At 43.0% G+C, this 121,896-nt stretch overlaps 4 protein-coding genes and 1 long non-coding RNA gene across 5 annotated transcripts; 3 read left to right on the plus strand and 2 right to left on the minus strand.

Moving 5' to 3' along the window:
• Positions 1-9,868: 9,868 nt before the first annotated feature.
• Positions 9,869-70,060, plus strand: LOC120017790 (disintegrin and metalloproteinase domain-containing protein 12-like). Its single transcript, XM_038960763.1, has 21 exons — positions 9,869-9,924; positions 10,108-10,186; positions 20,831-20,907; positions 22,757-22,946; positions 24,177-24,242; positions 26,478-26,573; positions 26,875-27,044; positions 27,251-27,335; positions 30,123-30,271; positions 38,289-38,466; positions 41,420-41,509; positions 41,913-42,108; positions 42,314-42,422; positions 42,921-43,119; positions 43,397-43,474; positions 46,427-46,535; positions 47,278-47,464; positions 47,829-47,931; positions 53,935-54,183; positions 68,900-69,069; positions 69,193-70,060. Exons 1-21 carry the CDS (start codon positions 9,869-9,871, stop codon positions 69,245-69,247), a joined length of 2,691 nt encoding a protein of 896 aa, XP_038816691.1. The 3' UTR covers positions 69,248-70,060.
• Positions 70,061-75,031: 4,971 nt separating this feature from the next.
• On the minus strand, positions 75,032-77,998 carry fank1 (fibronectin type III and ankyrin repeat domains 1). The gene is made up of 11 exons (XM_038960764.1): positions 77,986-77,998; positions 77,300-77,480; positions 77,067-77,191; positions 76,892-76,973; positions 76,738-76,812; positions 76,569-76,634; positions 76,255-76,431; positions 75,539-75,671; positions 75,321-75,398; positions 75,191-75,235; positions 75,032-75,094 (listed from the first exon to the last, which is right to left on the minus strand). Exons 1-11 carry the CDS (start codon positions 77,996-77,998, stop codon positions 75,032-75,034), a joined length of 1,038 nt encoding a protein of 345 aa, XP_038816692.1.
• A 554-nt stretch (positions 77,999-78,552) lies between these two features.
• LOC120017792 (putative pre-mRNA-splicing factor ATP-dependent RNA helicase DHX32) lies at positions 78,553-84,720 on the plus strand. Its single transcript, XM_038960765.1, has 11 exons — positions 78,553-78,822; positions 79,737-79,930; positions 80,473-80,845; positions 80,973-81,206; positions 81,329-81,422; positions 81,516-81,665; positions 82,653-82,844; positions 83,038-83,178; positions 83,319-83,509; positions 83,643-83,833; positions 84,546-84,720. The coding sequence occupies exons 1-11, from the start codon at positions 78,553-78,555 to the stop codon at positions 84,718-84,720; spliced, it is 2,205 nt and encodes a 734-aa protein (XP_038816693.1).
• A 1,084-nt stretch (positions 84,721-85,804) lies between these two features.
• On the minus strand, positions 85,805-101,609 carry LOC120017669 (erythroid differentiation-related factor 1-like). Its single transcript, XM_038960585.1, has 25 exons — positions 100,810-101,609; positions 100,389-100,597; positions 100,212-100,278; positions 99,981-100,106; positions 99,686-99,810; positions 98,164-98,308; positions 97,960-98,055; positions 97,702-97,823; positions 97,451-97,562; positions 96,730-96,877; positions 96,485-96,596; positions 96,220-96,331; positions 95,787-96,062; positions 95,564-95,635; positions 94,579-94,714; positions 94,160-94,351; positions 93,780-93,980; positions 93,098-93,316; positions 92,672-92,898; positions 91,646-91,804; positions 91,324-91,473; positions 91,019-91,172; positions 90,793-90,908; positions 87,146-87,315; positions 85,805-86,443 (listed from the first exon to the last, which is right to left on the minus strand). Exons 1-25 carry the CDS (start codon positions 100,918-100,920, stop codon positions 86,281-86,283), a joined length of 3,720 nt encoding a protein of 1,239 aa, XP_038816513.1. The 5' UTR covers positions 100,921-101,609; the 3' UTR covers positions 85,805-86,280.
• An 11,953-nt stretch (positions 101,610-113,562) lies between these two features.
• On the plus strand, positions 113,563-120,532 carry LOC120017937. Its single transcript, XR_005472163.1, has 3 exons — positions 113,563-113,609; positions 118,384-118,537; positions 119,671-120,532. It is a non-coding gene; the product is annotated as an uncharacterized LOC120017937 (long non-coding RNA).
• Positions 120,533-121,896: the final 1,364 nt, after the last annotated feature.

Consider the following 121,896-nt stretch of genomic DNA (forward strand, 5'->3'; position numbering starts at 1 on the left):
TTGATATAAAAAAAAATGCTAGCTGTACATTCTGAATTCATGCTGGGTTTGTGCTGAGGATTCTGGTGACTGTCACGCCGATTGCCACGAGACGAGATCAAAGGCTCTGCCAGATACTTTGAAGTCATCCGCCATCTAAATATAATTTGATTGGCTGCCTGTCCCTCAACAAAAAAAGGGCCCCTTGTGGGCAGTCATTAATAAAGGGGGGTGTAATCAAATTGAGCTGTTTCAATGTCCAGGCGGAAAATATATTTCTTGCTATCTTTTCTTTTCTCAAGAGTGTGCTGCCTGGTGAGGAAACTGTATGTCCGAGCTCCATCAAGCATAGGAAGTATCTATTCTTGATGAAAATACATGACATACCATGGTGATTTATTTGATTTTTTCAAAAGAATATAGAAGGATATTGTACGTACCAAGAATGGATCTATATCTTTCAAATCACATACTGCAATTGCCTTGACATTGTTGGCCTTGTGGAATTCTACCACACAAAGCTCTAACTCACATAAAAAACAACCAGCCATAGAGAACTGGTAGTGTATCGCAAAGAGGTGAAGTAGGCTGAACATGCAGACACCAAACACCCATGAACTAATACGCACCATCTGCCCCGTGCCAAGGAGATGATTACAACAGGATTTCATCATGTCAAACCAGTGGCTGCTGCAGTAATGTATGTCATGGCACCTTACACAAGGACAACTCTGCCAAAGCCCAGCTTCCAAACCTGCCACAAAAACTCCTCTTTAGCATTTGCACGGAATTAGCATTAGCTTGACACAAATCCTGTCTGGACTCTGAACGTATCCTCTTATCCTGGACATGCCAGTGCCTACTGTAGCCTGTCTATCAAACCTCCTCTCTTCTCTGATATAGGTCCCCAGTGTAGCCTAATACATTTTCAATTAGACCGTGCCACTGTGAGTTTACTCGCTTCTGGCTTATTGATATTAATGTGATGTGTTGCTAATGGTAAGATAAAGATTGTGATTGATGAAGAAACAACCACCTTGTCATAGGTGAGACATAGAGCCACAAACAGGAGCGCTAAGCTTCAATCCGGCACTAATTTCTGGTATACCTCCTGAAGACTTTTCCAATGTCTGACATGATTGACTAATCCCTCCTCATCTAATCCTAAATATTGGTCGGCAGGAAACAGCATAGGATGGTTAGGGAGCTTCATGGGAGCTTCCTGCTGGGACTTGGACTCACACTGTGTCCCATTTAAAAAATATATATCCCACTGACTGATTTCTCAAATCCACTCCATCCACCCCAGCAGATTTGTTATCGTGATTATGTTAGGGACATTTTTTTTTTATATAGTTTTGCTAAAATATCGGTCAACGTAGTGGGGGGTAATATTTTCTCTGATATTTCCCACTCAACTCATTGGTCCGATGAAGCGGATGCTAAGCTACAGGACTGTTTCGCTAGCAAAGACTGGAATATTTTCCGTGATTCAACATTGAGGAGTTTACCACATCAGTCACCGGCTTCAATAATAAGTGCATTGATGACGTTATCCCACAGTAACCGTACGAACATACTCCAACCAGAAGCCAAGGATTACAGGCAACATCCGCACTGAGCTACAGGTTAGAGCTGCCGCTTTCAAGGAGTGGAACACTAATCCAGACGCTTATAAAAAATCCCACTACAACCTCCGATGAGCCATCAAACAGACAAAGAGTCAATACAGTACAAAGATTAAATCCTACTACCCCAGCTCTGATACTCAACGGATGTGGCAGGGCTTTGAAACTATCACGAATTAGAAAGGGAAGTCAAGCCGCGAGCTGCCCAGCGACACGAGCCTGCTAGATTCCTTTAATGCTTGCTTCGAGTCAAGCAACACTAAACCATGCATGATCTCACTCCGTAGCTGATGTGAGTAAGACCTTTAAACAGGTTAATATTCGCAAGGCCGCGGGGCCAGACGGAATACCAGGACGCGTACTCAGAGCATGCACTGGCTCAGAGCATGCGTCCGAACGGATGTTATTATTTGAATATGAGTAGGAGTATTCATTTTTTGAGGCCCAAAACATTATAGGCCTATTTTAACACTGAAAATGATTTTCTAAATGTAATTAAAATATCCATGTGATATTGTTAAGTACAAGGATACACCATGACATTTCAAATGATTAATTTAGTAAAACAACAAACTTTTCAATGTATTTTTATGATGTGAGCACCATAAAAAAGGCTGGTAGCTGGACGGTAGCCTTCACGTGTTTAGCATGTTGTATATGTTGGCCAATCAAACCGCCAAATAGGCTCAATGTGTAGCAAGTGGAGCGAGAGTTCACCAATGTAATGCAAGAAGGAATAAAATAACGGAATTAAAAGTTAGAAAAATTAGAAGGAGTAAGCTACAACGAGTAACCAACAGGTAGGCTGTTGTTATATCTGAATGGGGTTTGGGAGAAAGTGCAGCATGATGTGGCCTCAATTAGCCTAGCTAGCTATAGTTTTCTAGACTACTCCAGTCAAGACAGACATTGTTACAGTGCATTTGGAAAGCATTCAGACCCCTTGACTTTTTCCACATGTTGTTAAGTATTCAGACCCTTTGCTACGAGACTTCAAATTGAGCTCAGGTGCATCCTATTTCCATTGATCATCGTTGAGATGTTTCTACCAATTGATTGGACATGATTTGGAAAGGCACACACCTGTCTATATAAGGTCCCACAGTTGAAAGTGCATGTCAGAGCAAAAACCAAGCCATGAGGTCAAAGGAATTGTCCGTAGAGCTTCGAGACATGATTGTGTCGAGGCACAGATCTGGGGAAGGGTACCAAAAAATGTCTGCAGCATTGAAGGTCCCCAATAACACAGTGGCCTCCCATCATTCTTAAATGGAAGAAGTTTGGAACCACCAAGACTCTTCCTATAGCTGACCACCCGGCAAAACTGAGCAATCGGGGGAGAAAGGCCTTGGTCAGGGAGGTGACCAAGAACTCGATGGTCACTCTGACAGAGCTCCAGAGTTCCTCTGTGGAGATGGAACCAGGACAACCATCTTTGCAGCACTCCACCAATCAGGCCTTTATGGTAGAGTGGCCAGACAGAAGCCACTCCTCAGTAAAAGGCACATGACAGCCCGCTTGGAGTTTGCTAAAAGGCACCTAAAGACTCAGACCATGAGAAACAAGATTGTCTGGTCTGATGAAACCAAGATTAAACTCTTTGGCCTGAATGCCAAGCGTCACGTCTGGAGGAATCCTGGCACCATCCCTACGGTGAAGCATGGTGGTGACAGCATCATGTTGTGGGGATGTTTTTCAGGGGCAGGGACTGGGAAACTAGTCGGGATTGAGGGAAAGATGAATGGAGCAAAGTACTGAGAGATCCTGCTCCATAGTGCTCAGGATCTCAGGCTGGGGCAAAGGTTCACCTTCCAACAGGACAACGACTCTAAGCACTCAGCCAAGACAACACAGGACTGGCTTTGGGACAAGTCTCCAAATGTCCTTGAGTGGCCCAGCCAGAGCCCGGACTTGAACCCGATCGAACATCTCTGGAGAGACCTGAAAATAGCTGTGCAGCAACACTACCTATCCAACCTGACAGAGCTTGAGAGGATCTGCAGAGAAGAATGCGAGAAACTCCCCAAATACAGGTGTGCCAAGCTTGTAGTGTCATACCCAAGAAGAATCAAGGCTGTAATCGCTGCCAAAGGTGCTTCAACAAATGTGATATTTCAGTTTTTTAAATCTAGAAAATAAAAAATTAACAGTTTATCCTTTATCATTAAGGGGAATCCCTTGTAGATTAATGAGGTGTGTATATATATATATATATATATTTTTTTTTTAAATATTTTTATTTTATTTTTTGTTTGTTTGTTTGTTTTGTTTGGTTTTATCTAATTAATACATTTTAGAATAATGCTGTAACATAACAAAACGTGGAAAAAGTTAAGGGGTCTGAATACTTTCCCGAATGCATGGTATATGGGATGATAGTGAAATGATAGTGTTTCGCAGTATTACTTACCTTATATTCGATTGATTTCTCCTGCCGTAGCGGCATCTGTTGTCAAAATGGGAAGCGGTTCTGACTTTGTGGCTGTGTTACCTAGTGGAAATTTCTCTGTGATTTCCTGGTTGATAAAATACGACACTGTTTGCTCACTTTTAGCTTATGCAAGAAAAAATGCCTGAATAGTGTAGGGAATCATTGTACAAACTAAATCGCTGTCAACTAGTGGATACAATTTTTATGTCTCTCTGTCTAGTATGAAGGAAGTTAGAGGTCATTTCGCGAGCCAATGCTAACTAGCATTAGCGCAATGTCTGGAAATCTATGGGTATCTGCTGGGCATAAAAACGGTATCCACAAGTTTATCTGACTCTGAGGAAGTAGATAAAGGGCCTCATTGCCAAAATCCCGAAGTATCCTTTTAAATACTCTACCCATGCATTTGACCAATGAGAAACAGCCCTATCACATCAGGTTCAATTAACATTCAATAGCATGAATTTCAATATCCACATCCTGATGATAAATGTAAATGAATAACCTTAAGCACACATCAATAAAGGTGCTAACATGCCTTACCATAAATACACTTAGGGATGTGAAAATATACATCCCTCAGGGATAAGCTACTGCCCAACAAGGAAAACCATGCGCAGGAACATTTGCCTCTCAAATCTTGGACCAAATCAAATCAAATTGTATTTATCACATACACATGGTTAGCAGATGTTAATGCGAGTGTAGTGAAATGCTTGTGCTTCTAGTTCCGACCATGCAGTAATATCTAACAAGTAATCTAACAATTTTACAACAACTACCTTATACACACAAGTGTAAAGGAATGAATAAGAATATGTACGTAAAAATATATGGATGAGCGATGGCCGAATGGCATAGGCAAGATGCAGTAGATGGTATAGAGTACAGTATATACATTTGAGATGAGTAATGTAGGGTATGTAAACATTATATAAAGTGGCATTGTTTAAAGTGGCTAGTGATACATTTATTACATCCCATTTTTAATTTTTAAAGTGGCTGGAGATGAGTCAGTATGTTGGCAGCAGCCACTCAATGTTAGTGATGGCTGTTTAACAGTCTGATGGCCTTGAGATAGAAGCTGTTTTTCAGTCTCTCGGTCCCCGCTTTGATGCACCTGTACTGACCTCACCTTCTAGATGATAGCGGGGTGAACAGGCAGTGGCTCAGGTGGTTGTTGTCCTTGATGATCTTTTTGGCCTTCCTGTGACTTCGGGTGGTGTAGGTGTCCTGGAGGGCAGGTAGTTTGCCTCCGGTGATGCGTTGTGCAGACCTCACTACCCTCTGGAGAGCCTTACGGTTGTGGGTGGAGCAGTTGCCATACCAGGCGGTGATACAGCCCGACAGGATGCTCTCGATTGTGCATCTGTAAAAGTTTGTGAGTGTTTTCGGTGACAAGCCAAATTTCTTCAGCCTCCTAAGGTTGAAGAGGAGCTGCTGCGCCTTCTTCACAACACTGTCTGTGTGGGTGGACCATTTTAGTTTGTCCATGATGTGTACGCCGAGGAACTTAAAACTTTCCACCTTCTCCACTACTGTCCCGTCGATGTGGATAGGGGGCGGCTCCCTCTGCTGTTTCCTGAAATCCACGATCATCTACTTTGTTTTGTTGACATTGAGTGTGAGGTTATTTTCCTGACGCCACACTCCGAGGGCCCTCACCTCCCCCCTGTAGGCCGCCTCGCCGTTGTTGGTAATCAAGCCTACCACTGTAGTGTCGTCTGCAAACTTGATGATTGAGTTGGAGGCGTGCATGGCCACACAGTCATGGGTGAACAGGGAGTACAGGAGAGGGCTGAGAACGCACCCTTGTGGGGCCCCAGTGTTGAGGATCAGTGGGGTGGAGATGTTGTTTCCTACCCTCACCACCTGGGGACGGCCCGTCAGGAAGTCCTGGACCCAGTTGCACAGGGCGGGGTCGAGACCCAGGGTCTCGAGCTTAATGACGAGTTTGGAGGGTACTATGGTGTTAAATGCTGAGCTTAGTCGATGAACAGCATTCTTACATAGGTATTCCTCTTGTCCAGATGGGTTAGGGCAGTGTGCAGTGTGATTGCGATTGTGTCGTCTGTGGACCTATTGGGGCAGTAAGCAAATTGGAGTGGGTCTAGTGTGTCAGGTAGGGTGGAGGTGACATGGTCCTTGATTAGTCTCTCAAAGCACTTCATGATGACGGAAGTGAGTGCTACGGGGTGATAGTCATTTAGCTCAGTTACCTTAGCTTTCTTGGGAACAGGAACCATGGTGGCCCTCTTGAAGCGTGTGGGAACAGCAGACTGGGATAAGGATTGATTGAATATGTCCGTAAACACATCAGCCAGCTGGTCTGCGCATGCTCTGAAGGCGCCGTCTGGGCCGGCAGCCTTGCGAGGGTTAACACGTTTATATGTTTTACTCTTGTTGGCTGCAGTGAAGGAGAGCCCGCACGTTTTGGTAGTGGGCCGTGTCGGTGGCACTGTATTGTCCTCAAAGCGAGCAAATTTGTCTGGGAGCAAGATATTGTGGTCCGCGACGGGGCTGCTTTTCTTTTTGTAGTCCGTGATTGACTGTAGACCCTGCCACATACCTCTCGTGTCTGAGCCGTTTAATTGTGACTCTACTTTGTCTCTATACTGATGCTTAGCTTGTTTGATTGCCTTGCGGAGGGAATAGCTACGCTGTTTGTATTCGGTCATGTTTCCGGTCGCCTTGCCCTGATTAAAAGCAGTGGTTTGCGCTTTCAGTTTTGCGCGATTGCTGCCATCAATCCACGGTTTCTGGTTGGGGAAGGTTTTAATAGTCGCTGTGGGTACAACATCACCGATGCACTTGCTAATAAACTCGCACACCGAATCAGCCTATTCATCAATGTTATTGTCCGACGCTATGCGGAACATATCCCAGTCCACGTGATCGAAGCAATCTTGAAGCGTGGAATTAGATTGGTCGGACCAGCGTTGAACAGACCTGAGCACGGGCAATTCCTGTTTTAGTTTCTATCTAAAGGCTGGGAGCAACAAAATTAAGTTGTGGTCAGATTTTCTGAAAGGAGGGCGGGGGAGGGCTTTGTATGCGTTGCGGAAGTTAGAACAACAATGATCCAGGGTTTTGCCAGCCTGGGTCGTGCATTCAATATGCTGATAAAATTTAGGGAGCCTTGTTTTCAGATTATCCTTGTTAAAATCCCCAGCTACAATAAATGCAGCCTCAGGATATGGATAGAACCGTTTTCAATCACAGAGGAAAACAAGGTAATCATTTATATTTCTGAAGATTTACCTTAACATTTGAATTGCTAAACATGATGACATTATAAAGCTAACTTCTGATCATTACATACATAAGAAAGAGTAGCATTTTACCGGGAGACGCACAACAATAGGTTTCGGCGCCAAACCAACGCTCCATACTCAAGCTCCTTATATATGTTTCTCTTCTTTTACAGGTGACCAGCAACAACCAAGTGGACATTTCAAACCACATTAGTATCAATAAATAAATATGCTTCTCATCAACCGTAAATCATCATCAGTGTCTGTTTATTCGTATAGGCATGTCTTTAGATTAAGTGACGGAGGACATACAGGACAATCGTCACATCCACACACTCCTGCCACCCAATCCACCCAAGACTGTTCTCTCTGCTACTGCATGGCAAGCGGAGCCAGTGCACCAAGTCTGGAACCAACAGGACCCTGAACAGCTTCTACCCCAAACATACTACTGCTAAATAGTTAATCATATGGCTACCCGGACTACCTGCGTTTGCACTAATTCTCTTGCACAGACTCTACCCACACACTCACACTGACACACCACTCACACTGACACACACATACACTACATATGCCCACACACATAGTCCGCACACTCATGCATACTGACGCAACACACACTCACTCACACTTTCACACATACGCTGCTGCTACTGTCTTATCTATCCTGTTGCCTAATCACTTTACCCGTACCTACACTACCATTCAAAGGTTTGGGGTCACTTAAAAATGTCCTTGTTTTTGAAAGAAAAGCATATTTTTTGTCCATTAAAATAACATCAAACTGATCAGAAATATAGTGTACAGATATGACTATTGTAGCAGGAAATGGCAGATTTTTGTATGGAATATTTTCATAGGCGTACAGAGTCCCATTATCAGCAACCATCACTCCTGTGTTCCAATGGTATGTTGTGTTAGCTAATCCACGTTTATAATTTTAAAAGGCTAATTGAGCATTAGAAAACCCTTTTGCAATTATGTTAGCACAGCTGAAAACTGTTGTTCTGATCAAAGAAACAATAAAACTGGCCTTCTTTAGACTGGTTGAGTATCTGGAGCATCAGCATTTGTGGGTTTGATTACAGGCTCAAAATGGCCAGGAGTAAGGAACTTTCTCCTGAAACTCGTTAGTCTATTCTTGTTCTGAGAAATGAAGGCTATTCCATGCGAGAAATTGCCAAGAAACTGAAGATCTCGTACAACGCTGTGTACTACTCCCTTCACAGATCAGTGCAAACTGTCCCTAACCAGAATAGAAAGAGGAGTGGGAGGCCCCGGTGCACAACTGAGCAAGAGGACAAGTACATTAGAGTGTCTAGTCTGAGAAACAGACGCCTCACAAGTCCTCAACTGGGAGCTTCATTAAGTAGTACCTGCCAAACACCAGTCTCAACGTCAACAGTGAAGAGGCGACTCTGGGATGCTGGCCTTCTACCTCAATTACCTTGTACCCCTGCATGTCACATCAACTCAGTACTGGTACTGCCTGTATATAGCCATGTTATTTTTACTCATTGTTATTTACAGTGTATTTATTCCTCATGTCAATATTTATTTTTTATTCTATTTTTTATCTTTAACTCTACATTGTTGGAAAAGGATCCGCAAGTAAGCATTTCACTGTTAGTCGACACCTGTTGTTTATTTGTATTTTTTTAGGCAAGTCAGTTAAAAACAAATTCGTATTTACAATGACGGCCTACCCCGGCCAAACCCAGACGATGCTGGGCCAATTGTGTGCCACCCTACGGGACTCCCAATCACAGCCAGATGTGATGCAGCCTGGATTCAAACCAGGGACTGCAGTGATGTCTCCTGCACTGGGATGCAGTGCCTTAGACCACTGCACCACTCAGGAGTTTATGAAATATGTGACAAATAAAAATGTATTTGATTTGATCTGGTCAGTGTCTGTGATATGTCAACTCAGCTCACTCCTCTTTTCCTTACTGTAGTTTCTATATTCCGATAGAGTAATCCAGTACATCTTGTTCCTCTGAATATCCCTGAACTCAGACTCTGTTTCCTTCATCTCACATACTAGCAAGGAAACACGTAAAATATGCAAACACTCAATGAAGCACCTAGGGGCTCTCGCTCATTAACATCCATTGGTTCCTGAGCCGAATGGACAGATGTTCCTGTTCTGCTTGCCAAGCCACAAATCCTTTCTAACAGACTTAAGTATAGCACCACAAAACATACTACTTAGAAATAAATACTCTGTATAGTCTTTGAGTCACAGTTTTGGAGGACAGCACTCAGCTACTTACAGACCCAACTACACCTACTGCACTCATGGATTAACTCTTGCTCTCTCTTTCTTTCTCTACACACAGACACCCACACACACACCTACACACTCCCAAACATTTTCCAGTGACCATCCGCTCTGATGTCACTTTGATTATGCAGCTGTAGAGATGGGTGTTCCTGCAGCTCCTCAGCCAACGCTTGGGGTGGGACTCACCATGTCCATCTGCTCATCGCCTGCAGTGTGAAACATACACACACACACTAAAATAATATAATTAACTCATCAGCGATTCTTCAGCGTATGAGTGTACAGTATGTCATTCAAGGTCACACCCAAACCCTGCCCCCGCTCCTCTAGCTTCCCAATGCTGTATATTTTACCTACACCTAATCCCTAACAGCTCACGCCTCACTCAAAATACTGTATAAGGCCATTAACCAGAGTGTGTCCTACTTCTCTCTAGTCCTCTGTAAGGGATTGTGTTTTTTATGTGGAGCTGAAAATATACCTGCTTGTGATGTCTCTTTCCTTTTCTGTTCCTTCCTCTTTTAGGGGCCTGTTTGCAAGCCATTACACTGAGACACATTATCTGGACGATGGCAGTGCAGTCACTGGTGCTCACAACTTTACGGTAGGCTGGAGGTCGAGTGTTTCTGACATTCATGTTTGACTGAACATTGTGTGCTGCTGACTTTAAAGGATGGACCTTTAAAGATGTCATGTAAACGGATGATTCAAATGGCCCTCCGGTAATGTTGAGGACACATATCTGAATTATAGACATGGCGTTGGCATCCAAAATATCAAATGTTATCATCCAGTAAATGGAGAATGACTAACTTAGTTTTCAGTGGGGAATATCTGTACAGTTATTGACATACAGCCATATTTACATGTAGACCTAACAATTGGTGAATTGATACGGGGTTAGGTACCTTAAGGGGAGCCAGGTATGAATATATTTACATTATTGCACAAAGCACCGTGCTTGTAAGTCCTCCAGGACCAGAACATGCTACATTTCAATGGCTGTCAAGGCCATTTGGCTTCGTTAGCTTACAGTTTGATTTACAGTAGTTAGCTACTGTAAGTATGCAGATGCTATTGCCAGGTCTCACACCTTGGTCAACTGAACTTTTGCTACTCTTCCTGAAAGTAATTAGCTCAACTGTTGAAGGTTTGACAAAAGGACAGCACAGCAGCTTTTCTAGGCCAGCCTTCAGGTACAACGTGTTGAAACATTCTGGGATAACCAAGCCAACCAAGCCTCATTAGTGATTTTCAAAAGCCTTTCGCTTAGTTAGCAGGCTTGTTCCCGCTTCACAGTTGGAGTGAGATTGAAAATATGACTTAATTGAGCAGAGGTGAGGACAGTTTGACAGGTGCTTGGCAGTTGGAAAGGGAAATGCTTTGTGATTTGGCACTGATTGACAATATAATTTATCCAAAGCTAAACTGTACGAATACCCATTGTTGCATTCTAAATAGTAGGTTGAATGGGTATGCAAAAATGTTAAGTTTTATATTATGTGAAATTTCTCAAATTGAGTATGCTTTAAATGCCATGACATCATACCCTTTTTAGACTTTTCAGATGTTTGAAAATCCAGCTGTCTAGCTGTCAAAAAACACTTATTTTGAAAGTAGATTACCTTGTATTTGGCTACTATTTTCATTTAAAAAGGTCACTATCCAAAACACAACTGAAAGTATTTATGGACATTATAAAACCGTAAATTGGTACACACTCAAAAAATGAATCACAGTGTCCTAAAGAAAGATGAAGAAGCTAAGGTAAATGCTAAACCTAGCGTTTCCCAATATATGTCTATGGCACCGTTCATGTTTAATGTAATGGAAGTGAAGTGAAGGCCATTAAGCCTAGCTGGTGACTCAGCAATGTATATTATATATTCATAGCAATGCTTTTTCAAATAGTTTCATATAAAGAGTCTCATTCCTTTCCTTTCAGATGAGTAAGGGAGTCTCTTTTGGAGTCAAGTCAGCACAGCTGAAGTGATTGTGTAAAAGTATGAACTGGCTATGGAAAATGCCAGCCTCAAGTATTTCCTCACAGTTCAGTATTGACATTCTGTATTTTTCAAACAGACTTTTGGCTAGCAAATCAGTTGGTCTTGGAGGGATTAGTGTAGACTTGAAAGAAGCCTGTCAGCCATAATACAGAGGTTTGTTTTCACTCCAAACCAGACAGTTCCTCCTCATCATACTGTCTCAGACAGACAGTAGCTACATTATGTCTCTGTACACTTAGATGGCTTCCTTTCCACTTCTCCTTTCCATGGTTGAGCATGGGTGAAACAAAAGATAAGTATACGGTAAATCCATTTGAAATCAATCACTTTTTGACAGCATCCCTTTTGATTTAAACATTCCATACATGTTTGCCCATGGAAGAAGTGGTCAGAAAGTGACATTTTGCACCTAAATGACAAAACATTCAGGAGATAAAGGTGCTCAATGTTGACCCATTTTGCATACCCTACCATTCCATGAGACATCCATGTCTTCATCACTGGAAAAGATAAACGGTTGAGTTTAATATCATTTAAAAGCTTCCAAACAGGTTAGTCAAACTATTTTATCATTTCAACAACGTTTCTTTGGGGGATTTAAAAAAAAAAAAATCTTACCTTTAACGTCAAAAAACTCAAAAAACGTGTAAACTCAGATTTAGCTTTCACCCTATTTTACATCATCTGAGGTTTTTGTGTTGTGCCTGCCATCGGTTGAGACAACATGCTCTTGAATATAGGGTGGGTGTCATTTCAATCATATAAATATAATTCATAGAATGGACCTATCCCTTCAGACCACTGCAATTTAGCTGGTACACCATTGACATTTAAATTGAATTGACATTTTAACTTTGAATTATTACCACAAAGATGGCCGCCGGTTCACACACCGGTGAATGTTAACTTCAGTGGTCATGTCTATTCTATTATCTATATATATTTATTTAAAAAATATATATATATTTGCCATTTTTTATGATTCTACAGATAACAGACAGAAAAGGTAGAGGGCAGTTACACACACGGATCCCCTCCAAATCAAACCCACCCAAACCCCCCCATGCTCTAACAGAGTCCCACCCCAAAACCAGATTTTAAGCAGGCATGATATACAATGAGTAATATAATCAAATAGTAAAATACACAGATATTATAAAACAAAAAGTTAAAAAATATAAAAAATAATGATACTGTAACGGCTGTCTAATTCCTCCTCCTCGGATGAGGAGAAGGAGTAAGGGTCGGACCAAAACGCAGCGTTGAATGAAGACATAATGATTTAATTAAATTGACAAGACGAACACTGACATGAAATACACTTGAATAAGCTACAAAACAAGAAACGATGTGAACAAACCTGAACGAGATAACATAACGCACGAACAGGAACGAACACATACACGAACACAAACGAAACAGTCCCGTGTGGTGCGACATACACAGACACAGGAACAATCACCCACCAACAAACAGTGAGAACAGCCTACCTTAATATGGTTCTCAATCAGAGGAAACGTCAAACACCTGCCTCTAATTGAGAACCATATCAGGCAACACATTTAACCCAACATAGAAACACATAACATAGAATGCCTAACCCAACTCACGCCCTGACCAACTAAACACATACAAAAACAAGGAAAACAGGTCAGGAACGTGACAGATACCATTTCTAATTTGGGTTGGTTTATGGAGTTGTCAATTTAGCTGGGTCCATGTCTTCTACAAAGTACAGGAAGGGTTGCCAGATATTATAACATTTAATTGCAGCTCCACGTGTTTTTTCTAGCTTGAGATGTTGCTTAACTTCCTTTATCCAGTGGTTAAAAGTAGGAGGAAACCGATCCTTCCACTTAAATAGTAGAAGACGTCTAGCTAGAAGAGTGGTAAATATCAGCATGTTGCCCATAGAACTGTTTAGAGGGGCCTCCTGTGGTGCCACTCCATATAATTGTTTAGAGGGACCTCCCATTGTGCAACTCCAAATATCTTAGAAAATATCTTAGAAAATGTCTCAAATGTTGGGCATGTCCAAAACATGTTTATTAAAGTACTGTAGCAGGAGCCTGCTTACATCGGTCACAAGTGGGATCTATTTCTGTTCTAATCTTGGATAATTTTGCCTTTGACCAATGCAGCCGATTAACTATTTTAAATTGAATTACATCATGTCTTAGACATATAGATGAAGAATGTATTCTATGAAGGATACTCTGCCAAGTTTCGTCTGAAAGTTGTTCACCTAAATCCTCTTTCCATTGGTTCTTAAGAGAGTTCAGGGAATCCAGATTGTGCGAGTTTATGTAAGGGTTCACTAAAAATATAATCTAGAAGGGAGGTAGGTGGGCATTATTCCCTCAATCTCACACAAATTATCAAGGAACCTACCAGGTACAACCCCAAATCCGTAAACATGGGCACCCTCATAGATATCATCCTGACCAACTTGCCCTCTAAATACACCTCTGCTGTTTTCAACCAGGATCTCAGCGATCACTGCCTCATTGCCTGAGTCCGTTATGGGTCCGCAGTCAAATGACCACCAATTATCACTGTCAAACGCTCCCTAAAACACTTCTGCGAGCAGGCCTTTCTAATCGACCTGGCCCGGGTATCCTAGAAGGATATTGACCTCATCCCGTCAGTAGAGGATGCCTGGTTGTTCTTCAAAAGTGCCTTCCTCACCATCTTAAATTAGCATGCCCCTTTCAATTATTTATTTTTTTAGCTATGAACAGATATAGCCCTTGGTTCATTCCAGACTTGACTGCCCTTGACCAGCACAAAAACATCATGTGGCGCACTGCACTAGCTTCGAATAGTCCCTGCGATATGCAACTTTTCAGGGAAGTCAGGAACCAATATAAACAGTCAGTTTGGAAAGCAAAGGCTAGCTTTTTCAAACAGAAATTTGCATCCTGCAGCACTAACTCCAAAAGGTTTTGGGACACTGTAGAGCACCTCCTCCCAGCTGCCCACTGCACTGAGGCTAGGAAACACTGTCACCACCGATAAATCCACGATAATCGAGAATTTCAATAAGCAGTTCTCTACGGCTGGCCACGCTTTCCACCTGGCTACCCCAACCCCGGCCAACAGCTCTGCATCCCCCGCAGCTACTGGCCCAAGCCCCCCCCCCCCCTCCCCCCCTGCTTCTCCTTCACCCAAAACCAGACAGCTGATGTCCTGAAAGAGCTGCAGAATCCGGATCCCTACAAATCAGCTGGGCTAGACAATCTGGACCCTCTCTTCCTAAAACTATCCGCCGCCATTGTCGCAACCCCTATTACTAGTCTGTACCAGTCTTTCGTATCGTCTGAGATTCCTAAAGATTGGAAAGCTGCCGCGATCATCCCCCTTTTCAAAGGGGGAGACACTCTAGACCCAAACTGTTACAGACCTATATCCATCCTGCCCTGCCTTTCTTCGAAAGCCAAGTGAACAAACAGATCATCGACCATCTCGAATCCCACCGTACCTTCTCCGCTATGCAATCCGGTTTCCGAGCTGGTCACTGGTGCACCTCAGCCATGCTCAAGGTCCTAAATAATATCATAACTACCATCGATAATTAACAGTGCTGTGCAGCCGTCTTCATCGACCTGGCCAAGGCTTTTGACTCTGTCAATCACTGTATTCTTATCAGCAGACTCAACAGCCTTAGTTTCTCTAATGACTGCCTCGCCTGGTTCACTAACTACTTCTCAGATAGAGTTCAGTGTGTCAAATCGGAGGGCCTGTTGTCCGGACCTCTATCAGTCTCTATGGGGGTGCCACAGGGTTCAATTCTTGAGCCGACTCTTTTCTCTGTATACATCAATGATGTTGCTCTTGCTGCAGGTGATTCTTTGATCCACCTCTATGCAGACGACACCATTCTGTATACATCTGGCCCTTCTTTGGATACTGTGTTAATAAACATCCAAACGAGCTTCAATGCCATACAACACTCCTTCCATGGCCTCCAACTGCTCTTAAACGCTAGTGAAACTAAATGCATGCTCTTCAACCGATCGCTGCCCTCACCCGCCCACCCGCCTAGCATCACTACTCTGGACGGTTCTGACTTAGAATACGTGGACAACTATAAATACCTAGGTGTCTGGCTAGACTGTAAACTCTCCTTCCAGACTCACATTAAGCATCTCCAATCCAAAGTTAAATCTAGAATCGGTTTCCTATTTCGCAGCAAAGCCTCCTTCACTCATGCTGCCAAACATACCCTCGTAAAACTGACTATCCTGCCGATCCTTGACTTCGGGCGATGTCATTTACAAAATAGCCTCCAACACTCTATTCAGCAAATTGGATGCAGTCTATCACAGTGCCATCCGTTTTGTCACCAAAGCCCAATATACTACCCACCATTGCGACCTGTGTGCTCTCGTTGGCTGGTCCTCGCTACATATTCGTCGCCAAACCCACTGGCTCCAGGTCATCTATAAGTCTTTGCTTGGTAAATCTCTGCCTTATCTCAGCTCACTGGTCACCATAGCAACACCCACCCGTAGCACGCGCTCCAGCAGGTATATTTCACTGGTCATCCCCAAAGCCAACACCCTCTTTGGGCACCTTTCCTTCCAGTTCTCTGCTGCCAATGACTGGAATGAATTGCAAAAATCCCTGAAGTTGGAGACATATATCTCCCTCACTAACTTTAAGCATCTGCTGTCAGAGCAGCTTACCGATCGCTGCAGACCAACTACCTACCTCATCCCATATTTGTTTTTTAGTTTTTTTCTGCTCTTTTGCACACCAGTATTTATACCAGTATTTATACTTGCACATCCTCTTCTGCACATCTATCACTCCAGTGTTAATTGCTAAATTGTAATTACTTCGCCACTATTGGCCTATTTATTGCCTTACCTCCTTACTTAATTTGCACACACTGTATACAGATTTTCTATTGTGTTATTGACTCGTTTATCCCATGTGTAACTCTGTGTTGTTGTTTTTGTCGCACTGCTTTGATTTATCTTGGCCAGGTCGCAGTTGTAAATGAGAACTTGTTCTCAACTGGCCTAACTTGTTAAATAAAGGTGAAATAAAATAAATAATAAATTATGGGACGTGACTAGAGTATGAAGATACTTGCAATTCCGTAGTTTTGTGTCTAAAGAAAGGGGATCTAGGAATATTGAACTTTTGTACTAACTGTTCAAAAGATGCAAAATCTGTATCAATGTACATGTTTAGTGAGGAGATCCCATTTCCAGACTAGATATGAAACGGCGGTATAATAATGGAGAGAATGTATTGTTCGTTAATAGTACTTCCAAATTGTTTGAGAGTATAAAATAGATAATCCCACTCCACCCAATTGATAACAATATCTCTGGAGTGTCAGATTTAGAGGGAATAAAAAGCATATTATAAAGACTTCTGATGTTGAAAAAAGAATGACAATTTTTAATGAAACCAGTTTGATCTGTAGAGATAATGGAGGGAAACTCTGACTCAAAATGGCAGGCAATCATCTTACAAAGTATCTTCACATTACGATTCAGTAAAGAAATTGGCCTATATTGTCACAATCGCCTGGAGTGGTGGGTGCAGAGTCAATTGCAGAGAGCAGAGGATACTGGGGAAAACGTCTTTATTTGGATTCCCAAACGAACGCCCAAAACCATAGGCGAAAAATAGACCGAAAAATAGTCCGACCCAACACAGGGCACAAACGGACAGGAACACAAACACGCACACCCCGACTAACAGAAACAATCAGGCACAAACATAGGCGGGCCTAACAGGCTTAAATAGACATAAATCAAGAAAGAAAATAAGAGACAGGTGCAACCAATAAGACCAAACAAACAGAAAAGGAAAAAGGGCTAGTAGACCGGCGACGACGAGCGCCGAGCGCCGCCCGAACAGGCAGGGGAGCCACCTTCGGTGGGAGTCGTGACACATATGAACCACACTCAGTGTTTTTTTCCTTTTTCAGAATAAGTGAAATAGTTGAGGGTAAAGAGTTTGAGGAGAATGATTACTCAAATTTGGAAATCCGTCAGGTCCAGGGGATTTACCACACTGCATAGATTTCATTGCCAACACAATCTCTTCTACAGTTATGAAAGCATGAATTGACCTCTAAATGATCAATACATGTGTTACCCAGCTCGTCAGTTATCTCAGCTATGGTTTGATTTGCGGTTCTCTGATGCAGCTGGTGTGGTTGAATTTTCCCTGATTTCTCTCCATGTTCATCATTTTTGTATCGAGATTTACTAATTAGATTTTGAGCTTGTCGAGTTGAAATAAAATCAAACTCTGAAGTGTCAAACATTGTTTTAGTAAAGAGTGTGAATATGCCATATTCAAATCCAAGATTTTATTTGTAAGTTCCCATAGGTGTGGAATGTTGCACTTCCTTAATCTTGCGCTGTACGAAATAATTTGCCCCCTTAGATAAGCCTTCATTGATTCCCTTACTGCTGTAGGCGACAGTCCAGGGGTTTGATTAAGCTCGAGAAATAGTTACATTTGAGATGTTATAAAAGCAATAAAGGTTTCTTCTGATAGCAGTAGTGATTTAAGCCGCCAAGGGCAATAATTAGGTTGTCTATTTGGTATAAGTAGTTTCATAGTGAGCGGAGAATGATCCGAAATGATTAAAGCTTGGTAATCACACTCGTGATAAGTGGTAGAAATCTATTGTCTAGGAAAAAGTAGTCTATACGTGAGAATGTCTTATGAATTGGTGAGAAAAAGATTACTTCCTAGCTGTGGGATTGTGGAAACACAACACATCAAATATGCCATAAGTCTTAAGAAATAGCTGAATTGTAGATACTGTCTTTGATGAAGATGATACCTTAGGAGAGCTATGATCCAGATTGGGCTACAGTACACAATTCATATCACCACCTAGTATTAGGTGGTGTGTGTCCATATTTGGTCATCAGGAAAATACATTTGTGAAGAATGAACTGTTATCCCAATTTGGTGCATAAATGTTAGCCAAGATAACAGGTGTGATATACAGTCTTCCTACTGCTATAATGAAACGGCCTGCTGAGTCTGCCTCTGCACTTGACATTGCGAACGGTATATTTTTACTAATAAAAAATGGCTGCTCCTCTAGTTTTAAACGAGAGTGTTCGAAAGTGCGGAGATGTGTCTCCTGAAGAAAGGCGATATCTACTTTAAGGTGATTTAAATGAGAAAGAAACCTTTTACATTTCACTGGGTGATTTAAAGATTTAACATTCCAGCTAGCAAAAGTGACCGAGCAACCAGATGTCCCTCTCATGATATTAGGCTTAGCCATGTAAAGTCAGGTGGGAAAAGGATAGATGCCAGATTACAATAACAACTGATCCATTACATTTTTTCCAAAAATAGCAAAGAAAAACCCAACATTTGAAGAAGAATTAAAAAACATAAACAAACAATACTCTGAAGTCTGGTATAAAAAAGAAAACCCACCCTGGTCACCTTGGTCACCTAATAGAACAAGGTAATCACTAATCCACACGCAAAGATATCCACACATGATGTGCTTGTAGTGGGGAATACTAAACCTATCGAGAAGAGAGCCCTGCTGAAATAATGAAGGATTTAGAAGAAGTTGCGCATAATAAATAAGAATGACTTATTTACAACCCAAAACTAGGCTGTTTTAAAAGAAAGTATAAAACATTTTATAAATTACATCTTACAGCAAATAGACATGAGCAGCTTCATGGTAATAAAATAAAACGTTAAAACAAAAGGACATTTGACTCACCAGAACTAAGGCACTGACGTTACCTAATAATAACAATATCAACTGATACCACTGGCAACGCTATACAGTATCTACAAAAGAGAGACTGAGTCTGAAGTGGTAGAAACATTCGTCCATTACCCTAATCGCCAAATAGGTGAACATTCAGTCATTTGCTTCGTCCGACCTTGGTAGAATATTTGTCTTTACAAAGGCCATCGCCTTATGGAGTCTTGGAACTCTTTCTCTGTGCCGTTGTATGTTATACGGAGCCAGACAGGAAAAGGGAAAAGCTACACCATACCGAACGTTGGTCCGTCCACAGAGCAGACTCTTGACATTGTTGAAGCGGCACGGTCACAAGCAACGCTGGGGGCATAGTCTGAGAAGATAGAGATGGATGCTCCGTTGCATCGAAGTGGGCCAAATTCTCTGGCACACCGAAGAACATCAATACAATCCTGGTAGTAGTGTAGTTTAGCCACAATGACTCAAGGTTTTCCGCCAGGCTTTCTTGCTTGAGAACCCCGATGTGAGCAGTCTACAAGGATGTATTTATCCAATGTGAGGGCTTCCTTCAATAACTTTGAGACCGATGAAGTAGAACTTGAGCCCGGGTCCTCAGCTACCCCCATGATCCTGAAATTGGATCTTCGCATATAACCTTGTAGTTGTATGAATTGTTCCTTAAGGCTAGCCACATCAGTTTCGAGCTTCTTATCGATTTTGTAGCGTAGTCGTGTCGTCTGAGCATGTTGACAAGCCTTGTTACATGTCGGAGAGAGTTTTCTTAACTGTATCCAGTTCAGTACGAACCATTGCTGTATGCTTTGTGAGTTCATTCTTGACTGCTTGTAATATCGACTTAATAAAATGAAAGTCCTCACTGAGCGCCTCTTTGAGTTCCGACTTGAGTATAGATGAAGAAGCAAGAATCTCGGCCTTCAAATCCATTTGTTGAAGCACACGAGCTCCTCGTCTTGGGCCTAGTGTTTTCTCTTTTGTCAGTGACTCCGATGAAACTTAAACTTTCACAGGTTATGCGGCATTTACACATTAAAACACAAATAAAAGTTGAACAAAGTAAAGCAAGTCATTCAATGGCTGTGTTTCCTAGTTCTTTTTGGGTAAAAGTTTTGAAAAAGTATTAAATAAATGCAATTTCAGCAGGAGCTCGGAAAAACATGACCTACTCCATGTCTTGCTCACTAGCGCCCCCTATTATCCATAGTTCTAAGATTTCAATACAGATGTAGGATCTTAATTTGAGCCAGTTTGCTACAGCAGGAAAATGATCCTGCTGCAAAAGGAAATGTGAATTATTAAGTGGATTATAATGAATGGACATTTTCAAATGGGCAAATCAAGTCAAATTTCAAATTGGAAATGACAAACGTTTCATTCAAATCAAAATGGTTGCTGTCAAAAAGTGTTTGAATTCAAATAGATTTACCCTATACTATAGCATAGTGAAGAACGTCCTGACACAGTTCAAATCTGATTTGAGTGCCATGATGGTGTTTTTTAGAAGAACTGCTACTACCATGGAAAAGTGGAGGGCCACGCTAACTCTGACGTCACTCTCAGCACCTGCTCTGGCCTCCGGTAAGTAACACTTCACTCTATAAGATCCCAGCAGCCTCAGTCAGACATGCTGTGTAACTGGCCCTTAAAGCTCTGTCAACAATCAGGTATGAGTGTCCACTTACCCAAGAGTATAGAAGAGTCCACCAGAAGATATAAGAGGTCCCTAGACAGAGAAAATGGACTTGGTCTGGGCCACCCAGTGATTATTTTTATAACATTTTTTATTTAACCTTTATTTAACTAAGCAAGTCAGTTAAGAACAAATTCTTATTTACAATGATGGCCTACGTGTCTGTCCTCTCCTCTGGGCATGTGTCTGTGCCTAATGGCCACCTGGAAGTAATAAAGCTGCCTGCCTGACTGAGTGAAAACAGCAACAGAAAGCCTGCTGATGTACGCTCATCTCCTGTTTAATTACCCCAAAACTACAGATGCATTATGTGACGAGAAAACGTTTAATATGCCATTATCCTTTTAACAACACAATAAAAGCTAATGACTAGGAACATTTAGCGGTAATACACCTGAACTAGAACTAATGCTGTAGCTGAAGACTCCACCCCAATGGAGTTTTACTGGTAATGCTTTCTTTTTTTAATCTTGTACCTCATGACAAAATCCTTGAGGCAGACAGATGTTTGACGAGCAATATGTGGCTTGACTTTGATGCCAAAACAAATTGTTTCAGAGTTTTGGTTGGCCTAAGAACACATTTTGGGGAGTTGAATCTATTGTAGGTCAGTGGGTCCATTTACATTGACTGAGTTATTGCACTAAGAGCCATTAGTTCAGTCCCCCCAAAAAAGCTCAAATCTAAATAATCCAGCCGCAAGAAAGGAAATAAAGATAGATTTTTTCAGTTGAGTTGTTAGGCTGTGTGTTAATCCAAAGGAAAGGTAGTACAGAGAGAGAAAACAAACAAATATATCAGTAAGCCTTAGAAATAGCCTTTCAACTATAAACAGTTTCCTAGTTACAAACATTTCTGCCCACAAATGCAGTCAATAATCAAGATGGCTTCCCCCTTCCTGACACACTCAAACCAGGGTTACGTTCAGTACGACAGAACGGTGTGCAATGTTAAACTCAACGGAAACGGTACTGTACTGAACGACCAGTTGAAAAAGTTGTGATTATTGTGGCCCTTAGGGCAGTTACTATAAATATAGTTTGCTGCATGAGTTTTGAGATTTCAGATGGTCACACCCATATTGATTCGGCCACAACTCGCCACAGCCACCAAACAGGAGCAAATCTACCTCAAAGGCTGTTGAAGAACGGTGCACACTGTTTTGAGGAAATGTGTCGTTCAATACAAACTGTCACACAACGTAGAAAATGTTGAAGCGAGCTGAACACACCCTAGGAATTGGCTATGTGTGTGGCTAGGGAGTGACTGGGGCAGAGCCCACAGCCTTTACACAGCTCAAGGAACCATGGAACATTGTGGGTTATACCATATTCAATCAAAACCAGTAAGATGTTTTTTTGAAGTATTTGTGAAGTATTTGTGTAAAAGGTCCAGTAAATTGACCCACCCGCACTGCTCACAGCCAGGAAAGTAAATATGTGGAATTGAGAAATTATTTGGGTTTTAAAACACACCATCTGCAATGTATTTGCCCTCCTGAAACTAGCCCTGATATGTGATTCATGCCAGACTTTTGGGTTTTATTTGCTAACACCAGATTAAAGAACCAGATCCTTATCATAGAGAAATACCTTAATCATTGACTTGTTTTCCACGTAGCTCATGATCATTTTGTATTATAGAATCAGGTCACATACTGCCCGGTCAACACTGTCAATGCATAATGCCAGATCTGTTGAACAGCATTACTGTACCTTGTCTTCCCTTCTCTTCCAGGGGTTTCATCTCACTTGAAAATAAGACCTTCATCCTTGAACCATCGTTGTACCAGGACAATAATAAACACATCATCTACCGAGGGGAAAACCTCAACCTGTCCCCAGGAACCTGTGGTCATGGCTTCAACATGTCCTCTGTTATCCCTGACAACCATCTGAGAAGCCCTTTCAGAACATTCAGCACCAGGGTAAGGCTCGTCATCAACTACAGCAACATCTGAGTTTTTCATCCGACCATTCAGATAACCTCCATCAAATACCACTTTAGCAATATTGTAGGATTCCATTAACAACACTGTTCGTGATGAAGCTCCCCGGAAGAATCATTAGATATAGAAGTGTTGAAAAGGCAGAGCTTGATAATGGATTGATGTTATAGATGGTCTGGAGCGTGGGCTAAAGGACGTGTGACGTTGTCGTCCAGATAGCTTTCTGATACCAGCTGTACACAGGGTTCTGGGTTTGATAACAGAGTGAAGAGGAGGCCATCTTACATGAAGGGGGGAATCAATTTATCTGCTGACTTACAAGATTCGTAGGAACACTTCTTAATTTCTCTGATGTAATACATGACACCATTTGAAACAGGCTGATATTATTTTTGGGGAGATGCCTTAGGGAGATGTTAAATGTTCATTTGTAAAATAATGCGTGCTTTTATAGCTATTGCATTAGAGGTAGGATGAAACTTATTTTTACCATACTTTCTTTGTGGCTGTGGCTGTGGCTGTGGCTGTGACTGGACAGATCAGGAACCAGGGCTCAAACTGGATTGGGTTTGTACCTGGATTGGAGCTCAGACCAGCACATGAACCATGGTAGAGCTCCAACCTTGGCTTTACTCTCTCCCTCTCACCCTGGCTCCAGAGTCCTATATCAGGCCCAGGGCAGGAGCGTGCTCACCACACCAGTCTCCTTGTACCAGATATACAGGTCCATCTGCCACTACCACAGTACCTGCATCCACCCTTAATCCTGGTCCTCCCTTTTCCCTCAGAGACAATAACCAAGACACTCACTGACACAGTGAATCAGCAGCTTTCAATGCTAATGCTTTAAAATCTCTCAATAAAAAACACAGGTGAACAAGATATTTCATAGAAAAGTGTCTGTTGTCTGTGTGACTCAGCAGAAGAATAATAGGCTTTTTTTGTGAAACTTTCGCCACTGGTGTGTAGGCGGTTAATGCGAAGTTGAAATCAAAGGTGATGCCGTGACAGGAGCCTTTTGAAAGATTAATAAGCAATATTTTTTAAGTAGCTTTAACATAAAAAACCCACTGTGGACTCACAGGAAGTTGTGCGTAAGTGTGCGTTGTTTACAGCGCTCAAAAAAGACCATGCAGGATCTTGAGAAGAGCGGTTCAATTTAGAATCCCATGTCCCCCCCCTCTCGCTCGCCCTCTCTCCGCATCACAGAACAAGAGGCACGCTCAGAAGACTACCAAATATGTAGAGCTGGTCATCGTTGCAGACAACAGAGAGGTAATGTATCTATAATGTATTTATAATGCATGTATAAAAGACCTATCATCAGCCCTCATCATTACCATGCCTATGTGGTTTGCCCATTCACAATGGCTAGAGATGGGCATGATGATGTAAGCCACACAGACTTTGCTGCAGAAAATAGGCGAGACTAAGAACGCAAGAACAAATCCACCTTGGTAACGGCAGAATTAGGTCAGTGTGCTGCTACAACCAGTGTGGTCGTCGGTGACAGCCATATCCCACAGGAAGTGCTGAATGATTCCCCAGTGGACTAGACAGGAAACAGGAAATGGTGTGGATGCAGAAGAAGGAGAGAAAGGCTCGCACTGGGATTTCCCTTGGCTGCCCCTAGCTGATGCTGTTGACCTGAACTTGAAGAGAGGAGGAGAGAACCCATTTGCTTCTTCAGCTCTATAAGTGGCAGGTTGGATGGTTCGGCTAAGTAGGCTTACACTTAGGACACTCAAGCAGGTGGATGCACAGTGGGATGAAAAAGGAGAGTCTGTCTCAACATTGATTGCATCCAACGCCTCTTACATGCTATTTCTGCCAGTGCACATGCTCCCCGTTGACTTGCCAATTGTTTCTTTCCCACTGTGAGATCAGCCCAGATCCAGATTGATCGCAGCTTGACAACCTGTCCGACGTGTTATACCTTCTCTCTCAGACAGGTTGAAGATACAGGGTATCTGGAACTTATGGGCCATTACTGCATAGAATTACCATTATACTGTATTAGCTTGTGTAAAGGAGAAAATATACATGATGAGGAAAACTGAGAACAAATATTTTCCAAGAATACTTTGTTGAAAAAAATATATATTAACTTACTCGTGCCAAAAATAGCAAAATAGCCTTGACTTGGGGCCTAAGGCCGAACACCTCAAACACAAAAATGCCCATTACTCACATATCTGAGTATTTGGCAGAGTTTTAGTAACAGCATGTTACCTGGACAAGCAGAAGATCTGCTTGCCATGTACACTTGAATGGCAATACTATTGCACAGTTAACATTACAATGGCTAACACATAACTCTAAGGTATAATTAGCACACACATTAGCGTTTACGATAAACTTTCAAAACACTCCTTAAATGGGAGATTCCCCTTAAACAAGAGAAACCAAATAAAGCCCTGGACATCACCGGCATGCCCTCTGAGGAACCCAGTTCACAAATAAAGCCCTGGACATCACCGGCGCATGCCCTCTGAGGAACCCAGTTCACAAATAAAGCCCTGGACATCACCGGCGTGCCCTCTGAGGAACCCAGTTCACAAATAAAGCCCTGGACATCACCGGCGTGCCCTCTGAGGAACCCAGTTCACAAATAAAGCCCTGGACATCACCGGTGCATGCCCTCTGAGGAACCCAGTTCACAAATAAAGCCCTGGACATCACTGGCATGCCCTCTGAGGAACCCAGTTCACAAATAAAGCCCTGGACATCACCGGCGCATGCCCTCTGAGGAACCCAGTTCACAAATAAAGCCCTGGACATCACCGGCATGCCCGCCTGAGGAACCCAGTTCACAAATAAAGCCCTGGACATCACCGGCGTGCCCTCTGAGGAACCCAGTTCACAAATAAAGCCCTGGACATCACTGGCATGCCCTCTGAGGAACCCAGTTCACAAATAAAGCCCTGGACATCACCGGCATGCCCTCTGAGGAACCCAGTTCACAAATAAAGCCCTGGACATCACCGGCGTGCCCTCTGAGGAACCCAGTTCACAAATAAAGCCCTGGACATCACCGGCGTGCCCTCTGAGGAACCCAGTTCACAAATAAAGCCCTGGACATCACCGGCATGCCCTCTGAGGAACCCAGTTCACAAATAAAGCCCTGGACATCACCGGCATGCCCTCTGAGGAACCCAGTTCACAAAGAAGGTGGTGAGTAGAACAGGTTGGCAAAAAATTATATGATAACCAGACTCTGGAGCATTTGTGTTCTTATGAAGCTAACATAAAGAATAATATAATAATGATTATATGATATAATAATAATGATGATCATAGCAATAGTCATGTTGGAAAAGTTGGTGTACCAAAACAATCAGTCCGTTTGTGTGGGAAGAAATGGAGGTAAATGTCCGACGTGGCGATGTCTTACAGTCACACTTGTTCAAATGATATTGAACCCAGTTTTCAGTACTGTGTATTATGGGCATTATCTTATGCACTCATCCGCTATTCTTGTCCTTCTTTGCTTCCTAATGTCTAATAATGTTAACCTGGTGGTTGTGTGTTCAGTTTCAGAAACAGGGGAAGGACGTTGAGAGGGTGAAGCAGAGACTGGCAGAGATAGCCAATTACGTGGACAAGGTAAAACCTCCACCTCCCAATGCACAGCAGAGATCCATCTTATGTTTAAAATAGAAATACCTCTGGCAGTAAAGATTAATGCCACATCAGGCTAATATATTAATGTCAGTCTCTCACAACTGATTTTAGTCTATCTAAAATAATATTTTACAGCTATCGATAGATCGCTCGTATAAGGGTCCCAAGCAAGTCATCCATACTACATTTTTATGTAAATCTGTCCAAAAATACATTGTTGGACAGATTTACGGATTTACATATGCATCCTTCTATTCACTGGCCCTCTCCTCCTCCTCCTCAGTTCTATAGGGTCCTGAACATCCGTGTGGCCCTGGTGGGCCTGGAGGTGTGGAGCGACGCTGATAAGTGTCCTGTCACTCAGGACCCCTTCAACACCCTGCATGAGTTCCTAGACTGGAGGAAAGTCAAACTACTGCCTACGAAATCACACGACAACGCTCAGCTCATCAGGTGGAGATCCCACAGTACACATGAACGCATAATCACACACATGAAGCACACACTCAAACAAAGAGACACACGCAAGTTCTACCTCCCATACAGTTCAATTCCCTTGTTTGTGATTTGGGATACGAATAGGCTATGATTGGATTATTCGTATGTATTTAATCCCCGAAGTCACCATCTATACCTCTCCTCGATCCCCTTCCCCCCAGTGGGGTGTTCTTCCAGGGTACCACCATCGGCATGGCACCCATCATGAGCATGTGTACAGCAGAGCAGTCTGGGGGCATCGTCATGGTGAGTATAAGCTGAACTTTAGTGTTCCTCCTCTATCTCAGTCTGATGCTATCAACCACATTGATATTGTTCAGAGCTCAGCTTATCGCTATCTAGAGGCACCGTGTAAAGAAAATGTGTTCACCGTTCATTGTTTGGTGGAGGGTCGGAGGAAATGATGTAAACACCAGGATATTCACACCCACGTACACACAGATGCAATCACACGTGTGTGTGTGCGCGCACACACACACACACACACACACACACACACACACACACACACACACACACACACACACACACACACACACACACACACACACACAGCATCCAAGGTCATTTTAAATAATTGAACCAACCAGTCCAGTTATAAATGTAGGCTGATGTGGGTTTGAGGTAAGTCACAGAGCTTAAATACGACACATTCAAATGTTTATGAGGGGTGATACATTATTTGTGCCAGGACATACTATAGGTCAAAATGCCCTTTACTCACTACCACGCACAACCCACACAGTTAAGTTCAATGAGCAAAGTGAGCTGTGTTTCCATCCCCACTGTATCACCTGACACCATTTTCCCCACGTGGGCCAGCCCTCTAGCAATTCGAGTTCTAGCCAATAAAGCTTCAGCCCCTCTCCATTTGAGTGATAGCTAGCAAGATGTACACACAGCAGAGCGAGAGAGAGAGAGCAATAATGTGGTGCATATATCTGCACATTTATGATGTAGTGCACAACTTTTGGCTCGTGAGCGCTACTTTCAGAACTACTGGCCAAAAAGTATACAAAAGTACCAGAAAATCTCTTTAATAGATATGTTTTTCTTCTGGCCAGGGTTGGCTAGATATTTCCAGATGTTTGTTCTTCCGATTACTCACACATGGCGAAGGCTTGGAGCAGGATTACAGAACCATGTATGGAGTTATAGGGCCAAACCTCTTCATATTCCACCATATGTTATAATTAACTCCAACCCTCTTTATTTACTCCACATGTAGGTTGAATTTCACAGTTTGTACTTCACTGGGTTTTTAAACAAATGTTTGGTCGTTAAATGTAAACAAAATACAATCATCTTGTTTTGAGAGATATAATATCCCCCTGCATGTCTGGAAACGATATCAGAAAGACCGTAAAACCCTTTCATGACCAAACTAACCCTATTGTGTTGTCCCCATCGCAGCATGACAGGGCTGTGAGAGACATAGCGTTCTTCCTCTAAAACCCCAGGAAACTGGTCCCGCCATGCGGCTCCGTAATCAGGGCCCTCCTTTTTAAAGGGAAAAGGAATGCGTTTCTCATGGACAATAATCAAGGCCTCTGTACACAACACCTGAAATCAGACTAGTTGTGGGGCTGTCTAGAGACATAGGGACCTATGGCTGATTCATATGCCTACTTTTTGTGCCTTGTTATGTCACGTTGGATGACAGCATCCATACATGTAGGGGAAACATTATATGACTGAGACAAGTCTTTCTGTCTCCAGTTTCCCCTTATTAAATGCAGAGCTTGGTGTGTGTGTGTGTGTCTGTGTGTGCGTGTGTGTGTGTGTGTGTGTATGTTTCAGTGTGTCTATACATAATTTATGGCTTAGTGGCTGTGGTTCACCTGGTGTGGCTTAATAAAGACACACACGCACATAGTGGGTAAAGTTCCATGGGGAGGGACCTTCATAATTTATACCGCCATTGTGTGTGCTGCTGTACACTCTCAGCACTTAACAGTGCAGCAAGCTTCAGCAGCTGGTCTTACCTTCACTTCTTGTGTTCCCTCACTTTCTTCTCTTTGTCTCTCAGTGTCTTTGCCACTCTTTTTTTCAGTCTCATTCCATTCTCACTCTGCACTCATCTCTACCTTTCTCTGTCTGATACGTTTGTCCAATTTTTCCTGGGTTTCCTCACTCTGCCCTTCTCCCTATCTCTCTACACCCCCTCCCCTCCCTCTGCCCTTCTCCCTATCTCTCTACACCCCCTCCCCTAACTCTGCCCTTCTCCCTATCTCTCTACACCCCCTCCCCTCACTCTGCCCTTTTCCCTATCTCTCTACACCCCCTCCCCTCACTCTGCCCTTCTCCCTATTTCTCTACACCCCCTCCCCTCACTCTGCCCTTCTCCCTATTTCTCTACACCCCCTCCCCTCACTCTGCCCTTCTCCCTATCTCTCTACACCCCCTCCCCTCACTCTGCCCTTCTCTCTATCTCTCTACACCCCCCCTCCCTCTGTCCTTCTCCCTATCTCTCTACACTCTCTCCCCTCCCTCTGCCCTGTCTCCTTCTGAAGGACAGTGGTCTAGCTTATCGGTGCACTAAAATGTCATAATGCAGTAGGTTTATATTGCTCCCCAGAATCTGTCCCCACCGGCAGTAGTGTGTGATTGGGGTTGGTTGGGGCTGGTGAGGGAACAGCAGACAGCCTCCGATGAGCTCCCATCCTCCATGAGCAGAATGTCTAATGACATGTGGATCAGTGGCACCTAATGGAACCACTGTGAGCCTGTAGAGTCAAGCGAACTAAGATAGATATGTAGATGTGTAGTGAACTAATGTATTACTGTACCTTGTAGCTGTTTTCTCTATGCAACAACCATTATCTTCCAAACAGTCGATGAATATCCGCCGAGCTCAATGAACTAAATATTGTGCTTCTACTTACCTATTCATGCTAGACATGACACAAAGCAGTCATTATACAATAGTTACTAATGGTGTGGTTTTCAGAAAGATTCACAGAACAAAGTGTTGTTTGTGTTTTTTCTCCATTTCGTTTTTTCGACAGAATATGAATGTGTTTTTTTCTGTAGGATCATTCGGATAATCCCCTGGGCGCGGCTGTGACTTTAGCACATGAGCTGGGGCACAACTTTGGCATGAACCACGACACTCCAGAGCGGGGGTGTGGCTGCAGGATGACAGTGGACCGCGGGGGCTGTATCATGACCCCCTCCACTGGGTGAGTGATGCCAATGGCCCAGTCCATTCATATTAATGAATTATAAAAACTGTGTATAAAAATGTGCTATAAAAACTGGATGGTAGGTCAGCTATACCAATTCCAGTCAATTTCAGAAAATTGAGGTTTCAGTTTGTCTGTACTGGCTCGAATTGAAATGGTTACATCAGCCTTGTAATTTTCATTTTCCGTCTAAACTCTGATAGTCCCTTTTGTCTCATCAATGTGTAGCAGTTTAACTTAGCCTTTAACTCCCAAATCAGCCATATACTTTACCAGCATGCAAATGAAGTCCCATTCATTCCCCAACTTTTCAGAATAAATTAGCAACTTTTTTTAACCTTGTGTTAACAGACCATATAGACAAGATGAATCACCTGCCGGCTTATACAGGGTTATCTCATGTAAACACTAGCTCCCTGTGTGTGTCATTGTTAATGTGTCATGCATCTTGCTGAGGGCTGGGACCAACCTCCCAGCCTGAAGACAGAGAGGCTGCTCACAGATTCTCTCCCCGTTCCCAGCCTGGGATCTCGTGATAGTGCAGCTGCCGCGAGTGATGGACCATGTGACTGTTCCTTAGTAAACAGTAGTCAGATAAGGTGTACCCTGCGCGTATTATGAGATTTCACCCTTGATCTGATGGCAATTTGTTTTATCTGATGATGAGTGGACTTGCAGACGGATGGATGTGTTTGGGATGTATTTTACAGCCTTGTGAGAGAGGGAAAGAGGAGGGAAAAGGGGAAACTATATGTCAGGTAGATAGACAGACGGGTGCCCAAGCAGTGGAGTCTGTTATTGCCATCAGAATTGGAAATGTAGAAATTCAACTGCTTCCTGAGCAGTACATCCGAGGGGGGCTTAGTTAAAGGACGCGTCGCGGCCTCCTGTTCGGAACTGTGCCGCTGAGGATCATGGGTAGGATCTGAGGGTTGTGGGCGGCAGTCGGACGCAGCTGATTCACAGCCTGTCGACGACGGCCCCTCTTGTCTCTGGGCTTGCTGTGTTTTCACTGGACCAGGCTCTCACCGTTGTCATTGGAGCCAGGCCATGAAAAACATAGTAACACAATTCTCAATGATGTGCTCATAAAACAACATAGCGACCCACTGGGAGGAAACCGCACAGGGCTTGCGAGGGCATCCTTCAAAAATGCCAGCAGGTCTTTGAATAAGCGAAAGACATTATCCACCCTTCGAGGGTCAGCCAGAGAAAATAATACGACCTTTTACCTAAAAAATAGGCCAGCCGAAAACTGTGTGCACCAGTTGGCAGTGAGCTCATTCAGTTATCCTCATGCAACATTCATTGAAAAAAATTGTGTAACACTTTATTTGGATAATCCATCTGTAGATGCTCTACAGACTATCAGTAACTTTTCAACTAACCCTAACCTTAATCCTTATCCTAACCCTAAACGTATCTCTTCCCTAGCCCTAACCATAACCCTTACCCAAACCCTTATTCTAACCCTAATTGTAACCTTAGCAAGCAGTTGCTTATCAACAGATAGTTTGTTGATAGTATGACCAGAGTTAGAGCGTCTACAGATAGAAAACCCAGACTATCCAAACAAAGTGTGACCGAAAATGATCCATTAAGGCATGAAATGAATGCATAAGCACCCTTCACCACCATTAGAGTATGCAGGACCTTAATAAGTACATGCAAAAATAATCTAGTTTCTTTGAAGTTGATTTTGGGAGATGGCTATTTCATATGTTAACACAACATGTGCTTTGATTGATACACTTTGTGCAAGACAGTTCAGACAAGGCAATACTGTACTACCCTGTCTTTTTCTGAGGGAAGACATTGTTTCTCTCTGTATGTTCTATTCGAGAACCTCAGGGCTAAACCCCAGTCAGAATAGAACTCAGACAATGCCCTATTTCAACAGTATCAGGGCCCAATGGGAACAATCCTTCATCGTCCTCAGTTCATTTCAGCTGAAAGGCCACTGAGCACACACGAGACAAGAAATAAGGCATAGCAACTGACATTCTGCCTTAGTGTGTATACTGAATATACACTCTGTGTGTCTGTGTGTGCGTGTCTGTGTGTGCGTGTGCGCGCGTGTGTGCGTGTGTACACATCATACACCAATAAACACACAGTACATCAGCTGGATATGCAATGCCTTATTTCAGCCAGTCAAACACATCCTCCTCCGGGCTGAATTTACAGTGGCTTGTTGACAAAACCAGTCATTTCAGCAATCCAATCCGAAACTAATTTCCTCCTCACCGTTTTATGCCTTCTTTACCCACAGTGCACACTGTCTCTATCTATCCCTCAGTCCTGATGCATTCTCAGAATGTGAGGAGCAGGCAGGCAGGCAGGCAGTGAACCCTGTGTAGCTGCCTGGGTGTTGTGTCGGGGACATTCTTTAGTCAGACTTGCTAATGGAGCGAAGGACAGGCTGCATCTAAATGACGTGATTATCACTGACGCTGCCAGCTGTAATGAGGAACAGGGCTCAGAGTGAGATCCACAGAGGAGGTTTTTGCCAGGCTAGACAAACACTGAGGGAACTGTGCCTTTTTTATTTACAGTGTTTTATTTGTTATAGAAGAACAGTGTGAGAGATAGGTGGGAGAGAGAAAGAGAGACAGAGATGTGGTGGGCTTGCTTAGTGGGGATATAAAGTTAGGGGTGTTGTTTGAATACAGCACCTACAGTAGATCCCAAAGAGAGGTGTGTTGTTTGAATACAGCACCTACAGTAGATCCCAAAGAGAGGTGTGTTGTTTGAATACAGCACCTACAGTAGATCCCAAAGAGAGGTGTGTTGTTTGAATACAGCACCTACAGTAGATCCCAAAGAGAGGTGTGTTGTTTGAATACAGCACCTACAGTAGATCCCAAAGAGAGGTGTGTTGTTTGAATACAGCACCTACAGTAGATCCCAAAGAGAGGTGTGTTGTTTGAATACAGCACCTACAGTAGATCCCAAAGAGAGGTGTGTTGTTTGAATACAGCACCTACAGTAGATCCCAAAGAGAGGTGTGTTGTTTGAATACAGCACCTACAGTAGATCCCAAAGAGAGGTGTGTTGTTTGAATACAGCACCTACAGTAGATCCCAAAGAGAGGTGTGTTGTTTGAATACAGCACCTACAGTAGATCCCAAAGAGAGGTGTGTTGGCCCGCCTCCAGATTTGAAGTACGACAATACTTAGAGCGAGAGCTGAGAAGGCCACAGGGATGGTGTTTGATGTGGGAGCTTAAAAGCGGATAAGAGCATCGGACCAGTAACTGAAAGGTCGCTGGTTCAAATCCCTGAGCCGACTAGCTGAAAGGCACTTAACCCTAATTGCTCCTGTAAGTCGCTCTGGATAAGAGCGTCTGCTAAATGATTCAAATGTAAAATGTAAATGTGGGGACTTGTCATGCTAGTGGATTGTGTCATTTGTGGCAGCTAGGGGTAGTCCCAGTTAGGTGGCTGTATCATGTGTAATTTAGTAGAGCCCAGACCCACAGCAGGTTGTATAACTGGGCTGCACACTCATGGTGAACCTCTGGAGAGAGGGAAAATTACTACCAATGTCAAGGTAGGACGGAAATTGAGGGAACATGACTAATTATGGGGTTGGTTGACTGAGTTGAGCGCCAGCATGCGTCCGTGCATCTGTGTCTGTGAGTAACAGTATACTTTTATGTTGTGGAGAATCTAGAGAAAGTTGGTGGTTGATGAGCAGATGTTTTGGGTAATGCCCTGGGCTGGATTCGAGGGGTACACAGTTCCCTTAACTGTCTGAGTGGACCAGTGCCAACACTACAGCATAGTTCTACATCTGCTTAAAGGTTAGACTTATCTCACCAACATAGTTAGTTTTGGAGCAAGGTTTCGAGGCGCAGATGGCTGTTCTAGTCTCCTGTGTAAAGAGACCCAAAGACAGCATGGTGTTTCACTCCCACAGAGGAAAACATCCCGCCCTAGTACCTCCATTGTCAACAGACATCCATGCCAGCCCCCTATCCGCCGTGGCATTTACTCAGCCACTGAACCCAGTGGCTCCTTGTTTGACTTGATCAGACTAACAACAGTCTTCTGGGCTCACTGATGTAGGCTAGATTCAGAGAAGCGCTACTGTTAGTCACCAGCGGTAACAGCCCAAACTCTACCTCAGTACAATGTTGCCATATCAGTGTGACTGTGATACCTCTGCATTTGTGACATGAGCACAGATGCAGATGGTCCCAAATCCTCTATGTCAGAAGTCAACGGAGACTTACTAGGCCTTGTTGTTGTTGCTGCAGAGGAGGAGACATGTTACATTGGCAACCTGAAAATGACTGCAGATTGTTCTTCCCCCCTTTACTTTCAAAGCATTCCAAGGAAAAATGGTAATTCATTCTGTGTAATTTCCGATAGATCAGTCCTGCTGACGAAAGAGCACATCAGATCATATCCATTTGCTCTTTCCATCTGTGTGTCTGCCTGGCATTGAACTCCTGTTAGTAATAACAAAGGCTGTCAGCGTTTGAGCCCCGGGGAGTACAAAAGATGCTGTCTGTCATCATTGCCACTGCTCTAAGTAAGATATGAACGGCCATTCATCATATGAGCTATCAAGGCGTGATCAGAATATCAATTAGCTTCTGTGTCAGCTTTTATGAATAACCTTATTTACTTGTGAAATAACAACTCCTATTGCCTCTCATACTGGCTGTCAATCAAGCCCTGCAAGATGACTATGTTTGAAATGGATATACTCTACGACCATTATGTGGCATCTGCCCCAGCACCTCCTAGTCCTAATTAGATCTACATTGCTTGACTGCTCATGGAGAAAACGTGGGGGTTTTAAGCTAACGTATAGTTCCTCGTAATATCATTTTCTGGACCGCGTAGCCAGCACGTGGCATCAGCTGTAACAGTCACTATGGTGTAGGGGGATCCACATTCCACAGCTGTATTAAAGGACTAGAGGGGACTAGCGAGCAGGGCCCACCCCTCTCCCCAGGCCTGGTGGACCTTCTCTGGGTGCTCAGCTGGGTAGGAGATGATGGACGGTCTTAGGCTGGTCGCAGCAGATTGCTTTGTCTGCTAGTGGAGTTAAGTATTGTGTTTTTCTCCACACAGATCAGGGGTCTCCACCACTCTGGTGTGTTATCAGCAGCAAGCATGCTATTTACGAGGGCCTGCTCAGTGGCTTGGTGTAGCCCTGCTCCATCTCACTTTGGTTCCCCCCTAAAGAGCAGCCAAGCTCTGTGTAGTTAGTAGACCCTGTTCTTTTGAGGGAAACACATTTAGAACCAAGTGGATGAATGGAGCAGACAGGTTGGCGTGGTTCTGGTCATCACTGGGAGGTGAAGATACACTTGATACTCACAGAGGTGTTTCAGAGGTGATGGGTGGACTGTGTAAGACAGCACGATGTGTACTCACAGGGAGTTGTAGTGAGTGAGAGTTCAGTGGGTTTTTCCTCAGTAGTAAGGAGGGGGCACAGTGTGTTTCCTGGCTAGCTCCCCTTATCTCTTGGCCCCTAGCGGGCCCACTAAAGAGTGAACTGATGACAGTGCAACGTCCATAGAGTTACAGCTGCCAAATCCCCCCTAGGCTGAGGAGAAGCATCACAGATGCCCTCACAAACCCGATGCCAAGTTTTAGCTACAATCCGACTCTGTGTCACGTTAAAGAAAGTGATTCTGTCTAATGTCAAGGTTTAGCCTCAAACCTTCTTTGGTCCACACAATGTCAAGTTTACCAACCTGGTCCACCCAGTGCCAAGACTCTCAGTCCTTTTAGTCCTCTGACTTTTTGAAGCAGTCATGTCTGATGTCAGCTGTTCCACAATCCCATGCCAGCGGTCACCCTCCTGACCATCTTGCTCGGCCCAAACCAACGTCCTAGTTTGGTACCAGCCCTTCTAAACCTCTGTTGGTCTTAAAAAGGCTTTTCAAACTGCCAAAGCCAACGCTCCATCATCTCCACCACTCACAACACCGCTCACTCTCAGATACCAGGCTTACTCAAAGCCTTTTCTTTGGTGCCAGTCACCTGTGCCAATACCACTCCTTCATACTGTATCATTAACCAGCTTTACATTCTGAAGGTGAGCCAGCCTAGAGTGAAACAGTAAAGTCGCTATATAGGCCTGTATGTCTCTGCCTCAGCCCACCTGCTGCCATTTCTAGTACTGTAATTACAGATTTGTCACGTCCAGTGTTCTGTTCTTTGGCTTTAGTCTCCTACTGTCAGAGTTGTCAGGGTGATGGGAGGGAGGTTAGAGGAGGACAGGGGTTGATAATGAGGTGAAGCAGCAGTGTGTATCCATCTGTCCTGTGGTTGGTTGGTTGTTCGGTACGTACAGTGCAGCCTGAGGAAAACACTCTGGCAGCACAGAAACCCCAGGGAGGACAGCTGTTACAGACATATATTTTGTCCACATTTAGGATGTTTTTATTTCTTACTTTCCTACTTATGTAGACATACAGTTTACACTATATATAAAAATATATATATATGTGGATACCCCTTCAAATTAGTGGATTCGGTGATTTCAGCCACACACGTTGCTGACAGGTATATAAAATCGAACACACATCCATACAATCTCCATAGACAAACATTGGCAGTAGAATGGCCTTACTGAAGAGCTCAGTGACTTTCAACGTGGCACTGTCATAGGATTCCACCTTTCCAACAAGTCAGTTCGTCAACTTTCTGCTGTTATTGTGAAGTGTAAACGTCCAGGAGCAACAACTGCTCAGCCGTGAAGTGGTAGGCCACGCAAGCTCGCAGAACGGAACCGCTGAGTGCTGAAGCTCGTAGAGCATAAAAATCGCCTGTCCTTGGTTGCAACACTCACTACCGAGTTCCAAACTGCCTCTGGAAGCAAGGTCAGCACAAGAACTGTTCGTCTAGAGCTTCATGAAATGGTTCCATGGCCGAGCAGCTGCACACAAGCTTAAGATCACCATGCACAAAGCCAAGCGTTGGGTGGAGTGGTGTAAAGCTCGCCGCCATTGGACTCTGGAGCAGTGTAAAAGTGATGAATCACGCTTCACCAACTGGCAGTCCGACAGACGAATCTGGGTTTGGCGAATGCCAGGAGAACGCTACCTGCCCCAATGCATAGTGCCAACTGTAAAGTTTGGTGGAGGAGGAAAAATGGTCTGTGGCTGTTTTTCATGGTTCGGGCTAGGCCCCTTAGTTCCAGTGAAGGGAATTCTTAACGCTACAGCATACAATGACATTATAGACAATTTTTATTTTTTTAATTTTTTAATTAAAGTTTTTTTTACTTTCCTACTTATGTAGACATACACAGACTGGTAAAAAGTCATATGGAGATATAATGTACTGTATGTGGATCAGGTCTAATCATCATGTTTAAAATATTCTTCACCGCAATGTATAAGCAAATATTATGTTGTTGTTGAAGACACACAGACAAATTCTAAGAGGCATGTGTAATTTTCCCATAGCCCATCTTTTCAAAAGCCTGTTGCTTCAAACGGCCCAGATTACCCAACCTCCTCTGTGATCGAAGACTAAGGTCTGCCTGAGCGGCGGATAAATATTTATGAAAATAAGTAGCTTGCAAACCAAGCTGCATCTTTGTTGTATTGATCATTTGTTTGTTTGTTTGTCTTTGTGCTTATGAAACTGTGTCATATGGGAACTCATCTGATGTCAGTAGACCGTTAAATATGTGCCGAGGCCTTATGAATGAACAAGCCAGAAGAGCCTTTATAGTTTCATTCTGAGCTCTGTCTGGGTTTGCTAGTTTCTGGCATGTGTACATTTACTTGTCCTAAGTTAACCTTTAAAGGCTTAAAAATATGAGCATACTTTAACCAGGAATGACAAGCATACAGGAATGAATCAGATCACGTAATAGACTGTTGGACTATTCTATGGAAACTCTGACCTTGAACACCAGGAGCTTTCCAGATTGCGTGTGCCCATATCACAGGTTTGTGCCCACAGCAAGTGTAATGTAACAGTGTGTCTGCATAGCAACACTTTGCACTCAACAAGTTTACTCTGTCTTTATCCCTCAGGTACCCATTTCCTACGGTATTCAGCACCTGCAGTAAGAAGGACCTGGCCGCCAGTCTGGAGAAGGGAGTTGGGATGTGTCTGTTCAACATGCCCGAGGTCAAGGTGCTCTACGGGGGACAGAAGTGTGGCAACGGATACGTGGAGGAAGGAGAGGAGTGTGACTGTGGAGAACTGGAGGTACAGTAAGATTCAACGGCACAGAACGCAGAGAAACAATTATTTCTATCATATATTGTAGCTATAGCTACCGATAGCTTACATGCTGACACATTGGACCAGCATTCACTATCCACACTAAAGAAAACAGAGAACTACAACAAACCATTACATCCGCAAAGAATAGCAACAAATGGCACACAGTCAATACAAGCAATCACCCAGAACAAAGCAAATGAAAATGTTTCCATACGTGTAGTTGCATGCCATACTCTCAATGTTATTTTGCCACAAAGGCAATGACATAGATGTGTAAAACGACTCCATGCATACAGTAACACAACAAACCACCGGAGAACCTAAGCCATTTGCAACTATTTACCCAGACCCTTCTCCCTGTCAGCCTCCCATATGTGCCGAGCACTGCTCTGATACTGTGCCACGATGATGTCACTTCCTGTTCATTTGCTCATTAATCAAGTGTGCCGTCCAAATTTGTGACAATCCTAACAAACAAGAGAGTAATCAGGGCGACGTGGAGCTTTCTTTGTCTCTGCCATCAAAACAACAGAGCACTACACTGACATGGTTGCCATGGGAACTAAAACAAGTCCAAACCAGTCCAGACCCACATCTGGGGAACAGGTACTGGAGCAGCATACAGCATCACTCTAACTCACAACCATAGCAGCAGCTGCTCTCACATCCCACAGAACATGAGAAATCCCTCTGGCAATGTGCTTAGGTGTAACTCTTCAAACAGAGCAACAAGAAAGCAGGTAATTAACTGGATGTGAGAGTGTTGTTGTCGTCTTCAGGATGGTTAAGGACGCCATTAGGGAGGCTTTTGATGAAGATGCATTTGATATGCAGATAATTGAACTCTTTTAGCATTCCCATTCCATCATACATTCACATAATCCTCTCTATCTCTCTGTAGATACGTATCCACTCCTCTCAGATGTCTAATTTACTGTGGCATCCAGTGGCTATGCTAATAAACATATCTCTGTTCTTGAGTCTACTCCGATGATACACACTGATGTCATTTTGGTCTCAAGTGTTTACAGATTTGTCAAGTAATGATGGGACCAGAATCCCCTCAATTACAGTATGAGGTATTTCCAATCAGGCAATGATTATAACACCCTAATACCAGCTGTGTGGTTTGGAATACTGCTATTCCATTACCTCCCTGTGCCCCTCCGTGACCCAGTGACGTCACCAGAGGCCTGGTGTGGTGGGCCGTGGTCCCAGTTGGACCGGGGGATCAAAGCACCCCTCTCTTCCCACGAACAAAACAATAGGCTGACGTCAGGCCACAAGAGCACAGCCAACCCCATAAAACTCCCTTCCACAGAGCAGCAGTGGCCAACTAGGCCACCTCTAGTCCTGACCCATCAGCATCAACACCTTGTCAGGCCACAGAGTCAACGTACCAGGGTCTTGTTGGGAAGTGAAGACGAAGAAGAGATGGTGTAGCCAGGACTGTTGTGGCCTGGAAAAGGAAGTTGATGGCGTTTGTCCTCTAATGAAAGGTTTTTAACGCCGTTCTGTGCTCTTTCACTCTGTCCTTTACTTAATCTCTTTAATTAGCCTTGTACTTTTACCCCGCTCTCCCTCTCAATCTCAATCCCAGTTCATTTCTCGCTCCATCACCTCTTGTCATTCACTCTCCGATACCTATCTGTCTCTCTCTAACCCCCCCCTTCACCCTCTTCACCTCTTTCCCTCTGTGGCCAGCTCTCCATTTCCTTCCATTGTGTTACATTGTTTGTAATCTCCAGGACTCAGGGGCCTCAAAGCTCACCAACCCCAGCTCACCCCACCAGCCACTCAATTACCTCTACAAGATCCTTTCACTACCTTCACCCTCAATGAAACCTCAACCAAAGCCCCCTTAACCTACCACACCCCCTTCCCAACCTACATTACACCATCTCAATCACCACAGCTGAGCCTGAGCTGTGGAACTCCCCATCCACCCACCCATTGTATAGACAGGCAACGCAAGGGACATCAAAACATAATGTTGTTTTAACAACAGAGCCAACCACAAATCCAAAACATATGAGCTGAAGATACGTTTACCCTGACAGAGAATGGTCTCTTTCCTGTCTGACCCCTCCAAGAGAATGATCTCTCGCCTGTCTGACCCTGACAGAGAATGGTCTCTCTCCTGTCTGACCCTGACAGAGAATGGCCTCTCGCCTGTCTGACCCTGACAGAGAATGGTCTCTCGCCTGTCTGACCCTGACAGAGAATGGCTTCTCGCCTGTCTGACCCTGACAGAGAATGGCCTCTCGCCTGTCTGACCCTGACAGAGAATGGTCTCTCGCCTGTCTGACCCTGACAGAGAATGGCTTCTCGCCTGTCTGACCCTGACAGAGAATGGCCTCTCGCCTGTCTGACCCTGACAGAGAATGGCCTCTCGCCTGTCTGACCCTGACAGAGAATGGCCTCTCGCCTGTCTGACCCTGACAGAGAATGGCCTCTCACCTGTCTGACCCTGACAGAGAATGGCCTCTCGCCTGTCTGACCCTGACAGAGAAGGACCTCCCTCATGTCTGACCCTGACAGAGAATGGCCTCTCGCCTGTCTGACCCTGACAGAGAATGGCCTCTCGCCTGTCTGACCCTGACAGAGAATGGCCTCTCGCCTGTCTGACCCTGACAGAGAATGGCCTCTCGCCTGTCTGACCCTGACAGAGAATGGCCTCTCTCCTGTCTGACCCTGACAGAGAAGGACCTCTCTCCTGTTGGTTTGTTCTGTGCTATTGTGTCTCCAGGCTTTAGCTCACAGGGTTAAGGGGCTGCACTGTGGGACTCCAGGGCTACAGTCAATGGATTCCCTACAGGATGTGCTCTCCCTGAGCTGGAACACTGATCTGAGATGGACACAGCAGCAGCAGCTGAGAGTCGGGGGTCCAGACCATTAATCAGATCCATGTGTTGCTTTGTTTTGTGTCACTCAGGAATGCATGAACCCCTGCTGCAATGCCACCACCTGCACCCTGAAGGGGGATGCCGTGTGTGCCCACGGACAGTGCTGCGAGGACTGCAGGGTAAGACTGCTCTTTCTGTTTCTCTTTTTATACCTCTCCCAACTGTCTTTCCCTCTCTCTCCCTTGCACTTTTGCTCTCTGTCTCTTCCTGACTCTTTCCCTCCCAGTCAAAATGATAAAGGGTGGTAATCTAATAATCTCTGCTCCATTGACAAGTATTACACAACCATGTGTTTACAGTAAAAAATTAAGACATTTCGTTTCCAGGGACTTTTAAGCCAATACATGAAGCTGTATTCAAGCACAGTGTGTGTGTGTGTGTGTGTGTGTGTGTGTGTGTGTGTGTGTGTGTGTGTGTGTGTGTGTGTGTGTGTGTGTGTGTGTGTGTGTGTGTTCGTCTGTGTGTGTGCTGGCTGTCGGGGGTGTTTGTTGGTGTTTGTGCGTGTGTGTGTTCTCTCTGCAGCTGAAGCCTGCTGGCACACCGTGTCGAGAGTCTAGTAACTCCTGTGATTTGCCAGAGTTCTGTACTGGTGCCAATCCCCACTGCCCTGCCAACGTGTACCTGCACGACGGTCACTCCTGCCACAACGTGGATGGATACTGCTACAACGGCATCTGCCAGACTCATGAGCAGCAGTGCATCACGCTATGGGGACAAGGTCAGTAGAGCGCCACAAATGATCAGGACCACTTGATGAAAGTCTTCCATGTTTGGAGATCTAAGATGAGTACATCCGTAACTTTCCTTAACATGTTTATTGAAGTAGCTAAGGAAAAACGAATCACCCTTTCTCTCTCACTCTCTCTCTTGCTCTCCCCCCATTTCTATCGCTCCATATTCCTCTCTCTCACTTTCTCCTGCAGGAGCCAAACCTGCCCCAGGGATCTGCTTTGAGAGGGTCAACTCAGCAGGAGATCCTTACGGGAACTGTGGGAAGGACTCCAAAGGATCGTTTGCCAAATGTGAAGCCCGGTAAGACTGAGCAGCTGTTGTTATGTATGTCATGTCTTCAAAGCAAAAAGAGCTAGCTAGAAAGACAAATGAATAAAGCAACATTGTTTATCTGAATTGGTATTATCAAGAGTGCCATCGACAATCAGCATGGCACATTAAATGGGACAACTAGCCTAGGAACAATTATTAATAGAGAGAAAAACACAATTTGGAGATAATGAAGGCTAATTACAGTTTGAAGTATTCATGAAGCACTTTATGCTATTGTTCTTAGATCTCCCATGGGTGAAATCTCTAATCAAGCATTTGTTAATTGATGTAATTGCTTTAATGACTGGAGCACTGAGGGAGTCATTATTAGGGTGAGACAAAGGCTGTCTAGTCTTTCATCTTTGGTTATAATTGCACACGATGTCACACATGTCAGAAATTGTCAATGTTAAACTTTATGCCTTGTCATTTATGTTGCATGTGTGTTTATGTGTCTATGCGTGTGTTGTTGTTTTTTTTACACAGAGACGCAAAGTGTGGCAAAATTCAGTGTCAAGGAGGGGCCAACCGGCCTGTGATTGGCACCAATGCCGTCTCCATAGAAACCAACATCCCTCTTCAGGAAGGAGGGAGGATCCTGTGTCGGGGAACCCACGTCTACTTGGGTGATGACATGCCCGACCCTGGACTGGTTCTGGCTGGCACCAAGTGTGGAGAGGGCATGGTGAGGGTACTCTGTAGGGTGCTGCAGCTGTTATCAAGCAGAGCTAGAGAGAGAGATTACCGTCACCGCTAGTGGAGATGCTAATGCCCACGCTTGTCTTTGGCCCAATTCCAAACCAATCACTTACTTTCATTACTGGGATCAGTTGAATTGGGCCTCTTACGAAGTACATTAAGTAGAATAGATAGCAGATCTCGGAAGATATGCTTTCCATTCAATAATTAACATCACATGCGGAGTACTATGTTTTCAATATGACTCTTTCTCTATTCCATAGATGTGTCTGAATCGTCAGTGCCAGAATGTCAGTGTGTTTGGAGTGCACCAGTGTTCAGGGAAGTGCAGCGGACGAGGGGTGAGTACTCTGAGTTGGAGGGTATCATCTTATGTTGAGTATCTAGAAGGCAGTGACTTATTCCAGTCTATTAGCTAAACACCGGTGTCATATCAACGTTATTAACTTATCACAGCATCTTATTGACCTCAACATAGCATAAAGTAGAGCAGTACAGGGCTTTACTGTGCGACCATTTACTCGCATATTTTGCTGTGCGACCTGGAATTTAAATTTAGGAGAACCAGTGCGTCTAGAAAAAAAATTCGACCTTGGAGCACACGTCAGCGTAGAGCCCTCTAGCTAGTACACTAAGCCCTTTACTCTGCTACACCGAGCACCAATTTAGTTACTGCACTTCCCATGAATTATGGCAGCTACGTCCATGCTATACAATCAATCTTCATCGACCCAGAGAGGTTAAATCAAAAATGGCGGATAAATGAAGATAGTTCACTCAGGCCGTTTACCGTTGAAAAAATATTGTCAGTTACGGTCTACCTAACTGGGTGTGTCTCCCATAGACACCAATGCAATAGCAGCTGGGTCTGGTCTACTTAGTTTATTGACTTTCATTGACCCAGAGAAAACAACTGGGGGGAAATAACTGCGAGTGGGGTGTCACGGTTCCTCTTCCGCCTCTAGTTAAATCAATATCATTTAATGACATAATTTATGTGCCGTCCATCATCTATTGGCATAGAGAAGGCAGGCCAAGCAGCATTCAAACATACTAGCAAGTAGCTATAGTCTGGAAACATCAAAATGCACTAGTCAAAATGCTCCTTGCTGTTTGAGTACGTATTAATAATGCAACAATCATTATTTTATGTTTTATTTACTTTGTTGTTTAGTTGAATGAATGAATGAAAAGTACAACACTGGGCCAGATTTGCTTATAATGACTGGCTTTTGAACCACTGCATGGTTGAATCACCTTCATCAGAGGTGAATTTAAAACACAGAATGAAAGCTGGATTAAGAAATTGCCTTCATTTACCTTAACTTTTGTTTGGTTGCTTCTTTGAGGTTTCATTTGACCTGTTATTGGATGATGTAAGAACAGGTTGAACCAGGTGATGTAATCTGTTATTGGATGATGTAAGAACAGGTTAAACCAGGTGATGTCATCTGTTATTGGATGATGTAAGAACAGGTTTAACCAGGTGATGTCATCTGTTATTGGATGATGTAAGAACATGTTGAACCAGGTGATGTCATCTGTTATTGGATGATGTAAGAACAGGTTGAACCAGGTGATGTCATCTGTTATTGGATGATGTAAGAACAGGTTTAACCAGGTGATGTCATTTGCCACAGCACTATTTAACCACACCACTTTTGATTTAGTTTAATAAAATATATTTAGACGCAAAGCTTTAAAAAGAAGGGCAAAGTGCTGTTTTTTAGACCAATTTGCCTCATGATTTGTCAACTCACACACACTTTCTCTGTCCTTCACATCGGAGTGCTGCTGCAGGCTCTTTGCATGTCTCGACCAATCAGATTAACGGAAATCACAGATCGTGCAGGCCGGGCACCCGCTCTCCACTTTCCTCCAGTATTTATTTAGCAAGCGTGATAACACATCACTCCCAACAGACACAAGCAAAAACTCTTCCATAAATGTAGCAGCCGAAACATCTAAACATTAGAGATCTGACATGCTGTATTGCATTGAAACGTAACTATTTTTCAGTTTGAAGCAAGCTCAGCCCAGTGAGTTTTATTGTCCAATCATGTTGCTTTCTCTGTGTCCGTATAGGAAACCCCCTAATCCTTCTTTATTAAAATAGAATTCATATGAACAAGTTCAAGGTTGCTGCAGTTCGACAGGTTTTTCATCCTCCCCAAGTTCAGGAGTTTTTTTAAACCATGTGAACTGATTAGAAATACTCTGGTCCCATCACAGCTCATATATATATATATTTTTACAACAGATGAATCACATCATACCGTATAAAGTCTGGAGTTTTAACTGGTTAGGTTATCAGATCAGGAAAAAGTACGGGCCCCAGGAAAGAAAAACAAATTGCCACACCACTCTGTACTAACTACACATTAGTGTCTTTATTTCTCTAAATGTAACATTATACAGTATATTGACTATAGTCAGACCCACAAGATGTCCTCAAATATAACCAACCCTACACTGTAGATCCAGAGCCAGTATGCATCTCCATATGTGGCTCTGTGTAGATGTAAGTCTATATAACATGATGTATGTGCGTGAGTGTGTTTACAAGTGTACTGTACAGTACTATGTGGTAAAATCCTATCACATCCATAGATCTCCCCTCATGGGTTCTTAAATGTCCTTAAGTCTCCAGTCTTGACCTTCACCACCCCTAGCCCCAAACACTCCAGACACATAAGGGAGTGCCAGTCACTCCGAGGGAGGCAGGGAAAGGTCTTCCCAGTTCGGGCCAGATCTGATCTGGAATTATCCCAACCACAGGCCTCCCTGCAGCTGACAGCTGGACTCCAATATCCCGCTAGGGAATCTTGTTGGATCCCTTTCCCGCTCAGAAAAGTTTTTTGGGATGGGCTGTCCTCTGCACATGTTTTCTCCATCATGTTTGATACTGCACAGTCTATTGCGCCCGCCACATCAAAACCGATGTGTCTGATGGAACGAGTGTGTGGTTTATTTGTAGAGATAATCCAAACATTGTGGGCTGGGATCCTATTTTCATCTCTCTCTTCTCTGAAGAAATGCAGGCTCAAGTACGATGCATACTGGTAGCTTATAAAGTATGTAAAATAAGTAATGCATACTTGCCATATCCCATGAATCCTTGCACTGTAGTCTCTTTCACTGACCTGTGTCTGATGATCACAAGAGCCTAGAGTTCTGGCACACAACTCCCTGTGCTCTGACCGGTGTCTATTGGTAAAACACAAGCTATGGACAGTATTGTATTGTACAGGTAAAGATGTGTTAATACTAACCAGCATGTATTGTGATTCTAGGTGTGTAACAACTTGGAGAACTGTCATTGTGAGGCGCACTGGGCCCCTCCCTTCTGTGAGAGTGCGGGGTTTGGGGGCAGCCTCGACAGTGGACCAATGAGATTGTCAGGTACAGTACGCTCTTTTCTCTTTTTACTTCACTAACTTCACCCTCTTTCTCACTAGCCAGTGCAGAGACTAAGACAGTTAGTTTGGGATAATAATCAGTTTAACACCTTTAGCTGTAATTTCATAACCTCACCTACAAATGTAGGATCTTAATTTGACCACTCTTTTATTGCTGAGAATTTTCCTGCACCACAGGAAATGCAGATGAGCTTTGTGATTTACATAAATTCACTGAAAACCCACAATAACACACAGATATATTAATAGTATTGCACTTTTCATGTAGCCTACTTTTGGCCAGGCTAACCAGAAATCAAGCAACATTATGGACTAAACAATCAAATCCTGTTGCTGCAGGATTATGTTGTGACAATATAGGTCAAATTAAGATTCTACATCTGTATTCATCCTAGCTACATAAAACTCATTACAACTATAGATGCAGGAACTTAATTTGAGCCAGTTTGCTACAGCAGGAAAATAAGCAGGAAAATAAATGACTAGCTTTAGAAGCCTTTATAAATTTGCATTTCTTGCAATGCAGGAAAATTCTCAGCAACAAAAGAGTGATCAAGTTAACTTTCCCTGCCTGGTACAACTTTCCCTGCCTGGTACAACTTTTCCCTGCCTGGTCATTCATGAGCAAAAGGAAATAATTATGGAAATAATGTAAAATGTACTAAACCAGTGCTGTGGCTTCTATTAACACTCTCTGTGTGTGTCCTGTTTGTGCCGTGCCGTAGATGTGCGTGTGTGTGTATTAATGTGCGTGTTGTCGTATGTGACGTCAGCCGACAGCAGGGTGGTTGCTGTGGCAATCCTGGCCACCCTCCTCAGCCTTATGGGTGCTGGGTTCCTGGTATTCCTTAAGAGGAAGACTCTGGTCCGTCTGCTCTTCACCAACAAGAAAACCACCATGGAGAAACTGAGGTACAGTAGGACACCTCCTCCTACACCTGTGTTTACTCTTATGTTCTGTATGTCAAGATAGACTACTTTTCTAGAGATGCTTTCTTGGAGATGATGTTCTTGTAGAAATGACATCATGGTCCCATGGTCTCTCTCTGGTGATTTGATGTGTGCACAAAAATGGTATCCTTGTGACTCCACTAACCATGTGAGAGAAAAACACATACCAGTAGTCCTTCACATAGTCCTGACAATGAAGAAGGCCTGTTACTGTGTGTCTCAAAGCTACAGCTCCTGTAGAATAGTAGGAGAGCTGTAGAATAGTAGTTATCAGTTAGTAGAAGACTTGTATAGTAGTTGAAATGTTAGCTTTCTGTCCTTATAGATCAGTTGGGTCGACCAGACCAGCCAGCCCCAACCAGACTCAGTCCATGTACAGTCCACGACGCAAGCCCCTAGCCAAGCCTCCAGGTACCAGCATATACAAGGTGGGTCTCTTTCTGCTGGAGGTAATGGGCAACTGATTTTCCCCAATAGTCACTTTTGTAGAACACAGACTGTTACACATGACTGTATATCAATCAAATTTATTTATAAAGCATCAGCTGAAAAAAGTGCTATACAGAAACCCAGCCTAAAACCCCAAACAGCAATCAATGCAGATGTAGAAGCACGGTGGCTAGGAAAAACTCCCTAGAAAGGCCAGTCCTCTTCTGGCTGTGCCGGGTTGAGATAACAGTACATGGCCAAGATGTTCAAACGTTCATAGATGACCAGCGGGGTCAAATAATAGAGTCTAAAACAGCAGGTCTGGGACAAGGTAGTACGTCCGGTGAACAGGTCAACGTTCCATAGCTGCAGGCAGAACAGTTGAAACTGGAGCAGCAGCACGACCAGGTGGACTGGGGAAAGCAAGGAGTCATCAGGCCAGGTAGTCCTGAGACATGGTCCTATTGCTCAGGTCCTCCGAGAGCAGAAAAGAGAAAGAGAGAAATTCACACAGGACATTGGATAAGACAGGAGAAATACTCCAGATATAACAGACTGACCCTGCCCCCCAACGCATAAACTATTGCAGCATAAATACTGGAGGCTGAGACAGGAGGGGTCGGGAGACACTGTGGCCCCGTCCGACGATACCCCCAGACAAGGCCAACCAGGCAGGATATAACCCCACCCACTTTGCCAAAGCACAGCCTCCACACCACTAGAGGGATATCTTCAAACCACCAACTTACTACCCTGAGACAAGGCCGAGTATAGCCCACGAAGATCTCCACCACGGCACGAACCCAAGGGGGCACCAACCCAGACAGGAAGATCACGTCAGTGACTCAACCCACTCAGTGACGCACCCCTCCTAGGGACAGCATGGAAGAGCAGCACTAAGCCAGTGACTCAGCCAACGTAATAGGGTTAGAGGCAGAGAATCCCAGTGGAGAGATGGGAGCCGGCCAGGCAGAGACAGCAAGGGTGGTTTGTCGCTCCAGTGCCTTTCTGTTCACCTTCACACCTCTGGGCCAGACTACACTCAATCATAGGACCTACTGAAGAGATGAGTCTTCAATAAAGACTTAAAGGTCGAGACCGATTCTGCATCTCTCACATGGATAGGCAGACCATTCCATAAAAATGTTGCTCTATAGGAGAAAGCCCTGCCTCCAGCTGGACAATAAGGAGGCCTGCATCTTGTGACCGTAGTGTATGTGTAGGTATGTACGGCAGGACCAAATCGGAAAGATAGGTAGGAGCAAACCCATGTAATGCTTTGTAGGTTAGCAGTAAAACCTTGAAATGAGCCCTAGCCTTAACAGGAAGCCAGTTGGAGTAATATGATCAAATTTGTTTGGTTCTAGTCAAGATTCTAGCAGCCGTGTTTAGCACTAACTGAAGTTTATTTAGTGCTTTATCCGGGTAGCCGGAAAGTAGAGCATTGCAGTAGTCATGGATACATTTTTCTGCATCATTTTTGGACAGAAAGTTTCTGATTTCTGCAATGTTACATAGATGGAAAAAAGCTCTCCAGTCTTGATATGTTCGTCAAAAGAGAGATCAGGGTCCAGAGTAATGCAAGGTCCTTCACAGTTTTATTTAAGACAACTGTACAACCATCAAGATTAAATGTCAGATCCAACAGAAGATCTCTGTTTCTTGAGACCTAGAACTAGCATCTCTGTTTTGTCTGAGTTTAAAAGTAAAACATTTGCCGCCATCCACTTCCTTATGTCTGAAACACAGGCTTCCAGGGAGGGCAATTTTGGGGCTTCACCATGTTTCATCGTACAGCTGTGTATCGTCCGCATAACAGTGAAAGTTAACATTATGTTTCCGAATGACATCACCAAGAGGTAAAATATATAGTGAAAACAATAGTGGTCCTAAAACAGAACCTTGAGGAACACCGAAATTTACGGTTGATTTGTCAGAGGACAAACCATCCACAGAGACAAACTGATATCTTTCCAACAGATAAGATCTAAACCAGGCCAAAACTTGTCCGTGTAGACTAATTTGGGTTTCCAATCTCTCCAAAAGAATGTGGTGATCGATGGTATCAAAAGCGGCACTAAGGTCTAGGAGCACGAGAACAGTTGCAGAGCCTTGGTCTAACGCCATTAAAAAGTAATTTACCACCTTCACAAGTGCAGTCTCAGTGCTATGATGGGGTCTAAAACCAGACGGAAGCTTTTTGTATACATTGTTTGTCTTCAGGAAGGCAGTGAGTTGCTGCGCAACAGCTTTTTCTAAAAATGTTGAGAGGGATGGGAGATTCGATATACGCCGATAGTTGTTTCCATATTTTCTGGGTCAAGAGAGGCTTTATTACTGCCACTTTTAGTGAGTTTGGTACACATCCGGTGGATAGGGAGGTGTTTATTATGTTCAACATAGGAGGGCCAAGCACAGGAAGCAGCTCTTTCAGTAGTTTAGTTGGAATAGGGTCCAGTATGCAGCTTGAAGTTTTAGAGGCCATGACTATTTTCATCAATGTGTCAAGCGACATAGTGTTAAAAAAAACTTGAGTGTCTCTCTTGATCCTAGGTCCTGGCAGTGTTGTGCAGACTCAGGACAACTGAGCTTTGGAGAAATACGCAGATTTAAAGAGGAGTCCGTGATTTGCTTTCTAATGACCATGATCTTTTCATCAAAGAAGTTCATGAATTTATCACCGCTGAAGTGAAAGCCATCCTCCCTTGGCGAATGCTGCTTTTTAGTTAGCTTTGCGACAGAATCAAAAATACATTTTGGATTGTTCTTATTCTCCTCAATTAAGTTGGAAAAATCGGATGATCGAGCAGCAGTGAGGGCTCTTCGATACTGCATGGTACTGTCTTTCCAAGCTAATCGGAAGACTTCCAGTTTGGTGTAGCGCCATTTCCGTTCCAATTTTCTGGAAGCTTGCTTCAGGGCTCGGTATTTTCTGTATACCAGGGAGCTAGTTTCTTACGACAAATATTTTTGGTTTTTAGGGGTGCAACTGCATCTAGGTTATTACGCAATGTTAAATTTAGTTCCTCAGTTAGGTGGTTAACCGATTTTTGTACTCTGACTTCCTTGGGTAGGTGGAGGGAGTCTGGAAGGGCATCTAGGAATCTTTGGGTTGTCCGAGAATTTATAGCACGGCTTTTGATGATCCTTGGTTGGGGTCTGAGCAGATTATTTGTTGCGATTGCAAATGTAATAAAATGGTGGTCCGATAGTCCAGGATTATGAGGAAAAACATTAAGATCGACAATATTTATTCCATGGGACAAAACTAGGTCCAGAGTATGACTGTGGCAGTGCCTAGGTCCAGAGACATGTTGGACAAAACCCACTGAGTCAATTATGGCTTTAAAAACCTTTTGGAGTGGGTCTGTGGACTTCTCCATGTGAATATTAAAGTCACCAAAAATTTGAATATTTTCTGCCATGACTACAAGGTCCGATAGAAATTCAGGGAACTCAGTGAGGAACGCTGTATACAGCCCAGGAGGCCTGTAAACAGTAGCTATAAAAAGTGATTGAGTAGGCTGCATCGATTTCATGACTAGAAGCTCAAAAGACGGAAATGCAGTCATTTTATATGTACACTACCGTTCAAAATGTTGGGGTCACTTAGAAATGTCCTTGTTTTTGAAAGAAAAGCAAATGTTTTGTCCATTAAAATTACATCAAATTGATAAGAAATACAGTGTAGACATTATTATTGTTTTAAATGACTATTGTAGCTGGAAACAGCTGATTTTTAATGGAATATCTACATAGGCGTACAGAGGCCCATGATCAGCAACCATCACTCCTGTGTTCCAATGGCAGGTTGTGTTAGCTAATCCAAGTTTATAATTTTAAAAGGCTAATTGAGCATTAGAAAACCCTTTTGCAATTATGCTAGCACAGCTGAAAACTGTTGTTCTGATCAAAGAAGCAATAAAACTGTCATTCTTTAGACTAGTTGATTATCTGAAGCATCACCATTTGTGAGTTCGATTACAGGCTCAAAATGGCAAGAAACAAATAACTTTCTTCTGAAACTCGTCAGTCTATTCTTGTTCTGAGAAATGAATGCTATTCCATGCGAGAAATTGCCAAGAAACTGAAGATCTTGTACAATGCTGTGTACTACTCCCTTCACAGAACAGCGCAAACTGGCTCTAACCAGAATAGAAAGAGGAGTGGGAGGCCCCGGTGCACAACTGAGCAAGAGGACAAGTACTTTTGAGTGTCTAGTTTGAGAAACAGACGCCACACAAGTCCTCAACTGGCAGCTTCATTAAATAGTACCCGCAATACACCAGTCTCAACGTCAACAGTGTAGAGGCGACTCCGGGATACTGGCCTTCTAGGCAGCGTTGCAAAGGAAAAGCCATATCTCAGACTGCGAAATTGGAGCGGGCGAGAAGGCTGCCGCTCCAGCCTTTGGGAATCTCGCACCAGTCACATACTCTGACCCGCTATAACATCTGCTAAACTGTGTACGTGACCAATAAGGGAGCTGGAGTCTGCACTCAGGTTTTCCTCAACCTTCCCTTATGATCAATTGATTGGTATGGTTCACTCACAGGCCTACACAATGGATGATGTAACAAGTACACTTTGCATTGTATAAAAGATTGGGATATGGATGTAGGGAGAACTAAAACGTGTGTTAGCAAAGAAGTATTACAAACTAACTGCTGACAAACTATCTGACACACCATTGGATTTCTAATGTAATCATACTGTATCAGAACCGCAGCACCACAACAGGGAATCAACTTGGACTGAGACTTGCCATGCTTATCTGAACCTATTCATTCCAGACTTATTGCCAAAACAAGTTGACGGCTAAGCGGATAATTGATTTAGTCTCAGCGGCTCTCCCTTGAAGAAATATTCATGAGGCCAGTATTGCTGGCAGAAGGCTGAAGGAACTTTAATTGAGATGCTGCGGTCCATTTCAATGAAATGGTAATCATGATGCAGTATCATTATAGGGTTCTGCCTGAAATGAAAAGTGTTTGTGTACAGGGACACAGGAGAACAGAGTTGATTGATTCAAGCGTAGGAGGCAAATTGGGGTGGACTTGTGTTTGAATTGATAAGCATTGAGGGATGTGCGTGCGTGTGCATCTGTGCGTGCATTCAAACAGCCAGTCGATTCCCATGGAGAACAGCTGGAGGGTATCATTGCGGTCAGAGTTCAGGGTAAAGGTTAGCTGGCTTAGGCAGGAAGGAAGATGCTTAACCCAGTTCCGTCTCCAATACCAGTATCTTATCTTGTAGTGAACATGGCTGGCTCCTCAGCAGTATTCAGTCCATCTGTCTACTGTATCTGAACAGTCAGATAGTTTGCTTCACCTGTGTCTAACTGACAGTTTGCTGTAGTCCCACTCCTGCTGTTTGTTCTGGCAGTCACGGTTCCCACTGTCCAGATGTCCAGCAGACTCTCTGCAAGTTACCTGGCATAGCTGCAGTCCAGGCCAGTTCAGTCAGTCCAGCTATCTCAGTTTTCTGTTATTGACTGCCTATGACACCTGTTAATTCATAGTAATATCATCTCCATGACAGAGAACTAAGGTAAAGTTTTACCCATAGAAATAATAATGAATAGTCAATGATGGCATAATGGGTGGACTGGCAGCCATTTGGAGTGTACCCATGCCAGGAAGTAAAAGCAGGAAGTGTACCCTTCAATCTGTGCTGTGATTTGTTGAGTCAACTCACATTCCCTAAAAATAAATTCCATTGCATGAGCCACATCAGTTAGAATCATTTGAATGAACATTCTACAGTACCATGGCAATCCAGCATTAGTTGATAGAATGTTCCAAAATAACCATAGAAATACCAGGCAGCCATTGCGAGTGTACCCATGAGTTTACCAGTCAATTGCCAGGGTTAGAGCTTCCAAGCTTGTTCAATTCATTCTTATTTCCGAATGAGGTGAGACAAGGAGGAGCAGACTGAGGAGAACATAATAGCTGAAGCCCAAACTAACAGCTCTCTCCTCTCTACCTCCATATCCCCAGCCATCACACCTGAGTTCGGAGCCTCTCCTCCCTCCACACAGTTTCCACTCCCACAGCTTGCGGCGGCTGCCCCACTACCAGCCCCTCCACATCAGCCACCCCATGCCTGTCTCCCTGAGTGTGGGTCAGCAGCCCCTGCCACCGGTCCCACCCCACCACAAGGCTCTGCCGGCCCACACCGCCCTCTCCCCACCACGGGCACAGCCCTTCCACAGCCTGCCCCGACAGCAGCCCTACAGAATGGACCAGGTTAGTACTAACTGTTCAGCTATACACCATGAATACAAATACAGATGGATTTCCCTTATTGGGGATTTCTTTGGAAATTGATCTAGCTCGGATCGACATAGTAAAAAGTTGATTGATGAATTTTCACAATCCATAAAATTCTAAGAACATATTCCAAAAGGACAATCGGAATATGTCCTATATGTCCTCACTCACTTATTCAAAACACCTGCCTTGGGTCCCAATACCCATACTACTACACAATGCATAAGTTATGGACGTTGCATACTAAATAGTGTGTTGCTATAACCATTGGAACAGCCCAACAGTTCTCCATGTTCTCCACACATCATGGTTTGTGCTGAGCCAGCGGGGCTGTGTATAGAGGATGTAAGTCCATCTGTCTGCTCAGGGCTCACGCAGGCAGCTGATCTGTATGCGTGGAGCACCGTGTCAGTTGTCCGCAGGTTTATGAGGCACAGTGTACACTAGCAGATGCACGTAAAAACAGACATTAACTTTAAGATGTTACTTTTCTCTCTGGTATATAAACCACATAACTGCTCCCAGAAGTAAGGAAAGACCATGCAGGAGATGGAGAGAGACAGATATAGATGTAATGCATCCTTCTCCTGAGGTACTCTCTGTTGAGGTGGGGCAACTGATGGATCACATATGTGGGAATGGAGTGTGTGTGTATTTTGGTTTCCATAGCAGCCTAGCTCAGTTCAGTTCCCCATTGAGAAAAAACAAACAAATATGGTATCTGTACATCCAAGGCACTCAGGTTCTCTTGTACTTTTTATTTTTTAAACAAAACATGAAATAATGATGAAATTCAAACTCATGAGCTGTATACACCGTGTACAAAACATTAGGAACACCTTCCAAATATTGAGTTGCACCCCCCTCCCTCTTTTTCCCTCAGAACAGCCTTATTTCGTCTGGGAATGGACTCTACAAGGTGTCGAAAGTGATGCTGGCCCATGTTGGCTCCAATGCTTCCCACAGTTGTGTCAAGTTGGCTGGATGTCCTTTGGGTGGTGGACCATTCTTGATACACACGGGAAACTGTTGAGCGTGAAAAACCCAGCACCGTTGCAGTTCTTGACACACTCAAACCGGTGTGCCTGGCATCTACCATACCCCGTTCAAAGGCACTTAAATATTTTGTCTTGCCCATTCACCCTCTGAATGGCACACATACACAATCCTGTCTCAATTGTCTCAAGTCATAAAAATCCTCCCCTTCATTTACACTAATAGAAGTGACATCAATAAGGGATCATAGCTTTGAACTGGATTCACCTGGTCAGTCTATGTCATGGAAAGAACATAATGTTTTGTACACTCAACCCAAATGTCCACTATGCTGTCTGACTACCCAAGGGTCGTCCTCATGGTCTAAATAAGGTTTCACAGTTCAGGCAAAAAAGATACATCTTGACTTAGGTCTGCTGAGGGGCACAGTTCGTGTTGAATGTGGGTGTCCATATCATGTCATATGGTGTCCATGGTGACCTCTTTTCTACATAGACTCCTGTAGTGGAGTATCTGATCCAGAACTACCCCTGCTGTGTAGGATTCCACCACAGAGATGCAGACACACAACACTCAATGTATAAGATGCATTTAACAACATATCTAGGATCCGATTACCATACCCCTTAACTATCAGAGATTAAAACGTATCTGATGCAGGGTCAGTAGAGGCAACTTCTACTTACTGGGAGCAACTCCAGTTTGGAAAGAAGTCTTAAATCTGATTAGGTCTTTATTTCAACCTCTGTGGGGCCTCTCTGGTTGTATCTGCATCAGAAGATGATTCAGCTGCCATCTACCAGAGGTGATCTTATTCTCTGAGTTTAGAGATTCAAAAGGAAAATTGAAGCAAACAGACCGCTGTTTCACAAGAAGTGGTTTCTGCTGTTTGTCCTAATACAAGAGTCTTTAGATGTGGTTTAAGGTACAATACATTAACACTAGTACTGTAGACTCAGTCTAATGTGTTTTTGTGAGGGCAGTCATATCCGGTCTAAGAGCTTGATCGGCTACAACGGAGTAGCCTCTAATGATGACATCACTGGGGATGGTCATTCATAAATGATTCATTAAATAACTCCTGGCTGCATTCAAAAGACTTAAAAGACACACCCTTACACCTCAGCCCTCAAATTAAGTGGACACTTCTGATGATGTATCATGACGTCTGACGAGTATACACTTGCAGGGCGAGGGAGGAAGGAATTATTTTTAAATGGACCGCCCTTGCCCGGAAATTCGTCACTCGTTCATCCCCCGATGATTGTGTTTTCAGCCACCGGTAGCTTTATATGAGTATATATGAGTATATGAGTACAGTAAATTATTATTGCATGTCTACTTATATTAACTATATAATTATTAATATATGCCTACTGTATGATAGCTAGCAAATTAATTAGCTAACTAACATTAGCCTGCCTAGCTGGAACTTCTGAAGAAGGAAAATGTTTTATTTCTACAATTTCCAAAAGCTAACCAAAGAAAAACATCATTACTTTTATGATACGTCTTTGTGCATGTCACGCCCTGACCTTAGAGAGCCTTTTTATGTCTCTATTTGGTTTGGTCAGGGTGTGATTTGGGTGGGCATTCTATGTTCTTTATTTCTAGGTTTTGTGTTTCTATGTTTTGGCCGGGTATGGTTCTCAATCAGGGACAGCTGTCTATCGTTGTCTCTGATTGGGAATCATACTTAGGCAGCCTGTTTTGCCACCTTAGGTTGTGGGATGTTGTTTTTTGTTAGCTCTGCGTAGCCTACGGAACGTGATGTTCGTTGTTCTTTTGTTGTTTTGTTTGGAGTTCGGATTTAATAAAGAATCATGAATACGTACCACGCTGCACCTTGGTCTCATCCTTCCGACGAGCGTTACAGAACATCCCACCACAAACGGACCAAGCAGCGTGGTAAGGAGGACTGGACATGGGAGGACATCCTGGACGGCAAAGGATCCTGGACGTGGGAGGAGATCCTGGCCGGAAGGGATCGCCTCCCATGGGAACAGGTGGAAGCAGCTAGGAAGGCGGAGGCAGCTAGAAAGGGGACCCAGCGTTACAAGGGGACACGGCTAGCACGGAAGCCCGAGAAGTCACTCCCAAAAATGATTTTGGGGGGGCACACGAGGAGAATGGCTGAGTCAGGTTGGAGACCTGAGCCAACTCCTCGTGCTTACCGTGGGGAGAGTGTGACTAGTCAGGCCCAATGTTATGCGGCTCTGCGCAGTGTGTCTCTAGTGCGCACTCATAGCCCGGTGCGCTATATTCCAGCTCCCCGCATTGGCCGGGCTAGAGTGGGCATCCAGCCAGGACGGATGGTGCCGGCTCAGCGCATCTGGTCTCCAGTGCGTCTCTTCGGTCCAGGATATCCTGCGCCGGCTCTGCGCACTGTGTCTCCGGTGCGTGTCCACAGCCTAGTACGTCCTGTGCCAGCACCCCGCAGTTGCCGGGTTAGGGTGAGCATCCAGCCAGGAAGGGTGGTGCCAGCTCTACGCTCCAGACCTCCAGTGCGACTCCTCGGCCCAGTATATCCTGCGCCGGCTCTATGCACAGTGTCTCCGGTGCGCTCTCGTAGTCCAGTGCGTCCTGTGCCAACGCCCCGCAGTTGCCGGGCTAGGGTGAGCATCCAGCCAGGACGGGTTGTGCCAGCTCTGCTCTCCAGACCTCCAGTGGTGATCCATGGCACGAAGCCTCCAGTGGTGATCCATGGCACGAAGCCTCCAGTGATGATCCATGGCACGAAGCCTCCAGTGATGATCCATGGCACGAAGCCTCCAGTGACGAGTCATGGCACAAAGCCTCCAGCGACGCTCTCCAGTCCGGAGCCTCCAGCGACGCTCTCCAGTCCGGAGCCTCCAGCGACGGTCTCCAGTCCGGAGCACGCAACGAGGGTCCCCAGTCCGGGGCCCGCAACAAGGGTCCCCAGTCCGGGGCCTGCGGAGAGGGTCCGGGGTCGGCCACGAGGGTCCCCGCACCAGAGGCGCCACCAAAGTGGGGTGAGCCAGAGGTGGAGCGAGGTCTACGTCCCGCACCAGAGCCGCCACCGCGGATAGATGCCCACCCAGACCCTCCCCTATAGGTTCAGGTTTTGCGGCCGGAGTCCGCACCTTTGGGGGGGTTACTGACACGCCCTGACCTTAGAGAGCCTTTTTCTATCTCTATTTGGCTTGGTATCTCAACTTCCGGCGCCGACCGAGATGGCCGCCTCGCTTCGCGTTCCTTGGAAAATATGCAGTATTTTGTTTTTTTATGTGTTATTCCTTACATTGGTACCCCAGGTAATCTTAGGTTTCATTACATACAGTCGGGAGGAACTACTGAATATAAGAGCAACGTCAACTCACCATCGTTCCAACCAGGAATATGACTTTCCCGAAACGGATCCAGTGTTTTGCCTTCCACCCAATACAATGGATCTGATCCCAGCCGGCGACCCTATGCGACGCCGTAAAAGGGGCAAACGTAGCGGTCTCCTGGTCAGGCTTCGGAGACGGGCACATCGCGCTCCACTTCCTAGCATACTACTCGCCAATGTCCAGTCTCTTGACAATAAGGTTGATGAAATCCGAGCAAGGGTGACATTACAGAGAGACATCAGAGATTGTAACGTTCTCTGCTTCAAGGAAACATGGCTAACTCAAGAGACGCTAACGGAGTCGGTGCAGCCAGCTGGTTTCTTCACGCATCGCGCCGACAGAAACATACATCTTTCTGGTAAGAAGAGGGGCGGGGGTGTATGCCTTATGATTAACGAGACGTGGTGTGATCATAACAACATACAGGAACTCAAGTCATTCTGTTCACCTGATCTAGAACTCCTCACAATCAAATGTCGACCGCATTATCTACCAAGGGAATTCTCTTCGATTATAATCACAGCCGTATATATTCCCCCCCAAGCAGACACATCGATGGCCCTGAACGAACTTTATCTGACTCTTTGTAAACTGGAAACCACACACCCTGAGGCTGCATTCATCGTAGCTGGGGATTTTAACAAGGCTAATCTGAAAACAAAACTCCCTAAATTCTATCAGCATATCGATTGTGCTACCAGGGCTGGTAAAACCTTGGATCATTGTTATACTAACTTCCGCGACGCATATAAGGCCCTCCCCCGCCCTCCTTTCGGAAAAGCTGACCACGACTCCATTTTGTTGCTTCCAGCCTACAAACAGAAACTAAAACAACAAGCTCCCTCGCTCAGGTCTGTTCAACGCTGGTCCGACCAATCTGATTCCACGCTTCAAGACTGCTTCGATCACGCTGATTGGAATATATTCCGCATTGCGTCCAACAACAACATTGACGAATATGCTGATTCGGTGAGCGAGTTCATTAGAAAGTGCATTGACAATGTCGTACCCACAGCAACGATTAAAACATTCCCAAACCAGAAACCGTGGATTGACGGCAGCATTCGCGTGAAACTGAAAACGCGAACCACTGCTTTTAACCAGGGCAAGGTGACCGGAAACATGACCGAATACAAACAGTGTAGCTATTCTCTCCGCAAGGCAATCAAACAAGCTAAGTCCCAGTACAGAGACAAAATAGAGTCGCAATTCAACAGCTCAGACACAAGAGGTATGTGGCAGGGTCTACAGTCAATCACGGATTACAAAAAGAAAACCAGCCCCGTCGCGGACCAGGATGTCTTGCTCCCAGACAAGCTTAATAACTTTTTTGCTCGCTTTGAGGACAATACAGTGCCACACGGCCCGCTACCAAAACCTGCGGGCTCTCCTTCACTGCAGCCGAGGTGAGTAAAACATTTAACTTCTTATGGCTGCAAGCCCGAAGCCGGGCACAATATGACAACAGCCACTTCAAGTGCAGGGCGCGAAATTCAAAATATATTTTTTAGAAATATTTAACTTTCACACATTAACAAGTCCAATACAGCATTTGAAAGATAAACATCTTGTGAATCCAGCCAACATGTCAGATTTCTAAAATGTTTTACAGCGAAAACACCACGTATATTTATGTTAGCTCACCACCAAATACAAATAAGGACAGACATTTTTCACAGCACAGGTAGCATGCACAAAGCCAACCTAACTAACCAAGAACCAACCAAACTAACCAAGAAACAACTTCATCAGATGACAGTCTTATAACATGTTATTCAATAAATCTATGTTTTGTTCGAAAAATGTGCATATTTGAGCTATAAATCAGTTTTACATTGCAGCTACCATCACAGCTACCGTCAGAAATGGCACCGAAGCAGCCAGAGTAATTACAGACACCAACGTCAAATACCTAAATACTCATCATAAAACATTTCTGAAAAATACATGGTGTACAGCAAATGAAAGACAGGCATCTTGTGATTCCAGCCAATATTTCCGATTTCTTAAGTGTTTTACAGCGAAAACACAATATAGCATTATATTAGCTTACCACAATAGCCAGAAACACAAGCCATTCCCCAGCAGCAAAAGTTAGCGATCGTAACAAACCAGCAAAAGATATATAATTTTTGACTAACCTTGATAAGCTTCATCAGATGACAGTCCTATAACATCAGGTTATACATACACTTATGTTTTGTTCGAAAATGTGCATATTTAGAGCTGAAATCAGTGGTTATACATTGTGCTAACGTAGCATCTTTTTCCCACAACGTCCGGATATTTTTCTGGCACTCACATATTCTGACCAAATAACTATTCATAAACATAACTAAAAAATACATGTTGTATAGGAAATAATAGATACACTAGTTCTTAATGCAATCGCCGTGTTAGAATTCTAAAAATAACTTCATTACGATATGCAGTTTACGTTATGGCGAGAGCGTGCCCAAAACCTGGCCGCAACCTACTAGTACAACATGTTCGACAGATATATGAAATAACATCATAAAATGGGTCCTACTTTTGATGATCTTTCATCAGAATGTTGTACAAGGGGTCCTTTGTCGGGAACAATCGTTGTTTGGATTTAGAATGTCCTCTTCTCCAGTCAATTAGCACGGAAAGCTAGCAAAGTGGCGCTAAGCTCTCCTTCGTGAACAAACGCAGACAACGCAACACGCCTAACGTCCCGAAAAAATTTCAATAATCTAATGAAACTATATTGAAAAAACATACTTTACGATGATATTGTCACATGTATCAAATAAAATCAAAGCCGGAGATATTAGTCGTCTATAACGACAGCTGTACAGAAGGCAAAACCAGGTCCCTTCGCGCGCTCTCCAGAAAACAGGAAACTGGTGACACGTCATACAAAGAGCATTTATTCGAGCCCAGATCAAGTTATACACTCAATTTCTTCTCTCACTGCCTGTCGACATCTAGTGGAAGACGTATGACGTGCATGTATTCTAATAAATATCAAGGACCTTTATAGGCAGCCCCTAGAAGAGAGCATCGATTTCAGATTTTCCACTTCCTATCAGGAAGTTTGCTGCAAAATTAGTTCTGTTTTACTCACAGATATAATTCAAACGGTTTTAGAAACTAGAGAGTGTTTTCTATCCAATAGTAATAATAATATGCATATTGTACGAGCAAGAATTGAGTACGAGGCCGTTTGAAATGGGCACCTTTTATCCGGCTACTCAATACTGCCCCTGCAGCCCAAACGGGTTAAACGTGTTAACCCTCGCAAGGCTGCAGGCCCAGACGGCATTCCCAGCCGCGTCCTCAGAGCATGCGCAGACCAGCTGGCTGGTGTGTTTACGGACATATTCAATCAATCCTTATCCCAGTCTGCTGTTCCCACATGCTTCAAGAGGGCCACCATTGTTCCTGTTCCCAAGAAAGCTAAGGTAACTGAGCTAAATGACTACCGCCCCGTAGCACTCACTTCCGTCATCATGAAGTGCTTTGAGAGACTAGTCAAGGACCATATCACCTCCACCCTACCGGACACCTTAGACCCACTCCAATTTGCTTACCGACCCAATAGGTCCACAGACGACGCAATCGCAACCACACTGCACACTGCCCTAACCCATCTGGACAAGAGGAATACCTATGTGAGAATGCTGTTCATCGACTACAGCTCAGCATTTAACACCATAGTACCCTCCAAACTCGTCATCAAGCTCGAGACCCTGGGTCTCGACCCCGCCCTGTGCAACTGGGTCCTGGACTTCCTGACGGGCCGCCCCCAGGTGGTGAGGGTAGGTAACAACATCTCCACCCCGCTGGTCCTCAACACTGGGGCCCCACAAGGGTGCGTTCTGAGCCCTCTCCTGTACTCCCTGTTCACCCACGACTGCGTGGCCATGCACGCCTCCAACTCAATAATCAAGTTTGCCGATGACACTACAGTGGTAGGCTTGATTACCAACAACAACGAGACGGCCTACAGGGAGGAGGTAAGGGCCCTCGGAGTGTGGTGTCAGGAAAATAACCTCACACTCAACGTCAACAAAACAAAGGAGGTGATTGTGGACTTCAGGAAACAGCAAAGGGAGCACCCCCCTATCCACATCGATGGGTCAGTAGTGGAGAAGGTGGAAAGTTTTAAGTTCCTCGGTGTACACATCACGGACAAATTGGTCCACCCACACAGACAGCGTTGTGAAGAAGGCGCAGCAGCGCCTCTTCAACCTCAGGAGGCTGAAGAAATTTGGCTTGTCACCAAAAGCACTCACAAACTTCTACAGATGCACAATCGAGAGCATCCTGTCGGGCTGTATCACCGCCTGGTACGGCAACTGCTCCGCCCACAACCGTAAGGCTCTCCAGAGGGTAGTGAGGTCTGCACAACGCATCACCGGGGGCAAACTACCTGCCCTCCAGGACACCTACACCACCCGATGTCACAGGAAGGCCATAAAGATCATCAAGGACAACAACCACCCAAGCCACTGCCTGTTCACCCCGCTATCATCCAGAAGGCGAGGTCAGTACAGGTGCATCAAAGCAGGGACCGAGAGACTGAAAAACAGCTTCTATCTCAAGGCCATCAGACTGTTAAACAGCCACCACTAACATTTAGCGGCCGCTGCCAACATACTGACTCAACTCCAGCCACTTTAATAATGGGAATTGATGGAAATGATGTAAAAATGTACCACTAGCCACTTTAATTATGGCTGCAAGCCCGAGGTCGGTACACCTATGACAACATCCCCCACCCCCCCCACACTGATTAGCATCGCTAGCATAGCGTCACAATTAAATAGTAGCATCTAAATATCATTAAATCACAAGTCCAAGACACCAAATGAAAGATACAGATCTTGTGAATAAAGCCACCATTTCAGATTTTTTAAATGTTTTACAGGGAAGACAAAATATGTAAATCTATTAGCTAACCACGTTAGCAAAAGACACCATTTTTCTTTGTCCACCATTTTTTCTCTCCACCAGTAGCTATCACCAATTCGGCCAAATAAAGATATTGATAGCCACTAACCAAGAAAAAACCTCATCAGATGACAGTCTGATAACATATTTATTGTATAGGATAGGTTTTGTTAGAAAAATGTGCATATTTCAGGTATAAATCATAGTTTACAATTGCACCCACCATCACAACTCGACTAGAATAAATACACAGAGCAACGTGTATTACCTAATTACTAATCATAAAACATTTCTTAAAAATACACAGCTCACAGCAATGGAAAGACACAGATCTTGTGAATTCAGACAATATTTCAGATGTTCTAAGTGTTTTACAGCGAAAACACAATAAATCGTTATATTAGCATACCACATGTGCAAACGTTACCAGAGCATTGATTCTAGCCAAAGAGAGCGATAACGTAATCATCGCCAAAATATATTAATTTTTTCACTAACCTTCTCAGAATTCTTCCGATGACACTCCTGTAACATCATATTACAACATACATATAGAGTTTGTTCGAAAATGTGCATATTTAGCCACAAAAAAACGTGGTTATACAATGACAAAACTAGCAAAACTAGCCTGAAAATGTCGGGCGCCATATTTGACAGTGATCTTGTCTCATGATTAACTATTCATAAACTTGACTAAAAAAATATAAGTTGGACAGCTATCGAAAGACAAATTAGTTCTTAATGCAATCGCTGAATTACATTTCTAAAATTATCCTTACTGTGCAATACAGGGTTCGCCAAGCGAAGCTATACCAAAGAAAATGGCGGAATATGCGTTTAAAATTTTTCGACAGAACAACGATTTATCATCTTAAATATTTCTTACTATGAGGTGATCTTCCATCAGAATCTTGGGCAATGTATCCTTTCTTGGGTCTAATCTTCTTTTGGTCGAAAGATGTCCTCTTGTCCGTCGAAATGCCCACTAACGTTCGACCGGTACTGGAAACGTGCCCGGCGCTTCAAAGTGCATCACCAAGAATTGCCTCAAAATCGCACTAAACGGATATAAATTGCTATAAAACGGTTTAAATTAACTACCTTATGATGTCTTTAACACCTATAACGAGTAAAAACATGACCGGCGAAATATTACTGGCTAAACCCAAGCTTGGAAAGAGAGCAGGTCCAACGTACATCGTGCGTCAGGCGCAGCAGGAAAAGAACGGTACATCCGGTCTTTGGCGTTTTATACAGGCCCTGATTGCGCAATCGACTCCATTCAAATTGTCACCTCTTACTGACATCTAGAGGAAGGCGTAGGCAGTGTTTGTAGCATCATAGCCTTCACAGGGACTTATGAACTGACCTGGGAGCAGGGGCCAAGATTTCTGAAATCTCACTCCATATCAGGAAAAGTGCTGTAGAATGAGTTCTGTTCCACTCAGAGACATAATTCAAACGGCTATAGAAACTAGAGAGTGTTTTCTATCCAATAATAACAATAATATGCATATTGTACGAGCAAGAATTGAGTACGAGGCAGTTTGAAATGGGCACCTTAAACAGAGCTACTCAATACTGCCCCTGCAGCCATAAAAAGTTAAACAATGCCACTTAATATAATGTTTACATACCCTACATTACTCATCTCATATGTATATGTATATACTGTACTCTATATCATCTACTGCATCTTGCCATCTTTATGTAATACATGTATCACTAGCCACTTTAAACTATGCCACTTTATGTTTACATACCCTACATTACTCATCTCATATGTATATACTGTACTCTATACCATCTACTGCATCTTGCCTATGCCGTTCTGTACCATCACTCATTCATATATCTTTATGTACATATTCTTTATCCCTTTACACTTGTGTGTATAAGGTAGTAGTTGTGGAATTGTTAGGTTAGATTACTTGTTGGTTATTACTGCATTGTCGGAACTAGAAGCACAAGCATTTCGCTACACTCGCATTAACATCTGCTAACCATGTGTATGTGACAAATAAAATTTGATTTGATTGGATTTGGTCAGGGTGTGATTTGGGTGGGCATTCTATGTTCTTTATTTCTAGGTTTTGTGTTTCTATGTTTTGGCCGGTTATGGTTCTCAATCAGGGACAGCTGTCTATCGTTGATTGGGAATCATACTTAGGCAGCCTGTTTTGCCACCTTAGGTTGTGGGATGTTGTTTTTTGTTAGCTCTGCGTAGCCTATGGAACGTGACGTTCGTTGTTCTTTTGTTGCTTTGTTTGGAGTTCGGATTTAATAAAGAATCATGAACACGTACCACGCTGCACCTTGGTCTCATCCTTCCGACGAGCGTTACAGTGCATTAGTAGCACAATTTCAAACGTATTTACATTCGTTTTTTACTTACACTTGTATGTTGACTTCATATTGACGTTGAGGTTTTAAGTTTTGTCGATTGTACATTCTTAGCAGATGTACAATCATTGCGAATTGAATAATGGGGTGTTTAAGGCGCAAAGTGATCATAATTGTACACTCACAAATTCCATTAAAAACGAGGGCTGAGGGGCTTACGTTGCAAAGTTCCCTTGCTTAGCTAATCATTTGGACCGACGACCATATGGCCGCGGGGATTATGGCCGTTACTTTGAGTTTGAAACGCAGCCCCTGTCATGCAGTGTTGTAGTACTTGATATCAAATCTTGAGAGTCTCGGTCTTGTCTCGTTGGATACATTTGTACTCGTTCTTGACTCGGTCTCGGACAGTGAGGACTCGTCATTTTTTCCGAGACCAGCGGAGTAAAAAACAAAATGATCAGCTTCCATTCAGTCAGCCCATAAAACCCCTTCACCAGGTCAAATATATACACTCCTTTCTTGATACATTAATACCTGAACAGTCTTTATATCTAGACATGTTTGCGCAGTGGCGAGCCTATTGGACCTAGGTCTTCAGTGTGTGACAGGTTATTAATACTGAAATAACAGCAACGGTAATACCAGCGTAGGAGTGCCATTTTGTAAAACACAAAGGGCCAGTGGTGTAGTGGATGCTACCCAGGTATATACAATATAGCCACTTTTTTTCCCTTCGCTGGGAAATTTTGGGCCAAATTTGAGTATATCCACTTCTCCCGGCACCACTACACCACTGCATAGGGCCGATGGAAAGACAGCAGTCACACACAGCATGATGTTAAAGGATAAACAGTCCATTGATTTACATAATAAGCCAGTAGGTCCCAATCATAAGAATACAAAAACACCATTAGGCTAAGCATTTCCTAATCAAAATTTCTCAATCGAAACTATTACTTCCCATTGCAAAAAACATTTCATTTTAAGCACACAAACTAACAGGTGACCTAAAGTTTAAATGCAACAATGTTTCACACACAAGTTACTTTCAAAGAGATGGCTAACAACAGCATACGAGTTCCAATAAAAAACACAGTTCCACTTACCAGATGATGATAATTTGAATCTTAACTTTTTGTTGAAAGTTATTCTTGAAAAGGGAGAAGCTAACAAATTAGCAAAAACATCCTCTTTGATAACACCTGCTACAGTGACTTGTTGGCCTTTGAGAAGGCAGAAGTTTCCATACGTTTTTTGTAAAAACAGTGCCACCCTTTACAAGTCAAAATGTGATTGGTTGATTCCACTGTCACTCCAAAATGATGTCCTAATACAGTTGAATCACAGAACAATGAGACAGATATTTCACGGATGTATAAATGTGAAGCATCCGCTTGGCGTTTCCACTACCAAACATGGTAGTGAGAGGAAGCCAAGTGTCAGGCAGTGGGAGAAGATGAAACAAGATGGATTTTGGCTGACATTCTGCTAATATTCTCATTATCAATCTCAATACAGTTTTCTGTTCACAAACTAGAATATGTTATGAACAGAGGTTTGTAGACTTTACCCTTTGCTAAAGTAAAAAAAAAGGAGTGTTTGGAAGGAGTGCAAAGGCGAATTGCGTTATTGCACATGGGCACTTTACAGAGTAGGAGTTCCCTAAAGGAAATATGCAAATATCTACTACAACGCGCCAACAGGATCTCGCTAGCTCGTGCTTGGCTCTGCCCACCTCCTTGCTCGTTCTGCCCACTATGACTCATTTGTTCCCATTTGAAACAACGGGCTGTAGTCTATCTTGGTTCAGTTATAAAAATCTTTGGTTGAATGGCAGATGCCTTCTATCTAGCTTCTGATGACCTAGCCAATGACTGATTTAGCTAGCTAGATTTATCTCCCCAGAGGCAAACAAAGAAAAAATCCTGATTGGATATTTTTTTCTCTCTTCAGTGCTAACCCTTTCCTTTCCAACAAAAATTGAAGAGATTAAATCAGAACATCATTGAAAATAATAATATAATTCGAATTATTATTATTATTTTATAAATCCTTAGCCCTTCTCTGAAGGCGTAGAAGGCCCTCATTGTTCCCCACTGTGTTTGGGTTAGTAATAATTTGTAGAGTGGCTCTATTTGCCCTCAGTATGCATTTCTTCACCATTCTGAATGTCTTAAGAATCCATATGTTCTTCTGAAATATGAACACAGAAATACTGGACATTGTGAACTCTTATTACAGTGACGATTTGACAAAATTACAATCATGGTCTTGAATTGGACTTTTTCTGGTCTCGGTCTTGAAGCGGTCTCGAACCCCTTGTTCCCCTTCCGGTCTCGGTTTTGACTCAGTCTCGCCTCCCTCCGGTCTTAGTCTTGACTTGATTTGCTCCGGTCTTGGTTTTGAATCTGTCTCGCTTTAGGTAGTCTCGAACACAACACTAATGTCATGTCTTCGGGTGCTACTATAACCCCACTACTTTGCCTACTGCAGCCATGTTCAAACCACTCACATAATGGAACAATATTATTTCACATCAGTGGAACAAAACATTTCAAGCATTGTCGGTATAAATCACCTTCAGGCAGTTGCTGACACTGACACATAAAACATTACAGAGCTGGAAGTCCCTACAAACTCATTTAGTTTAGGACACACTTTCCACTCTTAATATGTGACAGTGATTTCGGTGATTTCACAACAACATGGATGAATGTTTTTACACTTCATTCAGTTCTCTAAATGCTTTGCATTTGGTGTTTGCTGAAACTTGGCACTTATTTGTGAGTATTGCTCAAGGTTTCTCCCTTTCCTCCCTACAAACTGTACAGAGCAGCTGGGATGCTGCTAGCAGATGTTTGTCATTACCTCACCCTCCCCTCCCCTCCCCGTTTTAGATTAGTAACACATGATGACACATCGTTTAGTTAAACTTCCAGAGAGAACTGCTACAGTGGTGGCTACAGACCTGCATTGTACAGAGCCTACCTTATGTTGGTGACACACTATAACACAGTGCCCTCTAGTGAGGTTTCAGTACCAACACTACTCTTCAACTTCTGGTTTATTGTTCCTAGGACTGTGAGAAACCCAGTCCACCCCAGAAGCCCCTGCCTGCAGACCCTCTGGGAAGGAGGGCTCGGGTGGGACGCAGCACCTCGGTGGTAGGGGTTCGCCTCCCTGGACCCATCCCTATCCCCATCCCCACCGTACCCAGACCCCTGCTCACCAATCCACAACTGAACAGGTCTGTGCTACGGTGGCCTGGCTGGCACAAAGTTGATAGGTTTATGAGGAGTGGTTGTTCTTTCTTTTTTTAATGTAATCTTTGCTCTGCATTTCATTCACTTGTGCTTTTTTCACTTTTCAGACCTGCACCCATACAACCCCCGAGACTGCCAAAGACTCATCATTTTGACCGCTGATCTCAACGAAGATCTGATGGAATGGAAAAGTGGAGCGCTCTATGGATGGAGACCCATATTTGCACTACAAGAATACCAGACCTTTGCAACTTTGAAAGTGTCTCAGAGTTTTAGGGAAAGGAGACTGACTTCAAACCTTGGTGCTGTACCTCTGCTTTTGTTGTCCTCGCTCAGGTACAAATGAACTATTTAATGTCTATATTTATTATTACCGTGTGCACAGTGCACTCTGGTAGACCCTATTGACAGTAGCATATTGAGACTTGGATCGCTGTTGGTGATTAAAAAAAATTACCCCCAGCAAAATCAGAAGACCAGTTTGCCATATAATGGAGGGTATGTTTTTAAATATACAGTTAAGGAGAGACATACTGAAAAAAAGTATTTTATTTTTATCCTGTGAAGTTCCTAGAATAATTGAAGAGAGAAACACAGATTGGGTTAAAGTTAAAGGGAAACAGAGCACTGCATGGAACACTTTGAGAGTAACTTGTAACTCACTAAGCAGCAGTGTTAGGGACTGGGAATTTTTGTTCAGTTTATCATTAATAAGAACTGCTTTTACATTCAAATGCGTCCACTCACTTCATAATCAGAAACGGTGTTGACTGACATGTTGGACGTATCAATTGAGGTGTGTTTCGACTAATCCAATTCAGTGCAAAAGCAAGGGAATTGTTCAGAATGGACACGTACTTGAGAATTGACTGTTACGTGATCTTTGTATTCATACATGATCTTTATTCATATACAGTTGAAGTTGGAAGTTTACATACACTTTAGCCAAATACATTTAAACTCAGTTTTTCACAATTCCTGACATTTAATCCTCGTAAAAATTCCCTGTCTTAGGTTAGTTAGGCTCACCACTTTATTTTAAGAATGTGAAATGTCAGAATAATAGTAGAGAGAATGATTTATTTCAGCTTTTATTTATTTCATCACATTCCCAGTGGGTCAGAAGTTTACATACAGTCAATTAGTATTTGGTAGCATTGCCTTTAAATTGTTTAACTTGGGTCAAACGTTTCGGGTAGCCTTCCACAAGCTTCCCACAATAAATTGGATGAATTTTGGCCCATTCCTCCTGACAGAACTGGTGTTACTGAGTCAGGTTTGTAGGCCCCTTGCTTGCACATGCTTTTTCAGTTCTGCCCACAAATGTTCTATAGGATTGAGGTCAGGGCTTTGTGATGGCCATTCCAATACCTTGACTTTGTTGTCCTTAAGCCATTTTGTCACAACTTTGGAAGTATGCTTGGGGTCATTGTTCATTTGGAAGACCCATTTGCAACCATGCTTTAACTTCCTGACTGATGTCTTGAGATGTTGCTTCAATATATCCACATAATTTTCCTGCCTCATGATGCCATCTATTTTGTGAAGTGCACCAGTCCCTCCTGCAGCAAAGCACCCCCACAACATGATGCTGCCACCCCCGTGCTTCACGGTTGGGATGGTGTTCTTCGGCGTGCAAGCCTCCCCCTTTTTCCTCCAAACACAACGATGGTCATTATGGCCAAACAGTTCTATTTTTGTTTCATCAGGCCAGAGGACATTTCTCCAAAAAGTATGAGCTTTGTCCCCATGTGCAGTTGCAAACTGTAGTCTGGCGTTTTTATGGTGGTTTTGGAGCAGTGGCTTCTTACTTGCTGAGCGGCCTTTCAGGTTATGTCGATATAGGACTCGTTTTACTGTGGATATAGATATGTTTCTACCTGTTTCCTCCAGCATCTTCACATGGTCCTTTGCTGTTGTTCTGGGATTGATTTGCACTTTTCACACCAAAGTACGTTCATCTCTAGGAGAAAGAACACGTCTCCTTCCTGAGCGGTATGACGGCTGGTCCCATGGTGTTTATACTTGTGTACTATTGTTTGTACAGATGAACGTGGTGCCTTCAGGCATTTGGAAATTGCTCCCAAGGATGAACCAGACTTGTGGAGGTCTACAATATTTTTTCTGAGGTCTTGGCTGATTTCTTTTGATTTTCCCATGATGTCAAGCAAAGAGGCACTGCGTTTGAAGGTAGGCCTGGAAATACATCCACAAGTACACCTCCAATTGACTCAAATGATGTCAATTAGCCTATCAGAAGCTTCAAAAGCCATGACATAATTTTCTGGAATTTTCCAAGCTGTTTAAAGGCACAGTCACCTTAGTGTATGTAAACTTCTGACCCACTGGAATTGTGATACAGTAAGTTATAAGTGAAATAATCTGTCTGTTTACGATTGTTGGAACAATTACTTATGTCATGCACAAAGTAGATGTCCTAACCGACTTGCCAAAACTTTAGTTTGTTAACAAGAAATTTGTGGAGTGGTTGAAAAACGAGTTTTAATGACTCCAACATAAGTGTATGTAAACTTCTGACTTCAACTGTATACCCTAATATTTTAATTGGCAGGGTATTGGACCCAATTACAGAACTACCCCAAAGAACAGTATATCTAACCTCCACTGGCAAACTTGAACACGTTTACTAATTGACAAATGGTGTTGGGCTCTTACATACCCTTATTAGTTCATGTTAGGACCACAAACTTGAAGGATATGCTGTATTCACTACTTCACTAAATAATCAACTCTCTTACACACAGCTTGGAGTATTTGCTGGCAGTTGTGCAATACGTAATGCTCCCAGCGGAGCAAGGAGTGTGATATGACCTGACCCTGCCGGGTTTCAGAGAATTACAGCAACACCAAATAATGCAATATAACAGGGCTTGTGGAGGAGCGTGCTACATGAACTATCTTAACTCACTTGATGCTGTAGTGTCAGGATGACTTCAGTGTTGTGAACAGTCCAAACCCAACCGATGTTTTATTCATTTCTGTATTTTCAAAGTTCACTCAGACAAAAGTATGGCCAAGTGGTTTGGTTTATGAGGTAATTCCCAGTACTTGACATATTTATCACTATTCATTTGATATTGGAGCTTGGTGTCACACATTGGTATGCAAATCTCCTTTGAAGTTTTCAAGACTCCCATTAAGTTTAATTTGTCCATTGAAATATTACAGTCTATTACAGGACATACTCCCAATACCTGTATTGAGTGTTGAGTTTTTGTCCCTTTAAACTTGACCAACAATTTGTGGACTTTTAGATTTCCAGTACATTAAAATGTCCAAATGAAAGTAGAGACCGGGTGCATCATGTCTTGGTCACAATGTTTCATTAAACATAGCTTTGATGAATGCTGAGTAAGAGTGTTCCTCATACTGCTCAGTCCTTTGGCAAGGCACGGGGTTGGGGGGGGGGGGGGGGGGGGGGGGGGGGGTGCGCGCATGTGTGTGAGAGCACGCCTTCCATATGCAGTTATGACCTCACTCTCATAACTACTCATAAGATTGTTTCAACAGGAGGGAACTTTTACACGTAAAAGCAGTCAGTACAGCAGTAAAACAGGGACACATATGGTTGCATTATTGTAGGTGTAAAACAAAATATCAAACCTGGTCTGCAATGTAGTGGGTCATCACCAAAGTACTGGTGTGCTTTAGTTAAATGGATGCATATGTGTGTGTTTGCATATGCAATATACGTCTTGTCGCTCAATATTGTGGAATGCACTACTTACATTGGACTTGCATCAGAAGTTCATTGCATAGTTGCATTTACACTTTTAGTAAGCACTGTATGTGTTACAGTTTTACAGATGTAGATATACTGCTGTCTGATGTCAGCATTTGTCAGTTTTGGAAGATCTTCAGGTCTGTTCATCTGTGTAAAAGTTGCTTTTTACAAATGTACTGTATTTTTTGGGGTATAACTATTACATTTTCAAATGACTAGCCATTGTACAGTTAGTGTAAATATAGTATCTGTCAGCAATCATGTTTCTTTTCTTTTATGCTTTATTTTTTACAAGAGCAGTTAGAACCTAAATAAAGCGATGGTTTATCCTGTTCAATAAAGTGATGGTTTCTCCTGTTCAATAAAACATGTGTGTTTTATTAAACTCCTCAAGGAATGCGGATTATGGTAAAAAGCTGTGATTCTGGGGCAGTTGGAGTACTTGAACATTGACATTGCAGAGTCAAATGAGGTTTCTCTATTGCTGTTCATTTGATATATTTGCACTTATTTTGCTGACTGTACAGGTGAATGTAGGCAGACGACTTAACACTAAACATTTTATTACAAATAATAATACATGACTAATTTGCACAGCAATGTGAAATCTCTGACTCCCTCTTGCAGGATGATGTTTAATCAGACACAGTGAGCTCAAAAAGTATTGGGACAGTGGCACATGTTTTGTTGTTTTGGCTCTGTACTCCAGCAATTTGGATTTTAAATGATACTAAGGACTATGAGGTTTCAGTGCAGACTGTAAGATTTAATTTGAGGGTATTTTCATCCATATCGTGTAAACCATTTAGAAATTACAGCACTTTTTCTATATAGTCCCCCCATTTTCGGAGAGCAAAAGTATTGGGACATATTCACTTACAGTATATGTGTATTAAAGTCGTCAAAAGCTTAGTGGTTGTGGACATATTCATAACACGCAATGACTACATCAGGCTTGTGACTCAGCAAATGCATCCAACAAGTTTGTAGTTTGTTTTGGTTGTGTTTCAGATAATTTTGTGCCCAATAGAAATGAATGGTAAATAATGTATTGTCATTTTTATTGTAAATAAGAATCGAATATGCTTCTAAACACTTCTACATTAATGTGGTTGCTACCATGATTATGGATAGTCCTGAATGAATCATGAATAATAATGAGTGAGAAAGTTACAGACGCACAAATATCATACCCCCATTACAATAAAAGGGGAGGTTATCATTTTTGTGGGGGGGGGTATGATATTTGTGCGTCTTAACCAGTATGGCTACCACAACATTCTGCAGCAATACGCCATCTCATCTGGTTTGCGCTTAGTGGGACTATCATTTGTTTTTCAACAGGACAATGACCGAAAACACACCTCCAGGCTGTGTAAGGGCTATTTGACCAAGAAGGAGAGTGAATGTGCTGCATCAGATGACCTTTTCCACAATCACCTGACCGCAACCCAAATGAGATGGTTTGGGATGAGTTGGACCGCAGAGTGAAGGAAAGCAGCCAACAAGTGCTCAGCATATATGGGAACTCCTTCAAGACTGTTGGAAAAGCATTCCAGGTGAAGCTGGTTGAGAGAATGCCAAGAGTGTGCAAAGCTGTCATCAAGTCAAAGGGTGGCTACTTTGAAGAATTTCAAATATAAAATATATTTTGATTTGTTAACACTTTTTTGGTTACAACATGATTCCATATGTGTTATTTCATAGTGTTGTCTTCACGACTATTATACAATATAGGAAATAGTAAAAATGCCTTTGAATTTTTTTTTTATTGAATGAGTAGGTATGTCCAAACTTTTGACTGGTACTGTAAGTGAATTTTCCCTAAGTGCTGGAGTACAGAGCCAAAACAACAACAAATATCACTGTCCCAATACGTTTGGTGCTCACTGTATCTGTACGGTATAGCGAAACCAAGTCAATCCTTTGGGTCTTGAGGGAATTCTTAATGGTTTATTATTTCATTCATCCTTACAAATTGGTATACAGTATATGTATACATGTTTTGTTATACAAAACAAATATCCAGATAAAAATACAGGTTTAAGATACAGCACATACATACAATATGTTAATAAATAAACAACAGTAATAAAGCTATTAGAATAATAATGCTGTCCACCAAAGCCCTTTAATAATGGACTATACCATCTCTGACTATACTCTTTAATAATGGACTATACCATCTCTGACTATACTCTTTAATAATGGACTATACCATCTCTGACTATACTCTTCCGTCCTTCTAATAAACTGATGATATTCTGGAGGGGGGAAAAATGATAATCAACATTTGCTCATATATTCACTATAACAGTAGCATATAACACAACAGTAATGGATATGGAGAAATACATTACCTCTCTTCCAAAGGCCTTTGCCATTTCAGCTGCCCCTGACCCAAACTACAAACACAAAAATATCAGTCAATTACAGAATGATTTAAATTGCTCTAATTGCAACAGAACCCATGCTGTAAGTTGTCATTACCTCGTTCTTCACATCGTGGTCGGCCCCACTGTCCAACAACAGCTGCACCAGCTCCTCATGGTTGTTCAACACTGCCACCTAGCAGACACACTCGTTATATTGACTGCTTGCCTTGTCCTCTATCAACTTTCCTGTCCCATGTCCTATTTCCTAAGGGGTCTTGCTGAGTTTGCACCATGAGTGGCACAACAAAGTTTTGGGAAGAGTGTGAAGTGTACCATAAGTGGTGTTTTGCCATCCTTGTCCCTGGTGTTGACATCAGCCCCGGCTCTGATGAGGAGAGAGGCCACCGCTGGGTTCCCACTGACCGCTGACACCCTCATCAGAGGAGTCCAGTGGGACACGGTGTCCCTAACGTTCAACTGAGACAACAATCAACATGCATTTTAGCCTCAAAATTAGAACTCTTTCACTCCCTTTAGTCTTTTACTTTTGATAATGAAACTAAGGCTCTGGTTAAAAGTAGTGCACTTTAGTGGAGCATCGCAGTGCTAGAGGCCTCACTACAGACCCGGGCTGTGTTGCAGCCGGCCGCGACCGGGAGACCCTTGAGGCGGTGCACAATTGGCCCAGTGTCGTCCGGGTTAGGGCGTGGGTTTGGCCACCTGGGATGTCCTTGTCCCATCGCGCTCTAGTGCCTCATGTGGGGAGTCGGGCGCATGCATGCTGACACGGTAGCCAGTTGTACGGTGATTCCTCCGACACATTGGTGTGGCTGGCCTCGCAAGAAGCAGTGCGGCTTGGCAGGGTCGTGTTTCTGAGGACGCATGGCTCTCTTACAAGACTGTAACTACCAATTGGATATCACGAAATGGGTAAAAAGTTTTTTACAAGTACAATTTATTTTTAGTTTTAGTAGTGCACTTTACATGTACAGTAGGGAATAAAGTGCAATTTCAGACATGGCCAGCTTATAAAGCTCATAAATGCTGACACCAGTCTTACCTCACAGCCATCCTGGATCATGTAGGCTATGACAGCAAGGTGTCCTCCGTCAGCTGCCCAGTGGAGGGGGGTACAGCCCCCCATGTCCTGGGACTGCCACGTGGCCCCAAATCTCCTCAGGTACTTCACTATGTCCAGGTGGCCAAAGAAACATGCCAGCATCAGACTGACATAGACACAGTAAATGGTCAATCACAAACCCATTGTTCATTTACCCACAACGTTTGTACTGTAAATGTGAGCAAATACAGTAGAAGTCTATTTGCAAAGGCAAGGTACATAATACTGTATGTGTTTGCACACCTGTCTTTCCCACTACCGTTCTTCATATTCACGTCTGCACCGTGTTCTACCAATTTGTGAACCAGTCTGAAAAAGATCCAAGTTCATAGAAAAGGTTTCAAGCATAATAGTGACATTATTCCATTACTAGGAGAGCTTGGTGAGCAAGACTCGCCCTGTAAGGTTTTACCTGGCAAAGCCTTTCTGTGCAGACACCATGAGAGGAGTGAAACCGTGTTTGTCATTGACGTTCACACTGACTGTCCTGGAGAGAAATAAAGCATGACATTAACCATAAGAGTATCTCAAAATTCTATCCTATAGTCCATCTGCTCATTGCTCACCCAGACTCCAACACTCTGGTCATGTCCTCCTCATCATTCATGTTGACAGCAAGATGGAGGTTCTTCCCACTCATAGGCTCACCTGGATGACATTATATAGATGTCAAAGAACATAAATATAATTTTGATAAAGCAGATATGTCAACTGAAAGAGTGCTATGTACAGTATACTCACGTGTGGTAGAGACAGACACAGCCGGGCTGTAGAGGGACTCCCCAGTTGGTCTTGTGATTCTCAGTCTGTACTTATAGGACGTGCCGGGCTCCAAACTTTCTACAGTGTGGTGACTGCTGTACCCACTGGTGATGAGCCAAAAGCACAGTTAAGCCTAGTCTTAGATTATGTCAATTAGAATTAGATATTATTCTAGGCCCATAGGATGTAATCTATGAATAACTTATACTCACACATAGATAGTCCCATATGTGTGGGATTTGGGGTCCATCTCTTCTACAGAGAAGCGGGTCCATTTCTCTGGTGAGCCCGTCCGTGGTTCATTCTCCTCTGTCTCCCAGCTCAGGTCAATGCTATGGTGACTCACTTTACCAATGACAGGAGGAGTCGGTGCCTTGAATGGTTTATGGCTGCCTAAAGAACAGCACAGACATTGAAAGGGATAAGGTGGGGGTCTGGGAGAGTTGGCCTTAATCTTAACACATTTTACAGGCGAGCTATATAACTTACATTACAGTACAGAGGGTTGCATTTCTGGCCATGACCACATGATGGCACTACTAGCTGTAAATTACACAAAACAGAAAACTTTCTGGGACTTTGTTTTAGCCGTTTTAGCATTTTATTTATTGTAAATAAATGATTGTGCACCAAAGGCCACCAAAGACTGTGAACCAGTGAATGATTTGCCGAATTGCTGAAGGTTAGGTCCAGCTTGCTGTAACTTTAAGATATACAGTAAAGTTAGCTAAGCTACTAACGCGTTACAGTATAGCTTAACTACTAAATTAGCTAACTAAAGCCAGCTCTATATAACTTCACGTTAGCTAGCTAAACCTGCTGTAGTTTGCAATCCTGAATTTCTGAAAACAGTCTTTGATTCAAGACGGAAATCAAAGTAAACCTAAAATTGACATACCTGGATTTGTCATTGTCACAGAAAGCAGTTATCTTGTTGATGCCATTTTATGGTTGCTATGGGAACCACATGTGGCATGTACGGGAAAACCTGACGTGCGAAAATCCTTAGAACTTTTGGACAACCCTGTGTGATTTAACTAGGTTGAAAATATGTAACGTTATATTTTCAACCTAGCTAGTGATTTATCTTTTGCAGTATTCATCTCATTCTATATGTCTGCAACATTGTTGCAAATGCATAACCGTTCAGCTGCGCACACTCCTCCACACAGACCATGTTCTCTATTTTTGTCCTTTCAAACTATTGTTCTCTATTCTACTATGCTTTAGCCTGTCCCATCATGGCCTCATCTGTTGGGACTCTTCGGGATTAAGTGGCCACATGACCAATCCATCCTTCACTGTGTCGCCGGAGCACGTTTAATTATTCAGGCTCCCCCGGCTTTGAGCAGGGCAGAGGCATTCGAAGCGATTTTATTTAGCTTGAACAACCTACTTTTAAATTATATAAAATCACAAAACATTCTTCATTTTTATCATTCATTTTTGAGGCTGTTTCTCAACCATGGCGCAGGGCATAACAATCGGAGAGAAGTATTGGGAGGATAGAGTAGCCTTCGAAACAGAAGGAGCAGGTCAAGAACATGTGGAATATGATGATGTTTTGGAGTTTAATACATTTGACGGACTACCCTACTCCTCTCGATATTACACATTACTGAAGGAAAGGATGGCTCTACCAGTTTGGAAAGCCAAGTGTGATTTCATGGACAAGCTGGCCAACAAGCAGTTTGTTATTGTCTCTGGCACTGCAAAAACTGGCAGAAGCTGTCAGGTGAGTTGATTACTCTCCCTTCTGACAATAACTAGGTTTGCTCTAACGATACACTGAGTATAGAAAACATTAAGAACACCTGCTCTTTCCATGACATAGACTGACCAGGGGAATCCAGTTGAAAGCTATGATCCCTTATTGATATCACTTGTTAAATCCACTTCAATTAGTGTAGATGAAGGGGAGGAGACAGGTTAAAGAAGGATTTTTAAGCCTTGAGACAATTGAGACATGGATTGTCTATGTGTGCCATTCAGAGGGTGAACGGGCAATTCAAAAAATGTGTCTTTTAAAGGGGTATGGTAGTAGGTGCCAGGCGCACTGGTTTGTGTCAAGAACTGCAACGCTGCTGGATTTTTCACACTCAACATTTTTTCTTGTGTATCAAGAATGATCCACCAGCCAAAGGACATCCAACTGTGGGAAGCATTGGAGTCGACATGGGCCAGCATCCCAGTGGAATGCTTTCTACACCTTGTAGAGTCCATCCCCCAACGAATTGGCTGTTCTGAGGGCAAAAGAGTGGGGGTGTATCTAATGTTTGGTAGACTCAGTGTATATTTGTAATACATAATGACTATGGGTTGCATCCCAAAAACCGCTCCTTTCTCACAAATTGTGCACTTGTTCAATTCCCTTCATGGATTTGAAAGAGAAGGACTAGTATAAGGGATAGGTTTATTGTGGAATCTCCCTCTAGTCTAGCCCATGCCTATACTAATCCAATGTTTTTACATGTGTGAGAAGTACTGAACCAATGCACACTTCAGGAAAAAATTAAGATTGTCCAACTGGTAAGTGAAATGAGGGGTTTAATGAATGCTCTCATTATGACTGAAGGATGTGAATAGAGAAAGGAGAATCTGTTTTGACAGTGTTTCATGTTCTTATCTTTCTTCCTGTGGCATGCTCAGATCCCCCAGTGGTGTGCAGAGTTCTGCCTGTCTGTCCAGTACCAGAATGGCATGGTGGTGTGTACCCAGGACCACAGGCAACATACAGTGGATCTGGCCCTGCGTGTAGCTGATGAGATGGATGTCAACATTGGTCATGAAGTGGGCTACAGCATCCCCCTAGAGACATGCTGCTCAGGTGACACTGTTCTCAGGTCTGTAAACACTATTTAACACACTGCTCACACACTATTTCACAAATACACACACACACACACACACACACACACACACACACACACACACACACACACACACACACACACACACACACACACACACACACACTCTCTTTCTCAAACACACTTACATCACCCACCTCTTTCCAGTTTTTATTTTTAAAGAAGTGAACATAAGAGTTGAGGGGCCTCTTTTCAGAAGCTCCACTGCAGCTTCCCAGGTCTAACTCTGACCATATGCCACGCTCCCACATCTCTCACTGCCATAAGTCAGCCGGGGAACAAAAACACAGGACAAGCTAAGAAAATAGGCAGCCACGGAGACCTAATGAATCCACTGACCAGACTAATTACTAGAGTAAATGACACTAGCACAAAGCAGCTTCATTAAGGACCCTTTCAGTAGGACGGCTAATACATCCTCTTGTCTTACACCTTTGGCTGTAATTTGCTATTAGTGCACTAGAATTGATTGCTTTTACGTTTTTGTAAGAGTCTTCCCTTCTTCACCACTCCAGGTACTGCACTAGCGACATGCTGCTCAGAGAGATGATGTCAGACCCCATGCTGGAGCACTACGGTGTCATCGTCATTGACCAGGCCCATGAGAGGACGGTCAGTACAGACGTTCTGCTGGGCCTGCTCACGGACATCGCCCTGCAGAGGCCCGAGCTCCGTGTGGTGCTCCTCACAGCTACACACCCAGGACCCAAACTACTGGGCCACTACAGGAATGTCCCACTGATCCAGCTGGAGGGCGTGTGTTCAGCGGAGGCGGTGTATACTGGTACCAGCCACAAGGACTACTTCTGCTCTGCCCTGCGACTGGTTCTGGAGATACACCACTCCCAAGAGGAAGGGGACATAGTCGTATTTTTGGCCACAACTCAAGTAAGATCTGCTTAAAATGTAATCTCCTAGTCTACAGTCTGGGAATGTGGGAGAAGCCATACCATGACAACTGTTGCTTGGAGAATAGCTTTTCCCAACCTTCTCTCTTGTGTTTTCCCTATCTCAGGAGATAGATCTGGCCCGCGATATCCTCCGTCGCGAGGAGGTCAATATATCTCCACATCTAGGGGAACTTCTTCCTATCTCGGTGCACCCTGGGCTGGGTGGGACTCTGCCCATGCCAAGTGAAGAGGACGGCCGGTGCAGAAGAGTCTTCCTCACCTCCAGTCCAAATGAAGACCTCTTTTGGGCTGTGCACATGCTGAACTTTGTCATCGATTCCGGTGTCCAGAAAAGAAATGTGAGTAACATATTGACGAATAGTTATTTTAAGAGAAGCTTTTTAGTAACTACAATGTAATAAATTATAGTTAGTGGTGGTTTATTTAAATTAATGAATGTCTGTCTTTCCTCATTTTATAGGTTTATAACCCTAGGATCAGGGCGAACTCAGTCACCATTCAACCTATCAGTAGGAGTCAAGCAGAGAGCCGCAAACAGCTTGTAGGACCAACAGGTATGACAAAGACTGAAATCAGTATCAAAGTCCAGGAGTGTTACAGTCTGGAGAGTTGTGTTCTTGCTAAGCTGAGCGCATCACTTCCCGCAGGGAAGAGTTTCTGTCTGTACCCAGAGGACACACCCCTGCCCAGCGAGACACGCCCCCACATCCTGGAGTCTGACATCACATCCACCGTGCTCTTCCTGAAGAGGATGGACATCGGTGGCCTGGGCCGCTGTGACTTCATCGACAGGCCAGGTACGGCGAAACAGGCTGAACAAGTACAAGGTCTTTCTTCAGCATTACATTTAATGTATCTACAGTACCAATGTGACAGGACAGCTAAATGTATACATACTGAATGGAGTGATACATCAGTACAATGAAATTACATCCATAATGCAATAATGTCCCTTGATTGGTTGGGTTGGCATAACACCAGTGTTGTTTTGTATGTAGAGTTTTGAGCTCCATGCATCCTGTAGAGAGACATTTTGGGTTGAGCTCAGTTAGTTAGTTTGGCCTGTGTGGTATTGTGTTCCATTGGAGTGCGGTGAGCCGTGCGTAAGCTAAACTGACAAGCCTTGTTCTACCGGCATTGTTTTCAGAGTTGACCTGCTTCTGTGAGATCTGGCTCCCTGGGCCTAGTGATGCAGCAGAGGCCATGGAGTGCTAACACTCATTAGAGATAAGAGCTTAGCCAAGCTCTCTGTGTGTGTGTGCGTGCGTGCGTGTCTCTAAGCCCTGCCAAGCACTACAGCTTAATGGTGTGCAGCAGGGCAATGTGGGCATTCCACTATAAGCCCCATGATTGGATGACATTTAGATTGAAAGTGTGTGCTAAATTGGTGTGTGATGTTATTATTATGTTGTTGCTGTTGTGATGCTGTTTCTCAGGATTAGACTATTACCATAATGACCATAACGTGACCGTATATTTGAGATGCGTATTGCCCTGTATACTCTAGTTTTGTTGTTGAAAACATTGTCACGTCCAGAAGTGGCAGTGTAAAGCAAAGCTTCTCAGAACATTTATTTTGCACAGTGATGCACATCTGAAAGAAGGATATTGAAGATTAAGATTACAATCAATTTAGCCTGCTGTTGTACAACATTACCAAATAATCTGTTTTACAACATTGTAAACAAACAGTTTACAGATGATTATCTTTATGAAGTCAGATACTTCACAGTTCTGTCATGCACAGTTTAGATTCATATCCATGGTTGTGTTATTTCCACCAGATCCTGAAGGTCTGATGCAGGCTTTAGAGGAACTGGACTACCTAGCAGCCCTGGATGACGATGGGAACCTGTCGGAGATCGGCATCATCATGTCTGAGTTCCCCCTGGAGCCCCAGATGGCCAAGACACTACTTGCTTCCTGCGAGTTTGACTGTGTCAGCGAGGTGATCACCATCGCCGCCATGCTGGCAGGTGTGTGGGGACTTCAACTTGTGCTCTGTATACCACATTAAAGATTCATGTTAACATACACACCACCACGCTGTCGTCATACTGGCGCACTTGCTGACCTCATACAAAGTGAAGTCATGTCAAACCTCACATATACTTCATAGTGTACAATATTGATGCACTAACCCCTTCTATCATGCTGCCCCTCTCTTAGCACCAAGCTGCTACCTGGTCCCCTCAATTGAGTTGAGGCTAGAGGCCTCTCAGTGTCACCTTAAGTTCCAGCACCCAGAAGGAGATCACTTCACCCTAATCAACATCTACAAGGCTTTCAAACAGAACCAGCAGGAGCCCTGTGAGTTCACATAGGCCTACCTTTAGCCACAAACAGTTAGAAGAAAACTAGGTTAACATTGGCCATAGACTTGTCATTGATTGATGCTTGTAATGTACATTATGCAACCCTAAATTCCTCTCTGGTTTGGCGTGGTCCAGTTGTCAGTGTGGAGAAGTGGTGTCAGGACTACTTCCTGAGTCTGTCTGCCCTGCAGACGGCTGATGCTATTCGCTCTGAGCTGACTGACATCCTGAGGAGGATAGAGCTGCCTGTATCCATGCCTTCCTTTGGTTCCAAGGGAAACATCATCAACATCAAGAGAGCGCTGTTAGCCGGCTTCTTCATGCAGGTAATATGGCTTCTACCTTCTAGCATTAGATATCTATTGAAAACTGATAATACTATGACACTTGAAAAGGTACAATCTACCATTTACTTGGAGTGATTATAAAAGACAGATACTGTACTGTTATGACTTTCAGGTGGCGAGGGATGTGGACTCATCAGGGAATTATTTCATGTTGACGCACAAACACGTGGCCCAGATTCACCCTCTCTCTGCCTACGGCACCAAGACGCCCAAACTGGGCCTGCCGGAGTGGGTCCTCTTCCATGAGTACACCTTCTCAGAGGACAACTGCATCCGCACCGTGTCCCACATATCACCAGAGGAGTAAGTAGACTAGGTCTGCAGATCTGAAGTAATCATTTGTGAAAGATAAACATCAACAAAACAAACAGAATATATAAAAATATAGTATATCAACGATAATATCCAAAAACAACTCAATAATAGGCTATAACCATGTGTAGCTTCAAATAGATAACTACAGATATTCACTTCAGGGAGAGACAAGAGTTCCCAGACACTACTTTCTGTTTTGGCCCAGGCACATTATAGTCAGATTGTAACTGGAAAGGGTCTTCTTAATCCTGCCCTTAAAAATGGATTATGGATAGCACAGCTACAGTACTTAGACAGTGCTGTCTTAATGGGGACAGTTAATGAAAGAGAAAGCCTGGTAGCTTACACATGCTGTCTTAGGTTACACACCTAAAAATGTAGCTTTTTAATCACAAATGTTTACCAAATGGTGCCCCTCACAGCTGTTTGATGTTACTGTAAGTGCTATATCCAATAAAGGGTCATTCATAGGAAACCCTGGATTGAGAGATTCTGGTACGGTTGTCTATGATCATCTCAAACTCATTTCAATTCCCACTTAGGTTGCTCTCCTTAATTGCAGGTGACCCAATGTTCCTGTGCTATGTTAAATGTGCACTTCAAGTGCAAGTGAATAAGACAAAAAAAAAGTGAAATCAGAACAGAATGAATGGAAATCCAATTCACCAATGATTCCCACTCCCTCCCTCCCTCCACCCAGGTTCATTCAGATGGCTCCACAGTACTTCTTCTTTAACCTGCCTACCAGTGAGAGCAAGGACATCCTCCAGAACATCTTAGACAGGGGAGCTGAACACTACAAAGCAAAGACGATTAAAAAGAGCCCCAGCCTAGACAGCATACCAGAAGTCACAGCCAGTTGTGTCATACAGTGATTGTGAATGCCTTGGATGGGGACCTCTTTAGAGGCAGAAACGCCCTACTCATTCCCTGGTACGTTATTATATGGTCATTCTCACCGGTGTTACCGTTGTCATCTCACCAGTGTTACTTTTGCGTCATTGAAACTTAGAATCATGTCAAAATGTCAGGCTATAAAAATTTATATAATTCCATTTGTTAATCACTTGCATTTATATATAGGAAAAAAGTGACTGTCCAGATTTCCAATGTGTTTGTTTTAGTGATATTTATATAGGCAGTCCATGCACCTGTATGCGTGTTATTTTTTGGAACTTGCACTTTAATAATAAATACACCTCTAAAAATGGATGTTTGGGGAGTGCTCAACCTAAATGCACAACTAGTAAAATAAAAAAGAAGCCTATTTTGGGCAGTCCAAAAGCTGGGTGGTTCGAGCCATGAATGCTGATTGGCTGACAACCGTGGTATGTATACCACAGGTATGACAAAAGTTATTTTTACTGCTCTAATTACATTGGTAAACAATTTATAATAGCAATAAGGCACCTCAGGGGTTTGTGATATATGACCAATATACCTCGGCTAAGAACTGTGTCCAGGCACTCCGCGTTGTGTCGTACATAAGAACAGCCCTTAGCCATGGTATATTGGCCATATACACCACACCCCCTCGGGCCTTATTGCTTAAATATAAAACACAGCTTAAACAAGGGTGCATTCTTCGTACTATTCTCGCCACTGCTTTTTAACCATCTGTCCCTTTTTGTTAAATTCCTCTAGTCAGTCACAGTCCCAGACAGATTAGAGGTACAGAGCATCACAGGGACACAATGAGTTTGTTGAGCCATTTGCTGTAGAGTGTGTAGAGAGAATGGGTGTGGATGACCCAATTCAGTGACAGGGCATTACATTATTGTAGCTACATGAGGCATTACAGCACCATGTGACCTCTTTAGTCCTGCAGACACACTTACAGGCTCAAGCCAAGATCCACAGACAGAAATAGGTTGAACTGCTTGGCACCAAGGTTGGTGTTGTGTAGTTGTGTTCATACACTGTCAAGACCAACATGCATCAAGACAAGGTGATGAGAAATATCATTCAAACCTTTATTTCAAGTCAGGGCAAACATGCAGGCACACACACATTCAAACATATAGCAACGAGTACAAATTATCCTCTGAATGGATAGTTCGCAGTCAACATTACCTGCAGGCTATTGCACATTATCAGTTTGAAATGTTCTTACATTGTACAATTTTTCCAGGTTTATAAGACCAAATCCCGTTGAGATACCGGTACTCCAAAGTTTGAGTCATGCGCATGCATCTCGCATTTAGAGAGAACAAAGAAAATATACATTTTAAAAGGTAATTTTCCAATCCTCTTTACAAAACTAGGCCAATTGAAAAGGTGAAGCACTGCAATTGTAAAATAAACTATCTACCAGAGACTAAACTGTGGATTGCGCAGTCTGGAAGTAAGGCACAGCTGGTGATGCTTTCACATTGTAGGTGTGTAGAGGGTGTAGAGCAGTGAACACCTTGGTATGGGTGTTATTTTGGTTGTCGTCATGACGATGCCCCAAGGTCACCACTTCCTGTGTTTGGGGTCAGCTGTTGCAGGAGGTCGAGGAAGAGCTCAATGCGGCTGAGGAGTGGAGCAGTCTTTTCAGCACGCAGTATCTTGGAGTAAACATTCTTGTAGGTCTTCAGGAGCTCCTCGTCCTTATTGCTATTGTAAAAGAAGAAACATTCTGAATAGGTCTTGATTTGAATCAAAGCTATGCTTACATGTATTAACATTCCTTATTGATGGTGTAGGGATACTGAGATTATGATACCCTGACCCCTATCGCCACTGTGCACTGTCTTAGAGACAAAGCTTTCTGCTAAAGAAGCATAACAATGATTGACACTTGTTAAAGAGAGGGCTAGAGGAACAGCTCTGTGTGGAGGGACATTGACACTGGGAGAGCTGTGGCAGGGTAGGACCAACACACTGGGATTCAAATGCTAAGGGTTCTTTAGATACTCAAGTTATCTGCTGGCCGTAGTACAGTGTATTGAGTGGAACTCAAGTTGTTGAGGGCATTCAGTGAACCAGTAGTGCTATTAGAAATCCTACATAACGACCAGTCTTACACAATGACCTTTTATGCATCTCTTATCTTCCCACTAACTTCACTTGCCCTGCCCATTTCACTCCTTCTCCAAAACAGTTACCAATCCATCCAAGAAGAAATGGATAGAAAATAGCAGATGCTCTGGGCTGTCCTATAAAGACCAAGCTACTACTGACTGACTGACCAGTCTTAAGATGAAAAGACTTTGGAAGTTTCAGTATTATGCTTCTACTAGATCTCACGTTTAGTCCTGGTTTAGCCCTCTGCAGGACAAGGTTAACCAGGCTGGGTACAACCAGTCCTTTCCTCACCTTGGTTTGCGCTTCATGGCCGTCATCAGTTTGACCAGCTGCAGCAGCAGGAAGGAGAAACTGGGCTCAAAGACGCCAATCAACTTCATCACTTCTATGGTGTTCAGCCCTGAGGAGGTGGTCCCATCTGCACCACTGTCAAGGGGTCTTGTCAACTCTGGGCAGTCTGTCTACAAAATTAAAAAAATTACATTCATGTGGAAATTTACACATAGAAATGTGAGTTATAGATCTATCATTCTACTTGAATGCAAGTCTAAGAAGCAACAAATATGTTCTATGTGCACTATTTCTATGCTTCCTGTTCTTAAGTTGTGTTTTTGCGTCTTTTACTTTCGGTTTCATAAAAACAGCTTCAAAACAGCAGAAACAACAATATTTTTGGTTATGGAGCGGTTTACATGGTACAATGACTCTACACCGGTGGTTCCCAAACTTTTTAATAGTCCCGTACCCCTTCAAACATTCAACCTCCAGCTGCATGCCCCCTCTAGCACCAGGGTCAGCACACTCTCAAATGTTGTTTTTTGCCATCATCGTAAGCCTGCCACACACACACAATACATTTATTAAACATAAGAGTGGGTTTGTCACTTCCCACGAGCCGGGTTGTGACAAAGAGCACTTATAGGAACAGAGCACAAATAATAATCAATAATTTTGCTCTTTATTTAACCATCTTACATATAAAACCTTATTTGTTCATCGAAAATTGTGAATAACTCACCACAGGTTAATGAGAAGGGTGTGCTTGAAAGGATGCACATAACTCTGCAATGTTGGGTTGTATTGGAGTCCCAGTCTTAAATCATTTCCCACACACAGTATGTGCCAGTATTTCGTTTTCATGCAAGTCAGGGCCGAGAATCCACTCTCACATAGGTACGTGGTTGCAAAGGGCATCAGTGTCTTAACAGCGCAATTTGCCAAGGCAGGATACTCTGAGCACAGCCCAATCCAGAAATCTGGCAGTGGCTTCTGATTAAATTCAATTTTCACAGAACGACAATGAGGCTCTCTTGTTCAGATATCAGTAAGTGGACTGGAGGCAGGGCATGAAAGGGATAACGAATCCAGTTGTTTGTGTTGTCCATTTGGGGAAAGTACATGTGTAATTGCACACCCGACTCACTCAGGTGCTTCGCTATAAATCACATTTTACATTGTCCGTAAGCTTGAGTTCATTTGCACACAAAGAAAATCGTACAATGATGGAAATACCTGTGTTTCCTTGTTAACGCAGACAGAGAAGAGCACCAACTTCTTAATCATAGCCTCAATTTTGTCCGGCACATTGAATATAGTCGCTGTAATCCTAGATTCAGATCATTCAGGCGAGAAAAAACATCACCCCGATAGGCCAGTCGTGTGAGAAACTCTTCATCATGCAAGCAGTCAGACAAGTGAAAATTATGGTCAGTAAAGAAAACTTTAAGCTCCTCTCTCAATTTTTTAAAAACGTGTCAATACTTTGCCCCTTGATAACCAGCGCTCTTCTGTATGTTGTAAAAGCGTTACATGGTCGCTGCCCAAATCATTGCATAGTGCAGAAAATACACGAGAGTTCAGGGGTCTTGCTTTAACAAAGTTAACCATTTTCACTGTCGTGTTCAAAACGTCTTTCAAGTTGTCAGGCATTCTCTTGGCAGCAAGAGCCTCTCTGTGGATGCTGCAGTGTACCCAAGTGGCGTCGGGAGCAACTGGTTGCACGCGCGTTACCACTCCACTATGTCTCCCTGTCATAGCTTTTGCGGCATCAGTACAGATATCAACATGAGCAGCAGCTACAGTTGAAGTCAGAAGTTTACATACATCTTAGCCAAATACATTTAAACTCAGTTTCACAATTCCTGACATTTAATCCTCATAAAAATTCCCTGTCTTAGGTCAGTTAGGATCCCCACTTTATTTTAAGAATGTGAAATGTCAGAATAATAGTAGAGAAAATGATTTATTTCAGCCTTTATTTCTTTCATCACATTCCCAGTGTGTCAGAAGTTTACATACACTCAATTAGTATTTGGCAGCATTGCCTTTAAATTGTTTAACTTGGGTCAAACGTTTCAGGTAGCCTTCCACAAGCTTCTCACAATAACTTGGGTGAATTTTGGCCCATTCCTCCTGACAGAGCTGGTGTTACTGAGTCAGGTTTGTAAGTCTCCTTGCTCGCACACGCTTTTTCAGTTCTGCCCACAAATGTTCTATAGGATTGAGGTCAGGGCTTTGTGATGGCCACTCCAATACCTTGACTTTGTTGTCCTTAAGCCATTTTGCCACAACTTTGGAAGTATGCCTGGGGGTCATTGTCCATTTGGAAGACCCATTTGCGACCTCGCTTTAACTTCCTGACTGATGTCTTGAGATGTTGCATCAATATAGCCACAATTTTCTTTCCTCATGATGCCATCTATATTGTGAAGTGCACCAGTCTCTCCTGCAGCAAAGCACCCGCACAACATGATGCTGCCACCCCCGTGCTTCACGGTTGGGATAGTGTTCTTCAGCTTGCAAGCCTCCCCCTTTTTCCTGCATGTGCAGTTGCAAACCATAGTCTGGCTTTTTTATGGCGATTTTAGAGCAGTGGCTTCTTCCTTGCTGAGCAGCCTTTCAGGTTATGTCGATATAGGACTCGTTTTTACTGTGGATATATACTTTTGTACCTGTTTCCTCCAGCATCTTCACAAGGTCCTTTGCTGTTGTTCTGGGATTGATTTGCACTTTTCACACCAAAGTACATTCATCTCTAGGAGACAGAACACGTCTCCTTCCTGAGCGGTATGACGGCTGCGTGGTCCCATGGTGTTTATACTTGTGTACTATTGTTTGTACAGATGAACGCGGTACCTTCAGGCGTTTGGAAATTGCTCCCAAGGATGAACCAGACTTGTGGAGGTCTCCAATTTCTTTTCTGAGGTCTTGGCTGGTTTCTTTTGATTTTCCCATGATGTCAAGCAAAGAGGCACTGAGTTTGAAGGTAGTCCTTGAAATAGATCCACAGGTACACCTCCAATTGACTCAAATGATGTCAATTAGCCTATCAGAAGCTTCTAAGGCCATGACATTTTTTTCTGGAATTTTCCAAGCTGTTTAAAGGCACAGTCAACTTAGTGTATGTAAACTTCTGACCCACTGGAATTGTGATACAGTGAATTATAAGTGAAATAATCTGTCTGTAAACAATTACTTGTGTCATGCACAAAGTAGATGTCCTAAACGACTTGCCAAAACTTTAGTTCGTTAACAAGACATTTGTGGAGTGGTTGAAAAACGAGTTTTAATGACTCCAACCAAAGTGTATGTAAACTTCCGACTTCAACTGAAAAAAAATGGGGGATTTTTTTTTACAAAATACGTTTTTTTTCTCTTAATCTTTTTTTTGTAAATCACATTTTTATTTGGCCTACCCCCGAAGGCATTGTGCGTATCCCAGTTGGGAATACCTGCTCTACTTGCTTATTTTGTCACAGACTGAAATTAGGCAAACTATTCGTTTTAGCAACCAGGAAATGGCGGAGCGATTTCTGCATAGTACAACAAGTGGGAGGAGGTGTGGAAGTAGTTGGTGGTTAAATGTAAGCGATGATTGTCAAACAGAAGGGGAGTGCCTCTGCTACAGCAGTAGGTTATATTTCTGTTTGTGTCTGTACCTCTGTGTGGTCCTCTAGCAGCTCTTTGTGGATAAGCAGGAAGGCATGGCGTGTGTCTGTCAATATATCCAGGGCTCCTGTCAGGGTCTTCAGCTTGGCCCCACTGCTGCTCTGACCTGTAAACACACATTGTTACTCAATGACACCACCTTTTAGGAGACTATGACAGTTCTGACCTGGCTGGGAGTGTGCCTGGCCCTGGCCTGGGTGAGTGAGCCTGACTGACCTGCCATGGTGAACTCGGCGAAGGCCACCCTCTCCAGCAGGGTGCGGAGCAGCTCGCAGGGCGCGTCCTTCAGGCTGAGGAACAGGAGGACAGCCTTGCTGTAGTGCAGCTCTGCCAGGCTCCTGTGCTGCTTCCTCAGGTGCTCATCCCCTACCTGGCACAGAGGAGGAAACATCCAGAATATACTACACAGACTGAACACCTTAATGCTTTTCTACAGCAACAACATTTAAATGGTTTAAAAACAGGACGACTGGTAGATATCTTGCTCTAGATACAGTGTTTGTCCTAGGTCAGGTCCTTACCTGGTTGCGGAAGCAGCTGTGGTACATGGAGGCCAGGCGGTGGTGGATGGTGGCAGCTCTGTACTGGTAGAGGGGCTGGCGGGCCGACTCGGTCTGCAGGTCACAGTACTTCAGAGACTTCAGCATGGCCTCCGTCACCTCCCGCTCAATCTGGCAACCCACAGCAATGAAAACTTAGTTATGGATTACTGTGCTCCTACAATTTTCACACCGGCGCTAACCATTTCACCTAAGGCAGCATATAGAGTCCGTATGGTTAGTTAACTTGCTAGACATTTCCCATTCTGTTCATTCACCTACTATGAATCTATCCAAGTGTTACCTGTTCCTGAGCCTTCCTGGACAGAGGGGCGTAGTCCTGCAGCAGAGTGGCCAGGGTGAAGTAGGTAGTGGACAGCTCCCAGTTGACTGAGTCCCACACTGCAGGGTGGTTCCCTCTGGTGGCCAGGGAACGCATAGCCCTGAGGTAGTAGTCTATAGCCTGGAGGGGGAGAGAGCGAGTATAAAGGTCCCTGCTCCATTTTCATTAGCACCAACTCTTACTGAAAGCGTAGTGTTTTTAAGTTGAATTGCCCTACTTAACCTCTGTCGTGGAAAATTGTAAGATTATGTTATAATGTTTGTATTACATTATAATAGTTGTTACATTCGACAGAAATAGAGTATTGTGTGTGTGTTCCACTGAGGATGGGCCTCTATGAGATAGCACTGACAGAGGAGATTTACGATGTCTTTGGGTAATAAAGCCTAAAGACCATTCCAGATAACATGAGCTAATGGTTTTGTTCTATGCCGTATCAGGGAGAGACGGTTCCCTTTTGGAGTGAGGGGGCCAGATACTGGTCATTACAATGAGAACTGTTGACACAGCAGTAACTGTCTGCTATGTTTTATAGATATCTTTCATACAAATCTTAACCTTTGAACTGTTCCTTAGATCTGTGATTCGTCATGTAAGTTGTGAGGGGTGTATCTTGGCTATAAAATATCTTTGTACTTTTCTGTTGGTACTTTTCAATGGTTCATTAGAGATAGCGCATCATTGAAAGTCAAAAAGGCTATTGCAAAGCTCTTATTAAAAAATGTGTAGTTTAAGTATAACTCTGACTGGTGTGGGAAGTTTGTAACTCTCCTCATTTGGTAAAGCAGAAAAATGCCACCACACCTCACAGAGCGTTTATGCAGCAGTTGCCAACATGACAGGAAAGTGACTGGCACAAAGATAAGCGGATCGTTTAGCCTTCATGCCTTTCTATTTATTGTGGAAAGCAATACGGGGTTGGTGTAGTCATAGAAATCATGATATGTCTATTACATAATGATATTTCTATTAGTGTGGTAGCGGTACCTTATTGTAATAGAGAGACTCCTCTGGGGAGAACTCTCCTCTGCTCAGGTCTGCAGATGTAGCACAGTGGGCCTGGGCACAGATCCTCATCAGCCTGCCTGTGTTGCACAGCAGCAGGGAGGTGTTGGTGCTGTCCTCAATGGCCTCAAAGTCCTTCATGCCCTTCTCAAAGCACGAGAAACTCTTCTTCCATATCTCCTGTTCAGCTATAGATACAGACTTCTTCACTGAAAAGGAAGGGGGTGGGGGTTTAGAGTGAGGAAGAGGTTCATATTTGTTTATTTTAGTTCTGTTTCCTGAAGAAAGTTATCGTGTTTCAGAAATATTTCTTATATTGCTTACAGCAGTCATAAATTAAATCAATAGTCAACAAATCAATCATTTACACAAAATCATCCTCCATAACTGATAGGCCAGACTCCCTACCTTCCTTCTCGGTCTGCATGGCAGCAGCCTGGTTCATGTAGAAGACTCCGATCTCGTTGCGAATGTTGCCCAGCCTCTTCAGTACCTGGGCTAGCTGTTCAGGGCCATGCTCCTTCACCACCCCAGAGGTCAGCAGCTCGTAGGCCGCCTCGTAACACTTACTGCTCACAAACAGCTGGTACTCTGGGTCCGTGGCCAGGTCACTGGCCATGTTAAAGGCTGGGGGACAGTCACACAGGCCAGACTGATCTAATTTGTAACAACAATGATGCACTGCATTTATATATAGGATTGTTCAAGCTTTTAAGTATTGTAATTTAGCGTTTGTCATTACAGGTTCTTGCTTCTGAAAAGCATTACAGCAGGGATCATCAACTAGATTCAGCCGCGGGCCTTCAAACCTTGCTTTCATTTGTATACAATCACATATCTCTATTGTGCGTGGGAATACTTGGAAACAGATTTCTTATATTACAATCATTTGGAGCTGATTTCCTGGTGTTTTTCCAGTCTTATGTCCAACAATGAAAAATACTCAAAACCACCCGCGGGCTGCCAATTAGAGAACCCTGCAACATTAAATGGCAAATCTACAGAATACCGAAACCTTTTGTGTCAATTGTGAAGGGACGTGGAGGGATGCGTATGTGTTTATTGATGAAAAGTGTGAGTGTGTCCTCACCCTGGCAGCTGCTCTCTCTGTGCAGGCTGTGCAGCACCTCCTGGTCCTCCTTGGTCTGGTAGCTGTACTCCTCCAGGTAGGCAGCACGGTTACTGGCATTCTGGGCAAGCATCAGCTGGATGTCCCCACACAGAGACAGACACTGGCTGTGGAACAGCAGCACCCGCGAGTGCAGGGTAATGCTCACTGAACAGTAGGCATCTGCAGAGGGAGGGAGAGAGCGAGAGAAAGATAGATGAAGGAAGGGCGATAGCAAGGAAGATTCAACTCTATTTCAACAGGTCCCTCATTATCCATCAGTCCAATCTCAGACAGCCAATCTGATCACGGTTAACTACATGTCCCAGAATGCCTAACTGAACCAGAGAGGAGACACTGACCGTGGCACTGCAGGGCCAGTTTGATGTAGCGCAGGGCCCGGCCGTACTTGAGCAGGTTAGTGGCAGCGTCTGACAGTACGTAGTAGGCCTTGGACGCCTTGAAGAAGAGCTGCAGCTTCATACGGTGCTGCCAGGACCCTGGGATCATCCCTGACCGGGTCGGATGCTTCCGGTCCTCCTGGAAGGGACCAGCTGTACCCAAGAGATATAGGGGCAGAGAGAGGGGATAAGAGATAGATAGGGAAAGAGATATAGGGGCAGAGAGATAGATAGGGTAAACGATATAGGGGCAGAGAAATGGAGGTATTTATTAAGGGCTCTTCACATATAATGAGGAACCTGCTCATTATGGTACAACATCCTTCATTATCAATATTGTAGTATATCTATGCTTCTTGATGGGGTCAGTGATGGCCAACCTCTGTCCAGGAGGAGTGCGATCCCTTTCTCCACGGCCTTACTCCCATCGTCGTACTTCAGGGGGATGGGGGTGTTTGGGTCAGCAGCTGGGAGGTCACTCTCCTTCTTAATGCTGCCGTCCACTGCTTTTAGGCCCTGCCAATCACATCCAAACAATATATAAAACTTGCCAAACTTTGCCTTGATGACAGCTTTGCACACTCTTGGCATTCTCTCAAACAGCTTCATGAGGTAGTCACTTGGAATGCATTTCAATTACTCCACAAGACCAAAGGCATTTGATTGTTTCTAAAATGTTTGTGCAAATCATTGATATCGAAAGATGAGAAATTTGGCTAGCCTGTTCCCTCTCTCTAACCGTCCTCTCCCTTTTCTGATTGGCTCAGATCATAGCATCGGCCCACTACATGCTGGCAGAGCTGTTCCAGTTGGACGAGCCTCCAGAGGAGGGAGCTGGGGGGGAGTCGCTGCGGGCTGGGGGCTCAGAGGACACACTTGTTAATTGAAATGCATTCCAAGTGACTACCTCATGAAGCTGTTTGAGAGAATGCCAAGAGTGTGCAAAGCTGTCATCAAGGCAAAGTTTGGCAAGTTTTATATATTGTTTGGATGTGAACATATACAGACGCACACATTCATCAACGACGTCACACCTGCCCAGACCCACATGTTCCCACTGCATCCATCTCCAGTGCTTGGAAGACTATGCCACATGGCCTCAAATTGCGCTAATTCAAATTCTCTCCGTCACCCATACCTTTTCAATATTTAACTAATAATGCCTTTGATTCTTCCACAGTCTTAACGATGGAGGATCATTTGATTTCAAGTCTTTTTTTGTTGGTGATTGACGAGAAAAATATGGTCCAACCCATTGGCTATCTCACCGCACCCTCATATGCCATGTCTTGAAATAAGCAGATAGACGTATTAAAAGTACATTTACATTCCCATAACTATCACTACACTGCAGTAGAGGCTCACCTTTAAGACATAGCTGAGGACATGCCGACATCTTTCCTCCTTGTCTTGAGAGACGGGAAATGCGTAGATTGGCTGCAGCGGGGGGAAATATTACTTCATTGTCTCGATAGATGTTCTAAGACTCACTCTGTGTAGTGGCAAGTTTCTAGTTAGGTCAAGATATGTCAACATTTCCATAATGTCACCCAAACAGCATAGCTAGCGATAAACGTGTGACACTCACCCTGATCTGGTGAGTGGACTTGTACTTCTCTGGAACAGACAGCTCCCCCACTGATTTGATAATAGCTACAGCTTTGCTATCATCCTGTGAGTCCAACGTGGTACTAAAGGAGCCGTTCTCATCACTGTCCTCTGGTAGGTCTTCTGGATCCTCTTCATCGTCACTGTAGCTGTCCTCTGAGCCCCCAGCCCGCAGCGACTCCCCCCCAGCTCCCTCCTCTGGAGGCTCGTCCAACTGGAACAGCTCTGCCAGCATGTAGTGGGCCGATGCTATGATCTGAGCCAATCAGAAAAGGGAGAGGACGGTTAGAGAGAGGGAACAGGCTAGCCAAATTTCTCATCTTTCGATATCAATGATTTGCACAAACATTTTAGAAACAATCAAATGCCTTTGGTCTTGTGGAGTAAGTAAGAGTACGAGTCCAGTCCATTACCTGTGGGTGCCTGTCCTGGTCCAGGAGCTTCACACAGTTGAGGAGCAACGTTCTGATTGTTCCATAGTGCTTCCTGTTCTGGCTCTTCTTCAGCATCATGTTGCTAGCCACTCTGCAAGAACAACAACGCACATTCTACAAAACAGAATGTATAGTCTACTGCCACCTGTTGGACTTACTGTATTTGCAATTACTGCACTGACTGATAACCCTATGTTTTGTGTACTGGTTTCAGGGATGTGTAGATAATGTTCCAGGTGCCTACTTGTAAAGGAGCACAGCCACTGGCAGAGTGAATGGGTTCTGGCATTTCTCCTCTGCTGCTTCCTCACAGAGAGTGGTGAGGTCATACAGCTTTACAATGTCACTTCCACTGGCTGAGGAAGCACAGAAACAGGACAGTAAGATTAAGTAGGGCTACTGCCACATAACTGTTTAACTACCAGGTAATTATCACGTTTATTTTGTAAGTCCTACAGGAGTTAGCGAGTGTGTTGTGTTATCTCCCACCTTTGAAGAGCCAGTAGGTATGGCCCTCTTTGGTGCAGTTAGACTTGAGGAAGGACAGAATGTTCTGAGCGATGTCTTTCACAACCCTGGTTGAGAAGGTGGAGTTCTCCAGATCAGGGATGTCTTCCGTTTTGATCATCTCATATTTCTGACCAAAGAACAAATCAGCGCTAACTTTATAACAGTGTTTACATTTTAATCATTTGGCAGACTCTTATCCAGAATGACTAACAGGAGCAATACAGGTTAAGTTCCTTGCTCAAGGACACAGACAGATTTTTCATCAAGTCGGCTCGCGGATTCGAACCAGCGGCCTTTCGGTTACTGGCTACCTGCCCAGTGTTAAATTGTGAATATGTACAGTACCAGTCAAAAGTTAGGACACACCTACTATTTCCAGGGTTTCTCTTCATTTTTACTATTTTCTACATTGTAGAATAATAGTGAAGACATCAAAACTGTGTGCAAAGCTGTCATCAAGGCAAAGGTGGCTACTTTGAAGAATCTCTCAAAAATATTTTTTGATGTAACACTTTTTTGGTTACTACATGATTCCGTATGTGTTATTTCATAGTGTTGATGTCTTCGATTTATTCTACAATGTATAAAAAAGTAAAAATAAAGAAAAACCCTGGAATCAGTAGGTATCTCCAAATGTTTGACTGATACTGTATATAGGGTTAAAATGACAAATTTGGCATTAAAGACAGGGCTTATTTACCTGTACGATGCCATTGACATGAAAGCACATGACGAGCTCTGGAACATTGCACATCAGATTGTCCAGCCAGTAGTCAATACCCGTGAGAATGTTGATTGGCTTGTTGTTATCCCTGAAAAAGAAGGAACCTTCTAAGTATTTTGCAGGAGAACATTGCTGTGGAACAGTAGTAAACCAATTAAAATGTTTTATATTGACTGCCATGAATGATGCTTCTGGGGCCATTGTTCCCCGCTTTACGTAATTCTGACCTGAGCCGCAGGCTGACAGCTGGGTAGCGCCCTCCTCCAAAGATAGGCATGTTGGACCCCACCAGCATGTGGATGTCCTCAAATGTCCACAAGATGTTCCTCACAAAGTCATTCCTCAAACCCTGTAAAATAAGTTGAGGGAAAAGTTGAATGGATTCTTTAATTCAATAGATTAAACTAATGCCAACTAAACAAAAGACAGAAAATGCACATCTTTAATCATCCTGTTGATTAATAATTTTCTTAGCAGTAGCCTACCTGACTGTTCTCCCCCTCGTTGAACAGTGTGGTAAGGTTCTGCTCTTTGGAAGCCACTTGTCCCAATGCATACTTGCTGTCCATGGGAACCCCTTCCTGTAAAGAATGGACATACAGTCACCAAGGAAGACACAAACTCAACAAGAGAACAACAACACAGACTTAAGGTACTGCGATTCCTGCTCATTTCCAAGGGAGACCTACCTCTTTGTGTGCTGCAGACTCCTCGGAGTCTGAAGCGGTGCTAGTGAAGGTAGCGGGCCAGGAGGGACCAAACTCCTCCGCCCGACACCCCTCATCAGGGTTGTCTGAGTCAGGGACAGGCTCTGCGGCTCCATCACCATTAATACTGGAGAATACATGGAGGAGTTAACCATTAGGATTTACTCTGGCTAAAATAAGATTCTTGTTTCTATTGCAAGTATTTTTTCACATTAACAAGTAGGCTAGTAGTCCAACTACGGCTGTGGCGGTCATGAAATGTTGTCAGCCGGTAACTGTCATGCAAAGGACTGTTGTTCTCACGGTTATTGACTTAATTAACATAAACATGTTTAGCATCTCTGGGCTTCCACACATAAAAGCTGCTGATGTGCACCTTTGGAACATCTAGGCCTGCATTTTAATAAGTCGAATGGAGCGGCTACTGTGTTGAGCGTAAAAGTTAATGCACTTAGTTTAAAGTTAATTATTAACTTTTGTTGTGATAGGCCTAGAAACCTCAGAATGTCTTAGAAATCAAAACATTTGGGTTGCATGATACGACTATATTGATGATTTGTGTGGCAAGCAAGTTAGGAGATATCTAGTCAATGGAATATGGAATTAAAATGACAGAATTAAAAGTGAAATCAGAAGGAAAGGCTACAATGACCAAAAGCCAACAGGCAAGCTGCTATTTATAATCTGAATGGAGTTGTTATTTGTAGGCTAACTGTAGGATGGTGAGAAGCACAGTAGCGTTATGGCTAGCCTCAATTAGCCTAGTTACCTAGTTTCTATCAGTTTGATGCAGTCAAAACCGGTATCGGATGATAAATAACTAGCAGTATACTAGCATGAGTTAACAGTGGTTGCGGTCTCTCTCTCTCTCCCCCTCCGCCTGCTCCAGTGCTCCGAGCCTCCAGCGTCTTATTAACACATTCACACACACACCGCACAGCCCCTCGACCACTCCATAGCAGCTACAGCTGCTCGCTCTGTGTCTCTCTCTCCCTCCCTCCAGTTAATTGCTCCGGTTAATAAAGTAGCAAAACAATTGGATTTTCTGCTGCTTCCCTCACTTGGATTGGACCGGGTGTGGACCCGACCGGCTCCATACGGGGATGGGTCCGGTTGTCCTTATGTCCATTCGGGAATGGGTTTTAAAAATGTATTTATCCATATTGGGTCCAGGGCTTTCCCATATCCATTTCGGAACAGGAGCTCTAACTCCCATCACCATTCCTCATCACATAGATTATTTAGATTCAATCATAAAGTGTTTAGAGAGTGATTAGAGAGGGACTATAGAGTGCTAAGTACCAGGCCATTAGTGAGGACCGTTAGAAAATTGGATAGGCTACCCATCAGCGCCATTAATTTGCGCAGTTTTGGATGAGATTACCGTGACCAACGGTCAGAGGGAATTGGACTGCGGTCATGACTCGTGACTGCCGGTGTGGTGGTAATGCGGTCACTGTGGCCCTAAGTCCAACAGCCCTAAGTCCAACCTCAAATAACTCACCTGTAGTAGAGGAACTTGGACAGGATTGCTTTTTGGTACCAGTGTTCCTTGCTCTTCTTTTTTCTCTGCCACTTTTGATCTATTAGTCTCTGGTAAAACTCCTTCAGCCATGTCCAATCTCCTGTCTGTGACAGAGCATACATATAGATCTTACTACTATACTGGCTACAATCAAAGAAAAATACAATCAAATGTATTTCTACAACCATTGTCAATCATTCAGACATTTTCAGGCTTTCTCACTTCCACAGTGACATTAAAACAGGCTTATTCTCCACTGGCTGTCTAATTGTACCTGAGAGGACCTCATGAAGAGCTCCTGAATGTCCAGTTCATCAAGGAGGAGAGTCCTTCCCACGCGGTGGACGGCCATACTGACATGGGACTTACTGTAGGGGATCTTTAACAGCTTCTTGATGTTCTGAGTAGAGAAGAGAATGAGACAGTTAGGTTCAACAAACCCTTTTGATTACCAAACATGTCAAATACATAACACAGTAGCAAAACAAATTCTTCTTAGACCTACCTCAGAGTCTGACACCACATCAACATCATCCCCAATAGAATCAATGAAGTCATAGGCCATCCCAAAACTGTAGATAGAAGAACATACAAGTACATGAGCACCTTGCAACAATTCAGTGATGATGCATACCACCAGATACCACATCTTGTTTTGAGGACTGAATAACCAGCACTTCACCTGGAGAAAGGCTTGCTCTTGCTGCTGGACCCTAGTACAGTGGACCCTGCAGGCCCAAGTTGGGGACTCTCCCGGAGCCAGTTGGCAGGAGGAAGCTTCAGGTCTGTCTTCTCCTGCAGTAGTGCATAGGTGGTGGGTGGAGGGGCAGCAGAGTACTTCACCACCGCACGGCTCTTTATTTCGTTGTTGCCAAGGCACATCTCCAACTCCTTTGATACACGTAAACAATGGTAGCATTGATGGTAAACTCAGGCAACTTGATTCAATATAACAAGTAGATAGTTGCATCTAACTTCACAATAATCTAGCTAACTTAATACATGTACATATCCCATGTATGTGCAGCTAGCTAGCTACAGATATAACATGCATAGACATAACTGCAGTTCAAAGCTAGCTAGCTAGCTACTGTACAGCTTACCTGTCTGCCAGTAGTACTGGCAATATCACCCCCACTGTCATCTAACGTTACGTCTTCACTTCCACGGTCTGGAGGGACGCCATCCTCTCGGTTCCCTGGTGCTGAACTCATTTTCTGTCTGCAATTCAAGCTAGCTACTTGTCACAAAAACGAATGCTGCCCAAGGGGTAGCCGTCCTTAGCTAACTAACTAGCTTCCTGAAAATGTCAACAACAAAAACACAGTGACAACCTAAATGAATTGCAAGTGCTGGCTAGCTAGCCACTGTAGTTGCTAATCTACCACCGGCTGATTAGATACCTAGCTAGCTGCCTAACGTTATAGCTTTACACATCAAGCGACATATTGGTTCATCTGAGCGAAACGATAAAATTCTCAAGATGAATAACACTAATTCCGTTCTGCAGTCATCCAGACTGTATCAACACCACTTGCTGCGTTATTTTGTTTGCTGCTGTTGACAGAACACACGTTTGCGTAAAGACACAGATTATCCATTATATTGACCAGATATTCTAGCCGCCGCTCTAACAATAAAAATAAATGAGGGGTGGGACAAGATGGCGGAGTAAATGGTCGCATTAAACTGAGCTCCTAAACTTTAAATTGAATTCAAACCCTAATTTGAGTTTGACGACGAACACAGAGTTAAAGTTGCGTTTCTTACTGTATTTTTTCTTCTTTCAATTAGTTTGGTGGTTCATCGAACATCTCTTTTACACTTTGTTATACTTAAGTTCAGCCAATAGAAGCTAGCAATAAATCAGCGTTAGCTAGCTAGTAACCTTAGCTGAGATAGAAGCAAACAGTGTAGAGGGAGCTGTCGTAACCGAAGTGAGTACTGTCAACTATATGGACGATTTTGACACCCCCAGAAGTAACGGTACCGAGGTTGCAGAAATTCTTCGGTACAGGTGTCCAAATAACCAATTCGAAACCCCCCCAACCTGAAGAGACTACGAGAAAGTGACGCCGGGCAGACTCAACCATCCACCCCAGCAAATGAAGCCATCTTCAAGGCAATCCAAGGTTTAAACAATAACGTTACATTTGACGAACAAGCTATTCGGCTGAATGGCTTTGATGAGAGGATTTATAAAAATACCCTATCGATTGCAAACGTTTCCAAAACTACAGAGTTTAATGCAGCAGGCATTAAGGATATCACTAATGATGTGAAACTGTTGATGCCCTGGCAAAAGAAAACGAGGAGCTGCGCACAGCCAGTGCTGAACCAGACGGATACAAGCACCGATGGGGAGCTGAGACTGAACGGGCTACTTGAAACTGATGATGAGAATATCAAATAGATTGTGATTGACATTATTGGGAAGTTTGTTCCATACCCCCCTGCTACCCTGAACATCGCGGTAGATGTTGTACACTGTCTCGGGGGAAAGATAAAGGAGAACAACAAACAGGTCATCATATGGAGTCTCTCCCTACTAAAGTGCAGTTACGGTATATTAACTACAGAGTCCGAGCATTTATCCCAAGACCAATGCAGTGTGATCATTGTAAAACTTTTGGTCATGTATCAAGTGTTTGCAGAAGGGAGAAGCCGAGATGTCCAAGTTGTGGGAAATATCATTATGTGTTATAAAAGTGAGGCATATGTGACATGTTGCAATTACGGTGGGAACCATGTAGCCACGTCTTTCGAATGCCCCACAAGGGTGAAAGAGAATGAGTTGGCCAAAGTCAGGGTTGCACAGAGCATTTCATATGCAGCAGCTGTGAAAAGGGTTGAGGGTTTGAATGGTGCACCAGAAGAGTCCATGGTGGTGGATAGGCCTACACTGCAGGCTGTAGGGGTGCCTTTCACCAGCAGGATCCTGACATTTGAAAGGTTAAGACTTTGTGGCCCTTTATAGCTATGGTAATTAATGGCACTGTCAAGGTGGAGAGAAGACTCTGGGGCCTTTCAGAACAGGTGTGTGTGTATGTATATATATACACTGCTCAAAAAAATAAAGGGAACACTAAAATAACACATCCTAGATCTGAATGAATGAAATATTCTTATTAAATACTTTTTTCTTTACATAGTTGAATGTGCTGACAACAAAATCACAAAAATTATCAATGGAAATCAAATTTATCAACCCATGGAGGTCTGGATTTGGAGTCACACTCAAAATTAAAGTGGAAAACCACACTACAGGCTGATCCAACTTTGATGTAATGTCCTTAAAACAAGTCAAAATGAGGCTCAGTAGTGTGTGTGGCCTCCACGTGCCTGTATGACCTCCCTACAACGCCTGGGTATGCTCCTGATGAGGTGGCGGATGGTCTCCTGAGGGATCTCCTCCCAGACCTGGACTAAAGCATCCGCCAACTCCTGGACAGTCTGTGGTGCAACGTGGCGTTGGTGGATGGAGCGAGACATGATGTCCCAGATGTGCTCAATTGGATTCAGGTCTGGGGAACAGGCGGGCCAGTACATAGCATCAATGCCTTCCTCTTGCAGGAACTGCTGACACACTCCAGCCACATGAGGTCTAGCATTGTCTTGCATTAGGAGGAACCCAGGGCCAACCGCACCAGCATATGGTCTCACAAGGGGTCTGAGGATCTCATCTCGGTACCTAATGGCAGTCAGGCTACCTCTGGCGAGCACATGGAGGGCTGTGCGGCCCCCCAAAGAAATGCCACCCCACACCATGACTGACCCACCGCCAAACCGGTCATGCTGGAGGATGTTGCAGGCAGCAGAACGTTCTCCACGGCGTCTCCAGACTCTATCACGTCTGTCACATGTGCTCAGTGTGAACCTGCTTTCATCTGTGAAGAGCACAGGGCGCCAGTGGCGAATTTGCAAATCTTGGTGTTCTCTGGCAAATGCCAAACGTCCTGCACGGTGTTGGGCTGTAAGCACAACCCCCACCTGTGGACGTCGGGCCCTCATACCACCCTCATGGAGTCTGTTTCTGACCGTTTGAGCAGACACATGCACATTTGTGGCCTGCTGGAGGTCATTTTGCAGGGCTCTGGCAGTGCTCCTCCTGCTCCTCCTTGCACAAAGGCGGAGGTAGCGGTCCTGCTGCTGGGTTGTTGCCCTCCTACGGCCTCCTCCACGTCTCCTGATGTACTGGCCTGTCTCCTGGTAGCGCCTCCATGCTCTGGACACTACGCTGACAGACACAGCAAACCTTCTTGCCACAGCTCGCATTGATGTGCCATCCTGGATGAGCTGCACTACCTGAGCCACTTGTGTGGGTTGTAGACTCCGTCTCATGCTACCACTAGAGTGAAAGCACCGCCAGCATTCAAAAGTGACCAAAACATCAGCCAGGAAGCATAGGAACTGAGAAGTGGTCTGTGGTCACCACCTGCAGAACCACTCCTTTATTGGGGGTGTCTTGCTAATTGCCTATAATTTCCACCTGTTGTCTATTCCATTTGCACAACAGCATGTGAAATTTATTGTCAATCAGTGTTGCTTCCTAAGTGGACAGTTTGATTTCACAGAAGTGTGATTGACTTGGAGTTACATTGTGTTGTTTAAGTGTTCCCTTTATTTTTTTGAGCAGTGTATATATTACTGAGATCATGTGACACTTAGATTGCACTTTATTTAACTAATTATGTGACTTCTGAAGGTAATTGGTTACACCAGATCTTATTTAGGGGCTTCATAGCAAAGGGAGTGAATAAATATGCACGCTCCACTTTTCTTTTTGAATTTTTTGAAACAAGTTATTTTTTTTAAATTTCACTTTACCAGTGTGGACTATTTTGTGTATGTCCATTACATGAAATCCAAATAAAAATCTATTTAAATTACAGGTTGTAATGCAACAAAATAGGAAAAACGCCAAGGGGGATGAATACTTTTGCAAGGCACTGTACTCATTCAAGGGTTTTTCTTTATTTTTACTATTTTCTATATTGTAGAATAATAGTGAAGACATCAAAACTATGAAATAACACATATGGAATCATGTAGTAACCAAAAAAGGCAACTGACTATAAGTTACTAGCCCATGTCTATGCCAATAGGCTAAAAAAAGGCCTTGATGATATAATAAGTGAAACTCAAATCAGCCTTCATTAAAGGAAGGAGTATTCATAACCATATATGATTGGTATTAGATATTGTAGATAACAATTCTTTTCTGTTGTTTTTTAGATTTTTTTTACAGATTTTTATTTAGAACTCTACTTTTGGGGGGGGGGGGTTCGACTGGTTTTTTTTTCTTCTCCATTGTATTCACAGGAATGTCCCTGTATTGATGTGTATTGTTGCAATAAAAAAAAAGAAAAACATTTTTAAAAACAATGAAAAGAAATGTCTTCAAAATTGGAAGGCAGTCGGGAGGCAAAATTCTAGCCAATGAGGGCAGATACGCGTTTGAACAACAGGCACAAAGGTTTCCACTAATTAAAACAACCACAAAGCTATATGTAAAAATTCATGAAAACAAACATTTGCTTTTTATTCAAGGTTAGGGTTGGGTCTCAAATCACATTTTAAGAATATATTTTGTAGAAATATGCAGAGTTTATTACTTTGTGGCAACTAGTGACAACCAGGCACAACTCCAATATAAAGTGTTTTTTCTCAAAGTTGCCGGGATGTCACGTGTCCGACTTATTTCGGTACACACGTAACAACCCAATAGTTCCGAAACTTCTATTCGATCAAATAAGACTTAGTAAATAATTAATTCATTTTTTTGCAAACCAAATTCGGCACTCTGTGACCTCCATACAAAAACTCCTCGCTTGGTGAACAGAAAAAATAAAAACGCCACCTGCTGGAGAAAACAGATTTTGTGCCCAGTTTCTTTTGCTTTATTTTTATTAACATCAAATCAATACAGAAAGTACAAGAGGGAACACAAGTATATATAGATTATATACAATGTCACATTACAATTACACAAGGACCTTAAGGGACATACATACACTTACAATTCTAACAGCTTTTTTGTTAGTAGAGTATTTAACTGTCTTAAAATACAGTTCAATTTCTTTTAGTAGGGTAAGAAAATGTGTTTTTTTGTTTGTAAATTTACATTTGTGTATATGAAATTTGGCCAAAAGAATAATGAAATGAATTACATAAAAATGTTTCAGCTTATTTCTATCATATGTAAAGAGTCCAAGCAGTACATCTTTCCACAATAGTGTAACATTTTCATAAATGTGTTAAATTATAAATCTACTGATGTCTTGCCACAGTTTTCTTACATGAATACAATGCCAAAAAATATGCAACACTGTTTCTGGGTGGTCATTACAAAAGGAGCAATTTGAGTTGATGTTTTCCTTAAACTTCTTCATATAGTGGTTGGCAGGATAGTATTTATGAATACTTTTAAAGGAAACTTCCTTAATTTTGTTAACAACTAGGTATGTGTGTGGCAACATCCAAACTTTTCCCCAACAGATATTATCAATAAATCCATTCCAATAAGGCATGACATAGGGTATAGATACAACATCCTGCTGAAACAAGGTTCGTATCGCTCTGTTGTTGAATGGACCAAAAGAGAAACAAATCTTTCCTACTGATGAGTCAACAGGGTCAATAGAAGGTAGGCTCTGAGGGTCAGGTCTTGACACGTTCCTGAATAACAGAGCAACACCTGAGGGAATGGCATCTAAAACAATTGCAAAATCTTTAGGTGTTACAGGGACCTTGTAAAGTGATAATAATTCCTTATAACTGGGTAAAAGACCCTCTGCATTTACCAGTTGGCTCACCAATAGGATATTATTTCGGAACCAATATTCTAAAAACAAAGAAGTATTTTTATACAATATATCCCAATTATTCCATATATAATATCTGTGTGGAGAAAAATTGTGTTTATAAATTAAGGACCATGACAAGAAAACCTGCCGATGAAAAGCAGAAAGTTTCACTGGAATTTTGTCAATATTATAATTGCAAAACAACATGAAGTTAAGGCCACCAAAAGTAGAGAAGACATGATGAGGAATAAAATTCCAGATAGAAGTGGGTCTTCTTAGGAATTATTTTATCCAATTGATCTTAAAAGTATTATTTAAAGTAGTAAAGTCCAGAAAATTCAGTCCACCATTCTCATAAGTGTTCATTACAACAGTTTCCCTAATGTAATGGGTACGGTTTCTCCAAAGAAAGTTGAAAAGCATCTGGTCTATCTCCTTGCTTATTTTACTGTCAAGATATAAAGATAGAGTGCCATATGCTAGTCTAGAGATACCTTCGGCCTTGGTTATTAGGACTCTACCTTTTAAAGATAAGTCCCTCTGTAGCCATTGATTTAGCTTCTTCTGGGTATTTTTAATAAGAAGGTTAAAATTTAGTAAGCCTGATCCTTTGTAATGGTTATGCCTAAATATGTAAGTTCTTCTTTTACTGGAATACCATAATATGAAGGTGTCACACAATCTTTGACAGCTATGAGTTCACATTTATTAATGTTAAGATATAGACCAGACGCTTTGGAAAAGGATTGTATCACATTGATCGATATGGGAATTTGGTTAGCGTCTTTCAGAAAAAGTGTAGTATCATCAGCCAGCTGGCTTATAATAATTTCTTTACCAGCTATGGAAATACCTTGTACAGGACTATTATTTAAAGAATTTGCAAGAAGTTGGGTGATTAATAAAAACAGGTACGGGGAGATAGGACAACCTTGCCTAATTCCTCTCTTTAACTCAAATCTAGGTGAGGTGCCATATTTCAATTTGATAGAGCTGTTACCATTTGCATAGTCTTAATAGCCTTACAGAAAAAATCCCCAAAGCCAAGTCTCTCAAGGGAGTGGAAGAGAAACTGATGCTCTACTGTGTCAAATGCTTTATAAAAATCAAGAAATAATATGAAGCTATCCTCAGTTATTAGGTCTGAGTAGTCAAGTATGTCTAATACTAGTCTGGACATAGTTAGAAATATGTCTGTTCCTCATGAAGCCAGACTGTGTTTCATCAATGATTGCATCCAGGACTTGTTTAATTATTTTTGCAAGTAGTAAGGCTAATATCTTATAGTCATTATTAAGAAGACAAATTGGACACCAGTTATCAATGAGCAGCACTTATTTTTTAGGCTTAGGTATCAGTGTTATTAACCCCTGACTCATTGTAGGAGGGAGAACATTGTTTTTAATACTCTCTAAAAAGACTTCAAATAGGAAGGGAGCTACTTGTTCAGAAAATAATTTGTAAAATTCTGATGTAATTCCATCAACACCTGGTGATTTATTGTTCTTTAGATGTTTGATAGACTCTATAATCTCTTCAACTTTGATGGGTTCATCACACTGTTTATATTCTATATCACTGATAGAGTGAACATTATTCAGTGACTTAAAAAACATCTGTGGATTCCTGACAGTACGTAGAGCTATACAATTTTCTGTAAAAATTGCTACAGTATTTAGCGATTAATTTTTGGTCATCTGTAATAACACCATCAATGTTTAATTTATGGATAGTGTTATTTTTAGAATGAAATTTCTCAAGTCTAAAGAAATAGGATGAATTCTGTTCTCCCTCCTCAATCCATTTTTTCCTAGATCTAATAAAGGCTCCTTCTGCTTTTAATCTATATATATTATCCAGTTTATTTTGTAACTCAATTAGTTCCATCTTCTCCTCCCCCGAGAGGCCGGCTGGGGACCTCTGAGAAAGGGAAGTTATCTTAATGATCACCTTTTCCTCCTCAGCTCTTCTGGTCTTAGCAAGATTACTACCATATTTTCTAAGGTATTTGGACACCTCAAATTTAAAGAGCTCCCAGTTCTTCCAATAAGATTTTTCTTCACAAGCCCTTTCCCAAAAGTGTGAGAGCAGGTCTTTAACCTCAAATTTAACTATATCATTATTTAATAATGAGCTATTTAGCTTCCAGTAGGATGCTCTGCCAAGGTTAGTATCAGGGGTAAATATTTTGATATCAATGTAAATGGCTCTATGGTCTGTGAGGGGATTAGTACAGATATTTGTAGTAACACACTCACTATCAATACATTTGGATATAAGCCAAAAATCTATTCTGGATTGTCTGGAACCTGTTTTGTTACTCCAAGTGAATGATCTGTCGGCCGGAAACCTCTCTCTCCATATATCAGTAAGATCAAACTTTTCCATAAAAAGTATTAAACCCAAATTCTGATTGGTTGGTCTACCTGGGGGCCATCCAATCAGTTGAATTATCTATAGTAATGTTAAAGTCCCCTTCTATCAATAATAACGAATTGGGAAATTTAGATAACCAATGAAGTATATGTTTCTCTATAGATTCAAGCAACTCATCATTCTCATGTTTGGTGTTGTACCCATAGAAGTTTACAGTAATGAGCGTAATGTCATTGTAACTGATCACAAGACAAATAAAGTGACCAAAGGGGTCACATTCTGAGTGTAGAATATTACCACCAAAGATATTTTTCATTGTAGTGATACCAGCGGAGCGTTCAGATCCATGGGAAAGCCAAATATCGTTGCCCCACTGTGACCTCCATAAGTTGGCATCAGCTGAAATTGAGTGAGACTCTTGAAGAAAGCAAAGATCTGTTCAAAATTGTTTAGCAAATAAAAATAAGGCCTTGCGCTTCACATTAGTTTCTCTTAATGCTAGGGGGTTACAAAACAAAGACAAAACAACAAAGATTATATAAAAGTATAAACTGTAGTAGGATGAGTCAAAGACGTAGGAGCAGTGAACGTAAACGAAAGGAACAGAGATATGCACCATTTAAGTCAATTTAAAGTGAAAATAGCTTATTCCATAAACTTTGAGCAAGACGTTATCCGGCTTTGAAATTCAACTCAACTGAAAATTATGTTCAAGACCAAACCAAGGGTTCTTGTAGTAAGACAGACTAAAAACCCTATTTAGTGTAATCAGGAACTATTCTGAGAAATAAAATACAAAATAATAATTTAAATAAAAGGGTACCTACTATTTAAGTGCATATGAAAACTGATTATAAAATAATTGAATAAAAAATGTTTTACATATACACGTTCCTAAGATATTTTTTGGGACATAAGTATTAATAACTGAATAGAACAATAACCGTGTAAAGTCAGAGCAAACCTGTATGCCCTTTAAAATAGTATCTTAGTTACTGTATACATAAAAAATAAATACAGCTTTCAATCTTCTTCATAAGTTTGTAAACAAAATAGGTCTTCTGGTCATACAAGAACAAACTAATACATTGAAGTACCTGAGTATTCCTGAAAAATAGTCACCTGATGCTTGTTAGGTAAACAACATAAGGAAAATTAGAATACCATGGCTGAAACCATCAACCTGTTCCTTCTGGTGAGATTTTAGGGAGGAATATGGATTTCTGAACCGTTGATGAAGCCTCGTCCTCCGACGAAGTAAGCAGCCTTTCCCTCATTTCGTGCTATCTTGATCGTTGGCCACAACTTGTTCCTTCTTTCTATGTCCTCTGGGCTGAGATGCTCGGCGAAACGCATACCATGGCTCTGAAGGAAGGCGTTCTTCCTAGCAGCTTTCCAAACAGCATCCCTGTAGAATCTGGCAGTGAAGAGGATGATGATACCCCTTGGTCTTGAATCGTTTTGCTGTTGCTTCTTGCCGAGGCGATGCACAACGTCGATGGTATCACCAACTTTGTTCTTCTCTGCAGGCATAACTTCTTGGCAGATGCGGATAGCCTCTCCTCGCACATCTTCATTCTCCACCTCTGGCAAGCCGTAGTCTCAGGTTCCATCTTCTTGTGTATTGTTCCAGATCAGTGAGACGTCTATGGTAGACATTGTTATTCTTTTCCACACTTTTTTCAACTTTTGCCACTCTCGTTTTCATATCACCACATGCATACTCCACAGTCTTTTTCAAGCCTTCGATAACCATGGTGTTCGCGCCAACCATTTTCTCAATGGCGTAAGACCTGGAGTTGATGAGTAACGAGAGGGTAGCCAGGATGTCAGAGTTCATGTTGGGTTTTTTGGAGGGTGGAGGTTTGCACGGAGTAACCGGTAAAGAGGGGAATTCGTCATCTTCAACAGCATTCGAAAGCGTGATATTATCCATAGGGCAAGCGTAGTTATGGCAGTTGTCTATAAGCACGTTTCTCTCTTGTTGATTAGCAATAGAACGGCTAACTTCTTCCTTTCTTTTTCTTGTCACGACTTTGCATGGACATGCCTAAATAAATTATCCAATTATTATTCCAGTATCAGGAAAGGTCTTATATCTTGAACAAATAAAAATAGTAATGACTGTAAACTTGTTTTTTTTTCACAATCTTTCTGAAGTTTGGTACGGAGCTCCGTAAAAAAAAAGCGTCTATTCAAGTCGCCATCTTGGCGCCTCTTCCTTTCTGGTAAAGCTAGACGTCAGAGCAGGGATACTTTTGAGGAGATTGGAAACTCTATTGGGACCATATTTCAGGACACTGTGCACGTTACCCGTACGTCGTCAATGGGCCAGGCGGCGCATTCTGGGTACACTCCGAGAAGACGGTCTTTTATTCAAGGAGTCAATTGAGTGCTAGCACAAAAACCCAACATGAGCATGAATTACGTGAACAAGAAGCTCAGTATTACAAATATTTTCCAAGATTTGAGATTAATTTGTCCTCTGTAATATCGTATATCGTTAAACTTGTGTCATTACGTGCTTTCGAGGAAAATAGGTTTCCCAGATTGACGATTAGCACAAAAACGTAAACGCGATTGGTCGAAAGTCTGCTGGGCGGAGCGTTATACAATCCCCCATTTATTTCATGCTGGGATTCGTATATCCTGCTTTTATAATGTCTCTGTTCAAAGTAGCGAGAGAGCTCACAACTTCCGGGTGAAACAACGAAATAAAATACTGCATTTGCAGGATTATGAATTGAGCCAAACTCCAAATTAAGCTATGAAGGATAAGTAGCTTCTAATACAACATCATGATAATACAGTATCTGATATAATTGGATTTAGACAAACACATATACAAGAATGCTGGTTTGGGTTGGATTTTTAGATTGATAGAACATGTCGGTTGTGATGTTGCAACCGATGTACTCTGGGTCTTGTTAGTTGCTGCTACCTTCACATTTGTTTACTTTTGACCCGGATATGCCATTTCCTTCTAGAAGTTTGCTTCCAGTGAGTTTCCAGAAAAGGCTAGACAAATGTAATAACTTTCTATTCATTATCTTATGTTCTCATTATTTTATTTGTCTATTCTTTACCCTGACTTATCTTTAGCAACATTAATTATTCCTTTATTTTCGTATTCCCTTTCCCCAAGTTAAATAATTGGAAGGGCCAATGCAGCCGTTTTTATCTCAATATCAAATCATTTCTGGGTAACAATTAAGTAGCCTACCTTACTGTGGTTGTTTTAAATTAAAATGCTAGGACTGTCTGGTAGTAGTCTGAGTGGAGGGGAAAACATTGTTATTGGCAGAGAGGTTTGGAACTCCCTTTGTTATTGGTTTATTAACACATTTACTGCCTGGTAATGTCACAATTTCACAGTATTATTCCTCCCTCATAGTGTGGAAATATATATAAAACAAAGAAAACTCCAGTTTTTGATTGCACTGGGCCTTTAAATTAAACTGTATCTAACTAGTTTCAAATTAATTGAAGTAAATTGGGATAATGCAGCCACTACAAAGAAAACAAAGACATCATCTTTGGAAGTGTGAGTGGCGTGGGGAAGATGAGGGAAGACTTCTCAACCTATCAGACACACTAACAGGACAGTCAGGACACAGAGGGCACCACCAGCAGGCGTTTCCCAGGAACCATCTGGAGAGGTCCACTGTGGCAGCTGCTGCCCAGGCAGGAGAGCACTTTATGTGGTTCGGGAGGCATGATGAGGACCGTCCTGTGTCCCTTGGAGTGCTGGCAGCTTCCAACTGTTCCTCCTCGTCCAAGCCTTCCAGATACTCCTACCATAGCAGGCATTAGATGAATACACCATATTATCCAGATACTCTTCTTTAGGAAATCTGAAAGCAACACATCTTGATAGTCTTACAAGTGCAAATAAAAAACGTCAACATTGAGATACGGAGATGTTGAATTGTACTATACATTTCTCTTAAGAACTGTGTTTTTACTGGAATACAGATCAGGCTACCACCCAACCCTTTTGTTCCTCAGTAATTCATCAAATCCAGATTAATTACGTAATGAAGGGCCATCTAAAGTACACCATTCATCATAGGATTTAATGAAGTAGATAAAAGAAACGTCATAAATGAGAAAGATTATTAAATGTGATGTATAAAAGACAAAAGAAGACACTGAGTAGACATGGCATTATATTCCTCTACTGATAAAAGATTCACCAATAAAATGCAAGCTTTTTATTTAGAACTTTGTCGAATTGATACTGCCACAATCCCATCTGAGGCACTTACACCAGCTGAATAGCAAACATGATTGAGGTGCAATGTGTGTGTGTGATTGCGTGCCTGCATGTGGATTGCTCTGTCTTCCGTACTGCGCCTACAGAGTAGTGATGGGTCGTTCGTAGCTGAACGTTGGGAGCCGGCTCGCATATCAGAAGAGCCGAATCTATAAATACATTTAAAAAAAAAAATAAGATATGAATGATCAAAAGATTTAAATAAATATAATTAACAAATAAAATAATATAAGCCTAAATGCTCAAGCACACACATTCGTTCTGACTGTCTGTTCAGACGAACAGCCTCACCTGTTGTTCCTGTCAATCAGACACGCAGTGTCAACCAATGAACCAAAGATGCGTGAGGGAGGGCCGAGCCAACTCACTCACAGCCACACACTTAGCAGCCGAGGAGAGAGGAAGGACAGCTGTGAAAACAGCTGGAAAATGAGTCGGGAGCACAGTAAGTAGCATTTGGATGTATTTTAATAATGTAGGCAATGTTAGAGCACAGTGTAGAATTTGCCAAAACAAAATCTCATATAAAGCCGGTTCTACGCACAACCTACACCTCCATATGCGAACTGTGCACCCAACTGTGAAGCTAGTTGTAGCGGAGCTTCGAGAAACTAGTGTGCCTGCTAGTGATAGTGGTGGAGCCAGCACCTCCACACGTCAAGTCAAGTAGGCCTACTCCGCGACCCACAGCAACGCAGTCTTCTATGGACCAGTATGCCAAAGTCTATGTCTGTAGCAAAACAAGGCCAAATTGATATCGCATTGGCTAAAATGATTGCCACCGATTTACATACATTTTCGATAGTGGAGGACAGGTTTTAGAAATTATAGCAATAGTCTAAATCCAATGTACACAACTCCAAGCAGGAAAACCCTTTCAAAATCACTTATTTCACAACTGTACGAGAGCACACAGGCTTCAGTGCGGGAAAGAGTCCAAAAAGCGACTGCAGTTTGCCTTAACACTGACTGCTGGACATCAAGGGTAACCACTTCTTACATGTCGGTTACATGTCACTTCATTGAAGATTTTTCGATGTCTAGCTGTCTTCTGGACTGCTTTGAGTTCAGCGACAGACACACCTCAGAGAACTTAGCAGAGGAACTGTTGAGAGTGGCCAGAGAATGGCAAGTAGATGGAAAAGTGGTCTGTTGTGTTAGCGACAATGCAGCTAACATAACCAAAGCCATGAAAATTTTAAAATGGACCCATCATCCATGTCTTGCCCACACAATCAACCTGATTGTAAGAGATGCTCTGAAGGTGATGAAGCCCACTGTGGCCAAAGTAAAAGCAGCTGTGGAATACTTCCACATGAGCACAGAAGGTGCTGATGTAACAGTATAACTTTAGTACGTCCCCTCGCCCCGACGCGAACCAGGGACCCTCTGCACACATCAACAACAGTCGCCCACGAAGCATCGTTACCCATCGCTCCACAAAGGCCGCGGCCCTTGCAGAGCAAGGGGCAACACTACTTCTAGGTTTCAGAGCAAGTGACGTAACTGATTGAAACGCTAGTAGCGCGTACCTGCTAACTAGCTAGCCATTTCACATCCGTTACACTGAAAAACTTAAGTCTACACAACGCCAGATGGGGATGCCTGAGCTGAGGCCTAAACAAGACTGCACTACAAGGTGGAATTCAACATTTTATATGTTGAAGTGGTTTTTTGAGTCATAGGATGCCATCATCTCTACCCTGGCCATTGTCAATGCACCTGTTGATGCTGTGACCCAAGAGGAATGGGAGGTGGTGGAGGAGGTGTGCAGAGTCCTGGAACCCTTTGAGCAGGTCACTGTGGAGATCAGTGGAGAGAGGTACAGTAAGCAGTTATTACTACATCATTATTTAATCCAGTATTATATATGTATATGAGCAGTACATGAGAATGTAGTATCAGTAGACAAAACATGAACCTGAACTAATAAGTTACTGTTCTCTCTTTTCAGCTATGTGACAGCCTCAAAAATGATACTCCTGTGTAATGGTCTGCAGCGAATCACAGCCAGCCGCCAGAGAGAAGCAAATGTAACCACAGGACATGTGACAAAGTTGATGGACACCCTATGTTCATCAATGGACAGAATCCACAGAATGGAATATAATTCCGTGCTATCAGAAACCGCTGCACTTGACCCCAGGTTTAAGAAGTTAGCCTTCAGTGATGCCAGAGCGATTGCTGAGGCTCTTCAAAGAATAACCTCAGCAGCAGGGAGGGACATCCCCAGCAGTCAGCTGGCTCAGGTGCCAGGGCAACAGGAAGAAGAGGGATCAGATGGATTAGAAGCACCAGCAGTAGTGCCACAAACGTCTGCTGTTTGGATGCTGTTTGACGAGAGAGCAACTGGGGATGCAGATCGAAGGAATCCCTCAGCATATGCCATAATGGAGCTTCGATCCTATTTGGAGGAGCCCCTCTGAGCTGGTGGAAGAACAAGGCCTCTGTCTACCCACGGCTAACTAAAGTCAGAACAGGGAGACTCTGCATAATGGCCACATCCGTTCTCTCAGAGGGTCTTCTCGAAAACGGGACAAATAATTACTGAGAGAAGAAACCGCATGCAGCTTGCATTTCTGAATGCAAATCTCTCATAAAAGCAAAATATGGTCAGCATTGCTGTGTGCTGCTGGTTATAACATGGCAATAAAGAAGAGAGAGAAAAGAGGGACCAGTTTAATGTTTTAAATGGGATACTACAGTTTTACACGTTGTTATTTATTTTTCTTTGATGGTGCAATATTCTATTATTATGTTGTTCAGATTGTATTCGTTTTGAGTTGTTACATTTATATGCACTTTGTTTATATACATTTAAAAAGTTATACTTTAAATGCACATGTTTAATAGCATTCTTTTTCATAACAAACCAATGCATTTTTAAATACATTGTGGTTAAGGTAGAGTATGATTTCATTTAATAATTTAATTAGAATTGTTTTAACACCAATCTTAGTCAAAGAATCACAAACTGTTTAACTTGAAAAAAATACAAAACATATATTTTTTAAAGAGCCATTTGGGAGCCAAAAGAGCCGGCTCACTGAAAGAGCCGGAATGGCCGTCACTACTACAGAGGGTTTCGCGGCTAAATTCACAATATCTCCAGCAGATGGCAGCTCTGTATGAGTAATGGTTATGGTCTGACAGGTACAGTAGTTATCTGTTATGTTGTGCATGACCTCATCAAGAAATACGTCACCTGTCGGGCCCAGTCTTGGGAAAGAAAAAAGGGAAAGAAATCGGGTTTGTACTTCATGTCAGAGACAGGCAAATTAGAGCATCTGCATGGAAGGGAGCTTGATGATGTCTATTAGACATGCTACAACATGTCCCAAAGGCTGGCAGATACCCCTCAGCAGCAATCTGTTTCACTGTAACCACTTAAAGAGGACATGGCCAACTGTACTGGGGAGAGGAGAGAGAGGAGGGAGGGTCGGGTGTAAGGCAAGGAGGACACCTGCTTGGGATGTCTATATATTCTCTATGCGGGCAAAGAGAGAGAGCGAGAGGTGGGCTGGGGAGCAGCTGCTCTCTTTCAATGAGCACTCTACAGGGAGATTGTTTTTCATTTTTTTCTTTCTCTCCAGGGTCTCTATCTTGCCTGACCTTTACTTCACTGTTAGATCATGCAGTATTTATAGAAGAGATGAATTAGACAATGAGCTGACCTTTTGAACCATCCATTCTCTCACAGTTAGTAGGTTTGCGGCTGGAGACGGTGGATTGACAGAACATGTGTTCAGTAACCACAGGAGTAGAGAAAGAGTTAGATAGTCATCTGTCTTCTATCTAAGATCATCCTCTTATCTTTTATCTTCCACCCTATGGGAGACTTGCTAAAAATATAACTCAACGATACAGTAATGTAAGGAAAGGCAAAGATGTATCCACCTGGAATCGCAATTCATAGGCACCATCAAATCACCATCACATATCTTATCTTACAGAGGCAGTTGAACTGAATTTGGATAAGGGAAGAAGAGTGGAGGTGGTATCAGGGTTTCTGTGGCCTTTGATTGATGAAAGTTATGAACCGGTAGATTGTGTGACTGTATTAATGCTCGGGGAGAGAATTGTACAGTATGCATGAAGAGGAGCCTTTAGCCGTATTGAGAAGCAGGTGCTGCTTACAAAGTAACACCTGCACCTCTCTGTCTGGCGGTCAGTCTGTCCATCTGTCTGTGAGTTACTTTGGACTGTATTTTCTGCCTGCACCTGCTGGATAGTGAGGCTATAGTGCTGGTCTTGGCCTTACCACAACATGCCTGTTCCATTCATTGACTGTGCACCACACCCCAGCCTCAAGCAGCTCAACATCAAATCAAATTGTATTTGTAAACAACAGGCCCTTCCCAACCAATCAGAGAGAAAGAAAATAGAGAAATAATAGAAAAGCAATAAACACACACACACACACACACTCTCTTCATAGAGGAGGAAGAACTCACAGGGGAACACATTGAGAACCATGAACTCAATTACAGACGACTTGACCCCTTTCTCTGTCTGTATATTTGTAGGTAGCTTTGTTTCTGTTTCCTCTGCCCACTCCACCCACCCTCTGTCCCAACGTAGGGACCTATTTTAAATCTCTGTGGCAACAGCGTCCTAATTTATTCAGTTCACAGAGAGGTCAAGAACAGCCCCCCCACCCACCCTAACTCTACAAAACACAGCAAAACCCATTCTCCCATCATAACCATGATAAGTGAAAGAACCCATACTCAAAAGACCTGTTCGAGAGGATCAAATCCATTATGCATTGTGGGTAAATGGTGACTGACTTACTGATCTACTAATAATAATGAGCAGTTATTTATGATGCAAGGTGATCTGCAGATCAGGCAGTCTGTCGGCTGCAATGTCGAACAAGCCCTATGTGGTGCATCCATACCATGTTTGTATGCATTTGTGTATGTGCGTGTGTATGTATACACGCGCGAGTGTTACTGTGTATTTGTTTGTGCGTGTTTGTGTTCACACTGTGATGTGTAAATATGGACCAACAAGTGCAAACAGATGCCAGCTGGCATATCAGACTTCCAATCACTGTCTCTCACAGACAAAAGACACAATTCAGTAAACAAGCTTTCAACCACCAAAGCGTACCTTGATGAATATTAAATTAGACACTTTGAAATGAATCGTACCTCTTTGTTGCTGGAGGCCCTAGCCTCGATCCACCGTGTCTGTTTGCTGTTATTTATTTGCAGGTGTGTCTCTTTGATGTGACGAGTTGAGAGGTTCTGCACCTGCTGGAGAGAAAAGGCTTTGATAAGGACCGGAAGATTGCCAGACAACCAAAGTTCTCTGTATCCCTCCCTGCATGAAGGTGCTAAAGCAAACGAAGGTGGCCTTCATGTTATTGTAAGGCACTTTCCCTCATCCTCTACTTCCCTCCGATTTTGATCTGTAAATATAAAATAAAATAATTTTTGTGATCCTCCCTAAGTTACATTAGCATGATAATATAGGTCAGCCTTGAGGGAGCAAAGTGCAAGGTGGCAACAAAATGAAACATGCATGTTTGGGTCAACAGTTCAGCATAACAAAGGTCCTTTTAGTAAGAATATGATTGGATGATGTCCTTGGAACACAAAGCATAAAATTGTCAAGTTTTTCCCATAAAAACAAATAGGCCCATGTGGATAGAAAAAAGAGAGACATGTTGCAACAAAAAGTATTCTTGGTCAAACATTTCAATAACAGCTGATATTGTCTGTAGTCTGTTTCATCAAGGATTCAATTTGCGTAGTCTTAGTGAATGGCTGTTGTCTGGAAAAAGCTACACTGTTTCCTCATACTACTATCTCCACCACCACCTGGACTAGCTGCCTATTCAGAGGTACCCTCATCTACATTATTAACAAAGAGCTCCAATACTGCCCTTCTCCCAGTCCCCCTAAACACAAGTTTACCCTCATGTTGTACCAGACGAATATTCAGCAAGCCAATTTCGGCAAATGACAGCCTCTGTAATTCCCTTTTATTGCAGATGACCGTTGCAGTAATGAAGTTTTGTGCTTTGCATTTCTTCCATTACCTATTCATTAAAGATGCGACTGGAAAATAGAGTTGTCATGGAGATGGCTCGGCAAATTCACACAACATCCTACGAATGTTTTCTGTTTACTCTGGTTCCAAGATAACTAATCGCAAAATACCCCCTCCTCCTCTCTCCCACCTCTTTTGCAGCCTCACCCTCTTTTTGTGTCCTTCCCTGCCCTTTTTATAAATTCTCTCTATCGCTCTCTCTTTCTTTCCCACCCTCACCCTCTCTAATGAAACAAATTTGAACTGATGCAATGATCTCACATTAAGATGTGTGTTTATTTCTGCTCAGGCTGGTTCATTACAGTCTCAACCTCCAGACAAAAACAGTTCTCATCTTAGGCTGAAATGAGAAAGAGCCCACTCCACTCAGAGGCAGAGAGAGAAATGTAATTTAACAGCAGTGCTACGTGGTCCAACTGATCTGTCTATCTCTCTACTCTCTGTAGGACATGGCAGTCAGTCTGCATTCCCTGCCAACCCAAAGATCCTTGTTACCGTGTGCCTAAGCTTTCCAGAGGCTGTGGTGATAAAGGTACCAGCTATCTCATTCCTACAGAGGACCAGAGGATAAGATGTCCTGCAAATGTCCCCATCATGGAGGGAGTTTGCCAAGTCGAGATAAGAACTCCCTAGTTAACCTCTATATGGCAGTAACATTTCTAGCCTCTCACGGAAGGTGTGTGTGTCCGTGTGTGCATGTGTGTGTACTGCACAGAGTAGTGGTGGGGCTTGTTAGCTGTAGTCTTGTCCAAGCTGCTGCCTCATGTCCCAATTGGAGAGCCGATTGGTCTGGCTTGTTGTCTCCAGGCAGGATAAAACACTGGCTCCTACTCCACATCACACACACTTGTTTTTCACAAGTCCACTCTTTCATTTTTAGGTGATGAATAAGTAGTGTATGCAAAATCACCTGTGGGTTGTGTGTAGGATAATATGACCTTATGTTTAGTGAAATAGCTAGATGAATATACAACCTGAGGGGAATATACAAAGAAAAACATTACAAGGATGGGTTGATCCATCACGAACACACAGCACATGGAAAACATGTCAAAAGGCGTGAAGACTGTGTCAGTCAGTGAATCATTTAATTAGCTGTAATCAAATAACAGCATCCTTTTTATCAGGGTGAATGGGGACGGTTCATTTGAGTGTGTACATCATGTTGAGTGCTTGGCCTATGCCTTTAATCAGCCTGTAATTATCAGACAGATTCTCAATGCCACACTAATTAAGATATTCAAACGCTACATGGGAAATGTTGTAATATGGAGATTTCCTGCACAACACCAGGGAAATCTCTGTAATTCTCAGACCATTCTCAGTCCAGCTAGACAAAGATTGAGAGGATTTGTTATAGAGAATGTCTAAATGACATTGCATGTGTAATTACATCCGTATTAACTATGCATTAGTGTTCACTTCTCTATATATATCATTTGCAAATTATTGAATGAATCCTTTCTAATGATATTGCTTGTTTATTATTATTATTATTATTATAGTCATTTTGACAAATTATTTTTAAAAATGCATCAAGATGTTAATCCAAAATCATATTTCTAAAACAATTCTTGACAAAAAAAACTATCCCCACACACACACTGCAAAACTTTTTGCACTGTGAACTATCCCCACATTTTGACCTGACAGCATTGTAGATAAACCCTCTCCCTCACTGTGCTTTTCTTATTTCAGCCAATAGCTTCCTGCCATTTCCGTGTGTTCATTCAACAGAGGACCCCTCAAGATTTGCACATTTCTACTTCCCTCGAACCACTCTCCCTCCTCAGTAAACCCCTGCCTCACAACAATTTAATCCCATTACCAAAGCCTGTTAAACCTATCCAGTTTTACAGATTAGTAATGCAACACAACTCTGCTCCCTACTCGGATGTTTGCTGCATGTATGTCAAAGCAAAGGTGTCTCAAACATTCAGATCAAAATGTCCAACAAGCTCAGGTGTAGGCAGGTTAATTAGAAGTCAGGTGCTGTTGGCAGCTTGTAGCACAAAGCTTCTTCATTTAGCCGTTTCCAACGTTGTTTTCTTCAGTGGCCTACTTGATATTGCCTGTGACCAGTGGAGGCTGCTGAGGGGAGGACGGCTCATAAAATGGCTGGAACGGAGCAAATGGAATGGCATCAAACACATGGTAAACATGTGTTTGATGTATTTGATACCATTCCACTGGTTCTGCTCCAGCCATTACCACAAGCCTGTCCTCCCCAATTAAGGTGCCACCAACATCCTGTGCCTGTATGTGACAAATGGAGTTTGGGAGTGTTTGTCCTTGGAGTTGTTTACCTCATTTGAGCAGCACCACCGACAGTTCAATTAACCTGAACAAATATGTTTTTTGATTAGTCAAGCTTTTAAGCTGGCTGGCTTCCTTTGAAAAACTCAGAGACAATTATCTTATTTCAAATTAAATGTAACTTGCTTTCAAAAACAATTTAACTGCAATTTTCTACATTGTTATTATATCCTCTCTCATCTGGTTCTCCATTCACAGAACCTCTGCTCTTTAGAAGTCAGCATTGTGGGAAATCATAGTGAAGTAATAGGATACCCTCACTTTAAACAGCACTTGTCCTGTTCCAACACATATTTATCTACTGTAATACAGTCGTAAAGAGACTGGGTCTCTCATTAAGGAGTAAACTGAACTCT

Source organism: Salvelinus namaycush, chromosome 22 (genome assembly GCF_016432855.1).
Source record: "Salvelinus namaycush isolate Seneca chromosome 22, SaNama_1.0, whole genome shotgun sequence".
NCBI lineage: Eukaryota > Metazoa > Chordata > Actinopteri > Salmoniformes > Salmonidae > Salvelinus > Salvelinus namaycush.

Coding starts and splice junctions, on each gene's coding strand:
- LOC120017669 (XM_038960585.1), bottom strand. CDS start 100,920: ATGAGTTCAGCACCAGGGAACCGAGAGGATGGCGTCCCTCCAGACCGT. Junction 97,824..97,959: donor ACGAGGGGGAGAACAGTCAG/GTAGGCTACTGC, acceptor CTTATTTTACAG/GGTTTGAGGAATGACTTTGT. Junction 94,352..94,578: donor CGCACTCCTCCTGGACAGAG/GTTGGCCATCAC, acceptor TCTTGGGTACAG/CTGGTCCCTTCCAGGAGGAC.
- fank1 (XM_038960764.1), bottom strand. Junction 76,635..76,737: donor GCACAGAAAGGCTTTGCCAG/GTAAAACCTTAC, acceptor GATCTTTTTCAG/ACTGGTTCACAAATTGGTAG. Junction 75,672..76,254: donor GGCTGTGAGGTAAGACTGGT/GTCAGCATTTAT, acceptor GTTGAACGTTAG/GGACACCGTGTCCCACTGGA.
- LOC120017790 (XM_038960763.1), top strand. CDS start 9,869: ATGTCATTCAAGGTCACACCCAAACCCTGCCCCCGCTCCTCTAGCTTC. Junction 9,925..10,107: donor TCCTCTAGCTTCCCAATGCT/GTATATTTTACC, acceptor TTCCTCTTTTAG/GGGCCTGTTTGCAAGCCATT. Junction 43,475..46,426: donor GGAAGTGCAGCGGACGAGGG/GTGAGTACTCTG, acceptor TTGTGATTCTAG/GTGTGTAACAACTTGGAGAA.
- LOC120017792 (XM_038960765.1), top strand. CDS start 78,553: ATGGCGCAGGGCATAACAATCGGAGAGAAGTATTGGGAGGATAGAGTA. Junction 81,423..81,515: donor ACAGCTTGTAGGACCAACAG/GTATGACAAAGA, acceptor CACTTCCCGCAG/GGAAGAGTTTCTGTCTGTAC. Junction 82,845..83,037: donor CATCGCCGCCATGCTGGCAG/GTGTGTGGGGAC, acceptor CCCCTCTCTTAG/CACCAAGCTGCTACCTGGTC.